Consider the following 137,357-nt stretch of genomic DNA (forward strand, 5'->3'; position numbering starts at 1 on the left):
ATCCCATTTTACAGGTGAGGGAAACTGAGGCTCAGAGAGGTGAAGTGACTTTCCCCAGGTCACATAGCCAGTTGGTGGCAGAATGAAGATCCAGTCTCTGTAACTTGATCTTCCAACTTCAAGCCTGATGATCCACAGTGAGGAGGGTCCCCCCTCCATCATCCTGCCAAAACAGCAATGTTCCTAGTCTTTGGGACAGGACCAGAGGTACCCGGGGGGGAGTATTAAAAAGATGACGGGAAGAGAGAGGAATACTTGTTCACATTCTTCTGTGTACCACACTGTTCAGGTCAGGGACTGGCAAACCTTTTTCTTTTTAGAGTCAGGGTCAGATAGCAAACAGTCCTTGTGGGCCATCTGTTCTCTGTTGTAACTAACTCAACCTCTGTCGTCAGAGCTCAAAAGCAACCACAGGAAAGACGCAAATAAAAGTGCATGGCTGTGTTCCCATAAAGCTTTATTTATGAACACTGCAATTTGAATTTCATATAATTTTCATCTATTATGAAATAGAACTCTTCTTTTTATTTTTTCCAGCCATTTGAAGACATAGAAACCATTCTTGGCTTAGGGCCACACAAAAACAAGTGCTGTGCTGGGTACCTGAGGGCAGTGTGCTGACCCCAGGGGTAGAGAGGCTGCGAGTGAGTGAGTCCTGTCAGCACTGCTGAGAGGCATTTTACAGGAGAGAAAGCTGAGACCCTGGGAACTTCCTAACAGGCCCAGGAAACAGGCTGAGCCCATGCTCTCAGACTTGGTTGTTTGGGTCCCCTCTGCGCTTGTCACCACCGTGTGGAGACGTGCAAAAACCCACCCTTTATGGGACAAGAGAAGCTGTCCTCGTGGAGATGCCCCTTCAGTGTATGAGGGCATTTGCCCTGGTACTTGGGCTCTTTGAGGAAGCACCAATTAGCTGATACCTAAGGACTGATGCTGAAGCTGAAACTCCAATACATTGACCACCTGATGCGAAGATGTGACTCATTGGAAAAGACTCTGATGCTGGGAAAGACTGAGGGCAGGAGGAGAAGGGGGCGACAGAGGATGAGATGGTTGGATGGCATCACTGACTCAATGCACATGAATCTGAGCAAACTCTGGGAGAGAGCGAAGGACGGGGAAGCCTGCAGTCTGTGGGGTCTCAAAGAATCGGACATGACTTAGGGACTGAACAGCAACAACAAGGAGACAGGGGTCCCCAGCCAGGGCCCTGGGCGAGCACCATAGTCCTGATTCGGCATGTGGCATGGGGACAGTGTTCTGTCTAAAAATGGTCTCTGAGCTCCATGGCACTGGTGACGAGACTCACCCCTTCCTGGGCTGTGCTCAGCAAGAGGGAGGTTGGGAGGGCTCCCAGGCAGGTAGCTCTCACAGACTAACCCAGAAAGGTGGCTTGGTCTTCAGGACATCAGCGTTGTATTGGCAAGTGGCAACAGAATGTGAGTGAGAGGTGCGTGTCTGCAAGACGAAACTGCCATGAGGTTTCCTGGAAGGTGTGGCTGAGACTGGGAGAGTTTCCCAGAGGCCATCTGGCCTTTGTCTGGCTCTGGAGAGTGGGGAAGAGCCAGACAAAGGCCAGATCATTTTCCACGCATGAGGCCTTGGGCACGTGCGCTGTGGAGCCAGCTGAGAGGCCGGGGTCTGGAGCCAGCCCTTGCTCCCTGGTGCACCAGAGAACCCCAGGGGTGCCCTGAGCCGGAGCTGCTGCTCCAGCTGCAGTGGAGCCACACCAAGCCTGCTGCCCTCAGGCCTGAGCTTGCTTTGTCTTCCCCACAGAAGAAAACGGCCCCACCTTGTGCAATAGGTGCAGCCTGTTCTGGAATCTTCCACAAGCCAAGCCTGACCGAGTGTGGATGACTGGGGACCTGGGCCCTGGGCTGTTTATTGTGTATCCTTTTAATATTGTTGTAATAGAAATAAATACTCTCGCAGTAAGAAAATAGAAAAATATGGATAAGACAAGAGACAAATGAAAAACACTCACAACCCTGCCTCCCAGAAGTAAGTCTGTTTCACTTTTCCTTCCAGCCTTTTTTCTGTGCATCCACATGTGTGTGCAGGCGCTGCTCATCCAAATGAGACCGTAGGAGGAATTCTGCTTGGGGAAGTCGATTCTTCTTCATTTTACACTGGAAGGTGAGCGCATTTCCCTGTCAAAATACATTTTTCTTTGCCAGTACGTTTGCCCACCATCTGTGTTCAGCAAGCCCTTTTTTTCAAAGGTGTGGGGCACTTGGGTTGGGGTCACAGGTCCCAGCTGGATCCCAGGATCCGGCCCTTTTTTAGGTGAGGGTGCCAGGGCGGGCTCTGTGGTTTTGAGTAATGGAAAAGCCCCAGGCTCGCTGTTTTCAGCAAGAGTTCCTGCCCCAGCCCTGCGCTGACTCACAGGGCCATCTTAGACTAATCAGTTCACCCCTCTGGGCCTCAGTTTCTTTGCCTATAAAACGGGACGGTTGGATTAAGGGCTTTACCAGCGCTAATGTTCCATGACTAAGCACCTGAGACTCACCAGATTCCAGAACTCTCTGGGACCAGTGGCTGCTGAGGGGAAGCTGCTGCTTCTTGGTGAGTAAGCCAGAGTCTGAGCCCTGACCGGCTGAACTGGGGGGTCTCCATCTGGAAGATCTGAGAGCTCCCCCCCCCCCCCACAACCAAGGGTAGCCAGCGCCCTGTGCGGTGGTTCCCTCCATCTGCTCACTCCCCACCCATGTGGAGAGGGAAGCAGCTGCTCCGGGGCCAGCACTGACCTCACAGCTCCCTCATTTCTTGGTCATGGTATTCATAGCTGGAGCCAGCTGCCAACAGCTGCTGGTTACATTTTGAAATACAAACCACGTGACCAGGCAGGAAGTGTGGCCCGAGCCAGTGCTGGGGCCGCGCTGCAGAGCTGGTGGGGTCTGGGAAGGGCCTAGGGAAGGGTTCTCGGATAGGCAGGCCCTCCCACCTCCTCTTTCCCACCCTCCTCCTCCCCTCTTCCTTTCTTCCTGGAGCAGCAGCTGGCTTTGGTCAGTTAGGTTTGTGGAGATCCTGCCTGTGAAACTTGGAGGCCAAGGCAGCTGCTGCAAGGAGGTTTCAAAGGGGCAGGAATATTGTAAAAGAAAAGCTGCAGAATCCTTCTCCTGGAGGCACGGGCTGTTTGCCTTCCACTTTCTCTTGTAGAAATAATAGCAATAAAAACAATCATGTCAACATTGCTACTATGTAATGAGTGTTTGCTTCTACAGCTGGGAGCCAAATGTTTACTTGCTTCCTCTTATAATTGGAAGTCCTCATTAGATAGTTGTCCAGAGTGAGGTTCTGCTATTATCATCCCCATTTTACAGATGAGGACATTAAAGCTCAGAGATGAAGCAATTTGCCCAAGGCTGCAATGGGACTCAGGACTGTCTAACTCCACCCTTCAACTTCCTTGAACCTCATGCCTCCATTGGTAAGGATCCTCCCAGCATAGCTTCAGGATTTTCTTTCTATGCAGAGATTTCCAGAGACTTCACAATGCTATTGGTCCTGGACATCCACGTACCAGGTCCGGTACTCACAAGGGTGTACCCTAGATGTGTGATATTTGGTCCCCAATGTACAAGTTTAAAATGTCATTGCTAAGATAGGGGTGGTCCTAGGATATGTGCTGTGTGCTCTGTGTTAAGTTGCGATAGTCGTGTCCGACTCTTTGCAACCCCATGGATTATAGCCTGCCAGGCTCTTCTGTGCTTGGATTCTCCAGGCAAAAATGCTGGATTTGATAGCCATCTCCTTCTCTGGAGGATCTTCTCAACTGAGGGATTGAATCCGGGTGTCCCACATAGCAGGCAGATTCTTTACCATCTGAGCTACCAGGGAAACCCAGTCCCAGGATATATTTCTCTTTATCATGGCATCACGGGAAGAACCCATGTTTCAGAGCTATGCCAGCTGCAGTTTGAATCCCACCTCTGCCACTTACTAGCTGTGTTGCTCTGGGCAAGTCTCTTACCCTTTCTTTGCCTCAGCGTCCACGTCTATGAAATCCAATTTATAGGTTGACTCTCAAGGATTAGAGAGACTGTAGGTAGAGTCCCATCACAAGTGTGCTGTGTTGCTCAGGCGTGTCCGACTCTGCGACCCCATGGACCGCAGCCTGCCAGACTCCTCTGTCCATGGGTCTTCTCTATTCTCATCTACCATCACATAGTAGATGCTTAAATATTTCCTCTGGTAATGACTGGAAGAAGAGTGTCTGGAGTCAGATGGCCTGGGTTTGATCCTGCCTTATCTACTATCTAGTTACATGACCTTCAGGTGTGTATTTTCACCACTGTGGTCCTCAGGTTCTTCCTCTACTGAATGGGGATAAAAATAGGATTGTTGTAAGGAATAAATGAATGCATACATATGTATCAGAACAACAGTAGGCATCTTAGCAAATATTAACGAAGTACATTAGGAAATATTGACACATATTAACTTGCTCAATATGTGTGAATTTTATTATTAATTATTCTTGCTTTATTATTAACATTATTTTGTTTTATATTTATATTTTGTTTATATATTTTGTATTTAGTTTTTATATTTATATAAAATACTAACATTATTTTGTTATATATTTATATTTTGTTTATATATTTTGTATTTAGTTTTTATATTTATATAAAATACTAACATTATTTTGTTATATTATTAACATATTTTTGTTTTTATTGTGTTAAACAATGTTTAACATTGTTTTGTTTTTATATTTTTTGTTTTTGTTTATATTTTATATTTATTTTGTTTCTATATTAACATTATTTTGTTTTATAATGGATGATTTTATATAAATCATCCACGTGATTCACAGACTCAAAATCCCCTCACTGACTCTCCTGGATGACCATATTTCTGTTCATGGCCCTACACATTAAAATCATCCAAATTTACAACTGCAGAATCATTGAAAAGTTTTCTTTCCCTGTTTACTGTCATCCTGCTGGTTCTTTATGGAATGTTTATTCCACCAAAGCTCTCCTTTCCACTCCCACAGGCTTCAGACCTCATCAGTCATTTCCATCTGCTGTGAATGAGTAGAGATACTGCTTTCCTGGAAGCCACTTTTGATGCAGGGAGAAGAAGCCCATGGTGGCAATGAGTACATGGTTCTTCCTCATCCACTCCCCTCTGCTTGGTTATTTCCAATCAACACACCCAAATAATTAGGCCCTGAACTTAGATCTGACCACTCCCTTGCTGGAAGAACAGTCAATGATTCCCCATGTCTTTTATTTTACATAAAGATTCCTGAGGCTGAGACTGAAGATTTTCCACAGTCTGGTCCAAACCTGCCAGGAGTCACTGTTGTTGACTGTCTACCTTGAGTGTTGATTATGCAATGACTTTATACCCATTCATAGTAGTTCCTCTGTCATTGACTGTTTCAGGATTGGGCAGTCCTAAGCCACTTCATATCAGTGAGATGTGAGGAGAGAGTTGCTCAGGTTTTCTTGGAAAAGAGAAACGTCTTTTCCTTCTCTCCTTTTCTTTTTCTTTTTTTTCTTTCTCTCCTTTTCAACATGAACAACCTATTCCCTGGATTCAGCTGGCCGCCTTCTTGTCGCCATGAGGATGGCCATCTTGAGGGCCGTGTGAACACAGGGCGAGGAGAAAAGAAAAGAACTGAGAAACAGTCACGGAGCCCTGGCCAGACTACTTCTGGGGCTGAACCTCCTGCCTCTTGGTGGAAAGTGGCAATGATGTTTGCTCCTTCCAAGCCTGGCCCCTAAAATGACCCATGCAATTTCCTTGCCCTCTCTCATATCTTGCTGTCTGGCTGAATGCAGAGGCTCCAGTGGAAGACCCTGCAGGGGCCTTGAGGCAGGGTTCCACAACCCCTGGGCCACAGACCTGTTAGGAACTGGACCGCACAGCCAGAGGTGAGCGGCAAGCAGGCAAGAGACCAAAGCTTTGTCTGTATTTACAGCCACTCCCCTTAGCTTGCTTTACTGCCTGAGCTCCTCCTGCCAGATCAGCGGAAGCACTGGAGTCTCATAGGCATGCAAACCCTACTGTGAGTTGCATACGCAAGAGATCTAGGTTGCATGCTTCTTACAAGAATCATCCTGAAACCAGCCCCTGCGCCCCAACCCTCCTGGTCTGTGAAAAAACTGTCTCCCATGAAACCAGTCCCTGGGGCCATAAAAGGTTGGGGACTACTGCCTTAAGGCATAGCAAAACCACCAGATACAAGAAACCTGGATCTCTGAGTCACCACTTGGAGGAGAACTGTCCAGGAATGCTATCCCACCAAGAACATCTGCATTGAAACTTGTATAAGAAAAATATTGTTTTATTGTGTTAAGCCACTAAAATGTTGAGATTATTTGCTGGTTAACCAGCCATGCCTGAAATGGATGGTTGGTGGTTTAGTCACTAACTCATGTCCGACTCTTGCGACCCCATGAACTGTAGCCAGCCAGGCTCCTCTGTCCATTGGATTTCTTGGGCGAGAATACTGGGGTGTGTTGCCATTTCCTTCTCCAGGGGATCTTCCCACCCCAGGGACTGAATCCGGGTCTCTTGCATTGTAGGCAGAGTCTTAACCAACTGAGCTACAAGTGAAGCCGATAGGGATGGGCTTAATAAAATCTCAGGCATAGGTAGATGACACTTCTATCAAAATGATCAGCAAGTAAGAAAACCTTTACCTGATGGCCAGGAGGACAGCAAGTAGAGGACTTTACAAGGGAATGGGTCACCCAACTGAGAAGTGATGGTTAACTCCGTTTCCTAATGGTCTGCAAAAATCACCCACTAGGCAGAGAGTGGACAGTCTCTGGACACTGACTCTACTACCGTTCTTGGGGTCCCACCTGGTTCTATTATATAACGGCCCTTCTTTTAGGTCCCAAAGACCACCTCTCTAATAATGTTCCCCTGACTCTCCTCCCTCTTCTGCCATTCATGTTGATAGATGCTATCAAAACACCATCCACAAAAAGTAAGTGCTTTTGAAGTCCCATCAACTGTTCATGTGGTGAGGGTGAGTGCCTATGTCACTCTGTACTATCCAGCACTGCAAACTTTAATTTAAAAAATTTTATCATGGTCAGTCAGTCAGTCAGTTCAGTTGCTCAGGCATGTCCAACTCTTTGCAACCCCATGAACCGCAGCATGCCAGGCCTCCCTGTCCATCACCAACTCCTGGAGTCCACCCAAACCCATGTCCATTGAGTCGGTGATGCTATCGAACCATCTCATCCTCTGCCCTCAATCTTTCCCAGCATCAGGGTATTTTCAAATGAGTCAGCTCTTCACATCAGGTGGCCAAAGTATTGCAGTTTCAGCTTTAGCATCAGTCCTTCCAATGAACACCCAAGACTGATCCTTTAGGATGAACTGGGTGGATCTCCTTGCAGTCCAAGGGACTCTCAAGAGTCTTCTCCAACACCACAGTTCAAAAGCATCAATTCTTCTGCACTCAGCTTTCTTTATAGTCCAACTCTCACATCCATACATGACCACTGGAAAAACCATAGCTTTGACTAGACGGACCTTTGTTGACAAAGTAGTGTCTCTGCTTTTCAATATGCTGTCTAGGTTGGTCATGATTTTCCTTCCAAGGAGTAAGCATCTTTTAATTTCATGGCTGCAGTCACCATCTGCAGTGATTTTGGAAAAAATGTTTAACGTAAATCTTATCATCTTAATGATTTATAAATGTTCAGCTCAATGGCATTTAGTGCTTTTGTTGTTGTTAGTTGCTAAGTCATGTCTGACTCTTGTGATCCCATGGACTGTAGCCCGTCAGGCTATTGTGTCCATGGGATTTCCCAGGCAAGAAGTGCCTTTACATTGTTGAATAACCAGTCTCCAGAACTTTTTCCATCTTGCAAAACTTAAACTCTTTACCTACTAAACAACGACTGCCCACTCTCCCCTCCCTCCAGCCCCTGGCAACCACTATTCTACTCTGTTTCTATCACTTTGACTAGTTACCTCACATAAGCAGAATCACACAGTATTTGTCTTTTTGTGACTGGTTTATTTCACTCAGCATAATATCTTCAGAATTCATTCATATCGTAGCGTATGACAGCCTTCCTTTCTTCTTAAGACTGAAAAAACTTTTCACTGTATGTACACACCTCATTTTGCGTATCCTTTCATCAAGTGGACTTCTGGACTGCTTCCACTTTTCAGCTATTGTAAATGATGTGGCTATGAACATGGTGTACAGATATCTCTTCAAGATCTTGCTTTCAATTCTTCTGTTTATACAACCAGGAGTAGAATCTCTAGTTCATACGGTAATTCTATTTTAAATTCTTTGAGGAACCACCACACCATTTCCCATAATGGCTGCCTTATTTTTCCTTCCCATCAACAGTGTATAAGGATTGCAATGTCTCCACATCCTTGCCAACACTTGTTATGGTAACCATCTTAGTGGGTTTAAGGTAACATCTCACTGTTATTTTGGTTTGCATTTCCCTAATGATTAGTGACACTGAGCATCCTTTCATATGTCCATTGGTTTCATTTGCTTTAACTTTTATTTCCATCTTTTTTCATTCTATTTGGAGACCAAAGAGGAACTTTCATTCCAATGGTGAGATGTTTCCACTTTCCAGACTTATAAGGACTACCCTAACTTTGCAAACAACTGCTCAAGTCTGTGATGAGTTGTCCCTCAGTGGTGGTAGGAAAAGCTCACATCTGTGATCGTCACGCTCATCAGATGCAAGATATACACAGCGCTTTGTAGTTTACACGATATCTCACTGGCTCATCACAGCAGCCTTGCAGCCTTGTGGGTGCAGAGGGCAGATGAGGAAATTGAGGTTCAGAGATGAGAACAGAAAAGTAGAAGGGAATCAGTTCTTTAAAATCATAACCACCAAACCAAAGCAAAACAGACATGGCTGCTGCCTAGTCAACTAATCTCTAGGGCCACCTGTCTTGCTACAAGTTGTTCAATAGTTTCACGTGGAGAAATGTCAGCTAAAAATACTCCTGGCCTCTCTGACCATCCTTTACCCTCTCTCTCTTTTGCCAGTGAGTTCGGAGAAAACCTGAATATTCTCCACTCAGCTCCTCCCTCTTTTCTTCTTTCAGACCCTGCGGTGAGGGGCCATTCTGGGCTTTCATCCACCCTGTGGCAAGTGGGGGAAGCCTGAAGGTTTTTTGGAGGGATGTTGCAAGTTCCTTTCAGGCAGCAGTATTAGAAAGCTCTCTCTGGCTGCATATTTAGAACATTTTCGTTTCTTCAGCTTTTCCTAGTAATAAAGCTGTTGACTTGATCTCTATCTGTCTACTGAATGTATTTTTTCTTTGGTTCTGAACTCAGGAAGGAAGATGATTTTTTTTTTTTTTTTGGCTTTTAAACGCTTTATTTCATATTGGAGTATGGCCAACTAGCAATGTTGCGATAGTTTCAGGTGGACAGCAAAGGGACTCAGTCATAGAAGTACATGTGTTTATTCTTCCCCAAACTCCCCTCCCATCCAGGCTGCCACATCACATTGAGCAGAGTTCCATGCGCTATACAGTAGGACCTTGTTGGTTATCCATTTTAAATGTAGCAGAGTATACATGTCCACCCCAAACTCCCTAACTATCCCTTCCCCCCATTCTTCCCTCTTGTCAACCATAAGTTCATTCTCTAAGTCTGTGAGTGAAAGGCATTATTCACTGGACCACTAAACCTTAATCCAAACCACAAAATCAAAATTATTAAGTATTTAATTTAATACAAAACTTCACATCATATCGACTGCTCCTATTTTATATTTCCTGCCGGATATGGAGGGACAGGTGATGCCTGATGTGATCTGCAGTATGGTTTCCAAAATTAAGAGGGTCAAGGGCCCACAAAGGCCTTTGCTGCTGCAGCTAGGTTGCTTCAGTAGTGTCCAAATCTTTGAGACCCTATGGAGCATAGCCCACCAGGCTCCTCTGTCCATGGGGCTTCTCCAGGCAAGAACACTGGAGTGGGTTGCCATGCCCTCCTCCAGGGGGATCTTCCCAACCCTGGGATCTAACCTGCTTCTCTTATGTCTCTTGCATTGGCGGGCAGATGCCATTAGCGCCACCTGGGAAGCCTACAAAGGCCTTGAAAGAAACCAAGTAAGGACTGAGATTTGACTAAAGTCTCAGATTCAGAACAGACAGGAGATGTGGGTAAGGAGTAGGTAGCGGGATTGAGAGGTACGTGTGAAGTAAGAAGTTCTAAAATGATTTGACCTGTCGGATGACTGCAAACCAGGCTGCGTTTTACTCTAAGACAATATTCTGGGTTTCAACCACATGATACTGGGTCAGCTGAGTCTAAAAGTACAGGAAAAAATAGTGTCAAAAGCAGTTACAGCAGCAGTAACACCAGTACTAGCTGGTGTTAGTCGCTTAATCGTGTCCAGCTCTTTGCGACCCCATGGACTGTAGCCCATCAGGCCCCTCTGACCATGGAATTCTCCAGGCAAGAATACTGGAGTGGGTTGCCATGCCCTTCTCCAGGGAATCTTCCCAACCCAGGAATCAAACCAGGGTCTCCTGCATTGCAGGAAATTCTTTACTATCTGAGCCACGTGGGAAGCCCAGTACTAGCTAAGATGTATGGAATATATGTTACTTCATTTTATCCAGTCTTCACCACAATCCTATGGATTAAGCATTATATTAGCTTTGTTTTACATTTAAGAAAATTGAGGCTTAGAGACATTAAGTAGTTTGCCCAAGGTCACACGGCTAGCAAGTACTAATTCCCATTCCTGATAAATTTTCTGAGGAAATAATTTGATGGACGCAAAAAGCAACAGGCATAAAATCTCCATTAGAATGTTTTATATAATTGTAACCAGAGGAAGCAACTTACATGTACATCAGCAGGGCATGAGTTTAATAAATTATGCTGCATCTAATCAATGGAATGCTAGGAAACAGTAATTCTGGAACTTGTATTAAAAAATGAGCACCAGGAACTCTGCTCTATGTTATGTGGTAGCCTGGATGGGAGGCGGGTGTTGGGGAAGAACGGATACACGTAAGTGTATGGCTGAGTCCCTTCACAGTTCACTTGAATCTAATCACAACACTGTTAACTGGATATACCCCAATAAAAGGTCTAAAAAAAAAAAACACTAAAGAATACAGCGCTAAGGGAACAAAGCAGAAAATCAGTATGTACACCATGATGACAAACAGTATAGGAAAAATAAAATCTGAGCACATGTAATCAAAAACTGAAAAGATGTATCCAAAACAAAAATAACTTTTAATACCAAGTGGGATTTAGGTGAATCTTTTTTCCTTTTCCAAAATTATCTTCAACGTTGCAGAGGCACTGCCTTGGCAGTGAGCGCAGAACAGAGCTGCATGGGGCACGGTAGGCGGGCTCGTCCATCAGCGATTTCGCTGATGGGGAGAAGGGTCCCTGGGAATTCCGGGGAAAGCTTGATGTGGCTCTTCATGAGCCCCCAGCCAACCTGTATGTATTAGCCTGCTCCCAAGTGTCCTTTGAACTTAAGTCAGATGCTGAAATCCTGAGCACAATTTCTCTGTAAGCATCCCACAGGGAAGGGCAACTTTGGCCCTGGCTCCAGACAACTAGAACCTCGAAGCTCCACCGGTGGGGAGGTTTTGCGGACTTGCCCAACGTGCTGGTGATATCACTGAAACGTGGGTGGAGAAAGGCATGGGCCAGGACGGGAGAGGAGGTGAAGACGTTCACAACCATAAACTTTTCTAGAGGAAATGAGATGCAGATGAGTAAAGGGCAGGAAGAAGAGAAACAAATGATGAGGTGTTGGATGGTAAGAGACTTTCTTGAATGTTGAAACAGAAAAAGGGAGTCTGGTTAGCCAGTTTACTCAGTCCACAGAGGCCCTTATTGTATGAACAAGGGCTTTGACCTGAGACCAGGTTCTATCACTGGCTCCACTGCTGTGTGACTACAGGCAAGTTACTTAATCTCCCTGATCCTCAGATTCTTTACCTTTAAGTGGCAATGTCATTCCTACAACACAGAATTCAGTGAGACATCCTGAGGTCTCCCTTGTCCCAGTGACTACCCCATAACATAAATGGAGCTTTCTTGGTCCTCCATCTCTCTTCCTGTGGAGATGGGGACGGAGTAACATTTTCTGTGCGCTCCATGTTTATCCTATGAGCTAACACCCTGCCATTCTTTCTCCCCAGCAAAGGACCAGAGAAGCCCATCCCTGCCTCCTAAGGGAAGAGAGGTGTAAAACAAGGATGTCCTGAGGGCTGCACCCCAGAGCCACGCTCTGCTCTGAAGGTGAGTTTCCAGATTGCGTGTGATGAGAATGGAAACACATGAAAGATCTAAATCAGGCAGCGAGGGGCTGACACTCTGTGGGTGGGGAAACAGAAAGGGACAAAACCCAGCTGAGGCGCTGGCAGATGGGCAGACCAAAGTGGTGGGAGCAAGGGTGAAGTTTTAAGAAAAGACATAAATGTGGTTGGTAGGAGGGGGAGCCAGTCAAGAGGTAGGAATGAAGGGAAACAGGGGAGAGGAGGAACAGTGAGGATGTGGGGAGGGCAGGGGGAAAGTGAAAGGGAGACAAGTCAGAGGAAAACAGAGCTTAAAAGACATAGAAAGAGTGAGAAATATGAAATGTACCTGAGAAACGGAAAGAATGCTCACCCTCCCTGGGTATCCCAGAGGCGTCACCCACCTGTGCCAGCACAGGGGCTCCGTGAATACAACGTGGAGGGGATCAGAGTCCTGGGGAGTATCTCCATGAGATGAGGTGATGGAAATGCAGCTGTTGGTTGATTTGTCAGTGGAGATACATGATCCCCTGTCCTGGGGATCCCCCTCCTCCACAAGGCTAAGCCAGAATAAAGAAAGTTTTCCACCCTGAATAAGGGCAAGCCAGGTCTTGCTAGTGCCAGCCATCACTGACGGGCATGGCCCCATCTGGCCCGGGAAAGGGGAACTGATTGCTACTGAGAAGTCAGATTCGGTACAACTGGAACAAAAGCCAACCACGTCTTAGGTACAGTCTCTTTCTGGATTTTCCGTCTGGTTTTTCTTGAGTATTCAGAGTTCTCATGCCCTCGTCCACATCCACCAGGCCAAATTGGCTGGGAAGAATGATCTTCTCAATTCATTGACCCAGGTCACAAGAGTGACCAATAAGGCTGTAAAGTTCAGGTGGTAGATGCTGGGGCATCAGCTGGCTGGCACCAGAGGGGCTGCCTGGACCTTCTCCAAGGATGTCACCTGGTGGTCCTGCCTCTTGCTTCTCAGGTTTGACACCCTCACCTGCATCCCTTTCCAGAGGCCACATGTCTGGACCACTCAGCAGTTATAAGCCTGAGCCAGATCCCCCCAGAGCCCCATCCCACAGACTGGGATGGGGATGGGCAGGTATTCTACTGCAGGCAGAACAGACCCACCCAGCGTGTGGTAGAGACTGCCCTCAGGACCAGGCATCTCCTAGGTGAGGGGAAGCCACTTAGTGTACATTTGTGTGTATATGTGTGTGTTTGTGCGTGTGCATCTTTGAAGACACCAGTTATGTTTCATGCATCTTAACACATTTGTAAATTAACTTTTATTGGCATATGATTGCTTTACAATGCTGTGTCAGTGTCTACTGGACAGCAAAGTGAATCAGCTCTAGGTATACATTTATCCTCTCTTTTTTGGATTTCCTTCCCATTTATGGGACTTCCCTGGTGGCTCAGATGGTAAAGAATCTGCCTGCAATGCTGGAGACCTGGGTTTGAGACCTGGGTTCTATCCCTGGGTTAGGAAGATCCCCTGGAGAAGGAAATGGCAACCCACTCCAGTATTCTTGCCTGGAGAATTTCATGGACAGCAACCCATGGGCTACAGTCCATGGGGTCTCAGAGTCCGACATGACTGAGCAACTAACACTTTGACAAACACTTAGGTCATCACAGAAATATGTTTTTAAAGTATGACTGTTGTTTGATTCCAAAGTAATGTATATATTTTATAATGCATATACAAACATGCAGTGGAGACAATTTTAAATAACCCATAATGTAATAATAGTATTGTGGTTATGTTATTTTAAAGAGCTTTTATTTTTTAGAGTCACTTATTGAAATATTTACAGATAAAAAGACATGATGTCTGGGATTTGCTTCAAAATACGCCAGTGGTGAGGAAGGAAGTAGGAAGTGCAGACAGATAAAATGAACCATGAGCTGACAATTGCTGCAGCTGGGTGATCGGTATTCATTACACTTTTCTCACTACCTGTTTATCTATTTTTATAATTGAAATTCTTCATAATTAAAAGTTTTTTTTAAAAGATTTCCATCTTCCTTTTGTGCCCTATGTATCCTTCCATTAAACTCTCATTGCCTTATTTGGAAAAAGGCCACCAATAATCTCACCCCATATACTTCTAGTCCTCTTTTAATACAAAGATGTACACAGAGAGAAATTGTACTCTTTTGGGGTGTGTAACAAATGTGTTGAAAACAAGGCCTTATTTATTTGGTAAATATTAATATTTGCACACTGTACTTACTTTTTTATTGAAGTATAGTTGAGTTACAATATTATGTTAGTTTCTGGGGTACAGCAAAGTGATTCAGTTACATATATATATATATATATATATATATATATATATATATATATATGTATAAACACATTACCTATTTTATATGTAGTGGTTTGTATCTGCTGATCCCAAACTCCTAACATATCCCTTCTTCACCCCTCCTCCCCTGTGGTAACCATCAATTTGTTTTCTGTGGGTCTGTTTCTGTTTTGTAAGTAAGCTCATTTGTGTCATATTTTAAATTCTACATATAAGTGATTATCATATGGTATTTGTATTTCCCTTTCTGACCTAGTTCGCTTAGTATGATAATCTCTAGGTCCATTCATGTTGCTGCAAATGACATAATTTCATTCTTTTTTATGACTGAATAGTACTCCATTATGTGTGTATATATTTTATAGTGCATATACAAACATGTGGTGGAGACAATTTTAAATTGTCTTTCAGAATTCTTTATCCATCTTTATCCATTCATCTTCAGATGCGCTTTTAGGTTGCTTCCATGTCCTGGATATTGCAAATAATACTGCTATGAACATTGGGGTGCATGTATCTGTTTGAATTATAGTTTTCTCCAAATATATGCCCAAAAGTGAGACTAGGAACTTTAGATCCTATCAGTTGACTCTTTGCAACCCCATGGACTGTAGCATGCCAGGCTTCCCTGTCCATCACCAACTCCTGGTGCTTGCTGAAACACAGGTCCATCGAGCTGGTGATGCCATCCAATCATCTCGTCCTCTGTCATCCCCTTCTCCTCCTGCTGTCAATCTTTCCCAGTATCAGGGTCTTTTCCAATGAGTTAGTTCTTCACATCAGGTGGCCAAAGTATTGGAGATTCAGCTTTAGCATAAGTCCTTCCAATGAATATTCAGAACTGATTTCCTTTAGGATGGACTGATTGGATGTCAAACTGGTTGGACTCCTTGCAGCCCAAGGGACTCTCAAGAGTCTTCTCCAACACCACAGTTCAAAAGCATCAATTCTTTAGCACTCAGCCTTCTTTATGGTCGCACTTTCACATCCATACATGACCACTGGAAAAACCATAGCTTTGACTAGACAGACCTTTGTCGGCAAAGTAACGTCTCTGCCTTTCAATATGATGTCTAGCTTGGTCATAGCTTTTCTTCCAAGGAGCAAGTGTCTTTTAATCTCATGGCTGCAGTCACCATCTGCAGTGATTTGGGAGCCCCCCAAAATAAAGTCTCTCACTGTTTCCATTGTTTCCCCATCTATATGCCATGAAGTGATGGGACCAGATGCTATGATCTTAGTTTTCTGAAGGTTGAGTTTTAAGCCAGCTTTTTGACTCTCCTCTTTCACTTTCATCAAGAGGCTCTTTAGTTCTTCTTCACTTTCTGCCACAAGGGTAGTGTCATCAGCATATCTGAAGTTATTGATATTTCTCCCAGCAATCTTGATTCCAGCTTGTGCTTCATCCAGCCCAGCGTTTCTCATGATGTACTATGCATATAAGTTAAATAAGCAGGGTGACAATATACAGCCTCAACATACTGCTTTCCCAATTTGGAACCAGTCCGTTGTTCCACGTCTGGTTCTAACTGTTGCTTCTTGACCTGCATACAGATATCTCAGGAGGCAGGTAAAGTGGTCTAGTATTCCCATATCTTCAAGAATTTTCCAATTTGTTGTGATCCACACAGTCAAAGGTTTTAGCATAGTCAATTAAGCAGATGTAGATGTTTTTCTGGAATTTTCTTGCTTTTTCTATGATCAAACGGTTGTTGACAATTTGATCTCTGGTTTCTCTGCCTTTTCTAAATCCAGCTTGAACATCAGGAAGTTCTTGGTTTACATACTGTTGAAGCCTAGCTTGGAGAATTTTGAGCATTACTTTGCTAGTGTGTGAAATTAGTGCAATTGTGCGGCAGTTTGAACATTCTCTGGCATTGCCTTTCTTTGGGATTGGAATGAAAACTGACATTTCCCAGTCCTGTGGCCACTGCTGAGTTTTCCAAATTTGCTTTCATATTGAGTGCAGCACTTTCACAGCATCATCTTTTAGGATTTGAAGTAGCTCAGCTGGAATTCCATCACCTCCACTAGCTTTGTTCATAGTGATTCTTCCAAAGACCCATTTGACTTCACACTCCAGGATGTCTGGCTCTAGGTGAGTGATCACACCATTGTGTATATCTGGGTCTCTAAGATTTTTTTTTTTTGTATAGTTCTTCTGTGTATTTTTGCCACCTCTTCTTAATATCTTCTGCTTCTGTTAGGTCTATACCGTTTCTGTCCTTTATTGTGCCCATCTTTGCATGACATGTTCCCATAATTGGGCATATGGTGATTCTATTTTTACTTTTTGATGAGCTTCCATACTATTTATCATAATGACTGCACAAATTTACATTTCTACCAACAGTGTAAGAGGGTTCCCTTTTCTCCACCCTCTCCAGAAATCGATGACCATTCTGAAAGTGTGAGATGGTACCTCATTGTAGTTTTGATTTGTATTTCCCTAATAATTATTGAGGCCGAGCATATTTTCATGTGCCTATTGATTATCTGTATGTCGTCTTTGGAGAAGTGTTTATTTAGGTCTTCTGCCATTTTTTGATTGAGTTGTTTGGGTTTTTTATTGTTGTAGTTGAGTTGTATGAGCTGTTTGCTGTTTGTGTATTTTAGAAATTAATCCTTTGTCAATCACATCCTTTGGCAAATATTTTCTCTAGTCTGTAGGTTGTCTAGACAACTTTGCTTACTCTATTTCAAGGATTTCAAAATTATGTTTTGTACTAACTTTGTGAGAAATTTCTTAAAAATTTAAGCCAATGACATTTTGGTGATGCTGTTACTGCAGCATAACCCACACTATCCTGACTAATACAACTTAGTATTCCATCCTCATCAGAGATGACAAATACTTATTATTAGCATTACCTTTGCCCCATCCTAGAGACTTGATAAATACTATTAATACATCACTGAACTCTTACCCATTGATTTGTAAGACCTCAGATTTTTTCTCATCATGGTGATTTAAGTCATCACTACTAGTTAACTAGAGCAGAAAAAATGAAGGGAAATCCACCAAAAATCATCCTACTACAATCAGCATAAAATCCAAATTTTTTTTACCGTAGCCTGCCAGGTCACAAACAAGTTAGAACTTACCCTCCTCTAGAATCTCATTTCCTAACCACTTATTTCTCATTCATTCCACTCTAGCCACACTGGTCTTTCTGTTCCTCAAACACACTGAGAATATTCTTATCTCAAACCTTTATATATATATATATATATATATATATATTTTCAAACCTTTATATTTTCTGTGCCCCCTTTTTGGAAATCTTTTTTCTCATATTTTTGCAAGTTTGCCTCATATGTCACCTCTTCAGGGAGAACTTCCTATTCACCCTATTGAACTTACCTTGCATTCTCCACTCACCTCCTCAATGATAAGAAAATCCTCTTGTATTTCTAGTCCTGAGTAGTTCCTGGTACATGGAAGTACTTAGTAAACATTTCTGAAAGTAAGGAAGGCAGTTAATCCACCAACCCCAATGTGGACTATAATCTTTTTGATGGGAGAGACTAGGTCTGGTTCATTTTGAGTTTTTCCTCCATGTTTAGTCTATCTAATGTCTCCAGTAGAAATCTCTTAAATTTCTGATTGATTGAGAGTTAGAAGTGTTGTATTTCCCTCCATATCCTGGTGGATTCATATTTGTGCCTTTTTTCCCCTTCCACCTCACATACACACACTTAAGATTCCTGCTCTTTTCTCCCTCCTAGCCCCTCCCTCACTACATCCTCTCCCAATGAAATTTAGTTCGCGTCTCTTTCTCGCCCATGCAATGCCTTCCAAAGCAGCAGTCTACTGTGACAGAGCAGCAGCAGCAGGCAGTAAGATGGGTTTGGGCCTGACCTCATGATTCCAAGCTACTTCTTGTTGTTGTTTAGTAGCTAAGTCTTGTCTGACTCTTTTTGCAACCCCATGGACTGTAACCCGCCAGGCTCCTCAGTTGTGGGGTTTTCCAGGCAAGAAAAGTGGAGTGGATTGCCATTCTCCAGGGGATCTTCCTGACCCAGGGATCAAACCCACATCTCCTGCATTGGCAGATGGATTCTTTACCACTGAGCCACCAGGGAAGCCCCTATTCTCTTTTCTAGGAGCGTGGCTAGAGACTTGGCTGGAGCCTCACTGCTGTGCATTGTAGCCCAGAAGTTTTACCCTTTGGGTGTTTTGAAGAGAAACAGCTGTTACCATCTGCCAGCTGAAATGTTTTGCCTTTGAAATAGACTGTGAGGCATGTTCAGGCAGAAAGGGGCTTTTTGGAGAAGGTCTGGGAAAACAGGACTCAGAAGACCTGCCACTCATTTGGAGTTCTGTGCAACTGTGGGCAACTCATCAGAGATGTCTAGAGTCTCTAACAGTGAGAAGAATTGCACTCTTTCAGGATAATTGGATGATGGGAGTTGGGGGAGTTGTAGGTGAGGCCAGATTATGAAAAGGGCATGGAACTTAGAAACAGAGACCCTGAGATTTACAGTCATAAGTCCTGAATTGAAGGCCCAATAGGAGGCACATCTCAGCCATTTAAGCCCCTGTTTTGTTATTGTTGTCGTTCAGTTGCTAAGTTGTGTCCAACACTTTGCAACCCCACGGACTGCAGCATGCCAGGTTTCCTTGTCCTTCACTATCTCCCAGAATTTGCTCAAACTCATGCCCATTGAGACGGTGATGCCATCCAAACATCTCATCCTCTGTTGTCTCCCTTCTTCTCTTGCCCTCAATCTTTCCCAGCATCAGGGTCTTTTCCAATGAGTCAGTTCTTCCCTTCAGGTGGCCAAAGTATTGGAGCTTGAACTTTAGCATCAGTCCTCCCAATGAACATTCAGGGTTGATTTCCTTCAGGATTGACCAGTTTGATCAAAAACCCCTGTTTAGTCTTTCATAAAACAGACAGCCACCCTCCTATATTCATCAAATCTTCTTGGTTGCAACAGAAACCAGCTAGCCCTAACACAAACAGAACAAAGGGGATTTCTGAAAGGATATCAGGACACATCACACAAGTCATGGGTAAGAATGCAGTCAGATGTCAAGAATGGACTAGAACAAGGAAAAAAAGGGTCAGAACTGAAGTTTTTCTGCCTTTCTCTCAGCTTTTGCCTGCTTCTCCTTTCTTTTGTTTCTCCATCCACATGGAGGTACGTGGCTACCCCACAGCTTCCAAGTCTGTGTTTGCAGGTTCAGCCCTACTCCAATCCCAAGTTTCTAGAAGAGAGACTATGACCGGCCCACCTTGCATCAGGTGTCTGGCACCTGGTCCAGTCAGTCATGGGCATGGCAGGTAGGGGTCACATAGTAAGATTATGGCTGCCATGGGAGGCTGCCTTTAAGGGTCTAGATATAACATTGAGAGAAAGAATTATAACTTGTGAGTTGGGCCAGCAAACCAAAAAGTGTCTTATGAGGAGTATGATCACTGAATAAACCTCCAGGTACTATAAACAGAGAATGGTGTTTATTTCTAGGAAAGACATACAGCTATCTCATAACGATATTCTAATGAATGAAGGCATTTGTTGTTGTCCAGTTGCTAAGTTGTATCTGACTCATTGTGACCCCATGGACTGTAGCACACAGGCTTTTCTCTCCTCCACCATCTCCCGGAGTTTGCTCAAATTCATGTCCATTGAGTTGGTGATGCTATCTAACCATCTCATCCTCTGCCACCCCTTCTCCTTTTGACTTCAATCTTTCCCAGCCTCAAGGTCTTTTCCAATGAGTCGGCTCTTTGATTCAGATGGCCAAAGTATTGGAGCTTCAGTTTCAGCAACAGTCCTTCCAATGAATATTCAGGACTGATTTCCTTTAGGATTGACTGGTTTAATCTTGCAGTCCAAGGGATTCTCAAGAGTCTGCTTCAGCTCCACAATTCAAAAGCATCAATTCTTCAGTATTCAGTCTTCTTTACGGTTCAACTCTCACATCCATACATGACCACTGGATAAACCACAACTTTGACTATATGGACCTTTGCTGGCAAAGTGATATCTCTACTTTTTAATATGCTGTCTAGCTTTATCATAGCTTTCCTTCCAAGGAACATGGAAGGAAATTTTAATTTCATGGCAGCAGTCACTGTCCACCATGATTTTGAAGCCCAAGAAAATAAAATCTGTCACTGTTTTCACTTTTTCCCATTCTATTTGCCATTAAGTGATGGGGACAGTTGCCATGATCTTAGTTTTTTGAATGTTGAGTTTTAAGCCAGCTTTTTTACTCTCCTCTTTCACCCTCATCAAGAAGCTCTTTAGTTCCTCTTCACTTCCTGCATAACTGAGGTTGTTGACATTTCTGCTGGCAATCTTGGTTCCAGCTTGTGCTTCATCCAGCCTGGCATTTTGCACGATGTACTCTGCATATAAGCTAAATAGGCAGGGTGACAATGTACAGCCTTGATGTACTCCTTTCCCAGTTTTGAACCAGTCCCTTGTTCCATGTCTGGTTCTAAATGTTGCTTCTTGACCCACTTACTGGTTTCTCAGGAGAGAGATAAGATGGTCTGGTATCTTATCTCTTTAAGAATTTCCCACAGTTTGTTGTGATCCACACAGTCAAAGGCTTTAGTGCAATCAATGAAGCAGTGCATGGGTGCTCAGTTGATTCAGTAGTGCCCGACCCTTTGTGACCCCACGGACTGTAGCCCACCAGGCTCCCCTGTCCACGGGATTTTCCCAGCAAGAATACTACAGTGGGTTGCCATGCCTTCCTCCAGTGTAACTTCCTGACCCAGGGATCGAACCCGAGTCTCCTGTGTCTCCTCCATTATAGGCAGTAGATGGTTTTTCTGGAACTCCCTTGCTTTCTCCATGAACCAGTGGATGGTGGCAGTTTGATCTCTGGTTCCTCTGCCCCTTTGAAACCTAGCTTGTACATCTGGAAATCCTATGCAAATCTAGAATTTTCTAGTAAGTAAGCAAAACTTTAGTTTATGTACTTAAAGTTGCCTCATTCTTAAACAATAAGGTTCTACTGTATGCCACAAGGAACTATATTCATTATCCTGTGATATATTATAATGCAAAGGAAAATGAAAAATGTGTATATGAATAACTGAGTCATTTTGCTATACAGCAGTAATTAACCACAATATTGTAAATCACCTGTACTTCAATAAAGTTTTAAATTAATAAAATTGCCTCATTCTAAGAGCTTAATTTTTCAGTGAGCTGTGAGAATCAATACTCTCTATATTTTACTTTAGTAAACTCCTCTCCAACTCAATGGACATGAGTTTGGGTAAACCCTGAGGGCTGGTGATGGACAGGGAGGCTGCCGTGCTGCGGTTCATGGGGTCGCAAAGAGTCGGACACGACTGAGCGACTGAACTGAACTGAACTGAAACTCCTTTCTACCTCCTCAACTCTCCCAGAAGCTTCTGAAGGACACCTTCCTTCCTAAAAGAAACTGGCTGGAATAAAATTTAGTGGAAAACTAATTAAGACTCCACTAGTTTAGTCTTGGTGTTTTTGCTATTAATAGATCAAGAATCAGAATGAGACAAAATTTCTCTATCTCTGTATCTCTTAATGACAAAAGAGACTTCTTCTAAGTAAAATGAAGATTGGACCTTGGATTAGTCACCTAACATTCCCGAACCTCGGCTTCCTTCTCTGTAAAATAGGGACGAACTTTTCATAGGGTTGTCAGGATAACTAAATGGCATACAGTTTAGGATATACTCAGCACTGGTGGTTCGCTACGAGGTTTATGGCGATGAGGTTGTGGGGGCAGAGGCATTGATGATGGCGGTATGGGTGTGGTAGTGATGATGGTGATGCAGCGGTGGTCACATAATAGTGGGAGTGGCAGTGAAAACGGTGGTGATGGGTGGTGGTGATTAACTGTGATAGAACCAAAAATGTTTGAATTTTGCTCTGCACCTAATAGTCACATGGTCACATAGCAAATGGATGAAAAGAACAATTTTCAGACTACCCCAAGGATATCAGCCACCATGACATTTTGATTATGGGTATGACAAACATACATCATGCTTAAATGTCCATTAATGAAGACCCATTAAAGACTTTCCAGAGATGTTCAACTAATAATCTGCATGATGTGGAAAGAAGATGAATAGATAAGAATTTTAGTTACTCCATACTTAAAAGGAATATAATTATATTTCTTTTAAATAATTGTGCATACAATATACACTCTCACTTGTCTTCCTCCTAATTAGGCTACTACATGAGGTCACATACCATTCATTCAAATCTCATCTTTGACAATTCACATTTCTAAATTAGTTTCTATCCAGCTGAGGGATTTTGTCCAATGGCATACCATGTTAACTTCCAAAGCCTGTGTAAACCTCATTTTGCAACTGACATGGACCTACCCAGACTCCAGAGGCACCCTGTCCCCTTCGTTTTCAAGATGCACTGGCTACTTCCGTTGCCATACTTTGAAAGCCTTAGTAATCCTAAAGGCTTAGCTCCATAGTCACACTTGGTTAACTCAAGACCAATTAGTCATGCAACTTCATCTATTTATCTTGAAGACTGCATCCCAAGTGACCAGTATACTTGGACTTCACTAGTAATTATTGCACAAGAGCTTTTTCTTTGCTGCTCATGGGAATGTGTGGAATTCACACTGGGAGGGTGATCTAAGAATGGATTTATTTTGTGAGTGAAAGCTGAACCAGAGTGGCACTTTTTCTTTACTTTGCCAAATTGCTCCATCTCTGGGAGAAAAGAACTGGATGTTATCCCTTTAAAAGAGCCCAGTGGCCTGCTATGTTCATAATCCTCAAATCCCATGATTCGGTTTCCATCTCGCAGCCTTACTCCACACAGGCCTGCTAAACATTTGGTTTAGATCTGACTTTTCTTTGCTCAAGAACACCACGATTTATTAATAGTCAGTAATAATAGCCAGCAGGCCCCAATATTTTAGGAAGAAACATAAACAAAGTCTAGTCTGCCAGAGGGAACTATGCTCTGGCTGTCCTCAGTCCGCTCAAAGTGGTCACCCGGAGTGACACTGCTGCCTGCCTACGTCTCAAAAGTGTCAGGTTGTTTAAATGCTTCTACCTATTGGATCATGCGATTCCTGAAGTCACCCTACAAAGTGTGTTGGGAGGAAAAAGAACGATGGTATTTTCGCGTTGATGTCGTGTTTACTTACTGAGCGCAGTACCAACAGTAGAGACAGCAATTACCAGGCATCCGGAACTGAGTTAGTGCTGGGGCCCAAGGCAGACATGGTCCTCTCCCGAGATAGCTTAGAGGCTGGTGAGTCATAGTTTCCCACCAGGAGGCAGGGATCCCAGGAAAGACTCCTGATGCCTTATGTCACCTACTACTCATAACTGTGATAACATTCTTATTAACGTCGACGGGATGAGAATTTGTGTTATTTGTGGACGGGATAACCAAAACTCCCAGAGGTTAAGAGACCCGAATAAAGTCACCGACAGATAAGCAGGAGAGCCAGGCCTCAGACTGGGGTTTCCTCATCCAAGGCTGCTGATTGCATCCTGGATTCTTCCCAAATAGTGTAATCTCACGTCAACACAGGTCAATTCAAGCTCTCTTTTTCACTTTCCCACATCTCATTGTTCGGCTTAGAAAAGTATCCCCTGCAATAAACATTGACCACCTAAAAACAGCAATTTTGAGGATTTAAGCTTTACAGAGGCTCAGAGAAGAGCGGGAAAGTCCTGGTGAGGCCAGTAGTGTGGGCAGAGCAGGGGAGGGGCATCGGGGGTGAAAAGGGGGGGAGGTTCGCTCTGAGAGGTGATCCAGGAATTCCCAAGGGGTGGCCCTGACTCACCAAGTCCCCAGGTCAGTTTGAAATGAGTCATTTGTGACATGGGGGCAAACAACCTCAGTCCTGCACTGAATTATCGGGAAGCAGGCTGGCAAAAGACCTCTCCTGGGAGAAGAATCCTAATTACGATGCCTGAGAATTTGCATGCCCCTCTACAGTTTGCAAAACACTTTCAACCCGTTTCTTCCTTTGCTGATTGTTTACTGCACAAGTGCAGAGGGGACCAGGGTTCAAGATGAACCAGTCTAGTGGTTTTTAATATTTGCCTGAAGTAAAAATCTTTGTCAAGATGAAATCTCACTCAGCAGTCTAGTGTATCACATTGATGCCAGAGGGAGCTCTGTGGCTGGGATGGGGACTCTAGTAGGGGAGGCATGCTGCTGCTGCTGCTAAGTCACTTCAGTCGTGTCCGACTCTGTGCGACCCCATAGACGGCATCCCACCAGGCTCCTCTGTCCCTGGGATTCTCCAGGCAAGAATACTGGAGTGGGTTGCCATTTCCTTCTCCAATGCATGCATGCTAAGTTGTGTCCAACTCTGTGCAACCCTATGGACAGCAGCCTTCCAGGCTCCTCTGTCCCCGGGATTCTCCAGGCAAGAATACTAGAGTGGGTTGCCATTTCCTTCTCCAATGCATGCATGCATGCTAAGTCGTGTCCGACTCTGTGCGACCCTTTGGACAGCAGCCCTCCAGGCTCCTCTGTCCTCAGGATTCTCCAGGCAAGAAGACTGGAGTGGGTTGCCATTTCCTTCTCCTGTGGGGGAGGCATAGCCCATACCTAAGCCTCTGCTTTGACCCCTGTGTATGTTTCTGAGGAGTCTCCAAGGAAATACCTAGTCCCATGGAGCAGAAAGACAAACATTGTTGCCAGTGTTTCTAGTGACTACAAATACCCATTCCACTTTTCCCCTCTCCTCCAAAACAAAACAAAACAAAAAAACCTGAAAACCCTGGAGGTGATACAAGACAGCCAAGGTCATTCCTTGTCCAGTGTTCTTTTTGTGAAACTCACCAGGGCTGGTTTCTCACGTGGTTAGAGCCTGAAGATTTGCCTGGAAGCCAGTTTGCCCCCAGTTGCTGAAGGAACGTGTCCTCTTGGTCACAGATGGCTCAGCCAACTCAGCTACTACTGTGGCGTTTATCGGCGTACCTGTTGGTCAAGTGGGGCTCTTTGTTTCAGACGGGCCACCCCTAGAGACGTGGAATGTCAGCTTCTGAGCAGCTGGAGAACAGTAAGTCCGGTGATCCTTCAGCCCCAAATACTCTCCCTGAAAATGCAAGAGGAGCAGCCCCTAGTCAAGCAGGCTCTTCCCAGCTCAAAACTCACGCTGAACCACATAGCATTTGTTCTAAATGTTTGTCTCCCTTGCAAGTTCATATGTTGAAATCTTAATTCCCAGCATGAGGGCATTAGGAGGTGGGGCTTTTGAGAGGTACTTTAGGTCATGTGAGTAGAGCTCCCGTGAGTGGGATTAGTGCCTTTATAAGCAGAGGCACACAAGAGAGCTTGTCCTCTCTCTCCCCCTCCATCCCCTTCTCGCCCTCTTGTGAGGATAGGACAGGACAGAGAAGATGACTCTCTGCAAACCAGAAGAGTGTTCTCACCAGAACCGAACCATACTGGCACCCTGATTGTGGACTTCTCAGCCTCCAGAACTGTGAGAAATAAATCGGTTGTTTAAGCCACCCAGTCTATAGTACTTTGTTATGGCAGGCTGAACTAAAGCAGTGGGGATGGCTGCACAATTTGGTGATTGCATGAAACGCTACCTAATGGCTAAAATGTTAAATTTTCTATTAGGTGTATTTTAGTACAACAGCAACAGCAAAGTAAACTTTCATTGACTTCCTGTTTCTTAGGGACCAAGCTCAAACTTCCTAGTATAATTTACAAACTGGCCCCTGCTTACCCCCTAGCCTCATATCTTACTGTCCTTCTTCAACCTTTTTATCTGATCAAATGTTCCAATTGCTCTCCAAAATAAAAAAGTGATTACTTTGCCTTAAAAATGCTGGCAAGGCTCTTTCAGGGTCTTGTCACAGTTTCTGGTAACCTCCATCATATTCTGTGTGTCTCACCAAGCAAGAATTCCATTCAAGTTTACTTTCAGTACTCCAAGTTAGCAATAAATGCTGCATTTGCTTTTCAAATACTGCATCACAATGTTACAGATAGATATGGAATTATGATGCAAAGTATGATTTTTCAAGCTCAAAATGCTTCCACTGAGGAATATGACAATCTCCTCCCTTTTCTGAGATTTGCTAAGTAGAATAGACGGGGGAAAGTGGATTAACATTCACATTGATAGGAATATAAATGGGAGCAAGAAAGAAGGGATCGATGTGTGGGTGGGTGAGAGGAGGGATAAAATGATGAATGGATATGTAGATGATGGATGGATGGATGAATAGATGATGTGTAAGTACATGTATGAACAGATATGTGGGTTATGGACAGATAGAGGGGAGAATAGTATATAGGTGGATGTGGATTTACAGAGAGATGTGAGAAGATTGAGAATAGATGGATGACAAGTTGTATGGGAGGGTGGTTGGAAGAAAATGTGGTTGGTGAATGGGTAGACAAAAGGATAGGTAGTTGGATAAATGGCTGGACAGGAGGCTGGGTGCATGTGAGTGCATACTGGATGGACAGGAGGGTAGATAAATGTGTGAGCCCTGGAGAGATGTAAGATAAAATGGGTAGATAGAGGAATCTGTGGGTGTTTGGGAGGATGAGTGAGAGTGAGTAAGCCAAGGAGGAATGGATGGATGGAGCCAGGTGCCAGCCTGGGACCGGAAAATGATGCACAGGTCAGTAGAGCCAAATACCAGCCCCATGGCTGGCTACCATTGGCTTTCTCCGAGGAGTCCTGGTAAGAATCAAAAGTCCACCTGAAGCGTGTTAATGAACTCCCTTCTCTTTCAAGGGAAGGTCGATGAGCTCTTCCTCCCTCCCCTGGAAGAATCGCAAGCTCCCAACCATGGGCAGGGAAAAACCACATTTCCACTGTCCCAGCCCCTCTCCCAGAATATCCAGCTGCCTGTGAAACCCACAAAGAGTTCCCCAGCCTGAGTCAAAGGAGAAACTTTCGCGGAGGGGAGAGGCCAGAGGCTGAACCCAAAGGGGCGAGGTTTCAGGACTCAGTCATTCCCTCCTGCGTCCAGAGGCTGCGCTCCCAGCCGCCAGGCGAGGAAAGTCGGTGCGTCCTGGGTGCACGGGGACCCCTCGACTCTCCGGGGTGCGCGCCCAGGCACCCCGCTTTATTATCTCGGGAGACAACAGGGCGGGGGCGGAGGGGCCAGGGCTAAGGAGAGCTGGTACGTCTTTAAACTTCTGCCGGCTGCTTAGTCACAGCCCCCTCGCTTGGGTGTGTCCTCCCTCGCTCCCTCCCTCTTAGGTCACTCTCTCAACCCTCGAATAAAAACTGCACCCAACTTCCGAGGCGCCCTCATTGCCAGCCGGACCCCAGCCTCCGACAGGTTCGGGCGCCCTGCTTGCCCCGTGCTCCGCCGGCCCCCGCCCAGCGCCCGGCCCCTCCGGCTCCACTCCGCTCGCTCTGTCGGTCGCTCCGACGCCATGGACACGTTTTGGTGGCGCGCAGCGTGGGGACTCTGCCTCGTGCAGCTGAGCCTGGCACAGATCGGTGAGTGCCCGCCCGGACGGGAAGGAGTGGTTCGGACCCAGCCGGCAGGCAGCCGCGCGGGCTCCGTTGGCCCTAGGGGGGTCGGGGTCAGGTGGGCGGCGAGCGGCTGGGATTTGGCGAAGGACGACCGGGCGAGGATTTGCGCTAAGCTCTTGGAGAGCCTGTCGGTGGGAAGCACCGTTTTGTGGACCGGCAAAGAGAAAGAGCGCAGAAAAGTTTGCTGGGCAGCAGGCTGCTGGCGCGCGGTTTGGGGTGGGGTGGTTGGAGCCGCTGGAGCTCAAGGCAGAGAGGAACTGTGCTCCTGGGTGCGCGCAGCCTGTGTCTGGATTAACAGGCTCCTGTGCCCAAGGGCGCTTGAAGCCAGGCTGCGCAGGGCAGGGACAGGGGCCGGGGTAGGGACAGGGGTGTTGGCGAGGTGGCCACAGAGATGGGCACTGTTGCCATGTGTGAGATTTGGTGGCAGCGAGCTTCCCAGAAAGGGATCCTGAGTTCCTGTGGCTCCCCCATTTCACCTAGGTTCCAAAGCTCTTACAGTTGGCTCAAGTCACTAACAATCTTAACGCTTGTGGGAACTTGAACCTTCTCTGCGTCAAGGTTCTGGGTCGCCACGAGGTGCCAGCCTGGGGCAGGGAGTGTGAGTAGGAGAGGCAGTGACTCGGCCAGCTGCTCCATCCTGGCAACCTCCCGCAGGCTGCCAATCAGTTAGGGGAAATCCAGACGGTCATGTGCCTCCCAATTGGTGCCTGGCAGCCTCGGAGCAGGACAGGGGAGCAGGCTCCTGGGTGGCATCAGGGATCCGGGAGCCGGTATCCCAGCTCCACAGGGTCTGTACCTCTCAAGGGCTGTCGAGGGGGTGGCTGCGTGTGAGGTATTCTGGCGGGGCTGAGCTCCAAGCATTCCTTTCCTTTGTCTTTATATGTACAGATAATTACATGGCTGATTTGCTTATCGCTAGCAAAATTAATTTTTCTTTTAAGAAGTGCCAGCTGGGTCATTAAGACAGCTCAACCTATGGTTAATTCTACTCAGCAAGTGTTTATTAAACCCAGCTCTGGGGGTACCAGGAAAGTAAGAGACACAGTCCTACCGGGATACTTTAGACTGAGGATAAGTGAGGGTCTAGGATTTAGATTCCTGAATCTGAAAAATAGTAATTAATAACAATAATTAACAGTAATCAGAATGACAGCACCAGCCCCCATTTATTATACATTTGGGCTGGACCAGGCACTGTGCTAAATTCTTTACATGTGTTATCTCGTTTCACCCGCAACAATGGCCCTCTGAGAAGTGTCCTGTCGTTAGCCCTGTTTTACAGGAGGGCAGCAAACTGAAGCTCAGAGAGGTTAAGTGACTTGCCTGTGTTCACACAGTCAGAAGACTGCTAGTCCTGTGAACCAAGCTTCTTTGCCTGTTGCTTAGTTAGCACTGGTTAAGCTGTATGTATGACATGGACAAACTCAGAGAGGTTTTACAGAAGGAGATGGTGGACCAGAGGCTTTAGAGGAGGCTTTCAAAGGGAACTGGAGCGCCAAGGAACTCTTGAAAGGCAGCAAGACTTGGGATGGGAGAGAGTAGGGGAAGATTTCCAGGAGAGCTGTGAGCCTGGCCTCAGGGAAGAACTTGAGCCAGGCTGGTGTCTCCCTGGCCTATAGGGAAGTCTATTTATATGTTACCTCCCCAGGGCATCTTCTGCTTTGCTTCTGAGGATTCTGACTCCTGACCCCTTCCATCCTGTAGCCCAGATTCTTCTAAAGGGCCCCATCCCCCGATATTTGGCACTGTCCTGACCCTTTAAGTCCCCGCTTCCCCCCAGATGGGCAGCCTTGCTTGTGCTCTGGGTTTCCGTGGTCCCTTTGGGCAGCGTCATCTGGAGGAAGCGCAAAAAAATGCCAGTAGCAATAACTGCCTGGGCCCAGGCTTTCATGTGCTTGTAAAGCTGTTTGGAAGGAACTGAGACTTGGAAAGGAGATGTGACTTAACAGTGGGCTCGGGCTGGGCAGGCAGAGAGAGGAAGGACAAAGAGGAGGCGGGGAGACTCTCCTGGTGCCCCACCAGCGAAGGCGGTGGGCTCCAGAGGACAGTGTGGACATTTTGGCAAGTGGCAAGGCTTTGGGGAGGAAGAAAGGGTCTGATCTTCATACTGAAAAGCAAGAAGTAGAGACATGGCCAAATACAGTTACGCAGCATTGGACCCAAACTCTCTTAAGTTGGAGAACAGATACCTTGAGCTAGCTTTCACACATGGAAGGAAGAAAGTGGCCCTGGGTAAAGGGCAGTGAAGGGAGCCCTCCGTACCTGTCTGCCTCCTTTCCTCTGTGGGTGAGGGGGTCCTTGCTAAAGAATTGTGCCCCTGGTATTTAGAAAGAGGGGTGCATCTGAGAACTCTGGGGTTTTGGGGGTGGCTGGCACCCTTCTGATCCCTCTGAGCACTAGAGACCCCTCTTTCTGGGAGTTAGGCTTTTGACTGTGTTTTCCCAGGGGAAGCAGCAACAAAGCAAACCTCCATTCCCACTGAGGTTGGTTAGCATCAATTAATTCAGTCGTTCCCCAAATACACAATGGACATCTTCCTTCCTGCAAAGGCATAGTGCCAAGTAGGTGTGTTTGAGTCTTGCTGCCAGTGGAAAAAGTTTCCCTTCTTTTTCCAAATTGGCCCACGCAATTTGGAGAGGCTGCTGGGCAGTGTGAAATTCTTAGTTTATGACAGATCCCTTTCCACTCATTCAAGAAATATTTCTTGACTCACTATTGTAGACTCCGAGATGGGGACTCCAAGGATCATTTAGAAAAACCCTTTTTTTTCCCCCCCGAGGAGGAAACAGATCCCCAGAGAGAGAAAGGTGACTTCCCCTCTCTCAGGCTGAGTGTTAGCACAGGACGCTTTCCAAACCTCAGGTCTCTGAAATACCTTGATCCTCCAGGACTGAGCCCCACCTCCACTACTTAGAGTGGGTGGGGAATGTGTGGTCTACAGAGGTAGCAACGTTTGTTTCACACCTTAAATTACTGTCTTAAACGCTCCATACAATTTTATATTTTCCTCCACAATATATCCAGTTTGGGTTTAATGTAAGAATAAAGATGATAAATTTCTTCTTATCAAGCAAAGGGGCTGCTTTGGGGTAAACGCTCTGTACTGTCCAGTGTCTCCTGGAGTGTTGCTGGATCCCTCTCACTTAGCAGCATCCCGGCTTTAAAAGCCTGACACTTGGTTCCTCTACGAAGTAGGGTCCTAAAAATGTAGGAAATACCATTTACCAAGCACTGACCCTGGTGGCTCAGTGGTAAAGAATCCGCCTGCAAGGCAGGAGATGTAGGAGATGTGGGTTCGATCCCTGGCTCAGAAAGATCCCCTGGAAGAGGAAATGACAACCCACTCCAGTATGCTTGCCTGGAAAACCCCATGGACAGAGGAGCCTGGACGGCTTCACAGTTCATGGGGTCACAAAGAGTCAGACACAACTGAGCTCACACGCACATAGCTTCATAGGAGGCATTCAGCCATGGGCTTTGAACAGGTTATCCTATATAAGCTTCAAAACAGTCCTGTGTATGTTTAGCAATCTTTTCATTCCATTTTCTAGATAAAGAAGTTGAGAGGCTCAGGGAGATGGAATAACTTGCCTGAAGACACACAGCTAGTATGAGTGATGGAGTTGGGGTCCTCTGATGTCTCACATCCTCTGTGTTAGAGTCCAGTGCCTGTGTTCCTTTGATTCATTATTTGCCTCTGAAGGACTCTGGAAATTGTGTGAGGCCAGCAAACGTGAAGCCTGTGATGAGTGGCTTTCCTCTTCCCCAGCAGGCTGAGAGCTCTTAGCTCCCCTGCTTTGCCCTGGCCTGTCTCTTTTCCAGTCCTGGCCACAGCTGTCGAGAGATGCCAACCTAGCTATTTGTTACTAAAATAAGTCAATTCCCTTATCAGAGTCCAGCTGCCCTTCTAGACATGCTCTCATTTGCAGGCTTGGAAAAAAGGGAGAGGCTGTTCCTTGTCTAAGAGACAAGTCAGGGCAAGGCTTTCTGCCTGGAAATGGAAAAAAAAAGGGCCGGGGGTCTTGCAGAGGCTCTGACCCTGCAAGCATTCTAGGTGCAATGACCCAGGAAGCTCCCTTGTTACATGCTCAGTGAAAACCCTCAGCCTTTAGCAGGTTGTGTGTGCCCCAGTGAGGGGGAGTGTCAAGGCCCCCGGTGATGGGCTGAAAAGGTTCTCTAGAAAAGGCAAGGATCTTGAACGGAAAGTCAGTGTGGGGTGCTAGGTGACACGTGGCCACTCAAGTGAGATTTCAGTTTGGCCTTGACTGTCAGACGGTTCCAGGTGGGGAGTCCCTGATGAAGAGGAGGTTGTGGGAGGGACCAAGCCTCCCCCCGGCCACCCATCCTGGCTGGGATGGGGGCTGAGTTACAGGCTTACCCCTGTGTTTCCCCGCACCTATTTAGTTGACTCCACCCAGAGACTGAAAGGGAAGTGGGTCTTGTGAAAGAATGAACTGAAGCAGGTGGCAAATCCCGCCACCAAGTGGAGTTCTCAAAGGGGATCTTTTCTGCTTCAGAGAGAATGTCTGAGGAGTTGCAGAGCCAGTGCTGATGACTCAATTTCCTCTGTGTCTATGCTTCAGTGGGAAACACACCAGTGTTCTCTAGACTCGCCGGGGGAGGCTGATGCCTCCAACCTTAAATTGGAACGCCACTCTTAATCCCTTAGCACGTTGATATTTTTCTTAAAAAGTGTGCTCCCTTGAAGCGGCCCAGCAAGGATTTGGGAAGCCAGCCCAATCTGCCAGAGTAAAGAAGGGGTGTTTTCTTAAGTGTGTGGTTGTGGGATCTGGCTTGGCATGGACACAGCAGTTGGGAACTCTGGATTTTCCAGGAGGGTCAGGATTTCAAACATGCATATATTCTACCAGTTGAAGTCCAGTGTATATTTTGACTTAATACAGATTTTTTTTCTACAAATAAGTTGCATGACTTTGTGTGATTAGAAGTCAGAAACTGGCATGAATTTTTGCATAAGTGAAAATCACATCTCTACAGCTCATGAATCAGCCTAATTAAATTACTATCCAATTAAATTACTGTCTGGTTCAGAAAATTTATACTTTGGAGAGGAACATTTGTGCCCCTCTGCTCTCTCTTTCTTGATCATCCCAATATGTGAAGCCCCAAGAAAAATGACATACTGGGTTTTTGCTGGCTAGGTGTGGACATATACATGGTGGGTGTGCCCATAGGCATGTAAGTATCTGAATGCATGTGTCTACCCATGATGTGGTATTGCTGGTCGGTCATTAAGCTTGTATAAAGTGTCGTCTGTGGGTCCCACACCGTACTGGGTATCACAGGGGAATTAAATGTGAGAGATGCGGGACTCTATCCGAGAACCTTAAGGTTCTCCACGTGGAACACCGTACCAAGGAGTGACAGCCTGGCCAACTAGGACCACAGGATTGACAGCCTTCCCGAGCTGAGGCACAGCCAGGAGGGCTGGGGGTCTCAAGTGATGGGGAAGAGGAGGGGTCCATGTGCACAAGAGAAGATTTGAGCATCTGAAAAAGGGGGAATGAGCTCGGGCCGTGTGTATTTCTGTTTCCCTGCGGTTCATTTGGGCTTCCCTGGTGGCTCAGAGGTTAGAGCATCTGCCTCTAATTCGGGAGACCCGGGTTAGATCCCTGGGTTGGGAAGATCCCCTGGAGAAGGAAATGGTAACCCACTCCAGTATTCTTGTCTGGAGAATCCCGTGGATGGAGGAGCCTGGTAGGCTACAGTCCACGGGGTCGCAAAGAGTCAGACACGACTGAGCAGTTCGTTTACCGACTCTCGAGCAAGTTCATTAACCAGACAAAATATCAGCAAAAGCTCACGCACTTGCTGCCTATTTGGTGCACCAAGCGATTAGGTCTTGGGAGCTCATGGTCAACAGGGCACAGTCCCTGCTCTCAAGTAGCTTGTGGTCGAGTGGAGGGTTTCCTGGATGACAGCTGACGGTGCATCTCTGGTTTATTCACACTTTAGATTCTGATAGTGCACGCCTGCCACCACCACCTCCCTCCCCCCCTCCCCCTGCCTCCTGGCCAGGTGTGACAGCCTATATCGCCTCCAGTCAGTTCAGTTCAGCTCAGTTCAGTCGCTCAGTCGTGTCCGACTCTTTGCGACCCCATGAATCGCAGCACGCCAGGCTTCCCTGTCCATCACAGACTCCTGGAGTTTACTCAAACTCATCCCCATCGAGTCGGTGATGCAATCCAACCACCTCATCCTCTGTCGTCCCCTTCTCCTCCTGCCCTCAATCCCTCCCAGCATCAGGGTCTTTTCTAATGAGTCAGCTCTTCGCATTAGGTGGCCAAAGTATTGGAGTTTGAGCTTCAGCATCAGTCCTTCCAGTGAACACCCAGGACTGATCTCCTTTAGGATGGACTGGTTGGATCTCCTTGCAGTCCAAGGGACTCTCAAGCGTCTTCTCCAATAGCACAGTTCAAAAGCATCAATTTTTTGGCACTCAGCTTTCTTCACAGTCCAACTCTCACATCCATCCATGACCACTGGAAAAACCATAGCCTTGACCAGACGGACCTTTGTTGGCAAAGTAATGTCTCTGCTTTTTAATATGCTATCTAAATTGGTCATAACTTTCCTTCCAAGGAGTAAGCGTCTTTTAATTTCATGGCTGCAGTCACCATCTGCAGTGATTTTCGAGCCCCAAAAAATAAAGTCTGACACTGTTTCCACTGTCTCCCCATCTATTTCCCATGAGGTGATGGGACCAGATGCCATGATCTTAGTTTTCTGAGTGTTAAGCTTTAAGCTAACTTTTTCACTCTCCTCTTTCACTTTCATCAAGAGGCTTTTTAGTTCCTCTTCACTCTCTGCCATAAGGGTGGTGTCATCTGCGTATCTGAGGTGATTGATATTTCTCCCAGCAATCTTGATTCCAGTTTGTGCTTCTTCCAGCCCAGCATTTCTCATGATGTGCTCTGCATATAAGTTAAATAAGCAGGGTGACAATATACAGCCTTGATGTATTCCTTTTCCTATTTGGAACCAGTCTGTTGTTCCCTGTCCAGTTCTAACTGCCTCCAGACATGGCCAAATGGGGGTGGTGATAAAGTCACCCCCAGCTGAGAATCCCTGGCGTCACTCAATGGTGGCCAGCCTCGTCTCTGACAAGGAGATATCTGGTCCTCATAGGCCCCCAGTTAATTAGCCTAAAAAATGCATAGGAAAATTAAGATCAATAAGCATATTTATCTTCTGAGGCCAAGAGGTGCTCATGACTTTCACACGTCTCATTGGCAGAAAACTCCAGACCAGATAGATCTTTTCTTATCTCTCTTCTGCAGTGTTGTGGGGGGGCCCCCTGACATCAGGGATGGAATCACATTCATTTTTGTAGTCTCAGAACCCAGTCCTGGCCCATATTTGTTATCTGTTACTGTTGAACTGAAATGAATATTTAGAATATAGAAATTACTACATCCAGGTATACGAAAACATGCTGCACAGTCTGCCGTGGAGGCAGAGGCCTTTATCTGTATATGATAACGGTGCTGAGAACTGCCTTCAGGACAAGGCTGAGATGAGTGCTTGGCTGGACAGCTGCCCACCACAGGACTCGTTTTTGGTCTGCCCGAGTAGGGAGATCACCCATCTGTTTGTGGCTTTGGTGGCTGCTTGCCGTGACTGGGGACGTCTGTCTAAGGACAGGATGACTCACTTCTTGGCCAAGAAGGGAGTGGGAGCTAGGCTGGTTGATGACACCCAGTCCCACATTGAAACCTCAAAATAAAACACTCCTGGGCAGTGGCCCGCTTGGAACTCTGGCTTATTTTGGAGATGCTAATCTGACATTGGAGCTCTTGGGTGAGAGATCCACACTCTCCCTTCCAACCCCTCCAATGCGCCCCGCCCTCCAATTTCTGGAAGGTGTTAGCAGCTGGCAGAGAAGTGGAAGTACTTCCCAGAAGATCCTTGCCTTCTCTGTGGGTCTCCTGCAGCTACTAAAGGTCTTTAGCAAAGCCTGACATCTGATATGGAGGCCAGCGGTGCTTTGTCTCCATGGAGCTTGCCATGAGTGAAGCTGACCACAAATGGGGCAGGTCCTGCCTACTCAGGGCTCATCCACCCTGTGAAACTTGGGGGCAGGATGAGGGGTGAGTGTCAGGGGGGTCCAGAACCTCACAAACCCAGATCTCCCTGAGTTTGGGGGTGCATTGGCTGCCTGGGTGTGTCCTCTTGAGGCAAGAGTCTCTCCTAAGAGCAAGTGTGGGCAGATATGTCCCAGGTGGGTGGGGAGGGGCTGAGTCACCAAGGAGGTAATTTGCAAAACCCAGGTCCCCAAAGCCTTTCCCGAGTCTTCAGCTTTTGACAGTGAATGTTAATTGCAAAATTCTAGGGAGAGAGAGAATTCACAGAGACCAGTGATTTTGAGACTTTGCCATGGTGTCATGGTGAGTCTCCTTGAGCTGTGTGCCTGAAAGTTCATCCTTCTAACTCTCAACCTTTCTGGAGGGTTAGAGCTCTTATACCTTTTGTGTTTATTTCTTTGCAGTCAGTTGTATATATTGGAGATACTGTCACTACTGTTAGTAATAATAGCAAACACAGAGTCCTGACCACATGCTGACATCATCCTGTTCCCTCTACTAACATGTTTAATCCATGCACTAACCTTAGGAAGGCATGCTCCTATTTCTCTTTTACATATGAGAAAACAGAAGCATAGAGAATTTGAGTAACTTGCCCAAGGCCACAGAGCTGGTAAGTAGTAGAGTCGGGTTTCAAGTCCAGGTGGTCTAGCTACAGGGTTCATGTCCTTACTGACTGCATTGCTCTGCCTTCCTTAGTATATCAAGACGTCAGGGTGCCCAGAAACCCAAACGATGATACCTGCTAGTATGCTTGCTGGTTGTCTTCATACCTGCTAGTACACTGCCGGGCAGGATCATAACATCCACAGAGCTGGATTTGCTCTCCCTTTTTGTGCGTGATGTCAGAGGAGGGGGCTGGAGCTGCAAATATGAAGGAGAAAGAAGTTGTCATGGAAACGTCTTCCCATTCCTACTCTGTGCGGCTCATTCATTCCAATGATAGAAGTTCTGCTCACTTCCATACGGGATGCGGAGTGGGGGGAGTTAAGGAAGGAGTAGGATTCAAGGGGGTGGTGAATTTAGTCATTTATTCAGTATCACTTCAGTACTTGTCCCCTGGATGGTGGATGAAGGTTGCTGACTGGTGGCTCCATCATCCAGGACCTTGGCTCATGACAGGATAAAGTTGGGAAAGGAGCCAATCGAACAGCAGTAAAAGTGTTTGCCCTAAGCTTAAGGGTCCTTAATGCCAGGACCTTCTCTCTACCAGCTAGAACTGGAGACGGAAGGATAGACTCTGAGAGTGAAGAGTGTCAGGCAGCAGGCTATGCTCACCCTGAGCACATGAAATTGGGCCAAAACTAGATATTTATTTCTGCCTGTCTTCCCGGCTCCAGTGCAAACCTGTGGCTTGGCTTCTCTTTGGCCCAGAAGGTGACCTTTGCATGGGAGAGGGCAGGGAGCATTTCTTCTGGGTGCCCTCCCGGAAGGGAGGAAGCAAAGGCCCCTGGAGACGTCCAACTCAGCCTGCAGGTAGGCAGCTGGGCGTTTGTCCTGGGAGCAGCGACTCATCACAGAGCCCCATCTGTTTCAATTTCAGTACATCTTTCTGCACTTGAGTAGGTCTGCAGTGCCTTCTAGAAGAAACCACTCATCAGTAGTGGATCCAGGCAGCATCTTCTACTTGCTCTCTGAGAGAGAACCCATCAAGATATTAGAGTGGGGATGATAAGGCCTCTTCACAGGTGTTCACCATTGTGGAACCTGAGATGCCAGGGAGAAAGGAACAATTCCATGCACCTCAGACCTGGTCTCTTGCCTCTGGCTTGGAAGATCATTTCTAGCCAGGCCCCTGGCTCCAAAAGTGTCAAATGGTATAAATACTGTATGCCAGTTACAAATGTTGCCATTGTTGCATGTGTCCAGTTCATGAATCAGATTCCAACAGAGCTGAGCATCATCTTACAGTCTATAGCAGACCAGCTGATGTCAGCCCCTCAGCCACCAGTGAGTTTCAGGGCCACACTTTCCTACTAGGGGAGGACAAGGGTATAGGTACCCACAAGAAAGCTGGTCACATAGACATAAAGCAGAGTTTGGAGAGACAAGTAATACTGCCATAGAAATCTCCTGCCCAGAACTTCATCTTTGTAGTGGATTCTCTGTGATGGAACTAGTTATCTTCCCAAGGTCAGCCTTAGGGGTCAGATTCATCCCTCTAGACCAGCAGTCCCCAACCTTTTTGTCACCAGGAGCCAGTCTCATGGGCAGCAATTTTTCCATGGATAGGGTGGGGAGATGGTTTTAGTTTCACCCACTGCTCACCTCCTGTGCAGCCCAGTTCCTAACAGGCTGCAGACTGAAACTGGTCCATGGCCCAGGGGTTGGAGACCTTTGCTCTAGACTTCCTCAAGTGACTTTTGCTTTGCCCTTTTGTCTACTAGTTGTTTCTCCCTGATAGTTCGTGAAAACCCCACAAGCGTATTTCTATCTAACAAATTCAAAGGATGCTGCAGAGCTCTCTTATGGTCTCTGTTCTCTTTCACAGGTGAGTCTATAAGCTCCTTAGGGAAAAGCTTATGTTTTATGTACATTATATACAGTTTTGTATCCTTGAGGTTCCTATCTGTCAGTTTCTCAATTATAGTAGATGTTCAATAAATGTTGGACTGAATGAATGAAAGTTCTAGATTTGGCTAGCAAAGCCATCTTTATCATTTACCTTTTGTGATTTTCATGGGTTCTGGCTAATGTTTTTTCATCTTTTTAAATCTTTCTGATCTATAGAAACCTATTGTTTTTTTTCCTCGTGCTTCCTATACTCACATCTCTTTGACATCACTTTACTCTGCATTCTCTCTAATTTGAGTGTGTCTTTCTTTGAGTTTGACATATCAGGCAAGGCAGGAGAAGTTTAGAGCTCACTGGGTTTTGTCCAGTATGGTGACCAAGGATCTTAATTTCCTAGAGGTCTGTCTGCCTCTCAGCCCCAGCACTGCCAAATCTGACCTCATGTACACAGAACCTAAGCCTCAAAATCGTGTTCCAGTGACACTCAGAGAAAAGAGGTGGGCTTTTTGGTCACTATGTTAAAAGGAAAAAAGGGAGGAGTTCTCTCTTTCAATGGTTTAAAGACCTTCTGTACCGAACCAGCTGTTCCATGTGGTGGGATGGGAATGAGAAGGTTGGCTTTGGAGGAGGGCTGTGTGGAAGGAAGAAGGGCAGTGAAACAAGTTGATCCTCCTCCTGGGCCCATTAGAGCAGCATGAGCCCCAGTGGTCGCACACATTGTCTAGAACAACGCTCAGCACCTAGTGTCTGGAGCTCGGGTCTAGCACACAGAAGGCGCCTCAAGTATAGAGATGACTATAATTCTTTAGCGCCTCTCTGTAACTGACTCACACTGTGATGCAGAGCCAGTCATTTTACTCCAGTTTGCCTCCAATTTTCCGTGTGTCAGATGAGACAGCAGGATTTTAGTTGGTTTGTGCAGTCCTTTCCCAGCCTCACATTCTGTAAACCCACCATTCTGCAGGCCCATGAACACCTAAGCCTCATAAAAGTTAATGCAAGGAATAACAAACTATGGTACAGTCCCTCCCCCCTCCGACTGCCCCCCAACACACAAAAGTGATGCCTGGTTTGTATTAAATATCAGAAGTGAATGATTAACCCACACCAGAAACAAGCCTATGGACCGAGTTATACTCTAAATGCCAATTGGCCGGATGGACTCCTGGGCCAAGGTGCTCTGCTCAGAGGACTCCGCCAGATCCTTCTGACCACTTGTGGGTAAGCAGATGAAGTCTAAGCCAGAGAAGTTAGCAACAGGTGTCAGTCCCACAGCTAAAACTGCCCAAAGCCAGTCTTGGGATTAGCCACAGGATCCAGATACAATAGGGCTTCCCTTGTGGCTCAGCTGGTAAAGAACCCACCTGCAATGCAGGAGACCTGGGTTCAATCCCTGGGTTGGGAAGATTCCCTGGAGAAGGGAATGACTACCTACTCTGGCGTTCTGGCCTGGAGAATTCCATGGACTGTATGGTCCATGGGGTCTCAAAGAATCGGACAAGACTGAGCAACTTTCACTTCACTTCCAGATGCAATATTCTTTGAACAAACATTGCTTCAAGAGGCTAGAGAAGTCAACCCCTGAAGAACAGAAAAGATTGTGTCCTTCACTCTCAAAGCTCCATGAACACATTGGATTTCTCAGCTTTCCTTAAGGGATCCCTGTAACATGTTGGTGCAAAATGAACCACAGTATTCAGCCAAAGCAGTGCTTAGAGGATGAGCTGTAGCATCCTAGGGAAAAGAACTAGGATGGCCATGGGAATCTGAAAACAAAACAAAGAAATATGTATATAACTAAGGTGGCATAAGTAGTCTTTTGAGATGGTGAGTTGCTGCTTCCATGGAGAAACTTCCAGACTCCTACTAAGATATTTATTTCTTTTCTGTGGAACCAGAGAAACTTCCTGCTCAGTGAGGGCAGGAAGTGGGAAAGGAAATTAGAAAGACTACATTACTTAGGAGTTTGTCCAGGTGATAAGTTGGGTTTTCCTGGTGTCTCATATGGTAAAGAATCAGCCTGCAATGCAGGAGACCTGGGTTCAATCCCTGGGTCGGGAAGATCCCCTAGAGAAGGAAATGGCAGCCCGCTCCAGTATTCTTGCATGGAGAATTCCATGGAGCCTGGCAGGTTTGTCTGTGGGGTCTCAAAGAGTCAGACATGACTGAGCAACTAAGCCGTCACTTCAAGGTGGTAAGTCAGAGACTAAATGCTCTGTTGGGATTCTGATCTTCTGTCGGTCACTGAAAACCCTTGTCAGATCACAGTGCATCCTGGGTGTGCCCTGTTTCATATCCATCTAGAATCCACTGACCAGAAGTTGAAATACTTCTGAATGGATTCAGTTCTGTCATTAGCATTGCTCTCGGTAATTGCTGGGTATGGTCCAGTCATCTGTATATCCAGTCAATCCCCCAGACACTGCCTTCAAGGAGAAGTGAGAACCACATGTGGCCAGCGGAGGCTCAGCATTTTTCCATCTTAGTTACAGGATGACTGTGGGCAAGGTTTTTCCTTTATTAGTTGCCTCTGTTTCTCTGGGTGTAAAATGGAGATAAACCCACCGACTGAGTAAATGCACTAAAAACGATTATGTGATTGGCTTTGTGGAAAGAAGTTAGGAAGTAGGTCTAGTGTCTGTCCTCAGAGAATTTACTGTTTGGTGAAAGAAGAACTAAACAAGTGAAGAAAGTATATAAAAGAACAGACATTTCTGTGTGTGGCAATTGTGTAGGATGGTTTCATGGAAGCAGTAAAATTTGAGGATGAATTGAGCGTGAGGCTCAGAGGTTAAAGCATCTGCCTGCAATGTGGGAGACCTGGATTCGATCCCTGGGTTGGGAAGATCCCCTGGAGAAGGACATGGCAACCCACTCCAGTATTCTTGCCTGGGAAATCCCATGGACGGAGGAGCCTGGTGGCCTACAGTCCACGGGGTTGCAAAGAGTCGGACACGACTGAGCGATTTCACTTCACTTCAAGATGAACAGAGAAAGGAGAGCAACTTAAGGAAGCATTAAGAATGAACTGAAAGTTTAAAGTTGGGCAAATAAGTATGACTTGATTGGGGTCAGTAAGGGGCTCCGTGCACTTTAATTAAGAGACACCATGTTGAAGAACAGTGAAGGATGAGGTTGGACAGACTTCAAGTGATCAAGTGGCACCATATATGAGATTCCATTCCAGAGACTTAGAAGTTCTCATGACACCCTCTTTAGAGAGTGCTAGACAGAGTTCAGAAAAAGGTCAGTTCCAACATTGGTTGAGATAAAAACTTTGGCAACTTTTGGCAGTTTAAGAGAATCGCAAACAGGCTCTACGGCAGGGCAGCAATAGCAAACAGATTTCAGCTCCTGTATTGTTTCCCATTGATGATTACTCGAGGCTGCCTGAGAGGCTGTGCTAAGAAGCCAGACCTTGGCTCAGCTGCAAAGATTGCATGCATGCGTGCTAAGTTGCTTCAGTCATGTCCGACTCTCTTTGCAACTCTATGGACTGCAGTCCTCCAGGCTTCTCTCTCCATGGAATTTTCCAGGCAAGAATATTGGTGGTGGTGGTTTAGTCGCTAAGTCGTGCCCGACTCTTGCGACCCCATGGACTGTAGCCCGCCAGGCTCCTCCGTCCATGAGATTTCCTCAGCAAGAATCCTGGAGTGAGTTGCCATTTCCTTCTCCAGGGGATCTTCCCGACCCAGGGATCGAACCTGGGTCTCCTGCATTGTAGGCAGACTCTTTACCTTCGCGGCACAGAGATCGAACCCATGTCTCTTATGTCTCCTGCATTGACAGGTGGGTTCTTTACCACTAGTGCCACCTGGGAAGCCCACAGAGAGTGCTGAGGTCAATTAATGATGTCTGTTATGGGCACAGTATGGAGGATTTGACCTCCTGTATCACACAGACATCACCGCAATAGAGCGGCAGGCTTTTCTAGTGTAACTTTCTGATAGTGTGTGTAACGCTGAGAGTTTAGCCCACTTAATCTGGTTAAATAGCCATACCATAGACTCAGTCTCCTTCCAGAATGGCATAAATGCAGCCTCTTTCCCAGAGCAGTTTGGTCCCCTGAGCCCTCTCTTCTGATTCATTCACATTCTGTTTTCCTATCAACTCTAGTGAAGTAAGGTGCTTGGAGCCAGGAATCTCCTCTGTTTGAACAAGGGCCAGACCTCATGGCCAAGGGTAGCTTCTCGCGTCAACTTCTTCATCTGTAAACTGAGAAGACGAAAATGATTCCTCAGCCGTGGGGATGATAGCTAACTCATGTTAGTTAAAGCCTTTGAAGATGAAAGGGTTGTATGTGCATGTTAATTACAGCTTTTATCAGCCCTGGAGCCTCTGCATTCTCAGCTGCTACGGGGGGGCTCTCCCTTGCCTCCTAGATAACAAACAGTAGTAACATTCCACAGGCTGGCCCCACTGGAGCATCCAAGTCAAGAAGGCTGGGTTCTGAACTCAGGCTGGTCAGCCCACTCTGAGCCGCTCCAGTTTCCCCCTGTTCATACCCAAGGGAAAAAAGCAAGCTCACTGCCTGGGCAGGTAAGATAAGGTAGAACCAAAGGATAAACAAAGGCTCCATCAGGAGTCTACTGGAAATAGCCCCTGGGTGAGATTAGGACACTGCTCTAATTCCCAGCGTGTCAAAGCCTAATTGTGTGACCCTGGGCTGCTGGCTTTATCTGTCTAATGTTTCAGTATACTATGTGAAATGGCATGGTGGTAATAATCCCTCTGCCTCTCCACCTCTACCTGCTGGTAGAAAAGTGTTTTGTGCTGGTAGGCAGAAACATGTGATGTTGAAACTACAAGGTTCTATTATTACCTGAAGTCACTTTCACCTTTATCTCTGTCTCCTGTTGCTGGTTGACCCCAGTCATTGAAATTGTAGTCTTCGGAATGCTCACCCGTCTCCTATGTGCTGCCCTCCTCTCCAGGGTAGCGCTTATCTAGGGCCCTTGGTACGTGCTCAAGTTCTTGATCCTGCTGTTTCCGGAGGTGGGCAGACACAGCCAGCCTGCAGGGGATTGCGGTGCCCTGCCAAGTTCTGTCACAATACCCCTATGCAGTGACTCAATCAAAGTGCTGGAGGCAAATGAGGGAGGGTTTTCAGATGCTTTGCCAGGGCTTAGAAGGTGCAAGGCTGAGCTGCATCCTATAGCAGCACTGAATTATGGATCCAAAGAGGGAGAAGAGGAGAAAGGGCCCTGAGTGAGAAGTTTTCAGGATCTGGTGACACAGAGCCAATGATGATGGCGTGGCAGCATGGGGAAAGGTGCTGAAGATTACAGAGTCCACCTCTTTCTTTTGGATGACTATGGGAAGGCCATCTTGAAGACTGCACATGACTTGCCCAAGGTCACACAACTGGTTAGAGTCAAAACTCTGGTTTCTGACGCTCCATCCAGTCCCCTTTCCATTTCATCCCTTGATGATAGGAAAGGGCACTAGACAGGAGGACACATGGCTGACCAGGGCCAGGAGATGTGAAGGGACAAAGAGGAAGAGAAAATAGTCCTGGGTTTTAGGCTTTGTGTGTGTGTGTGTGACACAGTGGGAAATGGTGCAGATGTTTATACTCTGCTGGGGCCGTCACTGTTCTCGGATCTGGTTTCCTGTGTAGTTCCTTGTGCATGCATACTTGGTGTTTGTTTTGATCCTTTATGACTCAATGAACCTTTGGAAACCAAAAGGCCCAGCATCACCTGGCCTAGCTCTTACCTATCCTCTCTGAGCAGTCAGTGGTTTTCAAATGGTGCATTTGTTTACTCAACATGCATTGACTGAATACCAATATATGCCAGGCACTCTGCCAGGCACTAGGAATACAACCTTAAACAAGAGACACACAGTTGCTGCTGTGATGGGACTTACGCTCTAGCTGGGAAGACGCCGTAAACAACTCATTACACCCTTGTTTAATTACACTTGTGGTCAGAGCTCAGAAGGAGAAGTACAGGAGCTTGTGAGAGCATGTAACAGGGAGACTGTGCCTGATTTGGAGCATCAGAGAAGACTTCTCAATGAATAGCATGAGTGTGTTTGCAGGATTTCTGCAGCTCCATGTCGGGGGAGGGGGCGGGGTTGGGGCTACCTGTTGGACTCCTCATTCCCACCAGCTTTCAAGTCCAGGGGACAGTTTGGTAAGTGGGGTCAGAGCTCCTCATCACAACTGTAGCCACAGCAGCTCCTGTTCTGGCTGCCTCACACAGGGTCCTCTGAACAAGAGGGCCAAAAAAGAAGGTTTTATTCCTCAAAATTCTGAAAGCAATAGGTTTGTCCTACCTGCCCTGCAATAGACAGTGCTGGGAAGAGAACCATGAGAACCTCCAAGTTGACTCAGACTTTTAGAAGTATATGTTGGGGAAATGAAGGAACCCAAACTCTGGGAAACAAAAAGTATCATTTTTCCATGGGAGAAAAATTCATAATTTATGTAGGTATCTTGAGCATTAAGCCTTGGGTTAGGGTCAAATTTGGTCCATTTTATTGGAAGTTTCTTGGTCTTGTTTTGAACACTTTGGTGGCAAGAGTTTGAGGCCAGGGTCTGATTGATGTGTCCCTAGGGGGTGGTTTGTAGGATGACTTCCAGCAGCTATGCAGGTGCATTGACTGGGTCCAGGCAGGAGGAGCAGGCAAGAGCCCTAGAATTCAGATGTCCAACTATTTGACTACAAAAGCCTCACTTTTTAAAAATCTCTTTGTTGGAGGTAAATACTTGGAGATGACCAGAGTGGACTCTATCAGGAAGGTGAGATAGATGTGGTAAGGAAAAAACAAAAACAAGCCCCCCCCGCCCCCCGCCACAAAGCATCACTTAGAATGCTTTCAGGTAAAAGCACAGGCTGGGCTTTCCAGATGGCACAGTGGTAAAGAATCCGCTTGACAATGCAGGAGACACAGGTTTGATCCGTAGGTCAGGAAGATCCCCTGGAGTAGGAAATTGCAACCCATTCCAGTATTCTTGCCTGGAAAATTCCATGGACAGCGGAGTCTGGAGGGCTACAGTCCATGGGGTCACAAAGAGTCAGACGTGTGCATACACACACATGCACAATGCTAATAGTATTTATCAATTAGCAGAGTATAGGCACCAGCCATCCAGATGATCAGTTAGAAACAACTGTGTCTTCTAAACAAGAACAAATTCAGATTATTCCCCCTCCCAGTGATGATGATGGCATCCTTTTCCTTTTGTTCAGATGTGCTTTCTTGGGTTGGAGAGATAAGGATGGAGTTATAGCTATCATGGTTGAACAAAAGCTACAGCCCATCTATGCATCAAACCATGATGTGTGAGTCCCATGGAATTGCTATCTGTCATATTTCTTGGTATACCCACATCAGTGCATGTCAGCTGCTATCACTGTAAGTAACAGATTATCAACCCTCATAAATTGTTATCTAGCACAGCAAGAAGTATGGAAACAGGATGATTCCAGAAGCTCAATGATGTTATCAAAGATCCAGTTTTCTTCCAGCTTTCCACTCTGCCCCTCATAGTGTCTTCCTATAGTTTAGCCTCCTTCATGGTCCCAAATTGACTCTCACAGTTCCAGGCATCCTACGGAAAAACAAAACAAAAAGCAGTGTCTACCACCAGAAGAAGGGATACTTATTCATAAATATCTCTTCTAAAAAAGTGGAAGGATGGCTTTTCCAGAAGTCCGTAATTGACTTCCCTTGGAGAAGGAAATGGCAGCCCACTCCAGTACTCTTGCCTAGAAAATCCCATGGATGGAGGAGCCTGGTGGGCTACATTCCATGGAGTTGCAAAGAGTCAGACTTGACTGAGCGACTTCACTTTACTTCTCATTGAAAGAATGGGGTGCTATTCCCCAGGAGACCCACACTAACCGGATCACTGGCAAGGAGAACTCTGACCACAGTGCTCAACTTAGACCAGTCATGATCCACCCAAACGAGTTAGGAGTTGGTGGCCTCGTCTTCCCTGAAGCACTTTTAATTAGAAGAATTTTATTGCATTGGTAGCAATGTCTCTTATAATCAATAAGGCACTAAGGGAGTCGACACAGCTGGTAGAGTTTGATCTACAATTCTATGTAGGCAAAAGAAAAAAGGCAAGTTCTTGTGTTTTCTAAGTCACACCCTCACGCTTCTCTCGAAGACACACCTCACTGACAAAGAGTTCACATGGGGGACACACTGCAGTTGGAGGCTTGGATGGTCTGGGTTTATACTCAATCACGATAGCTATAACTTTATCTTTTTCTCTCTCCAATAAAAGCATATCAGGGAATAACCTTAAATCTGTTATAATTTACAAGAAATAGCCCATCTTTTGCACACTTGAGAACTTTATTATTAGAAACTCATCATTCCAGCTCATCTCAGCGCTGCTGGAGCTGCACTTTGCTGAAGACCATGAGTCTGTAGTGATGCATTTAAAAAGAATTACTGCGACCTTGGAAGAGCATCTCTTCCTGTAAATTATGAGATGATGACCCCCAAGGGAGAAAGCAGGCTTCCCTTTTCAAAAACTACACTCCTGGAGTGTTTTAATGTGTGTGAAGTGTGTTCAGCTCCATTATCTAATCCAGCACTGACATCAACTTCCCACTTAGCATTATTACACTCCTGTAGAGGAGAGACGTTTAATGATTTTCCCAGGATCACAGAATTGATGCAGATTCAGGATTTGAATCCTAAGTTCTCCACTGTCAGAGTTGGTGTTCCTGCAACCACACTGTGTTGACTCCCCATGGATCAGACTTGCTTCAGGGAATCTAAATTAACTACTGAATTTTGTATGGATAATTGCTCTTTCATAAGAAGAAAAACTCCTTCCAAATATTAATAGTTTCTGAGTCCAAAGCTCAAAGGTCTAACATCTTAACATTTTGATTACTCCAAAGATAGACAGGTGGGTTTTCTGGGCCAGTGTCCTGCCTCCATGCAGTGTGCTCATGAATCTAACAGCTTGGAGGGAAACTCAGAATTTTTAAATTTGTTTTCCATTCCTTTTTATCACTTAAGTATCATTAAAGGATTTATGAGGACAGAATCCAGGGGAGAGAAACCCAGGGGATGTTTAATGTGGACCTCAAGAATGTGATGGTTTCTGACTCAGGAAGGGGGCCTTGCTTCTCAAAATCTAATGATGAAAGAGCGAGAGGAAATGGATTCTATCAAACTGAAATGATTTACACTTTATTCTGAGGGTGAATTTCCTGACTGCGAGGCCTGCTGAGCCTGGCCGCTAGTTCCCTGTCTGTCCTTCAGTTCTCAGCTGAAACGACAGTGCCTCGGGGAGGCATCTCTTGGGGACAGCAGAGGCCTTGGGGACGAAAGGCTTCCCTTTAAACCAAGCGTCCAGCACGTTTCACTTCTGTTACAGCATTTGTTGTGCCGTGTTGTTGCCTTGTTGAGTGTTTGTCTTCTTCCCTGGACCATCGTCTGCTTTGGGGCAATGACCTTTCTGACCTTTTTCAGTGCCCTGGTATCAGTGCCTAGCACAGTGCCCATGGGGGCACTGGATGAAACCTTGTTGAATGAATAGACTTGGAATTGGTCTTCTCTTTTCTGAAGGCCTGTATCCACTTTACTATTTGGTTGGATTTGTGAGATTGTGGCTTACCCTGTTGGATTCAGTCTGTGATGACCAAATTCAGTTAAAAAAACAGTTTTATGTATATATGTATCCATGTGTCTATTATGTATCTGTCTGTTCATCCATCCATGTATCTATCATATATATCTATCATCTATATCTATCTGTTGGTCTATGTACCTATCCATCCATGTATGTATCATCTGTCTATTTATTTATTGGAGTAAGAGACAAATTTGCTTAGAAAGCAAATGAGGGTCAGCAAAGAGGCCACATCTTTTCTCCTTCCTTTGTGACTGGGCACCACCCCAATTTCCATTCCTCTTGGCTATCATCACTTAGATATAGTCTCTTCCATGGTTTCCTGCAAAGGCTCCAAACAGAGGCTGAATATGTGCAGTGTTCAGGATGGTTGTGAAAGACAAGGGGGAAACATGTTCTGCTGAGGGGGAGAAGAGATGGAGCAAGGTTTGGGGAGGCAAGCCTTAGATATTCTAGATTCTTCTTACTGGGGACAGAGGGTGGGGCTCCCCATGGCTCTCTTTTGAAACTTGTTTGGGGCAGCTCAGTTTCCTTACAGAAAAACATCATCAGATAATCTCCAGCCTTCCTTAAGAACTGTTTCTCAGGGTAGAGGAAAGGTACCCTATTATCTGTTTGAGCTTCCTGTTATTTGTATTGCCAGGAAGGCTAAAGTCAACAGCTACTTCTGTATTCTGTATTGTTTGCATTGTTAAAATCTTTGGGAAACTCATCCGGTTTCTTCTCCAGATGAGCTTCCCAGACCCTCTGGAAGACATTTAGAAACAGGCATCTCTTCAAATAGGCCATCAAGAAATAGTTTCTCAAAGTCAGGTTCTCTGTCTTCTTCTAAAGGCTACATTAGAGAATGTTTACTCATCATCCTTGTAGTTAGGAGGACTGACTGTCAGTTCAGCCTCTGGGCTAAGCACTGAGTTCAGGGGTTCATGAGTGGGGTCTGAGTCTGGTATCCCAGGCTCTTAGAAAGCACTGTGGGTCCTGGAGTTAAATCTGGGTTTGAGTCCTGCATGCATGCCGAGTGGCTTTAGTCGTGTCTGACTCTTTGCAACCCTTTGGACTGTAGCCCACTAGACTCCTCTGTCCATGGGATTCTCCAGGTGAGAATACTGGAGTGGGTTGCCATGCCCTCTTCCAAGGGATCTTCCCAACCCAGGGATCGAACCTGCATCTCCTGTGGCTCCTGCATTGCAGGCGGAATCTTGACCACTGAGCCACCCAGAAGCCTGGGTTCGAGTCCTGCCCCTCATCAATTATGTGGCAATTGACAACACTCTGAACCTCAGGTTTCTTATCTTTAAGGCAGAGTAATAATACCTAGGTGCAGGGTTGTGTAAGTATTACCAGATCAAGTGTGGAATAACTGACAGGGAGCAGTATTAGACCCTGGACCTCTCCTGTCCTCATTCAGCCCAAACTTTGTTCCAGCTGTGCTTGAGAAATGCTTCCAGCTGCCTTTGGAAGATGCTCATTCCATTTCTGGGCAAAATATTAGCCAATAAGATCGCATTTAATTTGGTGGGGAGGGGACACCAAAGTGCTGACACCCACCTGCTTGCTGGACCAACTGTTGCCAGGCATACACGGCAGCCGGGGATGTTCCGGGAAGCTTGGCTGCTGCAGAAGCTGGTGAAAACGAGTCGGCCGACGCGCTCCAGGCCTGTCTTTACTTGCTTGCTGACAGGCAGTCTCCAAGGCTGCTTGTCTCAGCAGGATCTGCCTCTTCCTGCCTTTGGTGCTGACAGTTGGCATGAGGCTGGAGGAGGAGATGGTATTTCCCTCCCTCTTGGGGAGAAGCACTCCTTTTCAGTGCTATTTCCTGGTCTCAGAGTGTAGAAAGACCCTTAGGGGCAATTTAATGCAGTAGCTTCCATCTCATTCTGGAAATTTTGAAGTTCCTCAGGCTCCACTGCTTCCCCCAGAAGCCCAGGCTTGGAATTTCCTGGTTGTGGAGGGATTGGGGCTGGGGGACCAGCTTTTGAATACATGAAGTGCCCACCCCTCAGTCATATTGGGATGTTCAATCCTCTTATCTCCCCCAAATACCTTTAATTACCTTTAACTGCTTAGTTCTGTTCGCCTCTAAAGAAAGGAAGATCCGGCCCCTCCTAGCCGCACCTCAGAAGTGACTAAAACTTCTGCATCTTTTAATAGGAGTGTTCGCCTTTGTGTCAGCTTCTCATTTTGCTTTTAGTTTCTTAAGAGTGTGGTTGCAGACTGCTGTTTGTGCTGAAACAAGACTATCAAAACACAAACAATTGTTCATAGTGTAAATACATTATAAATCAGAACCCAGGGGTCCCCTTGGTATATGGGAGAACTGGTACTGGTCATCCAGGGTGTTTTGTTTTTTTTTTTAATCTTCCTGTGGGAGAAGGAAAAAAATTAACATTTACTGAACACTTGTTATGAACCAAACTCAACGCTGATGCTTTCCCGTGAGTTTATTATCTAACTCACATAAACCTCTCTTTGAGGTGTGCAGCAAATATCCGTTCAGTAAATGAATGACTGCATTTCCTCAGAGCCATTTTATAGGCTGAGAAACTGAGACTCATAAAGATGAAGTAACTTGCCCAAGAAGGCTCTGCTGTCATGTGGTGGGGCTGGAATTCAATCCACTCCCTCTAATACCACACCAGCGTTCCCACTCAGTCTTATGGGGCCCATCCTATCCTCCCAATCTCCAGAACTGGAGGTCTTAAAGCTTCAAGGCGTCTCCTTTTCCTGAGAATCTGGGTTTTTCTGGCTCCTTGAAAATGAACGGTCTTGAAACGATTTAGTACTACTGAGAGTCATCCTTGGGAAAGCAGGTGGCGGGAACCTCCCTCTTTGCTCTCTGCCCTGGCAGGGGGGACCTTCGAGACCACCAGAGATCAGGGAGTCAATTGAGAGTGGGCGTCTCGACTTCCAGGGGTGCAGGTGGGATCTGCTCGAAAGCACCACACTGGAGGATTGTCTCACAGCTAAAGAATGGTCTGAGTTGGCACGCGATGCTGAAATTTGCTACAGGGAGCACTGGGGCTGTTTGTAATAATTTAGGAGTAGTCTCTCTAAGGGAATCCGCGATCCTGCTGTGCTTCTCTTAATTGAAACCATTCTCTCCCTCCGACTTCGATGGGGCAGGTTCTAGTCTCTGTGGGCTGGAAGGCGTTTAGTTGGTGTAATCGGAGAGCAGGATGCTGGTAACACTCTTGTTTTGTCTATTATTTCTTTTTGTTGGCCGCTCCAGCCTTCTTGACGCAGCCATCACACCACCGCTGCCTTGATTCCGGAGGGAAATACCACAACCCTGCAGGCAAGAGGGAGCCACTTGGGTTTAGAGAACAAGTTTGAAAGAAACATAGACTTGTCCTTCTAAAGGCAGAGCCTTAGGTTGGCCAAGGGACCTAGAGACTACCAAAGCCAACTTCTTCCTGGGTCTGATAAAGAAACTGAAGCCTTACTGATGAGAACTGATGGCTTATTAGTAAGAAGTCAAACTCCAGATCCCAGGTCACTGGACTCTAATGCATTTCCACAAACCAAAGAAACATCTATTGGGCACCATACTGTGAATCAGACATCACGGATATAAAGATGAACAAGGAATGGTCCCAGTGGAACCCATTTTGATTCTATGGGTTACTATCACTTGAGGCAGACTTCTTCCAAGAATAGTGTTCTATAAATAGTGTCTGTCTATCCATCTATCCATTCATCTATCTGATGATTTCTTCCTTCCTTCTTTTCTGTATTTCCCTCTTCCTTCTTTCTTTCCTTCCTATCTGTCAATTGTACATATTGTATAGAGTGGGGGCTTGTGTATCTGAATAATTAGGCTCCTGGCTCCTAACTGGGGTCTTGAGTGGCTGTTATCAGTGATACAGTGAATGGCTGGCCAGTTTATCAAGAATTGTCAGAGCAGAATTAGCCTTAAATACACTTTAATCTATAAGGTGATTGTCTAATATTAATCAAATCCCAGTCACTTGACTAAGAGTCAGGTACTTTGCTACCTGTTTCAAGTGCATGTCTTCATTTACACTTAAAAGCACCCCATGAGGGAGTTACCATCTTTTCTTTACTAAGGAAGAAATGAGGCTGAAAGGTTAAGAAATCATGGTGTGCCTAATATTCTATAGGACCCCAAGCTGGGCTTTGGACCTAAGTCTCTCTAATGTGAAAGACTTATGAGCTTGGTTGCTGTAGCATCTTACAGTACCATGGGAGTGATTTCTCCATCACCTTAGTAACTGTAAACTCCGAGAGGCTGAAGATGCAGGGAGATTCTTGTAAGTCTTCAGGGCTGGTGCGTGGACTTAATCACAGTTGCAGTCTGATGGGCTGCTCTGTCACGCTGATTTGCCTCCTTCAAGTTCAGACAAAGACCCAGAATGGGTGTCTGTAGCCCACTTCCATCAACTCTGTACCCAGCTTATGGCTCAAGTGGACACTGAAGCTGGCTCATTCAGTTTCCTTGGCCTTTGCCTGCCAAGTTTCCTGTGTTTATCCTAAGTCTGCATTCTAGGGATATCTTGTCATGGACCCTGGAAGGCAAAGATGAGTTCCAAACATGATTTAATCTCTCTCTGTGTATAGGTGTTTTCTTTCGTCAGGTATCTGATCTCACCAAGAGGCCCACAATAAATAAGGAAAATATACCCAACAGCTTCAGAAAAGAGAGCCTCAGACCACACAGACTGCCGGAAGAGGCAGCCTGTTTATCTTTTATTTTTGTGTAGTGCTGTCACTACCCCATTGCCTTATTTATATTCTAAGCATTTCCCTGTGTGACTGTCTTGTTTCCCCACACTAGAGCATAAGCTGTTTCAGGGCAGGGACTTTGTGTATCCTCAGCTCCCAGGATCGTATCTTCTAGAAGGTGCTTTGAATGTATGCCTTGCACCGTGCCCTAGGGAGACCAATAGTGACCTGAGAGGCACAGATTTCATAAGAAGAGTTCTTGTCATGCTCATCCTAGTGCTTCTAGAATGCCCCTCAAATGTCCGTGGTGAAAGGAGTTTAGGCCTTCACCTAGTGGGGTCTCTTTCCGTGTCCAACGACCATTTATTTGAAGGAAAATCCAGATCTAATTATTTTCTTTGACAGCTTGGCAGAAGGGTCATTTGTAACCTTCTCTGTTTCCAAGCCTCCTGGCTTTTTTGTGTGAGCCATGTTCCTTAAGAGCGGGAAGTTATGTTTGGCCCACACCGGCTACACATGAAATGGTAAAGATTTTGGTCCAAACTCTGTGGCTTGAGTCGGATTTAAAAGCTTGTCAGGAATGAGCTCTCTGGAGCCTGGCATTTGCATCTGGCATCTGTGGTTACAGATGAGATTTCAGAGATTGAAAGCTCAGGAAGAGGTATGAATTACAAGCTCTTAGCTCACAGGGCAATTGGAACCGTACTGATCCTAGAAATCTTCTGGCCCAGATTTTTAAAAATATCCCCATGATCCAGCGTCTCCCTTTGTAGGATTTCTGTTTTGAAACGTTTGTATTAATCTTTTTTTTTTATTGGAGTGTAACTTCTTTACAATGTTGTGTTAGTTTCTATTGTATAACTAAATGAATCAGTTACATGTATACATATATTCCCTCCCTCTTGGACCTCCCTCCATCCCCCCTGCCTCCCAATCCCAACCATCTAGGTCATCACAGAGCACAGAGCTGAGCTCCTTGTGTTATATGGCAGCTTCTCAATAGCTATCTACTTTACACATTGCAGTGTATATACGTCAATTCTAATCTCTCAATCCATCCTACCCTCCCCTTCTCCTCTGTGCCCACATGTCCGTTCTCTATGCCTGTGTCTCTATTCCTGCCCTGCAGATAAGTTCATTTGGACCATTTTTTTAGATTCCACATTATGTATTAATGTATGATATTTGTTTTTATCTTTCTGACTTACTTCGCTCTGTGTGACAGAGTCTAGGTCCATCCACATCTCTACAAAAGACTCAATTTTGTTCCTTTTTATGGCTGAGTAATATTCCAAAAGCGTCTGGAGAATGAATAATGGTCAGGTTCTTGAACTGCAAAGGAGACTGATTCACATGGGTGCACACACACCGCTCTTCACTTTAGCATCTGAGAGAGAGAAACATAATCTATGAGAAGAGAGAATGACTGAGTCACAAAAACACGACCTGATGATTTCCAAGCCCTCCTAATTCAAAATCAGTGGAAATCTAGAATTCTCCTTGGTCACTTTAATACTTGTTGTTATCAATACATGCTTTTGTAGCTGCATCAGTTCACTGCTGTTGTATTTGAAGAGGAAAGGGGCAACCTAAAGGCCTGGTTCTTGTTCTATCTCAGTCCACGTAAAGGTGCCAGGCTGCCTGACCCCTTAATAGTGCAAACTTGGACAAATTATTTTCTTCTTTTTGGACATCATAAGAGTCTGTATTCCAAGTACCAAAATTCAGAAATAAGAAAAACGGGTAAAATGTCAACAATTAAATATTAAAATGTCAATTAATTAAATGTTTAATTTGACATAATTAACTTATAGAGGCAACTTACGTTTAATTATATAAATAAATGAATAGGAAAAGAACAAGTTTTTTAACCTCTCTAAACTGTAGTTTTCTTATCTGTAATAAGGTCTGATATAGGTAATAGTCCTTATATTATACACTTGTTGTGGGAATTAAATGAGACAATCAGTGTGAAGCACTTAGCACACAGTAGGTACTCCATTAGTGGTAATGTCACAGAGGAGCCCAGCCAGAGGTCTAGCAGTAGGACCTGTCCCAACCACACCCAACAGGGTCCTTGCATTTCCAGCCCCCAGTGTGAGAGTTTCTGTGCCCCAAGCAGAGGGGCGTGGCTTTGGTAAACATCTAAAGTAACTCATGTCAGAGGCCAGGTGTAATTCCAGCGTTTGGCTTGTGACCATGCCAGTTTCACAGTCGAATGTTGAGTCAGTTGTGCTCTGAACCTCACTTGTTTCATCTGCAAAATGGAGTTGATGATTTGACCTCTCAAAGCCGTTCTGGGGTTCCCATGGTAGGACACTGTTACCACACCTAGATTAATGTCCGACACCAAAAAGCAGCTCCATAGATTCCAGAATCTTTTCTTCATCCCTTGAAAGGATGCTGGAAGAGATAGGGTCAAGGAATTCAAATCCAAGTTGGAGATACCCCAGCCTGGGCAGTCCTGCTGGGCTCTGCGGGAACTGGTGCTGGCCTTCTGTTCCGCTCACCCTGGATGGCTCTACCTTGGAGGACAGCAGCTTCACCTCAGTTTCTGGATCTGTCAATCCTCTCGAGTCCATTGCTGATCAGCTCCCATCACTGTAGATTAGATTTGGAAAGGCAGACTTAGCTATCTTCTCTCCACAGGGTGAACCAGGACCAACCTTTAAGGAGAGCTTTACATTGCAAGATATTTTTATTCTTGAGACTGATGAGAGCATTTTTTTTTTTAAATTACTAAGCTTGGATCATTTATAAAGCATTTTATACAATGCATTTCATTTGGGCTGCAGCCTTCGAGCTGCAGAGCCTTGTACTAATGACTTAGCGCTGTGACCCTCTGCTTTCACAGCTGTCTTGGGGGTGACTCACCCTCTTAGGGTGCTTTGGAGCCCCTGGCACAGAGGATGTCTTGCCCAGCAGTGGTTATCATCGCTATTATGGGCCCCTAGTGCAGTGGTTTCCTGAGTGTTCCATGCAGCTTCCTAAAGCGTTGTGGAGGGTATCAGGACCCTTGGTGGGGTGGGGTGAGGGCTGGGCAAGAATGAGCCACTGTTGGATCTAGGGTCTTGACCTCTTCATCCTCACTCCAGCTCCCACGGAAGCACCTCTGCTTCCCTCCATTCTTAAATATTGTGGTTCTGCCTAAGACATCATTGGGAGGAGAAGGGAAGGTAAAGTATGAAAACCATCACCCTTCTGTCTGAATGCTGTCTTCGCCTTTGCTGGCTGACACCCAAGATGGAAAGGTCAGAACCACAGATAATGGGGAAAATCAGAATACCTCGAAAATCTGAGTTGAGGTCTGGGTTTTATTCAAATTCTGTAAGACTTAGGAGTCTCTGAATCTCTTGCTCCTTAGTTTCTTCATCTGTGAAATGGGGCCATAGTACCTACCTGATGGGCCTCACAAGACTGCTTTTGGATGTGGAAATGCTTCATAATTGGAGCTGGAAAGACCCCACCAGAGTGATATTACTGACACCTGTGCTTTGATCCACCTGTTCTGCTGGGGTTGGAGCCTGTATGCGTCTTAATATTAAGATTTTTGAAAAGTGTTCTGAGATGTTCATACCACCCCAGGTGTGCATCTGGCGCCTCCCTGCTTTATTCTGCTAGCTCAAGCATTTCCTAACTCCTCCATTCATCCTGGGAGGCAGGAAGTTTAGGCATGAACCAGAGATGGAGAGTGATTTATTCAAGGCCACGCAGCTCACGATGAACAGGATTTAGGCTAGAACCCCTTTGCCCTTCTCCCAGATGGGGCCCTACAGGTCATCTGCGTGTCAGTGACTCACTAACCCTCCCGAAAAACAGCTGTTCTCTGTGAGTGACAGTCTCAGCCCACCTCAGCTCTCATCAAGTGTGCTATGCTGTGTTTAGTCGCTCAGTCGTGTCTGACTCTTTGTAACCCCATGGACTGAACCCCGCCAGGCACATCTGTCCATGGCGTCCTCCAGGCAAGAATACTGGCACGGGTTGACATGCCCTCCTCCAGGGGGTCTTCCCAACCCAAGGGATTGAACCCAGGTCCCCCGTACTGCAGGCGATTCTTCACTGTGTGAGCCGTCAGAGAAGCCCAAGAATGCTGGAGTGGGGAGCCTAGCCCTTCTCCAGGGGATCTTCCCGACCCAGGAATCCAGCCGGGGTTTCCTGCATTGTAGGCAGATTCTTCACCAGCTGAGCTACTAGGGAAGCCCCTCGTGAAGTACTCCCCTCAAAATAAAACCAGCCAGTTCCTCAAAGATCCGGTTCCAGACCTGAGCCAGAGCTGTACCTGAACTAGATAGGTGATATAACTGTAACTAGCCACCCCCCCCCCCAAGTATATATAGTTATGAAACAAAGTAGGACCTCTCTTTTTTTTTTTCTACTTGCAACAGGAAAAAAAAACCCCATGTGGGCTCCTGAGATACTTTTTCATTTGTTTTTAACCACATCCTGGGTTTGTGTTAGTCAGTCTGTTAAACAGATATGATCCAAAAAAGAAGAAAACAGAAGAAAACAAAGGGCTCAGGCCCAGAGCATTTTCTGGTCACCATGGCAACATGTAGGGGTACACGCTGTGGTTTCTCTCCCTCAGCTGTCTTCCCGGAGACTCACTCATCAAAAACCACTTAGCCTCACAGAACTGGGTACTGAGGTGACAGTTCTGGGACACACTTTCTTTGGCTAGAAAGACTGTTGGATCCAGGATCAGGAGTGGGGGCCTAAGCAGACCTTCCCACCCTCTCCTCTCCCCCAGTTCCCATCCTTCCACCAGGAGGCAGGGGTGGGGGCTCTTTCTTTAGACTCTGTACAAACAAGCTAAGAGCTTCATGGGGTTGGTCCTTTGGAGGCCTAGACTGAAGGGTCAGGGTAGTGGCTGAGAGCCCTTGGACTCGCCTCTGACAGAGCAGATGTGATAGGTCCTTGTGGTTTCAGTGTTGGCTGCCATGACAGGCTCCTTGGACAGAAGGCTGAGAGGCCAGGGGATAGAGTCGGGCGCCAAAAAATTGGGGTGCATTTCCCTTCTGAGTGCCAGGAGATGAATAGCTCAGTTGAAAGCCACCCAGAACACATTCTGGAGGAAATTCTCTGGGGATGATGGTGTATGAGTATTTTCTCTGCTCATTAAACCCTCACCCGCCTCCAGGGCAATTCCGGGAGAGACTGAGTCACTCAAGACTCATGGTCTGCCTGGGGCAGCCAAAGGCGATTCGGCCACTGAGCGTGATTTTGGCCTGGTTCAGAAGGGGGTGCTGAACAATAGACCCTTTCATCAGGCGCCCATCACATGGGCATCAGGGGATGGGGGTGAGAGATGTGGGGCAGCAGGAACGCTGCCAGCCTTCTGGACTGGCAGACCTGGGTGGCAGCAGGAGCTGTAATTGCCAGGAAGACTCCTAGATGGAAACTTCTGGGCTTTGAAGGCATTAAACAATCGCAGTGAAGAACAGAATGGTTTCTTCGTGTCCCATTAACACTGTGGACTGTGGCCTTTATTGGAACGGCTTGCTCAGGCCTCTTATAAAAGCAAGTTCAGTAGTCAGAGCACTGGACAGGGGTCAGGAATCTAGCAATTATGGACCCTGGAGGTCCTGCTTCTCTCACAGTGGCTGGGGGGGGCATGCTTAGTCATTGTGGGTTTTTGTTTCCTCGTGTTTTGTGTCTCATGAGAATTTGGTTAGCTGCTCCCTGTTATCCCGCCTGGCTTTAAACACAGGTGATCCAATTAGCAATAGTGCTTTAAAAAAAAAAATTGACCTTTTCTCTCCTTAATTCTGATCAGAATCAGTTCCATTAGATTTGTGAGTTGCATAACCTTTTCCAGACATGAGCTCAGCAAATCAGAAGACAGAAAAAGGATCCTGGCTAACTTGTGATAAACAGTATAAAGGTGAAAAATGTGGAGAACCCACAAGTGCTTTTGGCTTGCATGTGATTGACTCCAGGAGTTTGATGGAGTGGATGGAGTGTCATGCCCCAGCTGGAACGGCCTGGTCTGTTGAAATTTGTAGGCTGGTCATCAGATATCTCAAAGTGTCACAGGGACAGACTGTGGTCTGGTAGGTCAACCTGTCTTCATTCTGCCCTGCCTGATCTCTGCCAGAGTCTTCAGACTGTAAAGGGCAGAGGAGGCCTGAAGCTGCAGCTGGGGTTGGAGTCTTTGATTTTCAAGGGGATGACGGGAAGAGGACAGGTAGGATGAGAAAGAGGAAGCCAGCCTTCTGTTGGGGAAAGTCAGCAAACACAGGGACCTCCTTGGCATCTTTGCCTCGGGGAGAAGGGTGTAAGTTCCATTAGTGCAGATTTTCCCACAGACATCTTCCCAAACTCTTAGGAGAAGGGCCCTACCTTTTTAAGCCTTTGGTCCAGAATCAAGAGACCTGTGATCTTAAAATAATACTTGAGCTTGTTAATATTTAATAAGCTCAAGTTTCTCTCTGCAGAGCCCTCTTTTAATTCTCACCTCTCTGCACCTTACAAACCACGTGGAGAAGAAGAGGATTTCCTGTAGCTTAGCATCTGTCCCACGTATGAGGTGCCACTTAACACTGCACTGTGATCAGCCAGACTGCCCAGTCGGAAATCTGGTCTGCTGGCCCCTGGCTCAGGTCATTCCTGTCTTCTCAAAGACTCAGTTACCTTCTGTGTCAAATGGGGATAATAAAAGTGCCTGCCATATAGCCACCACTACTGTGAGCATTAAGTGAATTTTTAGGTGTAAAATATTAAAAACCTCATATGGGTTCAATTAGGTGCTGGATGAATATTTGCAGTTATTATCATGGCCGTGGAAAATACACGAGTCACTCAGTTGCAGGAACTGGCCTCCTCCCGGTCTTCAAGAAGACCAACTTCCCCAGACACACAGCCTACTCTGGTGAGACCAAATCAGAAAAAAAATCTCATTCTGCCTTAATGCTGCCTCACCCTTTCTGAGGAGATGATGGAAGGGGCCAGGCCCATCTAGGTGGCGCCTGTTGGAAGACACACTAATTCATTTGGGGCCATCTGGAGAAGCCTGGCTCGGAGAACTGTCTCTGGGCACAGCATGACTGCAGATGGCCTCCTGGGGTCTGCATGTGGGGTACACTGTGTGTGTTCTGTCTCAGGAGATCCGGCCTCAGAAGGGGGCCTATGATAGGATGCAAAAAGGCTGTGCTCACCTTGGAGAGGACGACTGTGAAGTCCAGACAGACAATACTGGTTACAGAGCTGAAAGTTGGTCTCTGCCACATTTGCTTTCAGGGAAAATGGCAAAAGTTTTCAGAAGCAAATGCTTCAAGACGTTTGAAGTATCTACTGGGGAATTCTCAAAAAGGCCAGCTGCTGATTCTTTTAGACACGACTTGTCTTGTTTGTATCTCACACAGTCTGTTCGTCCTGGGGGGAGTGGGGAGCATTTCCTTGCTTCATTCATTTGTTCCATGTGTGCCTACCTCTGTGGTACTGTACAAGGTCCTGGGGAGAGACGGAGTCACTGCTCTCAGGAAGCCCACAGAGAAGTTCCAAAATTCTAGAATCCTGGAATTTCTAATTAATGAAGAAACCTTAAAGGAAGATCCCCTGGAAGAGGGCATGGCAACCCACTCCAGTATTCTTGCCTGGAGAATCCCATGGAAAGAGAAGCTTGGTGGGCTATAGTCCATGGAGTCGCAAAGAGTCGGACATGACTGAGTGACTAACACTTTGACTTTAAAGACAATAATTTCTTATAATTCATTACCTGTTTCTGTCATGGACATCTTTGAGAAGCTAATACAAACCCAGGGATGCCGTCCCCAGCGAAACACCTATGCACGTGTACACACTTGCATGCACATGCCTACAGATACATAGATACGTACATACACACAGAATCTTGCATATAAGTAATTTCACAGGTTTATAGACCCCTGAAGACCCGCTCATGAAAACTTTTGTCCCTCAGCCCTACTGGTCAGCTGTGTGACATCCCCTCCCCAGCACTACTCACCTTCTAAACTCTGGGGACCCTCAGACAAGGGCGCGTTGGGTAAAGATTACACAGGGTGGTACTCTCAGAAGAGGCTGTGATTTTCTCCCACTTGTGAAGCAACTGGAGTAAACCAAGAAGCTACTCATCTCAGGCCCTCGGCAAGATTTTGAAATGTGCTAGGGTGATTTTACTAAAAAGATCTATTTTTCTTGACGTGAGTCTTAGTGAAAAATATAGGCAAGATTCATGGTGTTATGGGTCAGCTTTGGTTTAGTAAAACAAATTTACCTAGAACCCCATGGAATTGGCGGCATAGCACAGGAGGTGGAACCCTGACTGCCCACTTGGGTGACTTTGGACACACTATTTAATCTGTTTGTGCCTCAGTTTCTTTCTCTCTAAAATGGGCTTGGCGGTAGTGCCTATTCCATAGCATTTTTGTGAGAATTAATTTAGCTGAAGTAGATCACGCACCTAATGAGTATAAAACACCCATTGGCTCTAATTAAGTGCCAAACATCACATGGAGTGTTTGACATGCTTTGTCTCATTTCACAGTCCCACAAAACCTGATGGCGTTGTCATCCCATCAAGGAGAAGGCAGAGTGTCAGAGAGGTTAAGGAACTATCTATCTGTGTAACCCAGAGCTAGTAGCAATGTCAGGACTTGAAGCCAGGGTATACCTTGGGTATATCTCCTCTAAGTTGAACTACAAGGCTTCATTGTGAGTTGGTGCCAGAGAGTGGATTACACAGGTCTCTTGGTGAGCACGTTTTTTGTGGTCTTCCCAACAGGCCACTGGTAGAGCTCTTCCCACATGGGCAGTGAGATCCCTGGGTGACTCCTCTGTCCTCCTGGCAACCCCATCATAACAAACACTCTCCCTCCAGAAAGACACCACCCCGAATCTGAAAGTGGCCTCCAACCATTACTGTTGCCCATCAGATCTCTCAGAGGGAGGAACATGGGATCACTCCTTTATTTCATGATTTATTGGAGACCAGAGGGCCCAGCGGAAAGCATTCTTGATTCATGTCCAGCTGGACAGGCTTGTTGGAGAGATTCATTTGGCCATTTACTATTAGGCCCTTGAGTCATGGCAGCTCCTGGATCACAGAGATCTCTGTTTATCCAGAGCGATGCCCAGATGTCTGGGGAGTCCTGCCTTTCTACAGGTGTTGGCAGTGTGGCCATTGCCATGGACATGGGTGGCTGTCCTGTGATTGGTGGTCCATGGCTACTCATGCCTCAGCCTTGCTCTAACTTAAATCTCGGGGATATTTCGGGCTCTAAATGGGGGAGGTTGAGAGTGCATAAAATGTTCTGTAAATTGGGTTTAGGAGTAGTGGCCTGGTGGTTAAGCCTGTGGTCTCTTGATGCCCAGACTGGCTGGGTTTGAATCCTGGCTCCATCGTTACGAGTTCTGTGAACCTGGGCACATTTCTTCCCCTCTCTGTGCCTCAGTTTCTGTATCTGGAAAGTGGGGACAATAATGTTACCTACCATATAGCGGGGTTTTATGGATAAAATGAGTTAATACTTGTCAAATGCATAGAAGAGTGTCTGGCCTATACATCATAAGTGCACAATATGTGTTAACAGCTATTATTGCTGTTAGTATTACTAATACCCTTTGGGGGTAGTAATTTCCGCTTGTGTAAGTGTTAAGAAAGTGTTGGAAAATTTTCATACAGTATGAAGACTTAACGGATACACAACCCTGAAAGGCTTGGTCCTTTTTAAGGCACGAGGGACCCAGAGGGGAGGAACTGTGAATACTCTTGACCTGAATTGAAGGTGTTGGAACCGTCTTCGGAATTGCCAGATGGCTGAATACCATCAGGGCTAGGATGGGACCATTTTTATGTGTGAGACTAAGATGAATATAAGCTGTGGAATCCTCACATTGTATAGAATTTCTTCATTCACCCAGCAGCCCCTTTTCTGAGATCTACTGCACGCCCCGTTTAATTTTTGCATTTCTAGGAAGGCTGAAGCTAGATTTTATCCGTGATTTCCTGTCTTGGCTGACCACAAGCACACACGACACACACTCACTAGTCTCATGCACACGGAGAGACACCTTCACACATGCATGTGTGTGTTGTCTGTCAAGGGATGTTGGTTACTCCTCGTGGAACTCAAGAGATTTTATTCACAAGTCTCAATCTGAATGGTTCCTTTCGCATTTGCATATTCTACATGCCAGGTGGCAAACTCAAATTCATGTTAATAACACAGAAACTGCCATTTAGCTCCAAGCCACTGTCCATGTCCCAGACTTTATATTAAACCTGGGAGCAACAGCAGCCACCCGGCCGCGTGCTGACGGCCACGCACCGCCTCTCCTGGCATCCGCTGAGATCTCTCCTAACAGTCTCACCTCCAAGAAGCTGATTGGGAGGCTTTGTTTCTCTTTTGTAAGCAAGACTGAGAGTGCCTCCGGAAGGACAGTCACTCAGCGCAACAGTTTCTCTTGGCAAAGATTGGTCAACCGAAGCCAAAGCTGAAAATGTCAGTAAAAACAAACAGTATTTCAAAAGCACCTTGTCCGTTTCCCTCCTCTGTGCTCCTCTAGCCTCATCAGCCAAGCGTTGTGTGAGTGGCTTCCGAAGGACACCATTAGACCAGAAAGGAAATCCCCCGAACACATTTGCTCCGTTTCACCTAGTTCTGACACTTCTTTAAAAGCAACTGTGTGCTGGTGAAACAAAGAAAAGAAAATCACTTGATACTGCCTTATGTCTTTTCAAAGCGCCATTTCTTCTTTTACTGTGTTCAGAATCGAGAAAGATTGTGGAGAGGTTTCACAGTTCTCTTATCATCTCGGTTTGCACTTTGTCAGACACTGTTTTCTCGTGGTTGGAAGCTACTTCCTGCTCAGAAAGGAGAGAGCAGTTGTTGTCCTTACAGTTCCATTAACACTGACCCTATCTTTGTCATTAGGTCACAGTTGTTTAGGTGTATCCCTCCAGAGTGAAGACTTGCTCTAATGATATGAAAGGATTCCTGGGCACACGGGAATAAGTGGATCAGAGCGTGGGTTTTGGTGTTAAACAGACCTGAGATGGAATTCCAGCTCTGCCACTTAATTGCTGGGTGACTTCGGGAAGTCATTTCATTTTTCTCAGCTCCAGTTTCTTCACCTATGAATAATATGTATATAATTCACCTATAAGTCACCTCTCAGGGTTCTTGAAAGATGATGCCACACAGAACCCCAAAGAAGCTGGGTACCCAGGGACACGGCAGTCACAGACATTCCCACCCTGGCTATCAGCTCGGGAATATATTGCTAAAACAGAACAGCTGGGATTCAGGAAGGCAGCTACAGGCTCTGGACAGCAACCCTCACTTCCTTGGGCAGCTCACTTTTCTGAGCCTCAGTTTTCTCAATGATGTGCTCAGTCGCTCAGTTGTGTCTCTCTGTGGTCCCATGGACTGTAGCCAGCCAGGCTTCTCTGTCCATGGAATTCTCCAGGCAAGAATACTGGAGTGGGTTGCTGTTTCCTCCTCCAGGAGATCTTCCCAACCTAGTGATCAAACTCAGGTCTCTTATGTCTCCTGCGTTGGCAGGTAGGTTCTTTATCACCAGCGCCACCTGGACAGAATGTACAAGTGATGCTACTTTCCTGCCTCTTATCTCAGATTTAAGCATGAGGCAGTGACGCTTTGACATGCTGCAGTGAAGGTGGAAGGCTCTGGCCAGTAGGGAAGATTATTTGGCTTTGCAATGAGGCTGCTCTAAAACAAACTTCTCACCCTTTCCAAATTATGGATGCAGAATAATCTAACCTTTCCTTTTCATCCCACAGATCTGAATATAACCTGCCGATATGCAGGCGTATTCCACGTGGAGAAGAATGGTCGCTACAGCATCTCCAAGACTGAGGCTGCCGACCTCTGCAAGGCCTTCAATAGCACGCTTCCCACCATGGCCCAGATGGAGGTGGCCCGGAGCATAGGGTTTGAGACCTGCAGGTAAGGGACCGGCACCTGCCTACACCCCAAGCCCACTGCGGAAGGCTAGCTGCCTGGGTCCAGGGGGCGGGACTTAGACCCGGAAGCGTCCTCTCTGACAGCTAAGTTGCTTGAAGAGTCGGCCCCACCCATGAATTTGGGCAAGTCAATCTGGAACCAGTATGACTACTAAAATTTAAGGCCAGCCAAAGACACCTTTGTGAATCACAGCAGGGTTTCCCAGGGGAGGCTTTCAAGGTCTTAGGTTGGAATCTTCAGGTTGCCTGAAGCTCCTATCGACAGCGCGCTTTGAAGAAGCCAGCAGTATCATTGTCAGAACCACAAGAAATCGAAAAACCAAGTAACAGTGTTTAAGATAAATACGTGCCTGGTGGAGCTTGACCCTGCAGACTTGGCTGAAGCAGGCTTTTCAAACTCTCTCGTTTGATTTTGTTTCTCTTCTGTGTTGCTCTGATTTGAGAGAAAAGGGCACGAGAATTATTAAGATGTATATTATTACAAGGGATTGCAAAGCGGTGAGAGGGGCTGAGGGAGGCCTCCTGAGCGCCTCCTACCGGATCTCACAGCGCTCAGGGAGCCGTCCTCGGGTCCTTCTGTCCAGGATGTTCACAGCAGGCTCGCTCGTGTGTGCACACTCAGCTGCTTAGTCGTGTCTGACTCTTTGCGACCCCATGGACTGTAGGCTGCCAGGCTCCTCTGTCCATGGAATTTTCCACTAGAGTGGGTAGCCATTTCCTACCCCAGGGGATTTTTCCCACACAGGGATTGAACCTGCATCTCTTGCATCTCCTGCATTGGCAGGTGGACTCTTTACCGCTGAGCCACTTGGGCAGCCCTCACAGCAGGCATGGCCCTTATTTTCTGAATTTTTTTTACAGCCCTGTGGTAAGTGGTGCACATTAAGAGCGAGCAGTGGTGACCACCGTGGTGAGGTGTTTGGGTTTGGTTTGTTTTCATGAGAAGAACCCTAGGGAATCTGGACAACTGCGGTCCGAAGTTTCCGCCCCGTCCTGCAGCCGCCCCTCTGCACTTTTGCAATGTGACATTAGGTAACATGGTTCTCTTTTCTCATTAACACGCTCACATACAAACACAGGCTGCTTTTTAAAAAGTCTAGCTGCAGAACTCTTTTTGGAAACCATTCAGTGTAAGTTAAGTGCATCTATCCCCTGTCCTTGGGTAAGGCACCTGTAGTCTGGGTGGGAACTGAGACTTAGGAAAATGAAGCATCTTTTCAGTTTTTCTAATACGGTGACCCCTAGCCACGCTTGGCTATTGACATCTAATTAAAATTAAATAAAATAAAAACCTTGGCTCTTGGTGGCACTAATGGTGTTTCAAGTGCCTAATTAGCCACAAATGCCTGGCAGCTACTTTTATCAGATAACTGAGATTCTAGAATGTTTCTGTTTCACAGAAAGTTCTATTGAGCAGCTTTGCTCTGAAGTGAAGAGCAGATGTGTGCAGACATCTGCGTGTGTTCCAGCAGGGTCTGGGAGAATATAAAAGGAGCAGATAGCTCGGGTAGCTTCTGAACTTGAGGTGAAGGCACAATGCAGGAAAGTTAATTAGCAGGTCCATTTATTCTATCCCTAAGGCTAATTATTTAAATATGGCCCTGACTAGGCCAGTGGCCTAAGAAAGTGGATTTCGTAAGCTGAATTTTGATTGTGAAATGCAGGCAAGGAAAACATGAAATACGGAAATGTTCTTATATGCTGAGAACAAGGGAAGTTCTTACTGTGCCCATTGGCCAATTATCCAGCCCTTAGATGCTGGACAAAGGGCTTCCCAGGTGGTTCAGTGGTAAAGACTACACCTGATAATGCAGGAGACTTGAGTTTGATCCCTGGGTTGGGAAGATCCTCTAGAGGAAGAAATGGCAACCCACTCCAGTGTTCTTGCCTGGAGAATCCTGTGGACAGAGGAGCCTGCAGGCTGCAGTCCACGGGGTCGCAAAGAATCAAACATGACTCAGTGAGCACAGCACAGACCCCAGCTCATCTATGCGTATCTCTGTCTTAATCCTCAAACTGCACCAGGGGTTGGTTGTATGACTCCACTTTGCAGAGTAAGCAACCGAGGCTTAGTTCTACAGCCTGTCCTGGGCCACATCACTTGCATGGGGAGGAGTCTAGACTCCAGGCCAGCTTCTGAGCCCAGGGCAAGATTTAATGACCCAGCCCTCCCGAAGAACCGAGAGCAAAAGAAAGATGAAAGTCTGCTGCATGGATGGATTTGCAGAGTATTTCTTTTCTTCCTGGGAACAACAACCTACTCATGTAGTATGTGTGCATGTGTGCTAAGTCAACTTATGTAGTATACAAACATAAAAATTTTAATATCCCTAACTTATGGACAGGGTGACATGTAAAACCTACAGTCAACACAATGTAGTAAACACTTAGGAATAATTTACAGAGGGTATTGTAAATTCTAGAATGTCAGTGTTATACGGGCTAGCAGAATGTGATGGGAATAAAATGGGGTGTGGGTTCACCAGGAGTTTTATTATTTAAAAAAGGGAAAGAAAAACTGTGCCAAAGAAATCTATCATTTCACCCATAGCTGGTTCTAAATGTTGCAAAATATATTTCCATAATTTCACTCAGGTAGCTGTGAATCAGATACCTGCCATAGGACAGATGGGAGAGTCTCAGAGATGATGGGAAAACCTTAGCAGCTACTCTCTAAAGTCTGCCCCACCCTGATTAGTTGGGATCCTCAGATACAGGGAAAGGCATTAATGTTTAATTGTGCCCCTCCCCCCACCAAGCTCAGGAGTCTTTGGAGAAACCAGTCTGGCCATGCAGATGAGGAATTAGTCATGTCAGCTTTTGCAATTTAGACATAATGAGTTCAAGGTGCTTAGAAATTTCAGACTCACAGCCGTTTCTGTGGGTCTTGCAGGGCAGTGCAGTACATACTGTCACCCCTGGCGAGAAAGATAGAAGGGATTTGGATTGTGCATTTTAGCCAGCATTGCATTTTCAAAAACCTGTTGGATTTAGTGCTCTGCTTTTCCCTTGCCACCACCTTTTCCCTTGCAAATGGTATTTTCTCAGCCCACACCTCATTTTTTGAAGCATTTTAGATTTGAGAGAAATCGTGCGGTAAGTATTCAACCACCAGGATGCTAGTCAGAGGCTGGGTACTGTATGTTGCATCTGAAAATGATACACGTGTTTCTCCAGCACGCTCCCAGAAACACCATGATGGGATGGAGGAGTTTAAGCACTTCTCTGACTGTTGCTTCTGGAAAATTCCTGAGCTAATGAGGCATTGCTATCTACTTAATCATTAGTGGTAAAAGTTGCTCAGTCATGTCTGACTCTTTGCAATTCTCCAGGCCAGAATACTGGAGTGGGTAGCCTTTCCCTCCTCAGGGGATCTTCCCAACCCAGGGATCGAACCCAGATCTCCCGCATTGCAAGTGAATTCTTGACCAGCTGAGCCACCGGGGAAGCCCAAGAATACTGGAGTGGATAGCCTATCCCTTCTCCAGTGGATCTTCCCAACCCAGGAACTGAACCAGGGTCTCCTACATTGCAGGTGGATTCTTTACCAACTGAGCTAAGAGGGAAGCCCATTAATCATTAGTACTCGCATTTTAATGACTGTCAATTTACTTCCACTAGCAGTGGAATCATGCCTGAAATGTTCATGGGACAAGAGGCATTGTATCTGGCATATATTAATTAATAAGGTTTGTTATTTAAAAATCTTTTTTTGGTGTCCCTCTCAAGAGAGTTGGTCTATCCCCTGTTTTCTAAAACTTCACTGCAATTAAAAATACACATTGTGACAAAGAGTTGATGTCTTTTCATATATGGAGATTTTCAATAAACATCAAAAATCATTAAAAAAAAAAATAAGGTGGCTCAGTTGGTAAAGAATCTGCCTGCAATGCAGGAGACCCAGGTTCAATCCCTGGGTTAGGAAAATCCCCTGGAGAAGAAAATGGCAACCCACTCCAGTATTCTTACTTAGAGAATTCCATGGACAGAGGAGCCTGGTGGGCTACAGTCCATGGGGTCGCAAAGAATCAGACACGACTGAGCGACTTTCACGTGTTTAGAGCAGTGAAGTCTGGAATGAGGGAATTGCAGAAAAAGGTGAGACCAGGAAAGAAGAGGCAGGTATGGGATATAAGGCAGGTTTGTGATTTATGGACTGAGATGAATGTGACATTAGTTCCCATCTGATGGGAGCCAGTCGTTTTCTGTATTTTCTGGCAAATAGGATGGTAATGGCGGGCCAGAGTGGATCTCACATGATAAAGGGATCATTTTATCCATGGTTTTGGCTTCCCTCTGCTCGTTCAAACTGATTGCTGATCACAGATTTCATTGGCAATGGATCGATGGTTTTAAAAAATTTTATAGAGCTCCAAGAAAATCACTTTGTCTCCATCAGCCTTATTGGTCCCTTTCACTGTCTGTGAAACTGGCTGTTGTTTTTGGCTTTTGTGTAACTCAGTTGTTAAAAACTCTGACATGCCTAGGGGTGAGCTGAAGGAAGTATTGCACTGCGTGAAACGTAGTTGGATGGGATTTTATGAAGTCCCTAACTACATTGTTGCAGGTGGATGACCTCTGGTTTTCTTTTGCAGGTACGGGTTCATAGACGGGCATGTGGTGATTCCACGGATCCACCCCAATTCCATCTGTGCTGCGAACAACACGGGGGTGTACATCCTCACGTCCAACACCTCCCAATATGACACGTACTGCTTCAATGCCTCAGGTTGGTCCCAGGCGGGTTTGGCTTTAAGTCCTAGGTGACTTTTGGCCGGCCAGCCTTCGGCAGCATGGCTGACCGTCTCGGCTTCAGTGGGGATTCATGCAGCCTCCGTTCACATAACAGATGCTTGCTGCGTATTTCATCAGTAGTAAGAGAGAGTCCTGTCTCCAGGGTGCTTCCCTACTAGGTTGGAGAGGCCCACAGTAAGCAAATACATATGAAATCACTTACGTGCAGTCAGAGAGTGACAAGTGTTATAAAAAAGAAAGCAGAGCAAGTGACTGCAGAATGCTAGGGGTGCTTTTTTTCTGAGAAGATAATCAGAGAATGTGCCCATGAGGAGGTGGGTGTGTAGAGCCCTGATGGAAGCAAGGGAAGGAAGCCACGGCGTGGTGGACAGCAGCGCACAGCCGGGTCCATGGGAGCTTCGGGGCATGTGCTGACAACGGCAAGGAGACATAAGAGATGCAGGTTCAATCCCTGGGTGGGGAAGATCCCCTGGAGGAGGACACGGCAACCCACTCCAGTGTTCCTGCCTGGAGAATCCCGTGGACAGAGGAGCCTGGCAGGCTGCAGTCTACAGGGTCACAAAGAGTGGGACGCGACTAAAGCGACTTAGGAGGCACACACAGGCCAGATACCACTGAGAGTTTTCTCCCTGCCTTTCTTTTTGCCCATACGGTTGGGCTTATATTCAGAGAAGGGAGTGAACAGTACTGATGAACCTTCCTCTGCTCTGGGGAGGTTAGTTCCATTGAAAAAGTTTGAGAAGTCCTGGGGAGTATTGCCTGCCCAAGTAGCTGCAGTAAAGCAGTAAAGTTCAAAGTGATGGGTTTCATTTTCTCGTATCCAAATTTACTCAATATGTTAGAGTGCTTTTTATCAATTTTCAATATGTTTTAAAAAAGAGTATTTAGTGATCAATGACACACATTCAGTGTTGTGCTGGGGAGAGTAGAGTGACAAGGAATCAGAGGCCATCTTTCTTGTCTCCAGAGTTAATCTTGTCGAAGTCCTGAGATGAAAAATAAAGGAGCTAGGGAAGAATGTTTATCTAAGGAGAAATACATTCTAAATGTCCTAGATTAGAGTTGGATGATGATGGGGGTGTTAAGTGGGTGACAGATCTTGATAACCTTCTGCTCTGTGCCAGGGATCACATTGGAAAGATCCTTGAATCCATCTTAGCCTGAGACTGCCCAGCAGGTGGTCAGGGCCCAGGGATGTGATCCTCCTTGCAAACTGGCCTCAGGGACCAAAGCCAGCTCCACCTTAAAAGATACCTTCTATAAGCTTAAAATGTCAGCAGTATTTTTTGTAAAACATGGCCTGTGGTTGACCAATGAAAATACGACAGACCCTGGAAAGGCTTCACAGTGTTTATTGCCTCCTTTCTCAGTGGTCAGGCCCAGCACAGGTGACTTCTGTGTTAATACAGAAAACTGACCGGAATTAGTTCATTTTTGATGTTTGCTTTCAGTAAAATGCCTGTTTCTCTTTGAGAAGGAGAAATTTAGGGGAAGATTCTACATTCATTTGCTTATTCATTCACTCATTTATTCAACAAGTATGTACTGGGCACTGAGGAAGCTGTCTGTCCATCTGTCCTGAGTGATTGGCTAGACTGAATAATTAACATTTCTCTTGGCTATTTTGGTGTAGTGGAGGCAAGGTTTATGAGACGCTATGTATCAGGAGGCTCACCTCAGAGTCTTTCTAACAAATCCTTCAGTTCAGGGAAACTCCACAGGCTTGATTCTCTCAGCAGTGTGATGCTCATTAAACAGAATGAAAGGCTGTCCAGTGAGGCCCTGTATCTGACATGGGAACATGAGTGTATTGCACATTTGGGTCAGCATCCGTCGCAGTATGCCTGCCAGATTTGATATTCTTTATGAAAGTTAGGGTGAATTGGAGCATGAAGGGACTCCATTCCAACAAATGCACTAATCATTTGCAAAAGTGCCTTATTGGTTTTGACATCATGCTTCATTCTCTTGCAACTTTATTCCTGGAAATTTCCAGTGCACTACTGTTACCTGCAATTGTCTTTGAATTTGGGGGAGGTTATTCCATCCTTGATATTAAGAAGTCATAATTCAAGGCCTGCTTCTGGGTCTGTGCAACGTAACAGTTAAGTCAGAAAGGTCTCATGGGTCAGGTCAGTTTCTGGTGGTGTCCCTAGAATAGATCCTATAGATAGTTTGCAGGATCTCCCAGGTTGGCTGTTTTTCCTGATTTTCAAATGAGAGAATCACTGGGAATTTTTTGAAAACAGTAGAAATCTAAAGAAATACTATTATTGTCTCCCATGACCTGCAGATTCCTCAAAAACAGACAGAAATGTTTATCTTTTGCTCTTTGTTTATACTGTGATCTGTCATATGTGCTGAGTAAATGTTTAAAATGAATAAAAGAACTGATAGGCCTGAAACTTCCTTTCATTAATTCTTGGGCATTGTCATTCAGGGTTGATAAGAATGTTTCCTGACTTGTTTGTATTTGCAGACCATTTGTGGGGGGGTTAATATCTTAGATATGTTTACTGGAAAAATGGACCGTAAGAAAATTATATTGTTTTTTTTTTCCATTCATTCAACAAATATTTGAGTAACTCTCTAGCCCCATCACACATAAATGTTCCGGCCAAGAAAGATAAAGTTACTGCTCGTCTTGTGGAGTTTCTGTATTTCTGTGGAGATGGCTGGGTGGCAGGGGGGTCGGGGATGGGAGATGTGCTGTGAATAGCCAGCAAGTAAAATGAACAAGACAATTTCAGCTAGTGATGAGCCAGAAGAAGACATGAGAGAGAACAACTATGCAGTGCTGATGGGTGTTGGGGGGGCGGTGAGGGGCTAGCTTGGATTGGATTGTAAGGAATGACCTTACCAAGGAGTTGACTTTCTCTTTGAAGAATCTCTCTTCTGAAATCTTTTAATCAGCCCTTGCAAGAATGGTTATTTTTAAAACCTGCTATTCTCTGGTTGAGTGTATAAAGCTGCCAGGTGTTTCCATTATGATGGCAAAGGATAGCCAAGTAAAGGGCATCTTGCCCTTTGTATGTGGGAAAAGATGCTCCTAGGAACTGGGGAGCAAGCAAACCCTGCTTTGTTAGACTTGTGTATTTGTCCAAGTCAAAAATACCCAGTGATTTATGGCAGGACATTTAAAATACTTGTGTTAATAGGCTTCCTTGTAATAGCAGTTTGCCTGCCTGCCTCCCTCTGTCCATCCATCCTTCCTTCCATCCATCCATTCACCCATCCATCCATCCATCCATTTATTCATCCATCCATCTATCCATCTACCAACCATCCACCCATTTCTTTGTTCTGTCCTCTTTGCCAAGAAGCAATTCTAGAAGAAGCTAACCTAAGAAGTCAGTTTTCCATTTCATCAGTTAAAGCGCGCGTGCACGCGCATGCACACACACACACACACACACACACACACACACACGAGTATAAAAACTGGAATACACAACTGAATCCAGCCTTCCTGGAACAGCAAAGCTAGCCTAAAGCTCTGCGTTTTTAGAACTTAACCAAGGTCCAGTTACGGAATAGAGCATTTGGGCAGGAATGGAACCATTGGTTAAAGCATTCTACAGGCTTCCTAGAGTACTCAAGGGATGGCTGGCAGGGGGAAACTTTCAGAGTTTGCTTTTCAAAGGGCGTTAATTTGCTCTCATAACATCTGTGGGTGATCAGGCAGGCCCAACGTACAGTCAGAAATCGTTATTCCCAAAGAAGGGAGGAAGTAGAAGATAAATGGAAGGAAGAAGAAAAGGAAGTCAGAAGTGTCTGTGGTGATATAAGCCAAAACAGAAGCCTCAGAAAATATTCTGGGCACCTGTACCAGAGGTGGACAACCTCAGAAGCTGTACAGTGAGAAGTGTTTTATTCAGAGTAGGCACTTAGGGGATTAGTTAAAAGCATTAACTAATACCTTAATAAAAAGACAAAAGATTGGTTTTTTAAAAAACATTCCTACCAAGTTAAGTTCTACGTGGATTATTACAGTCTTTAGAGTCTGATGCTGTTCATGTTGATAAGTATTTGATTGCATTTGTCAGCCATGTGTTCCCATTGTTTCTGCAGATCATTGGGGTTACATGTGATTTCTGCATTATACTACACTTGATCTTAGCCAAAAGGCCGAGAAGTGATTGATTTGTGCATTATAGTTCATTCTTTCTTTAACATTTTTTGCAGTGTTTCCTGTGTTAATTTTATAATAACAAATTTTAAAAATAGCTTCTAATGTATGCCTCAATAAAGAAAGACCGTGTCTATCTTACTACCATTGTTATCAACCAGCCTTCTATAATGCTTGGTATAGAACATATACGTTTGTTAATTAATGGATTTGTTGGCATGGGAAGCTTCCAAAGATGTATGAAGTAAAATAAAAGTGAAAAATGTATCACTGAGGTCAGAGAAGTTCCTAGGTGACTTGGCCAAGTTTAAGAGGATGATCTGGGTTAAGTTGTAGCAAAAGTCATCCTAACAAAGAGAAATGGACATCAATTCTGCTTCTGTTTTTTAGAGTTCTCATGTCTTTTTTTCTTTTCCACTTCATAGCTCCACCTGGAGAAGACTGTACATCAGTCACGGACCTGCCCAATGCCTTTGAAGGACCCATTACCATAAGTAAGTATCTCTTCTAACCTTGACTGAGTTTTCCCATTCTTGGGGAAAAGATCAGGTGCATTTCTTATGTTTCATATTTGAATGGAGTAGCACTCATTTCCCTAAGGCTAAAGACAGGGCTATAATTTACTGTCCCTTTATTGCTATATGATTTACCCCAGTCCATTCATTGTTCCTCAGTCACCTGAGAACTTTTTTCACATTTTTTGGCATCTCTGTGGACACAGCACTGTCATTTACTTGATATTTTTCATTTATTTGACCCATTATTTTCTACTTAAAAAGCATTAATATAACTCCAAATGGAAAGCCAACACCTCTGGTCATAAGTAAAAGGTAACCTTAGAAATAAATATAAATGTAAGAAAAATTAAATAATGTTCTTAAATTCTAGCTGTTGAAGACTTCGAGTCTGAGCCATGTTCCCTTTCTCAGAGGCAGGGATTAATAAGTGTTAGATGTAGGGACATTCTGTCCTTCCACATTTTCTGTTTGATTCAATTGGAGTATTTAAAAATGATAATAAGGGTGCAAACTTCCTGATATGTGTTTCAACATTATTTACACTATGTTGACCTAAAATCTTCCTGATTATCCTGAGAAGCTGACACTGCAGAAAACACAGTATTTCAGCCAGAGCTTTCAAATAGGTCAACTTGTTAACCTTGATCCCATTGCCTCTGAGCCTCATGTTTTGAGAAGTATGACAGTGATGAGGAAGTTGGATTTCTACCTCCTAAAAGCCAGACCCCTCAATGTGCAAGGTGACAGGAGTGATCATGGTGGCAGGGGAACAAAAATCATTCCTGGACCACACAGTTCCAGCTCCCACGGACAGAAAATTGCCCCCGGCCTGTACCTGACAGATAGAAGAGGGGGCCGGCAACTGTGAAGTGCTCTGTCTGTGACAGGCCTGGTTTGAAATGCAAGTTCTTTACAATCTGGTTGATCTGAGCCTCAGTTTTCTCATTTGAGTAATGAATCAACATATAAGATTTGTCATGAAACTTAAAAAAGATAATGTGATCCATGCCTGGCCCATAGTAGATGCTCAATAAATGCCCCATTTCCTTGGTCCCAACAGATCTCTCTCTCCATGTCCAGACCTGTTCAAGTGTGGTCCTATTTCTTTATCAGATCTCTGTCTGTAGGATTATTAGGGTGATTGAGACTTTGAATTTTTTAAAATTTACAGTTGATTAATAGTTCCACTTGGACAAGATAGATAGACAAACAGAAGGAATCTTTAGTCCTGCCCATGCCACATAGTAGAAAATCATTTCAGCGAAATGCACACTTGTGCAGTGAGTGACTCACACTTGAAGACAACACATTTAGAAGAGAACTATGAATGAAGCCCTTGCTCTTTCTCCTCATGTCATTCTAGTCATTTTCTTATTTAAACCAAAGATTTTGATCTTTATATTCACTCCTGTGTCCTCATTTCAAGTTGAATTTCACAGATGGCAGAGCCTCTGTCAATATTTCAGCATGCTGCTTTGTTAGCCAGGACTAGGGGTTCATTGAAACTGGAAACATTTTCCACTTAGAAAGAAAATCTAATTCTTCATGGATTTGCATACCGCAGAGGTATGGTTCCAGACCACTGCAATGAAGTTAACATTTTGATAAATTTGGGGGAGTTTCCGAGCACATATAGAAGTTATATTTATAATATACTATAGTCCAAGTATGCAATAGCATTGTTTTGTTTTTTTTTAAACAAACGTACATGCCTTAATTAATATTTTATTGCTAAAAAATGCTCACCATTATCTGACAACGAAGAGTTTCCACAAAACTTCCATGTGGAAAACACAGTATCTGTGAAGCTCGATAAACTGAAGTACTAATAAAGGAGTTATGTCTTGTATTCCCTGATGAGACTGATTGCCTCTTTGTCTCCTATTTCAAATCCTTTCTCAAAATAGATGGAATTAATAGCAACAAATATTACATGTATTTGAGAAGGAAAGGTAGGGATCAGGCAGGAGAATTATTGTTTATTGAGCACCAGCTCTATTTTGAATACTAGGCTAAGTACTTTCCATACAATGTATCATATAGCGCTCATAACAGAAGGTAGTCTCATTCCCATTTTACAGATGATGAAACTGAAGCTCAGAGGGTTGCCTACCTTGTCTAGAGCCACACAAAGCTCGGATTCAAACCTGGGGACATCCAAATACACCCTGTCCCCTGCCTTCCCACTTCTAGGGTGTATGAGTGGGCAGGGAGGATTCACTGTCTTAGTGCATCAGTCACTCTGTCTTCCCCACTAGAGATTTAGTTAGCTGCTGTTTTGCTTAATAAAAAAAAGAAAAATAGCTCTGAAGTCACTATCTTATAAGATAAGCCACCGTCTTTCCTATAGGCAGAATGTATCAGCTGTCAGGTTCTGAAAGTGGCTCCTCTGTCTTCCAGCTATTGTAAACCGTGATGGCACCCGTTACACCAAGAAAGGCGAATACAGAACTAACCCCGAGGACATCAACCCCAGCGTCGTAAGCCCCAGCAGCCCTCCAGATGATGAGATGAGCAGTGGCTCCCCCAGTGAGAGAAGCACTTCAGGAGACTACAGCATCTTCCACACGCACCTCCCGACCATGTACCCGCCCCCAGACCAAGACAGCCCCTGGGTCTCCAGCAGGCCGGAGAATACGTCGGATACCAGTAAGGAGAATGAGTCACTGTGCTTTCCAATAGCGATTCGTTCACAGGGATGTCTCTGGTCTATCTGAGGGACATGAACTTGTGTTGATGGCGTCTGTCTCTGGAAGGTGGTGACCTGATTTGGGGAAGTGGCCTCCTGCAGTTATCACTGTGCTATATCATTGACTGCTACTGCTTACAAAAAAAAAAATTTGTTTTTTTTTCCATCTCTAAGAAGTACCGTACTGGAAATTTTTCAGAAGAATGCCCCTTGTTCTCTTGTCCCAGAGAAATGGTGACAGTTGAGACCTGATAACACAAGCTAGTTTCCTTTTGGCACATTCCCTTCTTGTTCTTACCCATTTATGGATAAAATTGTTTCCATAAAGTCGGGATCATAAAATATGCATACCATTTCATCTGCTACTTTTTTTTCAGGTTCATTTTATACGTTTAGGTTTTAACTTGATTTATATTCATATTGTTAATTGGGTAATAATTAGTCATACTCTTCACTCATGATTTACTAGACAATTCCTTTGTTTTTGGCCTAAGGGAGTGTATCTGAAGGAGTTATCTGATCAAGTTAAATCTACTTATGAGTTTTATATCCCAGCCGGTTGGGGAAGGCTCTTCATACTTGCTTGGCTATGTGGGTAACTCACTTCGTTGGAAACTGCTGGAGTGCTGCTATGTAAGCTCTGCATTCAGTTTCTTTGGGGTTTGGCCCCGGCATTCCACTTTCATTGGAAAGTGTTTACACCTTCCTCTGGTCTTCTCTGCTTCCTTCTTTGCTTTTCCCCCTACGGTTTGTTTTAAAACAGGTTTCCAGATTGGCTGCGTTCCTTCTGTGGATTATTCAAACTCAAACAGGCCTTCTGCCTCTTGAGCAGTTTTCCTAGTATGGTGTGGATCTTCTCTTCTCCTGGGTGTGCCTCTTGGGCGGTGGAATTCTGGTCTTCAGAGAGTGTGGCAGAAATGTCCTGGTTTGCCAGTGCTCAAGACGGGGCCCTTTTCTATTCTTCAGAAGCCAGGGCGGTTTGTCAGAGCACCGTGATTTAATGTAAGGTCACTTTCTTGATGGTGTTTTAAATTTCTGTTAGCAGCTTGCCGAGGGAGGGGCACAGATAAAGCTGGGATCCAGTCATTCTCAACAGATTCTTTGAAGCATTTCAAACGGCAGATATTTTCAAATTTCCCATGATTTCCTAGGTTTTTGGATCTCTGGAGACTGCGTTGCAGTATTGTCTGTAATCCTATGAACAATCCTTTTTAAAAAATTTATTTGTTTTAATTGGAGGATAATTACCTTACAGTATTGTGATGTCTTTTGTCATACATCAACATGAATCGGCCGTAAGTATAACACATGTCCCCTCCATCCTGAATCCGCCTCCTACGTCCATCCCCACCCTATCCCTCCAGGTTTGAACAACCCTTCTGGAGAGAAGCTTCTGCAAACCAAGCAGCTGGGGCTGCTAGTTACTTGCTCCTTCCCCAGTTCCCTGCCTTTTCTAAAGTAACCACTTAGAAGGTGTTCAGGGAATGCAGTTTTAGCAAAAGCAACAATTAGTGGTCTCAGCAGGAAGCAGATCAAGGCAGTCTTAAAGTACCATTTCCCTCCAAAGAAGAAAATCAAGACAAAATGTATCTTGTGGGAACCAGACGAAACTAACATGTAAGCTGCCAACAGCCTATAGAAAATAGTATTTCACATGTGCTTCAGGAAAGGCAATGAGGACATTTTATAAACATTCATGGCACATCCTTTAAGGACCATAGCTTTCCTGCCTTAGTCAGCAAGCGTATTTTTGAAGACCTACTATGTATCAAGCTATTCTAATGCTTGGGACCCAGTGGTAAACACCATTAGAAGGTAATATTGAGGAAAAGTAAGGATTAGTAACCTCGTCTTTCATTCAACCAGTATTTGAGGTCTTCTCTGAGCCAGACATTGCTCTTGTTACTGGGGACTCAGAGGTGGACCTACCTTCATGGAGCCTGTATCCTATACAGAAATCAAGGGAATGATTTGGTTAAGTATTGTTTACTTAACTAAAACATAGTTTAGCATTTAGGTTGAGAAAAGAATTGTGCTTTTCTCTCTCCAGAACACTTAGCTAAGTTTCAATAGTGTAGGAGGACACTTACATGTCTAGCGGAGCAAGGCCAGAGCCAGCCTGAGAGTCACGAGAGTGTTGTAGGATCCAATATCGCAATGGCATATTGGCAGTGGCGTAAATCAGCTCACACGAAGAAAGGTGTCAAAGAAAACCAGCAGGTGGAAACTTGAACATGGCCAGTTCAAGTGGCAGACTTGAGAACATTAGCACTGATAAGTTCCTGAACAGACCATATTTTCCAAGCTGAGTGAGGAGAAACCCAAAGCCTCATAGCTATTGGACCAAGAGTTGGGACTTAGCAAGAGGGAGTGATAACAAAACCTCCCTAATGGATGCAGGAGGGCAGAGGTCAAGAGGAGGGCTGGCTGAGCACCGAGAAGTCCATCTTTGGCTTGTGTGGTTGATTCCATCCTTAAGGGTCCTTGGTGGGTGGCAATAGGGAGAGCCAGTGAGAACGACCATCTGGGAAGTGTTTGACTTCCAGCAAGCCTTTTATTATAAATGTTGTTTTTGGAAGCGCCTTCCTGGAGGTATGTCGTCAGCCTTTTTGCTATTGGTGATCTGAAATTGTTTGGAATCCAGAAACTTAAACTAATTCAAGAAGCAGACTCTTGCCTTGGAGCACTCTTATCTCCTTGTCTTCTGGGTATAATTACATATACATGTGTATTTATTATATGTATAATAATATATTTATTTTTGGTCTAGCATGGTCTACTTGTGTGGGTAAGATTGAAAACTCTGCTGGCTAGGCGAGAGCTGTTTACAGTTTCTCCAACTCTCATACACCTCCTTTTCGGAAGACAGAAATAATGCCTATTTCTGTCCTGCTCTTGTATGTTTACTTCCTGTTGGTTTCTACTGGATGTACTAGAGGGAGAGGGTGGCCAGAGTTCTATATCTTTAATAAAGTTTCTGAGGTAAGAATGGGTTATCTTCAGGTTTTCCAGGAGGATGCCCAGGTTTAGCTGGGGCATCTGGCATGAAATTGGCTCCCATCTGTCTAGTCCCTTTTATGCATATGTGTCCTTTGTAGCACAGAACATATTGTGTAAGGAGTTGACATTGAATGTGTATAGAGTTAAAGCTTTTAACCTAGAGTTCATGGGCTTCCAGTAGGCTCAATGATAAGCCGTAAGGTATTCAAGAGCCACCAGAAAATATTATGCAAAACTTTGGAAACATGTATGTATAGTCTCCCTTTTTTGAGGAGAGCAGCCGTAACATATTAGATTTTCAAAGAGGCATATGACTCAAAATGGTTTTTAAAAATCTCAACTGGCTTAGAGGTTTATCCTGATGATTTTTGCCATTCTTCAGGGCAACAGTCTGGACTCAAGTCCAACTTGAGAATCAAGTGGGAGATTTCAAAATTGCAAAATGGCAATTATCCTTCCTCTAATTTGAATAGAATCCAGAATTTCTCTAACTTGGGAAGTTTTTGTTTCCTTTCTGAAAACACATTCTGTATGAGAATTAAAAGTGACAAGAAAGTGATAGATGTATTCTTGAGAAATCTTTATCTGATTTCAACACTTGGAATACACACCTTTTGCAAAGTTCCTGCTCAAGTATAAAACTTGAGATTAATGAATGTGGGTGGAACTTGGAAATGCTAGATGTCACTACAAGTTTCCTCAGGTAAAATGACAGAAAGATCCAAAAGATACAAGCAAGCACCTCTAAAGATACTCCAAAAATAAATGAATGAAAGCAACTTTATGAAATGCTACATAGAAGGCTTCTAGTTCATGGCTGGGTCACCTAATCAAGTAGGTATAAAATCTCTTTTCCATCACGGGTTATTAAGTTGCTACTTGATTTTGTTCTGAGCCTGTATTCAGGGGGCTTAGTTTGAAAAATGAGTAACACTGTATGGATAAGCATACTGAATTTGCATTTCTGATGTTGTCCTAAGATTCTAAGAGATTTGGGGATCCTGGAAAGATAAAATCAGGCCTCAATCTTCTCTAATCTTCATTCTATAATATATGCGTACATTTTATATAGATAGGACTGGGAGTAAAGTTTTTCTGGAAAGACCCCGAATAAGTGATGTTTTCATAATTGATCCGGTTTCTTCAACTTTGTACTCACACCGCCATGCAGCAGCTCAGGAGCAATGTAATTGGATGTGGTCTTGGTTTGGTAATTCACAGCCTAAGACTCAGGATCAGACAACAGCACTGACAGGTAAACTGTTACGTCTCTTGCTTCTCTGTTGTCTTGAATGCCAAGCCTTTCAGTATTAAGGGAAAGGACCCCATTATCATGTCAAAATTTCCTATTGATGCTGTGTCACCATCCTTAGGGAGAACAGAATCTGGCACCATTTCACTTAATAGAGAGGCCAGTGAATCTGGGGACATGACTAGATTTTACTCAACATTTTGCTTGTTTTCCTTCTGGCAACATGCACCTAGAATCAGAATTATTTTTCCTTCAGATCTTTAATTAAGAGATTCATTCAGAACACGTCCTCTTAAAGAAGTCTATTAGAAAACGCATACTCCTAGTTTCCGCTGATCTAATTAACACAGCCAATAATAATAACAGAGGAAAATACTGATTTACAGATGGAAAGTGTAAGCCCTGGACAATTGTTTGGGCATGTGCTACCTTAACTGTAAAATGTAGGAAGTAACCTGTGCTTGATGTCAAAATCTAGGCTTCTGACAAGCTCCCTGGATGTTTGACTATTCATTCCAAGTAGCTATAAAGTGTTTTGACATAAGAGTTTTTGTGGGAAAAGATTCCAAGTCTGTAACAATGGGATATTGTTAGCATATCTTCATTTACTAACTTTCATTGATGGAGGATATGACCATATTTCAAAATAATTAGAACTTTTTTAATTCAGAAGAGTTATAAAAAAAGATCCTTTATATTTGCTTAGCTTATAAGACAAAATAAACTGTATTTTTTATTTTGACAAATATTCCTATAAGGAAAATAGTACTGATATTATGTTATGATTGCATATAATAGTGATTAGATAATGTTGGAAGGGTGGGGGAGAGATTGACTGCAGAATTTTGTCTCAAAATGTTCAGTTCTGCTTTGCAAAATCTGGCATTGATGTACAAGCAACCACGGGCAACACCATTTGGGAATTTGGACTCTGACTGGAGAAAAGTGGAATGGCATCTCTTTCAGGCTTTCGCCTCAGCTGTCCTTCCGCCATGTGTCTGATATTGTTGGGGCCATGTCTCTGAGACTGTGGGCAGACGTATCACACCCTGAATTCTTAGAGGATGATATTGGTTGACCAAGATAGAGGGTAGAAGGTGAAGGACTGGAACTCTGAAGAGCTGGATTTCAGAATCATGGACTGTTACATGTGGTTGTTGTTCAGTTGCCCAGTCGTGTCTGACTCTTTTCGAGCCAATGGACGGCAGCACACCAGGTCCCCCTGTCCCTCACCATCTCCCAGAGCTTGCCCCAGTTCATGTCCATCGCACTGGTGCTGCCATCCAGCCATCTCATCCTCTGACGCCCTCCTCTCCTTCGGCCCCCAGTCTTTGCCAGCATCAGCGTCATATGTGGAAAGGATCAATGTCTTGTTCAGTCAACATTTCTAATCGTCTAATCTTATACACAATTTCTCTGAAAAATGATCTTTCTGATGGTGAGGGATAGAATACTTTCTGTAAAAGCTCATTGGTGGATAGTTCCGATTATCACCTTTTTATTTTTATTTATGTATTTATCTATTTAGCTGCACTGAGCCTTCCTTGTTTCACACAGGCTTCCTCTAGTTGCAGCAAGCGGGGGCTACTTTTGGTTGCGGAGTGAGGGCTTCTCATCAGTTTTCTGGTTGTAAGCTAAAATAATGTGTAGCTTTCATTTGCGTTCAGAGTTACAGTAATCAAATGCTAGAGAAGATCAAACCTAATAGCTGGATGAATAGCAAATTGTGAATACAACTGAGGGATTTTTAGAAATGATTGACTTGGGTTTAGATTCCAAAGTATTACTGAAGGTGGCTTAACAAAACAAATAGGCACGTGTGAAACTTTTATTGTATTCTTAACAGCCTAGCTTCCATGGTGTATGCTTAATAATAAATGCATCTGAAAACATGGGGGAGTTTATTGGCCTTTTTCTCTTTTACTTCTTTGGTGAGGTTATGTCTATATTTATTCTTTTAACTTCCTTGAAAAGAGTATTCCGTTGTAAAGATCATACCCAGTTGTCTTTAGATCTATACATTAGCTTGAGACCAGAATATAACAATTTGGAGTATAGAAGTCAAATCTCTCACTTCTTTCTTATAATCTTGGGAATTCAATATACATTCTGTGCCTGTTTTTCTCCCTTTGTGAAATGGGTCACTTGGCATTCAGCTCAGCTACTAACGCAAGTCACCACAACAGGTACGGATTCAAGTATCATCTCAGCAGGCTGGGAGCCAACTGAAGAAAATGAAGATGAAAGAGACAGACACCCCAGTTATTCTGGATCAGGCATTGATGATGATGAAGATTTTATCTCCAGCACCAGTAAGAATAATCAGTTCCTATAAAACCATCTGTGCCAGGCTTATCGCTTAATCTGAGTGATGCCCAATAGTATCTTTCTTGGGAAATAGTTAATGTGAGAAATGAGCATAAGCCTGTGATCACAGATTAGTTAATTATGCCTTGATGAGATTATGAAGGAAGAAACTGATTTTTTTTAAATGAAAGCCAAAATATCCTTGGAGGAGACATGGGGAAAATCTTTTATAAAATTCTTAATTCTTCATGTAAATCCTTCTGTTTTGTGTATTTATGTGTTAAAGCTGAGCTATAACATAACAGTGCCAATTATTAAAGACAAATAGTGAAGCCATTGCATCATAGTATCCAAGTTTGTGACAGTTATAAAACTTTTTTGAGAATAGAGATGGAAATTGAGCTGAAAGTTCCTTTAAAAAATCAAAAATTGGTCTAATACTCTGCCAGATAACTGAGTTTCCTATACTTACCTGTTCATGAGCTAAGATACTGCTGAATGAGATGAGATTCCTGAAACTGACTCCATCACAGCTCTGCCTTTTTTTTCTAAGGGAAGATGTGCCTTTGGGGTGCTAAATGAGCTCTCTCAGGTCACCAAAGTCCAGTCTGTCCTATTTGAACCTGAGAGCTTCATCCCCAAAAGTATAGCATCCCAGGAGGAAGGGGTCCAAAAGCATAGCTTAGACCTGAAGGCATTTGAGTATATGACATCAGTACAACAGATACTTGAGGTGAACTATATGCTTTATGTCGAAGCTGTATTCCTTAGCTGGACACCCCTGCAGAGCTTAGAAGCTAACAAGGGAGCTCTCTTTAGTAACTTCAGAAAGAAAACCAAATACCCTCAAAACACTGGAGCTTTACTATTATACTGTCTGTTGGGTTCAGGATATAACCATATTTTCTAGGTTGGGCATCGAGAAAGATGTGGTCTTGATACTTGAGAAACTAAACCCTCTTGAATGGCAAGCCAAACAGATCGACCTGAAAATAAATTGTATGCTCAGGCTCCAGGGGGAAATGTCCCTTCATATCGTTTCATCTCTGCGGCATATTTTTCCATTTCAGCTCACTTTTCTTCTTGGCACCCATGCACTTATTTGAGCAGGATGCCCACTTCCTTCTATTGGGGTATGGTAACTGCCAGTTTTTCATACTAAATGAGGATATAGTTAATGAGTTTACTTGATTTTATTAACTTGTGAAATAGAATCCAATAGTATTATCATTCTGAAAAGAGTTTTGTATTATTTGGGTATCAAAATAAAGTTCGAAAGAGTTAGGATGGATTTGCAAATAACCTTTCCAAAAGACGTTGATTCTGATTTTGTCATAATTCTTCGGTCATGTGCATCTCTTCTTCCAGCCCTGTCATGTTTGGGGGTAACAATATCAGGGCGGTGGTGGATGTCTGCTTCTTTTAATTTTAGGGGAGCTCTTGCAATGGTGGTTGGTTACCTATGGTTTTTCCTACTGAATGTACGCATCTTGGTTTTCTTTTCATTGGCTATGAATGGCTTGCTCATGAAATGCTCTGTATTTGATGAGAATTTCTGAGGTGTTTGATAAATATTCAGAAATACATAGCTCATCACGTGGCTGTTCTATGTAGATATTCTTCCTTTGAATCATCAGTAGGAAAGCTCTGGCTGCTCAGGGTGTTTCTTTCCCCATAATGCTACTAACGAAGTAAAGTGGTCATCGTGGCATAACCTTCAAGCATCTACATGTAAGCACACCTGTCAGTGTTAGAGATTCCTTTCAAGTGCAGAGGGTTGTTACAGACGGCATGGATGCGCAAAGCATTGACGTTTTTGGTTCTCCTCGGTGGAGGGCTGGTGTTTTCAAAGCTGTCCTTCCTCCTGCTGCAGCTTCTTTGGCTGCTTTCTCCAGAAGATCTCATGTTCTGACCTCCACGTGTTCTCTAACAGAATGCGAAGGACACTGAGATACTTCACAGTATGGCTGAGTCAAGCTGAAGTCACTCTCTGCTGTCCCTTCATTTCTACTCAACCATCTATACAGCCTGGTATAGATGAAGGACTCTATAGACTACGGAAGGGGAAATGTACAAAACAAATGGTGAAGGCTCAAGAAATAACGTTCTTCTAATTACTTGAATCATCATTGTCACAGTTTCAACCACACCATGGGTTTTTACCCACCCACAACAGAACCAGAATTGGATCCAAAGGAACCCAGACCATTTGAATCCAGAAGCATCACTTCAGACAACCACAAGGATGACTGGTAATGGGTTACACATAACTTAAAGATTTCTTTTTCCCCTCAAAGTCTTTGGTGCTGCAAATGTCAATCATCAGGACACAGTGGGAAAATTTAGTTAATATCTCACCACAAACTCTTAGTGAACTTTCATGAGGATACTCCATTCAGCTTGAGTTGTTTGTCAATTATATCATCTGGGCATAAGATATTTTACGTTGCTTCATTATAAAATTGAACATGTTAAAATGGCTTGTGGTGCTGCCCTATGACAAAGTGGTCGTAGTGGCATAACAGGTAATCATGAAGAAATTCTATGCACATTGGTTTTCTCTTGGGAGAGATTAGTGAAGTCACGCAAAAGTATTAAGAGTTGATGCTCAGAGGTACTACTTAGGCATTGAACCATTAGATGACATGTACTTTAATGAAAAGAAAAAACAGAACCATCAAAAACCGGTTGATAAAAAGTCACAATGTATATAACCATCATCATGACAGATGTGGACAGAAGTAGCACCAGTGCTTATGGAGAAAGCTGGACCCAGGAACCACACTCTTCTCTCAGTCACCAAGGGTATCATGATGAAGAGGAGACCCCGCATTCCACAAGCACAAGTAAGAAGGATGGCAGTCAGCAATTCTGGTTTAGTTGAGTAGCAAAGTCACTCCAGAGGGTAGGGAAAAGACATTGGCTACGTCTTCTGTCTCCACACAGTAATTTCTTTTATTCCCAGAACATAAAAAGCTGCCAAATCTGCACATGGTTTCTTAGAAATTGGAATTAAAGATACTAATTTGTCAAGTTGCCCAAAAGGCCAAAATGTTTAAAAATATCTAAGATACGGTTTTTTGTGTTAAAGATTCCCAGAGGTTCCATCTGGGTAGTTTGTGTGTTTTTACGGAAATGTCTGAAGGAGAGTGTATTCTTTTGGTGCTTAGTCGTGGCATGCGGAAAGAAAATGTGACAAATGCAAGGATCTTTGGAACTCTGTTTTCTGTAAAGATCTTTGGTAAATCCAGCTTCTTTTTCACATTCTGTTTCTCACCCCATTGTAGAAATACCTCCCTTGTACTCTTAGGAGGAAAGACAGTCACTTAGATGGACTATATTTGAATTCCTTGACTGTTCTTTTTCTGTTTTTAAGCTCAGGGTAATTTGGGGGGGAAGGCTTTGATGCTGTTATTTTTACTTATGTGCAAACATCTCAGGTTTCCTAAAGCAATTTCAAGTCTTTCTATGGGCCTGTGAGAATAGGACAAAAAAAGAAGTAAGTGTATTCTCTTCTTTTTTCGTCTCTCTCTCAGAGATGTCTATGATATTTGGTATAAAAGAAGCTTTAATTTAGGATAACAGCTCGTAGCATTATAGAAATTATGGTTCAACCATGGTTCTTATAGCCCTGAACACTCCAAAAGCAAAAAATATAAGAAACAATCACTAAAAGCCAAAGGAGTTTGGGAATCCATGGTTTGAAAATGTCTTCAGACAACAAAAGAAACTTTCACGCATCAGCTAGGACTGAATAGATCACTACATCCTGAGCATTGTTACCTTCCCCAGTAGCTCAGACAATAAAGAATCTACCTACAATGTGGGAGACCTGGGTTCGATTCCTGAGTTGGAAAGATTCCCTGAAGAAGGAAATGGCAACCCACTCCAGTACTCCAATATTCTTGCCTGGAGAATCCCCATGGACAGAGGAGCCTGGCGGGCTGCAGTCCATGGGGTCGCCAAGAATTGGAAGCTACTAAACACGGCACAGAGCATTGTACTGAATACGCCCAACAGGCCTGCATCTCAGTATTGACCACAGTAGATTTGATATACGCATGAGGATTATGGGCTGAGTTAACAAAGAGTCTAATGAAATAAGAAACAGAAATGAGAGACATAAAACAGAAATAAGAAACAGAACTAAGAGACATAAAACAGAAATAAGAAACAGAAATTTCTTCAGAACGGGATTCTGTACCAGTCCCTTTGGGTCCTAATAGTTTATTTTAGAAATTATTAAGACAGTTTGTACCTAAAAAGCAGAAAACTATATAAGAGGCTGGGAATTAATGAGCCTATTGTCAAAAAGTAGTGGGGGAGGGGCATGATTACTGGAAGGTAGCTGAAAAACAGGACATTAACAAAACCTAACAGAAAGTGGCAGCTGCTTCAGCGATTCTTTTATGGGGCCTTGCAAAACATCAAGTGATTCTGGCTGGCAATTTCTAGGCTTTATCAAAAAAACATCTGCAGCTTCTAGAAGAGAGTCATTTTTTTTTTTTTTGTATTTGCAATGGAAATCCTATAGTCTGCTAACCCATATATTGAAGACAACAGAGGGTTACTGGCTATTTAAAGGATCATTGTGTTTATAAAGATAGTGGAAAAAGAGTATAGAATAGTGTGTGCATTTTTTTCTTTTTCTTTTTGACTTTAAGCAGTTTATATTTGGGTTAAATTTTCTTTTTTTGTTTTGTTTTTTTTGGTAATTACATCCAGTGTTGTTTCTAACTTCATTTTTTGTCAGGAGGTAGTGATTTAATAAGGGGGAGGTAAAACTTAAGATTTTTATTTTTTTCCCCTCCCTCTGGATAACCAGTTAACTTCAGGAATGTTTTGGCCAATGCAAGGGTAAAATGAGGGCAGTAAGTTTTTTTTTTTTTTTAATGTCTTTGGTGTTGTCAAGTCACACATGTTATTTTCTAAAATAATGAAATAAACTAGTTTTACAAGTTGCAAACTGTACTTCAGCTTGGCAAGTTTATACAGTCTCTTTTTCTTTTTCTTATTGAGGTATAGTTGATGTACAGTATTTAACTCTGATTTTCTTGATGAACAGAACTTCAGTGTTGGTCACAGTGGATGAAAATGTCAATGACTTTCTGATTCTTCCCAAAGGCACCCTGATACAATTTTATTTCATTCATTTTGTCCTTTTTAAAACTAGACAGTTACAACATTGAGTGCTTGAAATTTTAAGCCTGTTACACACTCTTATAATGCCCAACACTGGTTAGAAAGGTTTTAGATAATATCAAACATTGGCTAGAAGAGTTTTCTTCCACTGAATTAAATTTGTTAAAACATGATTTTGGCAATTTTAGATGCTCCATAGACGTAACCTCGTAGTATGTCAGTGGAATAGCATCTCAACCATTCCCAGCATCTTTCATGCTGGGCAAATGCACTGCTGGTACATTTCCAGTGTGTGAGATGTTGAGTCATGTGACCACTATTTGAGAAGGCTTCCTACTAGGTTGATCTCATCATAGATGATTATATAATATACTCCTCCCCCTCAAATCACTGAAGACAAGAGGTTAATTTTTTGAATGAACAGTTCTTTCAGACAGAGTATGTGAGGCCATAAACCCTAGTAAAATAAGATTGGTACTAGGAATTCATAGACTGTGATCTAGTTATAACTTTGTGCCGATCTGGCTATGGGATTTTGAGCAAATCACAACTTTGGGCCCCAGTTTTCTCACGTGATAGAATAAAGGATTTAGACTAAAGACTAAAGGCCATCTGATTTCTAATATCCCTTTCAGAGTTACCAGTGGTCTCTCTCTTTCTTGCTGTCCCTTTCTGCCTCCTGTCCCACCTGTATATGTGTTTAAGGTAGAAAGCTATGTGTCGGTAAGGAAGGTAATTGAACAATCACAGCTCACCATTGACATTCTTCTCACAGCCCAGGCACCTACTCCTAGTACAACAGAAGAAACAGCTACCCAGAAAGAGCAGTGGTTTGAGAATGGAAGGCCTGGGGAACATCCCCAAATGCCAAAAGAAGACTCTCACTCAACAGCAGGGACAACTGGTAATGCATGGTTTCACAGGCAGACTTGGGTGTTAAATTCCAGGCATTGAGGACAGTAAACAAGAAGAATTGGAAAGAATTGTCACAAGATGTTACAGTCCCTTGATTAATGACCATGCAGTCAACACGGAGCCAACCCTTAAGTGCTCATAATAAATCCCCTGAACAGAAATGGATACAGGCACAGAAAGAGACACAGAGAATATGTCCTTGCATGTGTCACTTTCGGATCTAATGTGGGCATCCCCTGGGGAGACTGTAGAAGAGACTCTGATCGTGTAAAATACTACCTTTTCTTTTGTAAGGGAATCTTCTCTATGATGTGGGTCCAGGCTTTATAACACAGTTCTATAGAATACTGGACTTGTTAGAAGGCTTTTGGTCAGAAAAACCTCAGTAGTTGAAGAAATGGAGCCAGACATTTTGAGACAAACACCTGTCTGGTGTCATTTGGCTCTTTGTCATGTTTATTTGGAGATTTCTCCTTGAATATACAATTGTTTCTTCTTAAATTAAAAAGAAAAAAACCACCTCTATACTTGAACTGTGGAATTGGGGAGATTGGAGTCAAATCTTGTTATCTCTTGTCATTTCTAAGCGTTGCCTGATAACTTCACTCTGCCAGCTCCTATGCATGTGTGACAGAAGCCTTGAAATGCATCCTATCTTGTAAAAGAATGTGAATTCCATATCCTTACTTGATAGCAGTGAGAAGTATTCCTGTGTTTTCATTTGCAATATAGGATATAATGCATGATTTTCTTCCGGTGTGTGGCAGCTTCTGAATTCATAGCTGGCAGAGTGGTGGATTCAGTGACTGGCTATGTGGTGTGGTTGTTGCCAATGGGCCGCTCATTGTCATCTTTTTCTACCTCTGCGTCTTCATTGGCTCAGAATGAACCAAAGCACGTGCTGCATTCTTACGTCACTTGTGCCATAAATCTCATTGTTGGTGGTAATGCTTCTCATGGAGTCCATTCATGCTTTTGAGATGAATGGCATTGACTTTCCTGTCTCTCTGGGGGGTGGGGAAGCTGTTACCTGACTCCTTCTCTACATCACTACTGGCCTCACGTGCATTTCACCGGGATGTGGTTGTCTAGGAATGATCTCATGTGTTTGGACTCCTGCACTTCCTCCTTCCAGGGATGGTGGCAACATGGTGTAGGTGAAGAACTATTTCTCCTCCATCTTTACTTTATCTATAACTTATCATCTACCCACTAGAGAAGTTATTAATTAATGCCTTTGCATCCTCTACTTCACATGCTGATTGCTAGGGAAAATGAGCATGAATGAAACTGTACCTGCTAAAACATTCTGCATTTACGCAACTTCCCAGCCCTCTAGACCCAGAAGACGGTTTCGTTGTCTTGAGTACAGAATATAGTCTTTAAAAAAAAAATCAGTGTATCCCTGGCCAGATGTCAACTAACACTTTGATAATTGCTTAAACTGCATAGTCACAACAGCCTCAACGCATGTCAGCCATCCACATCAAAGAGTGACGACGCAGAGCCAAGAGGACAGTTCCTGGACTTACTTCTTCGACCCAGTCTCGCATCCAATGGGGCGAGGTCATCAAACACAAGGAAGGATGGGTAATAATCTCTGAGCTCTTTTATATATTATGTTTTAGAAAGCCACCAAATGGCTATTTTCCTAGAAGTATTCCTTTGGCTTTAGACCAGTCTGCTTTCCTGAAGAACTTTGTTTCTTCCAAAATTAGTTTTCTTAGTAAGACTGATATGCATATACATCTGAATCTGAAGTCCTGGGCAAGAGTGGAGAATTTGGCAGGAGAGTAAAGAAGGATTAGTCCTAAAATGATGGGAATGGAAGTCGTTTTCTCTGAAGAGGAGCAGTCTCAAGATTTCTTTTCCATTTACTTCCAAGTGCACGGTTTTGAAAAGAATGAAGTGATAGATCCAGTGACTATTTCCAGTAGAGTCCCACAATAAAACTTGTCTTTGGTAGAGAAATGTTAGAGGTCAAAAATTCCAAACAAGTAACTAAAAGACTCCAGAAAATTGTGTGAATTACTCCTGGAAATTTAGAAATAAAATACACTACTCAGTGACTTAGGATTTGCACCACCCTTGGCCCTCCAAAAACGTTTGTGAATTTAAAGCATGGACAGCTTTTATACAAGATGGAATCATTGTTTTCTTAATTAGCATTCCTATTTACCTAATGGAGAAGGAAATGGCAACCCACTCCAGTACTCTTGCCTGGAAAATCCCTTGGGCAGAGGAACCTGGTGGGCTACAGTCCATGGGGGTCGTGGTGAGTCGGATGCGACTTAGTGAGTAAACAGCAATTTGCCGATATGCAATTCAAAAACAGAATTAAACAAGAGAGAGTGAGTAAAGGCTAGCTGGAGGTCTGCAACAGTGGAAGATTATTATTGTATTTGATACAATTTTAAATTTAAAAGAAATGTTTCCTTTAGCACAACCAGATGACAACTTTCCTGAGGGAATCTGTAAGAATTGATAGCAAGTGGTGCCCTGGTTTTCCCAGTGTTTACTAAGGGGAAGAATCCATGTTCCGTACTAAATCCGTGAATAGAATTATGCAATTTTATTAATTTTTAAGAATTTAACAAGATGTCTTGATCACAGACATGTAACATTCCACAAAGGGAGATCAACCAAGAGAACAAATATGGTGATATGGATTTTCAGTCATAGTTTCAAATATCTCTTTTGGGTCCAGACTCCCAAGGGTATGCACTGCACAAGACTTACTAAAGTGAGTTCTCAGAATGCCATATAGTGTCTCTCAGTGTTGAGTTAAGCAAAGTTAGCTCCAAAATGAATCCAATAGTTTCTGTGGTCTCATTTCTCCAGAACATCCTAACTATGTTGTACCCAGATATTAGTGATCATATATCCCTTAAAGTATAACTATATTAAATATCTGCTAATGTAATTGTACTCTATGTTCAGTGCATTATGGAGACACACCATCTGCAGGTAATTCATGGTCCATACTCTTAAGGTAGAGCTTCCGAGGTGGCGCTAGTGGTTAAGAACCCACTTGCCAATGCAAGAGATGTAAGAGACGCGAGTTTGATCCCTGTGTCAGAAAGATCCTCTGGAGGAGGAAATGGCAACCCACTTTGTATTCTTGCCTGGAGAATCCCATGGACAGAAGAGTCTGGTAGGCTACAACCCATAGGGTCGCAAAGAATCAGATATGACTGAAGCAACTTAGCAATCACATGCATACTCTTAAGGAACTTAAAAGTTAGCTAGGAAAACAGCTTCAAAATAGATCTAGTAGTATGAGAGAGTAAGTAACAGATGTCAAATGAACATTGCTAACAATAAACACAAAAGAAATTCTGAGGATCCCTAGGAGAACCTCAGAAAAAGATAGGTTGGATCTGGTTTTTGAAAAATGGAAAAAAAAAAAATCTGGTTAGTCAGAGAAAGGAAGTAGGGGAATTTTTTTTTTTTTTTTTTTAAGGAAAGAAACACATATAAGGAGAGATTTAAAGGAAACAAAGCCAAGGAATGAATTTGGCAGAGTGAGTGGATCCATATATCACAAAGTAAGATGAGTGTGAATGGTGAGATTGGGGCCATTATGTTGTGTGGCTGAAGTGCTGCTTGTAGACCCAAGCACGCATTTTATGCACATGGCTCGAGGTGGCTGGAGGCTCTGATGGTACCCATTGTGGAAAACCAAGCCAGTAAAAGAGCTTCAGAATCAATACTGTCTTCATATTGATGGACAGAAAGGGTTTTCATCAGATTGATGATGTCAAGACCATTACAATTGGCTTCAACCATAGAATGGTGTCACACCTCTTAAAGGATTCTACTTATGAAAGGAAAGATGAACAAGAGTGTCTAGAACCATCAGCAGGCTGGACTTTTTCTGGGAGAATATCCATTTGGGGTTTTGATTTGGATTAGCCAGACTCTCCTCTTTTTTAGCGATTACTACTCCTACTATTATTTTATTTTTTATTATTATTTTTTTTACTACTACTATCATTTTAAAACAATAGAGTCAGCCACATTTTGTTCTGTAAAGACCCTGACGTGCAATGGAAAGGCTACAGTGTAGATGTGGGTCCCTAATATTCCAGTGTTCCCCTCTGGAGTCATTTGGAACAGCTTAAATCTCTCCAGAGGCAGCAGTGTGGGTGGACTTTGACTCCAAGAATCAGCAATAGTGATGGTGTTTATGGCTTGTGTGGCCTCTATTTCACTCAGGACTTGTTATTTCAGTAGAATTGATTTGTGATAGTTATTGGAAACAGCTTCTATAAATATTTCAGTGAAATTTTTGTGTAGTTCAACATTATACACGTTATATTCCAAGGACATCTCCTACATGTGTGTATGGGAAGAAGGATTCGTTGATATCCAATGCTTCTTATTCTTTGCTCTAGAAATCCCCATGAACTCCATCTAGATAGTATGGGATGATGATTTTATTTGTGCTTTCAGTTCATGAAGCGGAAGAGGACTGTAGCAACATTTTTTTTTTTTTTTTGCCAAGTCAAGAGAATGTGACAAAATGGTGCCTGAACCAGTGCACTTTGTCTTTTACCCACATGTCAAGTCACTGGCTTACCCCATGTCTCAGCAGTAAACAATGCACCTGCCAATTCAGTAGACACAAGAGAGGCGGGTTTGATCCCTGAGTCGGGAAGATCCCCTGGAGGAGGGCATGGCAACCCACTCCAGTATTCCTGCCTGGAGAATTCCATGGACAGAGGAGCCTGGTGGGCTACAGTCCATGGGGCTGCACAAGGCTGAAGCAACTGAGCATGCACACATGCATGGATCGTTTGTGTGGAACAGGACAGGTCACACGTGGGTTATATCTGTCTCTCTGCAAGGCTTAGGAGGCCCATCATCTACTCATTAGCATCCTTCCAGACTCAGCAAAAAACAACAAAGATTGTAGCTTTCATACAACTCAGCCTTTAAATGAAAGCCAGTTACTTCTTGGGAGGCCCTTTTGGAGAAATGATCCTTTATTTCAATTCTGGAAACATGAATCAGTATGTGCTTTCTTTCCTCTCATGCAGGTTTGAATATAAGAATTATCTATCTCTAGACCAGAAATTACCTTCAGATAGCAGGTGGAAAATCAAGCAATAACACTGATTTAATTCCTTCAGATACAGACACCAGCCCTAGTACAACGCATCAGCCTTCTGCAGATCCAAACACGAGTTCGGTGGGACACTTGGACAGGACAGGACCTCTCTCAATGACAACTCGTAAGGATAAAGACACTCAGCCTCTTGACCTGTATTCTTGCTTCAGCTCTTGCTCTCCTTGGCCCTGATGCAGGGCTTGGTGGTGGTGTAGCTCATCCAGTGCTGTGTGGTTCAGCTCAACTCAGAATATAAAATCTGTCCTCCTTGTCTTTATTTTCTGGGTGGTTCTTTAAATCTGATTATACCTTCACTTGTGGTGCTTTCCAAGGTCAATAACTTTATGTTAAAAAGGAAAAGGATGTGGGACTCCATTCCACTTGATTTTCCTGCTCTGCATAGTTATGTTAGTGAAATTGAAGACCACAGCTAGGGTAGTGGTATCTCTCTGTTTTAACTGACCAGTTCCTTTTGAGTCCCATCTTTCAATCAAGGCAGAAGAGGGGTAGCATTTTTCAGTGGTTGTAAAAAGATGTTTTGGGGCTAGATAATCACGAAGAGTAGGGGAATCACATTAGCCCGTAGAGGTGGATCAAGACAATTTTTTGACAATTGACATTGGTGGTAGGGCCTTGGGAACAAAAGAAGAACATTTGCTCATATCTCTTCCTATCACTAAACATCTGGCAGAAACAATGCTAAACTTCTAGTTGCCTTAACATCCACCATAGGTGCAGGGCTAGCCCAGAGATCAACATAAAGTCATTCATAATTTCTTGACAGAAATCCAGAATTACGAGGGCCTCATTGCACTGCTTGCTAGACATACTGAGCAGAGTCTTTTCACGTGAGCCCTCTCGGGCAAAAGGAAAAATCAGCAAGCACGTGTTCATTGTCAAGAATGTAAATAACCCAGCTGCCAGGCATCAAAGGAGATGCAGATAAGCCTAAAAGTGGTCCCTGCCAATGAAGGGTCTTATAGTCCTACTTTATGTCCCTGTTGACTTTTGTTCTGTTGTTGGGTTTGGGATTTGTTGACTGTCTTTCTCCTGGTTATATTTACTGGACATGGTTTAGTGGTACGCTTTATGGTGTGCTTGCTCCTGTAACTCAGAGGTCAGTTCCTTTCTTAGAAGAACACAAAATAAATTAACTCAAAACAATGAAAACCGTTTCAGACATGGGCAGTGGTTCAACCAGAAATTGATATGTATCAGTGAGGGCCCTGTATTTGCCCAGACAAGCGTTTCCTGACCTTCCAGTGCATTGATGAGAATCCTCATCCACAAATGAGATCAAAAAGCTCATCATGGAGTACAATAGTGACTTAAGTGTTTCCTTGTGTAATTTTGATCTGAGTTACTTGAGCAGGTTATTCTAGATGAACTTCTTCATCTTTTGTGGTTACAGGTATACTGCCTGCTCTGCTGGTGTATATTTTCCCTACAGTCACACTTCTTTGACACACAGTAAGGTTGCTCTTGGTGGGTGATAGGAGCACGGGGACTCAAGCATTCCTTTCTCTTTGTCTCTGTTTTCTGGTTTTTCCTGAATGACAGGAAGCAATGCTATAATTGGGCCAGGATGATCCAGGGTGGACAAAGTGTTGGCTTAGATTTCATCTTGGCACTTCACCTTGTTTATTATACAGAAAAACAAAGCCAGCTAAGGGGCAAAGCAGAATTCTGTTGTGCATTTCTTTCAATCAGAGGAGAATGGCATGCAAACACCTTGGTATTCTTATGTACCTACCCACCTGACTGTATCAGATCCTCCCTGTCAGCAGATAACAGAGGATTTGTCTCATGGCCCCAAATTAATACTGGGCTCATCCCTCATTGAAACAGAACAGAGTGATACTCACAGCCCCTCTCCATCACATGGCGGCTTAGAAGAAGACAAAGACCACTCAACGACCGCTACTCCAACATCTATCAGTAAGGACTGGAAAGCCCACGTGGCTTCAGCTATTGAAAAAAGATCAATAAGGCATGGGTGCTTTTACAATGTCTTTGGTGGAGGTGCATCAGTTGGCTGTTGTCATGCTGTTACTCCTGATCAGAAGGTGTGGCTGGTGACGGTTCTCTGTCTTTTCTGCTTTGTAGATCTCTTAGAAGCCATTGTATATTAAATGCAAACTTTCTTTTCTTAATCTTCAAGTTTGGGTTTCTTAAATCCTAGAGTTAATGAGTTTGTTTAAGAGTAGCAAATTGCTGGTGTGTGATTGGGTGGAAAAATCTGAATTATAGCACTCTCTATTTTCCTTGCAATAATATTTTTTTTCCATTTATCCTCTGGACCACAAATCCATGGTGCAGGTGAGCAAGAAGCAGTGCAAGGAAAGGAAGGAATAATCAAAACCTCACATCTTTGAAACTTTGCGTTTGCTATTCCAACTGCACAGCCTAATTTTACCTTTCAATTCAGTAACACGTTTTTTCCTCTTCATCAGTGGTGGGTTCAATTGACTAAGAACTCAAGATTATGTAGTCCCTGAGTTTCAAGGTAACAATTCTAGAGGCATAAACCGTATTTGAATAACCCAGGCAGATATTGCAATGAATGTCTCTTCTACATATTAGGATCGCCACTCTCTTCCACTGAATGATGTCCAGGTGGTATTGACTGCAAAATATTGATTCTGTTCAATAGGGTGACAAACTGCACCATCTTTTGCCCCATGCTCACAAATAACAAGTGGAAAGTTTTTGCAGCAATTGCACATGCTGAAGACAAGCATGTTTTGGGTGGTGGTCTTACAAATGTGGGTTTACCGTTGATTCCACCTCCACACAGATAGGAACGATGGCAGAAGAGGTGGAAATCTTCCTGAAGATGCAACTACTTCAGTGGAAGGTTACACTCATTTTCCAGACACAAATGAATATACAACCCTCACCCCAGTGACCCCTACTAGGACTGGGTCCCCTGGAGTTACTGAAGTTACTATTGTTGGAGATTCCACCTCTAAGGCTGATCTTACTTTACCAGGTAATTTGGGCATTTGATATCTGGTTTGCTTTCTCTATAGGAAGAAACAACACATACTTTCATATAGTAAAGAACGTCTTCTCTGTGTAGACTGTAATTAGATTGATTCGTGTCATGGGAATGGCTTTCATCACAGGTCGTCATTCTAATGCAGTAGATTTACTTTAAATGAATAATACTTTGATTTACCTGTGTAATTTCCATTTATTTTTTGTGACTTGGTTGTTATGGTAGAATTTCTTTCTTTGTCTTATTCCTGACCTTGTGATATATTTAGTTGAACCATATGAAATCGACATTTTTGTAAGTAAAAGTAGTCAAGTATCAGTTTCATTTGATTCAGCTAATATATGTTGCTTATGTAAGGTTTTACCCAACTTGTGAATAATTTCCCTATACTAATGTCTTTGCTCTGAAATTATTCTTTTATTGGTGATAGATTGGTGAATTTTATTTTTGGTGAAGGGCTTATGGATACCTCTTCTAATTATGGTATACACTTAAACCTTTATGATTTAATCTACATTATGACTAGCTACTCTTTCTCAGACAGGGAGGCCTGGCGTGCTGCAGTTCATGGGGTCGCAAAGAGTCAGACACGACTGAGCGACTGAACTGAACCAAACTGAACTGACCCTTTCTCTTGTGAGAGCAAAGAGTTGATTGAAGATGACTTATTCAATTAAGTTACACATGGACCTAGCCATCCTTCCCACTTCTACTTTTGTTTCTCTGTTTGCATTAAGAAACTAATATTGAAGAAAAGGGAACTGCAAAATACTTACCCTGGCTAAGAAACTAAAATTGAACTCTCTCTTCCTGGTGCCAGATATTTAAGTGTTCTTACTATTCAACCATTAAGGAGTATTAAAGATCCATTATTTTAAACATATATATATATGTAGTAGCACATGTCTTTTCCTACCCCATGCCCCCTCAGATGAAGAGTAAGTCTCATGAGAACTCAGTATTTAAAACAGATGACAGGTGTGATGCTGTGACTGGGACAGAATGCCATGTGCTTGGCCTCTATCCTAGAGCCCACATGCTTGGGCTGCCCATCTCAGGGCTTCAAGGGAAACAGTTTTAAAAAATCCTGACCTCAACAGTTTTGGCACAACAAAGCCCCTTTACACCTGCTGGTTCTTTATTCGGCATGGTTCTGCCCTCAGTTATTAAAAATTCCAAGTAGCCGTGTCAGTATTCTTCTGGAGAAATGAATTTTAGAGCACTGCCTGGTTTCTTTTGGCAAAATAAGGCCCTTTATGCAACCGAGTGAATTTAAATGGCAGTTTTAATAGTCACAGTAGCCTCAAAGGATTACATAGCCTGTTTGTTAGTCAATAAAATGCTTTCTACAAAATCGATAAATTACATACCCTGATCCCTTCTGCATTCTGCAGTGGTACAGATGGATTTTCCATAGTTCTCCATGGATTAAATGATCTATCATCCTTGATTTTCTTCCAGAACACTCAGTTAAGGCTAACTTCTTCCCATATATTTTTTTCTCTGCCTTTTTGCTCAATGTTAAGAATGAAAACATCAGTTGTAGTGGTTGTGGTCTTGGGTGGTGATGGTGGTGATGGTGGTGGTGATGTTGAGTGCTTTGGTCTCAGCATTTCAGCAGATGCTGTTTTCAGCTTTTCTAACCATCAGCCAAGGAACAAAGCGATCTATCTCCTCCATACAATTGTGTAAGCGATTACAGGTCGCCTATCTCCACTTTCTCTAAATAAGGACATAGTGAAGATCAGGTTACTGTGTATTCCTTAGAGGAATCTTTCATAATGGGTGACCATAGCCATTTTATGAACCTGTTTTGTTTTGCTTCAAGATTCCATTATAACTTTAGGAAGTGTGTGGGGAGGAGGGGGAGGAACCAGAGTTTCCATATGCTGAACCTGAGATTTGACCTGTGGATCCAAATTTTAGCAATTCATGAACTTGTTTCGATGTAAAGCCTTCTGGTGATGGATGTTTGAAAAGATGGGGTTATATTAACTCTTGGTGTTGAAAATACAGATTTAAGTTTTTGGAAAATATGATTTGAAATATATTCTAATAACCAGGTATACCTTAGCCACATATTAGTTAACTTCCCATTTCTTTTTCACTTATTTTCAGACTTAATTTTCTCTAAATTGAATTGACTTTTCTCTTTGAATCCTTACTGATTCAACCCCAAGATACTTAATGAACAGACAAAACATTTCTCAATTTCCTACCTCAGAGAAATCTCTTTTTTTTTCCATTTATTTTTATTAGTTGGAGGCTAATTACTTTACAATATTATAGTGGTTTTTGCCATACATTGACCCAGAGGGATCAGGTGGAGAGAAATCTCTTTAAATGTCCCATGCCCTAAGCCACAGAGTACATGCATTCCCAATGATCACATCTATCATAATTCAAAGCACATAATCATTATGTCAAAGACACAGTATCAAATCCCAACCTCAGACTTGCCAAGACATCATAGTATTTTTGGTAGAGTTACAATTTGGGGGTTTCTCCTGAAGCCACACTTCTTATGGTCATCCTTACTGATCTGTGCTGTCCCGGTTTTTAAAATTTTGCTTGAAGCTCTAACCCACTCATCAGTGGATGAAGCAATGAACAATAATTCATATCATGGACCCATTCAGACCTCCTTTGTCATTATTTTTGGTTACCTTCAAAAGACTTTGCGAGGGGCTGTATGAAAATGCACAGGTGAGGAAGCCCAGATGGTAATGGAAGTGAACACATGGTTTTGAACCTTTCTCTGTTGCTCCTTACAGGAGACTACGGCTCATCCCGCGACCCCAGTGGAAGGTCCTATACAACTCACGCATCTGAATCAGCTGGTGAGTTTGAGCTGCTTTTAGTCACTTACTGTTACCATCATGGAACCTGCTAATTATTAATGATGTATGAGTCATGTGTCCCCGAAAGTTGTTCTCATACATTGTTTGCATGTGTCACAATCACGGGGTGAACTTATTAAACTACAGTGCTGGGCCCCATCCTCAAATGTTTCTGCTTCAGTAGGAGTGGAATGAAGCCTGAGCATTTGTATTTCTAGTAATTTCTCTGGTGATGCTGATTCTGCTCAGACACAGACTCCACTTTGAGGATGACTGCTTTTGAGAAAATTCTTCCATCTGAAAAAGTCAGGAAAAATTCAAGCAGTCGCTCAGTTTAACACTGCATTTTACCAGAGTGATTAAGAACATAGATTTTAAAGAAAGAATGGCCTGGGTTTGATTCCAGCTCCTTCACATGCCAACAAGGGACCTTGTTTAAAGGATCTGAGGTTTGATTTCCTAACCAAAAAAAATTGGGATGATAATAAATTGTCACAGGGCATTGTTTTAAAGGGGCATTCCCAGTGGTTCAGTGGGTAAAAAAAATCTGCCTGCAATGCAGGAGACACAGGATACTAAGGTTCAATCCATGGGTCAGGAAGATCCCCTGGAGGAGAAAATGGCAATCCACTCCAGTATTTTTGCCAAGAAAATCCCATGGATACAGTCCATGGGGTCACAAAGAGTCAGAAGTGACTGAGCATGCACACACATGTGCATGTTTTAAAGACTAAATGATGTATACCTGTAAAGTCTTTAGCATAATTCCCCTGCTCACCACACATGGCATAATAACTAGCCTTTACTGAGAATTTACTGTGTGCTGGTGGCATCGTTCTGAATACTTTACACGTGTTAGGTTGGACTGTCTGAAACTGCCATTTCTGTATATCAACAGTCAGTTATTGGTGATTCCCTATATTTCATCTTTTATGTTCTCATTTAATTATGTCAGTAATTGTATTATCTCAGTATTACAAATGAGGAAACTAAGACCCAGAGAGGCTAAGCACCATGGCTGAGTTGACTTGGTAGAGTTGAATGGTGGAGCCAGGTTTCAAGCCCAGGGATCTTGTGTTGCCTCTCAGAAGCATGATCTGGAGAGATTCCCTGTAATGACCGTCATTATTGCCATAATTACTGTAACGATCATGCCTCTAGAAATATCACTCCAGCCAGCAAAAGTCTGCCATGAGGCAGGTTGACTTGTGATCACTAATGCTGGGGCTCCTGAAAGGTTCTGCCAGGGCTGTCTCACTGTGGTCTCCCTGATTATTGCCAGCCCAGGTGACCCCATGCCAGCCAGGTAGCCCCATATGAACTATTGTCCTTCCCTTCCTTCCCAGCTGGGAGTTGGGTTGCCTCCAAGCTTGAAGGTTCACACACTTAAAGCAAATATGGAAATGGATATTTACATGGTGGCTTCAGTAGTAACTTACCCTGTAAACAGAGCACAGGGATGTAGGAGCCCAGTAGAAATGCTTCTAAAATAAAGACAGAAGTCCCAGGCTCTCTGGCGGCCTTGGGTAGAACATTTAACCTTTTCCAGTTTCAATTTATTAGTGAAAAAGGAGATCAAGACACAGGCCTCTCTTACCTCCTAGAGCTCTTGTGAAGAGCATGCTGCATTAAAAATATGAAAGTGTTTTGAAAATTATATGGAGCTGTTACTGTAAGGAGATGCTCTTTAGTTTTTCATTTCATTTTGGGGTGGAGGTGCTCTTTAAAATCAAGTGATTTCAGCCACTCCAAGCATGGTCCCTGGACCAGTGGCAGGGATATCACCTAAGAGCTGGCTGGAAATGCAGACTCCCCAGACCACTGAATCAAGAACTGCATTTTATCCAGGCCTCCCCTGCCCTGCCCCCACTATGCAGTTTGTATGTACTTTAAAGTTTGAGAAGCACTGTTCAGACTTTTTCCTCACAGTGCGAGCCAGCTGTCCACGTGTCTCAGATTGGATCTCACCCCCCAAATGCATTGTCAAGCATCCTTCTTTGCAGAACTTACTTCCCCAACCAGCCCTACCCCGGCTGGATTCCCAGAGCTCTAGGGTGCAAGACCAGGCCTGCTGGGTCTCATTCGTCTTCTCCAGCTCTTTCTTGAAGTGAGAATCAGGTGGGCGGGGCTAGTCTCTTATGTTTGCTTCCTGAGCAGGTGTGTATTGTTCAAATGGAAGGTTTCATCTGGTTGTGCACACACCCAGATCTTTCCTTGCCAGGAGCACTTTTTATGAAAATCAAAATAAAGAGATGATGACCCATTGATGGCCTCCCGTTCAAATATCAAAGGCTTCTATGAGTCAGAGACAGACCAACGAGAGTGGCTGTACCTCTTAGGTGGTTTTCCAGGCAAAGATCTCTAGTTTAGACAGCTAGTATCCCATGACCTGTTCAGGCTAACACCTGCCAATAATGACCAAGGCCTCTGGGAGGCAGCTAGAGGAAGCCCCTTGGATTCCTTCTGATTGATAGAAGACACTGTCAAAATGGCCTGCTGAAACAGCCAGATGTCCAGTAGAATTTGTTTTGCTCCATTTTGAGTTTAACTAGTACATTGAATTGCATAAATAGGAGCCATTCTACTCAAAATAACCACAGCCATCAAAATTTCAGAGTTCACCATGCACAGTCAGAAATTTGACTCTGAGAAAAGGCTATTTAAGTTCTGCCCATCTTCACGGGGTCACAAAGAGTCGTACACCATTGAGCAACTGATGGACAATGACAACATCTTCATTCATTGATTAGCCAAACAGACTTCCTGGGTTTTTTTCTTCCCTGGGAACCCACTGCAGGATTCTGCAGTGGATTCCCATTGGGTAGGGGAAAAGAGTTCATTTAAGGGGGAATTTTTCACATTTTGTTTTGAAACAGTAGCGGAAGCACAACACACACACGCGCGCGCACACACACACACACACACACACCCCTCAAAGCTTTCATTTGGGTGAGTCTCTTCACAAAATGCCTTCGAAGTTTCATTTAAAACATGATTCCTCCCTCATTGTGATGAACCTCCCGTTCTGACTTCTGAATTCTTTCTCTTGTGATTCTTCCTGCTTCTTTCCAGTTTGGATTCTTTGTCTCCTTATTTGGTTTTGTAGCAGCAGAGAATGTTGTCTTCTCAGAAGTGCATGTTTTAGGAATATAAACATATTAGCAGGCGCTCTCCTTAGGGTGATTTTTCACAAAGAGAAAGGGACATTGCCCACCCCACCCTACCTTGAATCCTTTTTTTTTCTTAATGTTTATGACTATTGAAGATGTTGGACATAATTTTTAGATTTGCTTTAAACTACCCAAAGCATTTGAATCCCCTGGGGATCTTGTTAAAATGAAGATTCTGAGGTTTGGGATGAAACCTGAGGCTGTGTATTACCAGCAAGCTCCCACAGTGATGTTGCTGGTCTAGGGTAGCAAGGTCTTAAGTTAAAAATAGAGAATTGTAATGTTACTGAGTGCAAGATTGTACTGCTTGCTCTACAACAGGCCAGTAAATCAAGAGATGAGTTGTTGGAGCAAGGATTAGTGACTTTATTCCGAAAGCCAGCAGAAAAGATGGTGGACTGGTGTCCCAAAGAACCATCTTGCTTGAGTTAGAATTCAGGCTTCTTTTATACTAACAGGGACAGAAGTGAGATTAAACTTTTCCTGGTTTCCATCAGGCTTGTTAATTTCTTCCTTCCTACAGTCATTCACAGGTGGGGCTTGTCAGGATGCTTCCTATGAACTAGACCAAGATATTTTAACTTAATGCTCATTCCTTGGAAGGCAGGGTTCCCAGAGATGGGCCACTATGCATAATTTAAGCTTATAAATAGGATTTCTTTAATGATTAGCTGGTAATAGAAGCAAAGGTTCTTCACTATTACAGTTAACTGCACACAATTACCATTCTTGTTCATGTCTTTAAACCTCTGTAAAATGATGATGAAGCAGATTCTATTATTACCCCCATCTTATGAGTGAGAAAGCAGACCTGGCGAGGGATGACTTGTCCCAGCAGATATTACTGGTGAGAGACAGGGGTAGGACTTGAATCCAGGGCTATCCTGAACACTGCATAGTACTACTGCTGAGAATTCTCATACTCTTGATGAAAAATGACATTTCTAAACCTTACCTTTCATCAAACTGAGCTTTTCTGGAGAGATGTGTCTTTCATACAACACATAATGGATGTCTGTGGCTTGGATCTATAGCTTTGCAGTGATGTAGCATGTAGAGTTTGGCCTTCTGTGTTGCTCTATGAGAAACTCCTGGTTACACGTTCCAGACTTTGTTGAGAGATGTTGTTTTTTCTCCTTAGGACACTCAAGTGGGAGTGAAGAACATGGGGCAAACACAACCTCAGGTCCTGTGCGGAAACCTCAAATTCCAGGTGAGTTTTGAGCTGTGAAGGAAAAAAAGGCTAAAAGCAGGTCTCTCTGAATGTCACAGAGGGAAGAAGAGACTAGTTGGAAAGCACATTCTCCTACATGTCTACCCTTTGTGAGGCTCCTCTTTGTGAGCTAAAGGGTGAATGACAGTACCACAGCCTCTGGAGAAAGAATGAAACGTTTCCTTCTTCTTTGGTCCCATAGATTGGCTGAGCTCATGTTTGGACCTGTCCCTGGTCTGTCCCAAAGAAGTGCCTTGTTAGTTACTAAAGCTCCCTCCCCAAGTGAGTGATCTTCTTATCCCAGGGGATAGGAACTTCAGGCCAGTTCCCTCTATATTTCCGGGTTTGAGGGTGGATGTGTAACTTTCTCCTCGTGTTGCAGATGATGGGGAAATACAAGAGTCATGTGTGTTGGGTGGAGTGAAAATTTTCTTCTTGTCCCCAAACTTCTTTTTCTCTAGGGACAATCTTTACTGATTTAGAGAGAAGAAAGTTTCAGAATATGGTGAGAGGGCTGGACCACCTGGCTCCCTTGAGCATCAAGATTTAAGGCATTTGAGGCAAATTCTTTCTTTGACTTAGGCTCCAAACTGGACATTTGTAAAGTGGGATTACAGTGAAGGAAGGTTTCCCTAGGGAAGAGCGTGGTGTGGCCTGTGTCCCCTTGCCTCGGCTTACCTGAGCAGAGCATGTGGAGTCGGGGGAGTGGACTAAGGGGGTGGGTGGGATGCAGTTGCTATAATCAGGCAGCAGGATTTTTCCCAGCTCTAGTGAGAGTGAGTGTGGAGCATCTTAGGGCTAGACCCATGGGGAAAGAACAGAAATGATACCTTCCTGTCAGCCTCCACATCTTCTGACTCAACCTCCCTCCCCAAACTCATCTAACCAGGGAAGGGTCAGGCTGAGGCAATACCGAGCAGGATATCAGAGGAAAATGAAGATTCTCAAAGAAGAATAGCCAGTGAATGACTTCCCATCTTTCTGGTTCCTTCAGCCTCAGTTCATTGCATTGATATACAATCTACTTTGCTATTGAATTTATTGATTGTCAAGTTATATTTTAATGCTACAGCTTGGTTTTAAAAACATGTGTGTAACATTTTATTGGTTTACAAGTGATACACTAATTATTGGAGGCATTTTAAAGAATACTGCTGAACAAAAGGATAAAAATATAATTCCTTTGTTATCTACCTCACCATCCAGAATACCATGATAACCATTTTCATGTGTATCCTTTCTGTTATTTTTCTGTCTGATTTCTATACAAACATGTAATTTGACACATTGTTTAGTAAACTCATTCCCGACTGGCTGGTCACAGCTTTCCGATGTCATTACATACTCTTGCCCTGTATCTTAGTACACAATACAATGATGGACCCTAATTCATTTAACCAATCCCTTATTGTTGGATAGTAGATGGTTTCCAACTTCTACTATTATAAATAGCACAGTAAGAAATATCTTTATAGCCAAGTCTGAGGCCCTATATTCCTAGCAGTATAACAAATGGATCAGAGGCTGCACAGTTTGAAGGATTTTGACAAATTTTGCCAAATGACCCTCCTGACCTCTCCACAGGGATGTCATTTCTGCCAGCCACTAGTGTATGATCTCCATTTTTGTTCCTTAATAAAATGTAATGCAAATGCTCTCGTATAGAAAAGGAATGATACTCGTAAGGAACATTCTTTTTATTTATTTAATGATATCACACCAAAGGCATCTACAGGTTTTACGGTTCATTCTATGCTTTTTGGAAATGTGTTTCTCCTGGGGGAACTTGGAAATCTTGACTGGTCATAAGGTATGATAAACAGGCGTGTTAGACAAAGACCTATAGCAAAATGGTTCTTCCACTATTAGCTGGCTATTGGCTAGACCTTTGGTTGGCCTCATGTGTAGAGCTGACTGTAGCTCTTGTTTGGACCAGGTCAATTTATAAAGTGCATTCCCCAAGCTCATGCGTGTCTTTGGCTTCCCACCAGAATGGCTGATCATCTTGGCATCTCTCCTGGCCTTGGCTTTGATTCTCGCAGTTTGCATCGCTGTCAACAGTAGGAGAAGGTAAGGCGAAGCTCCTCAGGGCCTTAACTTTGAAAGGGCATCATTTAAACTTAGGCTATAAAACTACTAAGTATAAAATACAAGCTACAAGGATATGTTGCACAACACAAGGAATATAGCCAATATTTTGTATTAACTTTATATGGAGTGTAATCTGTGGAAATGTTGAATTACTATGTTGTATATGTGAGACTAATAGAATATTGTGAGTCAACTATACTTCAATTAAAAAAAAAAGCCATAGGCAATATGTCCTTGCTACTCAGAGTGTAGCCCCTGCAACCAGGAGCCTCTGCACCCTGAAAGCTTGTCAGAAATGCTACATCTCAAGCCCTACCCCACCCCCCGTATCAGAGTCTGTGTTTTGATAAGACCCCAGGGACTCATGTGTATAGTACAGTTTAAGAAGCTCTGCCCTGGATATTCTTTAGAGAAGGGAGACTGTGATTCTTTGGACATCTGCTTTTAAATGGGTCTTTTGTGGGTCTTAGTTTTCGGGTATGTGATGAAAGTTGTGCAATATCTCACCAGGAAGACATGAAATAGTATACTCATTCATTGATTCATTGGGCTTCCCTGGTGGCTGAGATGGTGAAGAGTCTGCCTGTAATGCCAGAGACCCGGGTTCAATCCCTGGGTCAGGAAGATCCCCTGGAGGAGGGCATGGCAACTCATTCCAGTATTCTTGCTGGGAAAATCCCGTGGATAGAGGAGTCTGGTGGGTTACAATCCATCTGGTCACAAAGAGTCAGACAGGACTCAGCGACTAACACTTTCACTTTGATTCATTGAATAAATATTTATCAAATGTCTTCTCAGTGCACAATAATACTGTATAGAGATTCAAGGACTGGCCCTTTAGCCTGTCTGAGGTCCTTAGAAACCTAGAACCCTTACCTAAAGCAGGCATTGGGTTTGTGATTTTATTTTATTTTTTTGTAATGACACTATTTTCTGCTTTCTGAAAGCTGTCATCAAAAGGATTCAGGTTATGGCCTAGGAAGAGTTCCCTGAGACCGAGGTATAGGAGACAATGAAGAATTTTCCATGGAAAGTCTGAAAAAAGACAGTCACCTCTCTAGAACTGGCATGTGGGCTGTTTACATATCGTCAGACATCTTTTCTCTCCCTCCCTCAACCAAGGCCTATTGTTTTGTAATGATATATCTGCATATACCTGATTCAGCTGTGACCAGCCTCTAGAAATAATGCTACCTTTAATATGAAGCAGAGGAAAACAGTAATTCTAGCATCAGAGGAAATGAACTTTCACAGGAGTACTCCAGAAATATAGCTCTAAATTTTAAGATACTCTAAAGATGCACAATTTTTTTCCAAGAAAATGCAGAGGAACATCAAACTTTTTGAAAATGTCCCTTGAGGTTTCTTCTTATAAATCAAAATAATCTTATTTCCAAGTGGGGCCACACTTATTGTATCATTAGATCATCAAACAGGTCAGAAAATGCCCCTACATTTGGGAAAAGACCTGGGAAAAATTCTAGAATCTTTCTTGTTGTCTTTTGGAAAGCCAAGGAACAGCTAATTCCATTGCCATGTATGGCTCATGCAGTATCTTTCCTTTTTGGAGGAAATCAAATAACGTCATTTTACATTCATACAAGTTAATAAAAGTGCTTTTAAAGTCAAATAGACATGCTGCTATCTGTAAAACAAACAAAAAAATTTAGCCAATTTCATAAGGAACAAAAACCAGGAAAAGAAATCTGAAAGACCTCCTAAAAATCTCCCATGACTAAATGGAAAGACATTTTTTTTAGTTGAATTTAAGTAATATGACTTAGGGAGCCCTTACAAAGAGCCTTTATACTTTCCTTCGGCCTCTGTGTTTTTTTCGTAGATGACTTTTGCTCAATTAAATATGAATTTCCTATTGTTGGAAATCAGTCCTTTTATTCCAGGCCCTAAAATGTACCACTTCTGCTCACATATACAGCCCATAAGCTCTGTGCATGTCACCATAGAAACATTGGCCTCAGATGCTCTCAACGTGGGGGAGAACTCGGAGAAGCATCTCAGCTGTCCCCCGAGTAGTTTCACTTCCCATCATGTCAGCAGCATAAGCAGGCCCCCTTGTTTCCCCACCCCTTCCTCCCAATACCGCTGGTCACCCTGGCAACTGGCAAACAGGGACACACAGGATCCCGTAGAGTGAGCGTCTCACCGGGAAAGTAGCTGCTCGGATGCTCTGAATAACCATGTCCTGATTTGATAATCGAAAACAGATTTGCCACAGAGCTAAAGACTGATTAACGGCTGCAGAGGCCCTGGGATGTACACTATGATTCTAAAGCCACCAGCCCATTTCTAATCCTCTCAAAAGGCAGAGGCCTTTCTACTTGGAGCGTGGCATTCTAGAGGGATACAGAATCCTATTTTCATCAAAGAAAGTTTGTTTGAAGAGGCCTATTCCAGGTATTCACTTATTCAGCAAATGTCTTTTGAGGGGCAGCTGTGACTGTCAGCACTACAGAGGAGGAAGAGATGAAAACAAAAAGGGTACCATGCCTTCTCTGCAAGAATCTTGAGGTTTTGTGGCAGTATTGGCCTGTTCACTTTGAGTCAGCTATTGTTTATTGCCAACATACTCTGGGCCAGGCCTTGTTACGTGAATTACAATTAAAAGATAGAAGTGGAAAATCATTAACTACTGAAGTTGACGTTGGAGAATTAAACATGGGCTTCCATGAAGTGATCTGTGAGTTCCATCGTCTTAAAGATGCCGATTTAGGGGTCCTGTAATTTCTCTCGCCTTCCCCATCCCTGTCATAGCCCACATCATTACCTTTCCTGCTGTTCTCTTTATAACCAGAGTCCTTGAATTGCACCTTTCCAGTGGAAATCAGAACTTTATTCACTCTCTGCAAGAGTCAACAGCTCTTTTAGGAGTCAGTTGGATTGGTAGATATTGGATGAGACTGAAGAGAAGAAGTTAGATGCCTTTCTCTTAAAGAATTTATCGGGTTTGTGTGAAGAGGAGAGAGAAACCTGCACAGAAGAGCAATGATTAAGGAATGTTTCTGCATCGATTGTGCAGAAGAGGCCTTTGCCCGCTTGCACTGTCATGGGAATAATCATCCTGCCTCTCCACCCCAGAGGGCAATCATGCACCCTCTGCCTGGGGTGTCCCCTCCGTTAATCTCCATGACTTAGAAATGTCTTCCTTCTTTTAAGCTGCAGCCTAGTTCACTCTAATCTCAGCTCACCCAAACTCCTGCCCTCTTCAACAGAGCTGTCCGGGAGAACTTTCTGTGCTGACAGAAGTGTTCCACGTTTGTGGTCATATGCAACCATTAACCAGTTGTGGCTGCTGAGCACTCATAATGTGGCTAGTTCAACTTAAGAAGTATATTTTTGATTTTATTTCATTTTAATTAGTTTATATCCTATGGCTGGTGTCTACTGGATGGAATGGCAAAGCTCCAACATACTGCAAAATAGATCTCTAAATGTCTTTCAGGACTCTCAGATAGATGAGACATAAGACCAGTCTTGTTTTCTGGTCTTTTTTTTTTTTTTTTGCTATTGATGTTGTTTTTAAGGAAGGGGAGGAGGCCAGAATGATCCCTGTGGTAATGGATTAGAACTGACAACACCAGTATGAACTTAATACAGATGTTTACATATAAAATTATTTATTTATTTTTATTTTTTGGCCACGGCATGTGGGATCTTGCTTCCCAGTTGGCTCAGTGGTAAAGAATCTGCCTGCCAAGCTGAAAACACAGGCTTGATTCCTGGGTTGGGAAGATCCCCTGGAGTTGGAAATGGCAACTGACTCCAGTATTATTGCTTGGGAAATCCCATGAACAGAGGAGCCTGGGGGGCTACAGTCCACAGGGTCGCAAAGAGTTGGACACAACTGAGCGACTAAACAACAACATATAGGATCTTAGTTCCCCAACCAAGGATTGAACCTGCAACCCCTGCTTTGGAAGCTCAGAGTCCTAACCAGTGGACTACCAGGGAAGTCCCAAGGCCAGCTGTTAAGTTACCTTACTGCTTAACTTTTAAGATAAACTCCTCCAAGCCCTAAAGAATATGTTCCCTGGCTTCTAAACCCCACACAGCCTGCCCACCCACTCCTGGCCAGGCTTCAGCCTGGCAGCTTCCTCATCGTGAGGTTACTTGCGTCCTCAGCTGATGCCTGAGGTTGAAGGGGAAAGGAGATACAGGCAAGATGTGGTTCAGTAAAGATCTCTGACCTTTAGAGTCAGAAAGTCTAAGTTGTAAATACTATGGTAGTTCCTGTTATAACTAGCGGGGTAGCTTTGGGTGATATGCTTGACTTCTTGGACTCAGAAAAGAGATAGGCTGGATCACCTCTGAAGTCCCTTCAGCTCTAATGTTTCTTTTTAAATTCCTGTAACTAATAAGAAATAAAAAAATTAGAGCTTGGTTTTTAAAAGTACTTATGAATTGCCCGGAGCACCAAATATTGGGCTGAGTTATTTATGAGCATCAACCTGCCCTCCTGAAAAAACTCAGACAGAAAACAGAGACACATAAATCCAGAGGGAAACGGGGGCAGGACCAAACCCAAGCACAACATTCCTCCGCCCTGCAGGTCTAATGTTACCCACTTTCAAAATCAGCTTCATTTAGGGTAATAATGTTAATCCCCACCTCGCCCCCTTGCACAAACATTTATTTTATGATTATAAATCACTTTCCTGCACTGTTTCATCTACCCGTCTGGTGGATGAATGGAAATTACTTTAATAAGATACCTTTTCTCCAAAGACCATCTGATGCAAACTATTGGGTTGACCAAAAAGGTCATTCAGGTTTTTCTGTAAGATGTTACGGGAAAAAAACAAACTTTTTTGCCAACCCCGTATTATATATAAAATGGATAAACAACAAGATCCTACTCTATAGCATAGGCAACTATATTTAATATCCTGTGATAAACCATAATGGAAAAGAACATGAAAAGGAATATATGTATGTGTGTATATCTGTTCAGTTCAGTTCAGTCATTCAGTCGTGTCCGACGCTGCAACGCCACGGACTGTAGCACCCCAGGCCTCCCTGTTCATGACCAACTCCCAGGGTTTATTCAAACTCATGTCCATTGAGTTGGTGATGCCATCCAACCATCTCAACCTCTGTCATCTCCTTCTCCCGCCTTCAATCTTTCCCAGCATCAGGGTCTTTTCAAATGAGTCAGTTCTTTGCATCAGGTGGCCAAAGTATTGGAGTTTCAGCTTCAGCATCAGTCCTTCCAATGAACACCCAGGACTGATCTCCTTTAGGATGGACTGGTTGGATCTCCTTGCAGCCCAAGGGACTCTCAAGAGTCTTCTCCAACACCACAGTTCAAAAGCATCAATTCTTCGGCCCTCAGCTTTGATTACAGTCCAACGCTCACATCCATACGTAACTACTGGAAAAACCATAGCCTTAACTAGATGGACCTTTGCTGGCAAAGTAATGTCTCTGCTTTTTAATGTGCTGTCTAGGTTGGTCATCTTCCCTGGGTTGGGAAGATCCTCTGGAGAAGGAAATGGCAACCCACTCCAGTACTCTTGCCTGGAAAACCCCATGGATGGAGGAGCATGATAGCCTACAGTCCTCGGGGTCACAAAAAGTTGGGCACGACTGACTGAGCAACTTCGCAAGGTTGGTCATAACTTTTCTTCCAAGGAGTAAGCATCTTTTAATTTCATGGCTGCAGTCACCATCTGCAGTAATTTTGGAGCCCAAAAAAATAAAGTCTGCCACTGTTCTGCATCTATTTACCATGAAGTGATAGATCGGATGCCATGATCTTTGTTTTCTGAATGTTAAGCTTTAAGCCAACTTTTTCACTCTCCTTTTTCACTTTCATCAAGCGGCTCTTTAGTTCTTCTTCACTTTCTGCTGTAAGGGTGGTGTATGAGTATAACTGAGGGTTTTCCAGGTGGGGCTAGTGGTAAAGAATCCACCTGCCAATGCAGGTAGACGTAAGAGATGCAAGTTCATTCTCTGGGTTGGGACGATCTCCTGGAGGAGGGCGTGGCAACCCACTCCAGTATTCTTGCCTGGAAAATCCCATAGACCGAGGAGCTACAGTCCATGGGGTTGAAGAGTCAGACAGGACTGAAGTGACTTAGTATGTATGAACATGTAAAACTGAATCACTTTGCTATACAGCAGAAATGAACAAAATGTTGTAAATCAACTGTACTACAGCAAAATTACATTTAAACAAAAAACTGCAAAAGCAAAGACAAGTGAGATAACCCTTGGTAATTTGAAAAAAACACAAGCAGCACCCACCTTTGGCCTTTTACAACATCTTCATCGTAAATATAACAAGGGGAGTGGAGGTAGCCAGAAGAAACAGACCAAACATTGTTCATGGCTCTGGTTATACTAACAAGTACAGCAAGTGCTTCTTGAACGTTCACTGTGTTTCAGATACTGTTCTAAGTGCTTATCCAAGCACTTAGCCTCGATTTCCTTAATCTACATTGTTCAGAAGAGCAACAGATAAAATGACGGTAAACTCATGTATCCAGTGCCAACCTCTGTTTCAAGGGATTTCCACAGTCCTGTGACACTGGTACTCTTAACAGCCTGGTGTTACAGATAAGAAAGCTGAGGCTCAGAGAAGTTAAGTGAGTTGCCCGAGGTCACACAGTGGTAAGGCCCTCAAGCCAGGCCTTCCAAGCACCTGCTCTTGTCTCTGGATTGCGTCCATATGCCCAGCCCTACGGACCAGCAGAGGTCAAGTGTCCTTCCTCCTACCCTCATCAAGAGTCATGTCAGAGGATACAGGATCAACCTCCTATTCAGGAGGTATAATTTCTACTTCCCCAAACAACTGATTAAAGTTTATGGCCTTGGCAGTTCCAGAGGGAATGGCCCATGATCATGAATAATAGAAGCTTTGTCTCTACAACTGCAAATATCCAGCGGCAAAGTGAACACTTCCAACTTCGTACTTGTTCCAGATCTCCAGATGGTTAGCAGCATGAATAAAGCAAGGGCAGCAGACCCTGGACTTTGGTCATAAAAGCCTACATTTGAATATTGACTCTGTCCCTCTTACTGGCTGTGTGACCTCAAGCTAGTTACTAAACCTCCCTGAGCCTGTTTCCATTGCTGTATAATGGGAATAACAACTGCTTTGTGAGATTATTGTAAAGATTACATGAAATTACATGTAAAGTGCCTGACATTCACGAAGTGTCCAATAAATGCACATTTCCCCTCACTCCCACTCCACTTGTAGTTGTGAGGATTTGCACCTTTGCTTTTGTTTAAGCAACATCTGACTTCTTGGTTTGCACTTTTGCTTCTGTTTAAGCAGCATCTGACTTCTTGATGTGTGGCAGTGATCATGTTACAGGAAAGAGGAAGCGTTGCTTCAGGCTGGGGTGGGGGTAAGGCAATGTCCTGATCCAGCAACAGGATCAAGGTCATGTTCTTCTATAGAGGACCTGCATTTGAGTAATGTTATTGAGAAATCTTAAATAGTGAACGACTTGCCTTATGTAGTTAAACTTCCCATATCTAAGGTTACATGGCAATTAACCAAGGATAAGGGAAAAATCAGTGTGGCCTTATATCTTCCCTGGTGGCTCAGATAGTAAAGAATCTGACTGCAGTGCTGAGTTTGATCCCTGGGTTGGGAAGATCCCCTGGAGAAGGGAATGGCAACCCACTCCAGCATTCTTGCCTGGAGAATCCCATGGACAGAGGAGCCTGTCGGGTTAGAGTTCATGGAGTCGTACAGAGTTGGACACGATTGAGTAACTAACCTTAACACTATACTTCTAGAAAAGCGCTGCCTCATTCTTCTTGGTATTTGCAATAATAACCCTGACAACGCCAACATAGTGATGACTGGGAGAGGAAGTAATGGGACTTTCTTGAATACACAAATCAGAATGATTTACAGTCATCCCGTTGATGGTTTATCTAAGCCTGCAGAAACAGCCAGAGTTTAACAGAGGCAAACATTTCCCTTACATGATATGCTGGAAGGAGAGTTAGAACTTGGGAGTCAGACACACCGGGGTTTGAATCCCAATTCTCTTAGTACTCGTTGAATAACCTGGGACAAGTGATGGAATTTTCCAAGCGCAAGATTTCTTTAGCTGTGATGGGGGATACAATGAGCCCTGACTTCCCATAGCTGTGACCACTGATTCTCAGACTCACTTCAGGTAGCCCGTGAGGGTTTGATAAATCCCAGACCTTGGTCTCCGCCCCTCAAGTTTTCTGATTCAGGATGTCTGAGGTGGGCCTGAGAATTTGCATTTCTAACAAGTTTACAAGTGATGCTTTGGCTACTGGTTCAAGGACTTCGCCTTGAAAAGTGCCAATTGTTAAAAGTCAGTAGGATGAAATATACTCAGATTATCATAAACCATAGTGATGGTGGCATTAACTGTGACAGTGATGACAGAATCATTGTACCCATTTCTCTTACAATTTTTTTTCAATTCTTAGATGTGGGCAGAAGAAAAAGCTGGTGATCAACAACGGGAATGGAACCATGGAGGAAAGAAAGCCCAGCGGACTCAATGGAGAAGCTAGCAAGTCTCAGGAGATGGTGCATTTGGTGAACAAGGGGTCGTCAGAGACCCCAGACCAGTTCATGACGGCAGACGAGACACGGAACCTGCAGAATGTGGATATGAAGATTGGGGTGTAACACCTACTTCATGACCTTGGAAATAAACCACCATTGGAGACACAACCATTACAGGGAGCTGGGACACTTCACAGATGCAGTGTGCTACTGATTGTTTCATTGGGGATCTTTTTTTTAGCATAAAATTTTCTATTCCTTTTTTGGGAGTTTTTTGTGTTTTATTTTTTAAAGTCAGATCCAGTTGATAAAAACAGCATTGCTTTCTGAAATAGGGGCCCAGTTAGTAATCGGCAAGAATTGGACTGTTCTAGTCCCCACCGAGAAGCGTCTCACCTCCCTGAGGTGTGTGATGGGCAGCTTCTAACAAAAGCCACACGTCCATCTTCCTGATCCTCAACCTTCCCCTTCACCCCACTTGCCAGGGAACAGCCACCTGCTAAGGACATCCTGCAGGGCTAAGAGGGATTGGCCCCTGGGAGGAAATTTGAATGGGTCCATACTGCCCTTCCAGCAGCCCAATCCCTGGGCATTTCTTTCTAGTGGGGTTGGGGATGGGGGTGTACTGGTTACACATCCCCTTCTACAGACTCCTTGGAAAATTTTCAAATGCTTCTGGGAAATACCCAAACAGTGAAGCTATTTATCTATAGTAAGCTATTTATCTGTGTTTTTGAAATATGAAAAAACCTTGGAGGTCCTTTGATCAATGTTTTTGTTTTTTTTTTTTTTTTTTTGGTTACCTACCTGGTCAGAGGCATAAAAGGGTTTATACTGGTTCATAATAAACACCTGTACTTCTTCCACCTTAACCCTTTGTGCTGTGATCTTTCAGTTTCCTAACCAGCAAAGTCTGGGTCCCAGCAGCTCATCAGGAAGAGGTGAGGAGGTCCTCCTTGCAAGTCTTCATCTCAGAGCCACAAAGCCCCCACTCAGGCTCACTCACCCGAATCTCATAGAGGACCAGGGGAGACAGTATTGTTTTATTTCTGAGGTTCCAAAGGCATTCTAGCCTGTCCTACAACCAAAATTGTGAGAGGAGGAGCTTCAGCTGCTTTTATGTGTTGATGGCTGCCTATTCTTTCCCCTGAAAGATGGTGAAAAGTCACGTTACATGTGCATGACCGACCCTTTGTGATGTTCCATGTCCTAGACCCTGATGGTGTTGTCCAAAAACAATACGGAAGTGCCTTCCGACCTTCTGTCATAAAAGGAGAAGCCAATAGACATGAAGGAGCACAGACAGTAGCCAACAGACAGGCATAAGTAGGGAAGGTGGATCCTGTCGGAGGATTTTTATGACTGTATTTGTCTATATTTTTTCAAGCCAGTGGTCTCCATCCAAAGCAGTTACTACTCAGGGTTACCTTAAGTGGCTGGAGAATCCCTCTAAAGGTATAGGGCTTCCCACCTTAGACTCATCACCAGATAAGCAGTTATATGGCCAAATAAGAGAATAATGGCTTTATCTCCGCTTGGCAAGTCTTTAGCAGTCTTTATATATAAGTTCAGGAGACTCCGTTGGTCCTAAAACTTCCAAAGCCTTCTTGTAATAGAAGAAATTGAATCTATAAAAATAAGGGGGTCTATAAACTGGGACCTCCTTCCTTAGGTCCCCATAAAAAGTAATTTGTTGCCTAAACTGATTACAACTGACAATGTTTCCCAGCCCAAATATGAAGAAGGAGGAGGAGAAAGAAGAGAAGAGAAAAAAAAAAAAAAGACAGTTCCATGTGAATCAGGGCTGGGCTTACACCAAGAGTGGATTCTGAAGAATATATCAGTATTTAAAGGAGGGTTGCCGGCTTTCTGCTCATTCTGAAACTCAATCTTCCCCATCCACCCTCACAACCCCCTCCCCATCCTGGTCTTTGAAAGTTTCCTTTCTCTTCTGTGGACATCCTCAGTCAGCTCCATAGGCAGCTGTCTGGTGTTCTTTTCATTTTCAAGCCACACTGTTGTTACTGCCGCTGTTGGCCAAGTACCCCCACTAGCCAGAGCTCTCCTGGGCTGCTGCAGACCCAGACAGGCTTATGCAGGCTCTTCAACTTAAATGCAACAAACCACGACAGGGTCAGATTCAAGAAAGCCAGGCCCAGCTCAACCTACCCCAGATTCTCTTTGGGGTCCTGGATAGTCATACAAGTCTCACAGCTAGGGAAGGTTTTCCACCCCTTCTATACATTCCCATCAAGTAGGCTGAAATTTCATTCAGTCGCTCAGTCGTGTCCGACTCTTTGCAACCCCATGGACTGAAGCATGCCGGGTCTCCCTGTTCTTCACCCTCTCCCGGAGCTTGATGAGTCAGTGATGCTATCCAAGCATCTCATCCTCTGTTGTCCCCTTCTCTTCCTGCCCTCAATCTATCTCAGCATCAGGGTCTTTTCTAACGAGTCGGCTCTTTGCATCAGATGGCCAAAGTGTTGGTGATTCAGCTTCAGCATCAGCCTTTCCAGTGAATAATCAGGATTGATTTCCTTTAGGATGGACTGGTTTGATCTCCTTGCAGTCCAAGGGACTCTCATGAGTTCTCCAACACCACAATTCAAAAGCATCAATTCCTCAGCACTCAGACTTTTTCTGATTCAGTTCTCACATCCATACATGACTACTAGAAAAACCATAGCTTTGACTAGATGGACCTTTGTTGGCAAATAACATCTCAGCTTAAAATATGCTGTTGATTTGTCATTGCTTTTCTTTTGAGAAGCAAGCGTCTTTTAATTTCATGGCTGCAGTCACCATCTGCAGTGATTGTTCCATCAAGTAGGCTGAAATAGGAGATTGTTTTCTATTCTCTTTTGGAATTACATATGATCTTCCCTTTCATTATTGTTGTCACCCTTCACCTGGATATAGCTCTGTGTTCTTACAAAAGGAAAAGGGGAGGTCTAAAACTTTCACCCTGCGATGCAATACCCCTGCAACATTGCCTGTGCTCAGGTAGAAGGATCTATCCCTGCCACTTGAAATAAGGACGTAACTTCATGCCATTCCTACCAGTAGCTTGCCAGGTGGCCTGGGCTGGGTCTTAAACTGAGTATTATTTGTAAAAGAAAGGGGCCAGCATTTTATTATTTTGCAGAGCTTAGGAGAGCAAAGCTGATAGTTTTGCAAAGCTGAGGGCTTCAGGTGTAATTTTTCCTGAAAAACCACAAATCTTTTGTGTCTCCTGAGGGCTTCTTTTAAATTAGCATTAGGTGAAAAATAAAATGGGGCAAAAGATACCTTCATATCCATATTTTTCAGATTCTATTCTGGCAGAGATTTCTCTAGAAGAACCTCTCAAGAAATTTTACATCAACACCGTGACAACTAGAATCAATTCATAGCCTCCATTCACTCAATATACCAGTACACAGCAGAGGAGTAGGAGAAAGAAATCACTGATTTCTCTAGAAAGCAAAATGTACTTAAGAATAACATTCACCCTTATGTCATAGGAATGTCTTTTTATAAACCACTTGTGTTGAATTTTCCAAGAATAGCTCATTGTTCATGTATACATGATGGCCACGGTTAAATACTTTGATTTTTCACAGCACACTCTCAACTCTGATTTTTGTATATTTTTTAACAGACCAATAATAATGAGGAAAGCATGCTATGTATATTACTCAGCTGGAAGCACTTATTGGAACTTATTAAAAGGCTACTATTAAAAGAGTTAGTGGGTTAAAAGGGAAATGGACTCAGGAGCCTCTGATTTAAAGGGGTAGGAGGCCTAGGGGGGCAGAGCTGTGATTATTTGGTTGTTTGGGTAATTTAGATGCACAAGGCTAAAGATTTATGAGGTGCCTAGAGCTTCACAATCATTTTTTTCTAAAAAGAAACATTAAATTAATTTCTAACACTTAAAACTCTTCTTTTGGAGAAAGTATAATTTTCCATTAAAAGTGTGTGGTCCACACATTTCAAATTAAATGAGATGCTGTAAAGTGTTAATTCTTTAAAAGCCAAGAACTACCCTTGGCCTTCTAGTTAAAGAAAGGAGAGAGAACATGCTCACCTTCCTTCCCTCATGCAAGGCTCTAAAAAGACAATGAAGAGATATTGCAAAAAGACATAAACCCATGGGGCCAAAGAGGATGGAGGAAGAGTCGATAACAGCAAAAATTTGAAGCTGGAAAGTGATGGTTCGTTGATAACTGAGCAAATTTGGAATAGCTGGATGCCAAGCCAGAGAGGGGAAAGTGCGAAGCAACGAGATTTGTGCAGCAGACCTCGCAAAGTCGTAAGATTTGGCAGCATTAGCTGTTTCTGGATGCGGTGAAGAAAGTGAAGTGAAGTCGCTCAGTTGTGTCTGGCTCTTTGTGACCCCACAGACTGTAGCCTACAAGGCTCCTTTGTTCATGGAATTTTCCAGGCAAGAGTACTGGAGTGGGTTGCCGTTTCCTTCTCCAGAGGATCTTCCAAAGCCAGGGATCGAACCCGGGTCTCCTACATTGCAGGCAGACTCTTTACCGTCTAAGCCACCAGGGAAGCCCTGGTGGAGAAGGGCTCCACCTTGGTGGAGAAGGCAGGTCTCAAATTAGGGAGATGGCTAAATGACTAAGTAGTTGAATGACTGTTCTTCCTCCATTCCAGCAGAAGACGGGAAGATTATTCTCTGAAGAGGGCAAAAAAGAGTCTGACTGTGGAGCAACAAGGCATACACGGTTGACATTAAAAGTATCATTCTATAAAGTGAAGCTGTATGTAAGGAATGTCAGCCTTCCTAGAATTTTCCCCCAACGTGGCTCCCAGAATGTTGGTAGCCATGCACATACAATATGCTCCAGGCAAAACTCAGTCTTCCTGGGGAATCTGATAAACTTCAGAGCAAACCAAAAGATAGCAACAGGATAGCTTCTCAAGACTATAGACCATCATAGCAATCTACAATGAAGATCTCAAACCCTTCCAGGTACATGGGGCTCTTAGCTTGCTGTGGCTCCCTCTTACCCATGAGACAATTCATGGAGAAGAAAACTTTAAAAATAGATATCAGTAATAGTCTCAGTAAGAAAATAAGAGATAATTCTATCTATGAAAGAAGAACACAATGCTATGGTAAAAAAGGAACATTTAGTGAACCTCTAAAAAAGAAGCTTTTTAAAATTCAAATTGAAAGCACAAATTAAAAAAAAAAACAAAACAACAAGTTTGGAAAATAAAATTGAAGAAATATCCCAGAAAACAGAGTGAGGACAAAGCAATGGAAACAAAGGAGAAAAGAAAAGTAGAGAAAATCCTAGGACATCTAACTTACAAATAATAGGAATTACAAACAGAGAAAATGGAGAATATGAAGGAGGAATAATCTAAGAAGTAAATCAAGAAAATTCCTCGGATTTAAAGAATATGAATATCTAGACTAGCTTAGCACAAAGGATGAAAACAGATACACGATAAGACATATCATTTAAAAAATTCATAATAGTCAAGGCAAAGAGATTATCTTATAAGTTTCTGAGGAGGAAAGTGTACATCATAAAGAGGATTGAGAGTCAGAATTAGATTTCTCAACAGCCACCTTGAAAGAGTGAGGACTATGAAACAAGTGCCGTAAAAATTCTAAGAGAAATGTTTTTGAGCTAGAATTCTAATGTAGCCAAACCACAAATTAACTGTAAGGGCAGAGTGAAAACATTTCATATCTGCATTATCTCCAAACCTAGTCATCCATTCCCAGGCTAATCCTGAAGGATATACTCCATTAAAGCAAGGGAGTTACTAAGAAAGAGGGAAACATGAGGTTCAGAAAGCAAAGTAAGAGGAACTCCTAAAGACATAATAAAAGGGAGCCCCTGAGCTGACACCTGATTGCTATAGCATGTCTCAGGAACAATCAATCCAAACTGGAGTACTGATTAATAAAGGAAGTAATAAATGCCTTGGCTTTGTTGACCTCTAATTAAAAAGGTTATTTTTCAGTTATAGCAGCTAACTACTGATGCATTTGAAAACCACTCCAAAGCACAGCAATTTAAAATAACAAACATTGGTTATTTCTCATGAGTCCTCTCATTGATCAGGTGCTTCTGGGATCTGGCCAGGGCTCTGCTGAGCATGACTGAACTGCTCATGGCTGTACTTAGCAAACAGGTCAGCTAGAAGTTAGCTCATCTGCCATGGCTTCATCTCGGATGGGTGGGACCATTGGAGTCTCTTTCTGTGTGCCCTTCACACACGTCCAACTACCTAGTCCAGGTGTGACAGGGTTCCAGCTGAGGGCAGGTGCCCACAACACTTCTTGAGGCCAACAACTTCTCCTCTACCCTAACACTATTATGCTATTCACCAAAGCAAGGCACAAGACCAGCCCAGATTTGGAGGCTGGGAAGTAGATTCTACCTCTTTATGGGAATTGCTGCAGTCCTATCACAAAAAAAGCGTAGCTTCGAGGAGGCCAATGACCAGGGCCATTAGTAAAATCAACCTATGACAGATGTGTTGAAAGATTCTTATGCTCGAGGGCACCTTTCCTGTTTATGCATAAGATATACACCCCCATTTTGATTGTGTTGGCAATAGAATTCTTTTAAAAAGCCATAAACAACTTAATAATTGCTATTCATTGGAAAAGGAAGGAGCCGGATCCTATGTAAATATAGTTTGGGAGATGCATAGGAGAGTAGAAAGAACATGAGCGCTAGAATTAGATAAATCTGAGTTTTAATACTGACTCTACCACTGTACCTGGAGAAGGCAATGGCACCCTACTCCAGTGCTCTTGCCTGGAAAATCCCATGGACGGAGGAGCCTGGTAGGCTGCGGTCCATGGGGTCACTAAGAGTTGGACACAACTGAGCGACTTCACTTTCACTTTTCACTTGCCTGCATTGGAGAAGGAAATGGCAACCCACTCCAGTGTTCTTGCCTGGAGAATCCCAGGGACGGGGGAGCCTGGTGGGCTGCCGTCTGTGGGGTCGCACAGAGTCAGACACGACTGAAGTGACTTAGCAGCAGCAGCTACCACTGCACAACCCTGCTCACACAGCTTAAATGCTTTTAGTCTTAGCTTTCTCATCTGTAAACAAAAAAAAAAGACCACAAAACCTTCACAGGTTTGCTATGAGGGTTGAAGGAGATAATTGGTACATGGCAGTACGTGGCCTATATCAAGTCCTTAAAAATATTAATTCTTATCTGAATATCAATTCATCTCCCACAGACACACTCTAGGTACTTAATCTCTTTCTTCATCACCCCCTCCAGTTTTCCAAACTCTAACCAGTTTTTTTTTTTTATTTAATTTTTAATCGGAGGATGATTATAATACTGTGATGGTTTCTGCCATACATCAACATGAATCAGACAGTTTTTAAATGTGAGTGACTATTAACTGAGGGTATCTGGACTCAGAATATTTCAGAACCCAAGGCTCTCCTTTAAAGCAAGACTGAAAAGCAAGCAGTCCAGGAAGCAGGGTAGCTGCTGTCCTTTGATGATATCTCGGCTATTCAAGTTGTGGTTGCAAATTAACCAGAGCTGGATCCCCACCCATGGCTTTGATCCTGACCTCCAAGAAGTAGTCTCACCCACCCCCACCTGAACGGAGACCTTTCTTCCCCTCAGAGCACCTTTCTAGCTTGTTCACATGTCACTGAAGTAGGTCTTACTCTGCCATTTTCTCAAGTTGCCTGTGGGTCTCTCTTTCATGTGGAGAAGGCAATGGCACCCCACTCCAGTTCTCTTGCCTGGAAAATCCCATGGACGGAGGAGCCTGGTAGGCTGCAGTCCATGGGGTCTCAAAGAGTTGGACACGACTGAGCGACTTCACTTTCACTTTTCCTTTCATGCATTGGAGAAGGAAATGGCAACCCACTCCAGTGTTCTTGCCTGGAGAATCCCAGGGACGGGGGAGCCTGGTGGGCTGCCGTCTATGGGGTCACACAGGGTCGGACACGACTGAAGTGACTTAGCAGCAGCAGTAGCTCTCTTTCACGAGACAAATGAGTCTCTTGAGGGCAGGATTTGGTTTTGTATCTCCAACACACAACAGAATGCCCAGCTTCATAACAGCCTCAAAAGTTATCATCTGCTGTTCACTTACGGATACCTGTGTTTGCACATCTGTTAGTCTTCCCTGGGTTTCCCCGGTGGTTCAGTGGTGAAGTAACCACCTGCAATGGGGCTTCCCAGGTGGTTCAGTGTTAAACAATCTGCCTGCGATGCAGGAGATGTGGGCTAGATCCCTGGGTTGGGAAGATCCCCTGGAGAAGGAAATGGCAACCCACTCCAGTATTATTGCCTGGGAAATCCCATGGACAGAGGAGCCTACAGGAGTATGAGAACTACTGTCCATGGGGTTGCAAAGAGTCAGACACGACTTCGAGACTGACTACACTCATGAGTCTTCCCTACTACCCATGAAAGGGAATTCTTACCCCTTTTGAACAAGTGAGGCACTGGCAGGTACTGAGAAGTTAATGATGGCCCCAGCTACACAAGTAGGAAGTGGTGGGGTCTGAAGTGGAGCCCAACTGCATCCAAAGTCTCTGACTTAACCTACTTTAATGCCTGTTGGCAGACTTTCGGTAAACTGAACTTGTCAAAGTTAAGAGATGGTCTCACAAACCAGGTCAGCACGCCCTCTCTGCGCCTGCTGGGGCCAAAGGAGGGGTTTGGAAACCACAGGAGGGGTTTGGGGATGAGTAAGTGAAGATACATTTACCATTTTGGCCATAGTGGTAATAGAATTAATTTAGGGAACCATAAACAACCTCATGGAAGCTGTCTTTATTGAAAAGTGAAGGAATCAGTCACGTGTAAAGGTGATTTTTACCACGATGCCTGGGGGAAAGGGTCAGGGGAGCGGGCAGTCTGGCTGAGCCATCCTTCTTGCCCAGTTACTGGCACCTCAGCCTCCAGCCTCATCTTGTGCCTGTGTTGACATCTGGTCTTCATCACCAGTAGTTTGCCCATCACGGCTCCCCATCGCCCGCCTCCTCAATCCCGCCCCCTCAGGTTTCCAGACTGCTTGCTTCATCACATGAGGACTACTGTTTTCCAGGAGTCTAGTCCAAACCACTTCCTTCTTCCTAAGTCCTTGAAGAGGAGTGGCAAACATCTCAAGAAAGGCAGCTGAAGTTTAGTTAGAAAATGATGGTCTTTAAAATGAGACAGGGAATTTCCTGGTGGTAACTTCCCAGGTGGCACTGGTGGTAAAGAGCCCACCTGTTAACGCAAGTAGACGTAAGAGAGGTGGGTTCGATCCCTGGTTCGGGGAGATCCCCTGGAGGAGGGCATGCCAACCCACTCCAGTGTTCTTGCCTGGAGAATCCCATGGACAGAGGAGCCTGGCGGGCTACAGTCCATCGGGCCGCACAGAGTCGGACACGACTGAAGCGACTCAGCACGCACACCAGTGGTTAGGATTCCACGATTTCACTGCAGAGGATGTGGGTTCCACTCTCTGGTTGGGAAACTAAGATCCTACCAGCTGTACAGTGCAGCCAAATAAAATAAAATAAAACTGAGTTCAAATCCACCCCCTGCCACTTACTCCCTTTGTGACCTTCACAAGTCATTGAACGGCTCTGTGCCTCATTGCCTCATCTGTCACTTGGGAATAGTGATTACCACCAGAAAGACTGCTGGGGGATTACTTAAGATAATGCGTGTAAAATGCATGGGATATTGTCTTTGAACACACATTTCCTGTCTCTTTCTTGACATCGTCCAAGATTTTATTGTGTGAATCCACAGTAGGGACCCAGATAGAATGTGAACCAGGGTACAGGGGAAGTCAGAGGTATTCCAGAATTTTTCAGCCCCTCCCAAACCCTTCTAAGAATTGGGGTCCTAAGAACCTCCTACCCTGAGATGCTCAAATAGCCATCGGAAAGGAAAAGAGGTTCCCCTCCTGCTTTCTAGAGAAGGGTGGAATTATCAAAGCATGTTATTGACAAAATCTTAACTACACAGAGGCCCTGCCAGAGCCAAGCTTCAGGGTGGCTCCTACCTGGGGAGAGAGAGGAGACAGGTTGAAATTCCAGGGAAGGAGCTCTACACCTTGGCAGGCCCACACCTTCGGAAGTCTTGCATGCAGGAGTGGGGAGACAGGTTTTCATCTCTAAAGGCTTAAGGGCAATTCCAACACAGGCAAGGTTACTGGAGTTCAGGAAGAGCTGCGATTTTAATTTTCTACTCCTCCCAAGTTTCTTTAAATCTCATTAAGAAATGAAGAAAGACATGTCAGGAAAAGCAGTCAGAAGGATAAAAATAGAATTAGACGAAGACAAAGAAGAGCAAGACTTGAACAATTGTTCTGAAAGTAAAAAGTTAGTACCTATTTACTAAGGACCGTTGGCATTTAGCAGTCATAGAAATCAGAATAGGTGTGTGTGTGTACACGCTCAGTCATGTCCAAGTCTTTGTGACCCCATGGACTGTAGCCCACCAGGTTCCTCTGTCCATGGGATTTCCCAGGCAAGAATACTGGAATGGGTTGCCATTTCCTGATCCAGGGGATCTACCTGACCCACGGATTGAACTCAAGTCTCCTGCCTTGGCAGGCAGATTCTTCACTGTCTGAGTTACTTGGAAAGTCTAAGAATAGGTGTAATTGACCCCACAAAGTCTCAAGAAGGACAGCATCTCTCCCCTCATTCTTGGAGAGGTTTGCCGGCTGCACTCCCAGGACAGATTGAATTAGCCACACTTGGCTGCTCTTATTTTGCACCCCTGAAGCCACATTCACTGGGCTCTGGGGTCTGGCACCTTCGGAAAGTCTGGCCAGGTTACAGAGTCATTGGTGATTGGGGGCTCTGTCTTAGGACAGCACCAGGCTGAGACTTCTCTCAGCAGGCAGACTTTCTGACCCCCTGTTTTACACCTCTTTCCTCTTTGGCAAAATTTAGAGATTCATGGAAAAGCTAAGAAAAATCCTGGGTGTTCATCTGGCAAACCAAGGATGAGATCAACGTGAATTCTCCCCCCTAGTTTCAGTCTTCTCAGAAACTGAGTATTTTTCCCTGTTAAGTTCAGCCTCCTTGACGGCCTTTTCTGACCTATTGATCATCCGCCCCCTAGTGGACACTTCCAAACATCCCTGTGATCCAAGTGGAAATTGAGTCCAGCCACCTGGTCATAGCAAATACCCTCTTTCAACAACACAAGAGAAGACTCTACACATGGACATCATCAGATGGTCAATACTGATATCGGATTGATTATATTCTTTGCAGCCAAAAAATCTCTATACAGTCATCAATAACAAGGCTGGGAGCTGACTGTGGCTCAAATCATGAACTCCTCATTGCCAAATTTAGACTTAAATTGAAGAAAGTAGGCAAAATCACTAGATCATTCAAGTATGACCTAAATCAAATCCCTTACAGTTATACAGTGGAAGTGAGAAATAGATTCAACGGAATAGATCTGATAGGGTGCCTGAAGAACTATGGATGGAGGTTCCTGACATTGTACAGGAGGCAGTGATCAATATCATCCCCAAGAAAAAGAAATGCAAAATGGCTAAATGGTTGTCTGATGAGGCCTTACAAATATCTGAGAAAAGAAGTGAAAGGCAAAGGAGAAGAGGAAAGATATACCCATTTGAATGCAGAGTTCTAAAGAATATCAAGGAGAGATAAGAAAGCCTTCCTCAGTGATCAATGCAAAGAAATAGAGGAAAATAATAGAATGGGAAAGACTAGAGATCTCTTCAAGAAAATTAGAGATACCAAGGGAACATTTCATGCAAAGATGGGCTCAATAAAGGACAGAAATGGTATGGACCTAACAGAAGCAGAAGATATTAAGAAGAGGTGGCAAGAATACACAGAAGAGCTATACAAAAAAGATACTCATGACCCAGATAACCACGATGGTGTGATCACTCACCTAGAGCCAGACATCCTGAAATGCGAAGTCAAGTGGACCTTAGGAAGCATCATTATGAACAGAGCTAGTGGAGGTGATGGAATTCCAGCTGAGCTATTCCAAATCCTAAAAGATGATGCTGTGAAAGTGCTGCACTCAATATGCCAGAAAATTTGGAAAACTCAGCAGTGGCCACAGGACTGGAAAAGGTCAGTTTCCATTCCAATCCCAAAGAAAGGCAATGCCAAAGAATGTTCAAACTACTGCAGAATTGCACTCATCTCATACACTAGTAAAGCAATGGTCAAAATTCTCCAAGACAGGCTTCAAGAGTATGTGAACCATGAACTTCCAGATGTTCAAGCTGGTTTTAGAAAAGGCAGAGGAACCAGAGATCAAATGGCCAACATCCGCTGGATCATGGAAAAAGCAAGAGAGTTCCAGAAAAACATCTACTTCTGCTTTATTGACTAGGCGAAAGCCTTTGACTGTGTGGATCACAATAAACTGGAAATTCTTTAAGAGATGGGAATACCAGAAATCTGTATGCAGGTCAAGAAGCAACAGTTAGAACTGGATATAGAACAACAGACTGGTTCCAAATAGGGAAAGGAGTACATCAAGGCTGTATATTGTCACCTTGCTTATTTAACTTATATGCAGATTACATCATATGAAATGCTGGGCTAGATGAAGCACAAGCTGGAATCAAGATTGCGGAGAGAAATATCAGTAACCTCAGATACACAGATGACATTACCTTTATGGCAGAAAGTGAAGAAGAACTAAAGAGCCTCTTGGTGAAAGTGCAAGAGGAGAGTGAAAACGTTGGCTTAAAGCTCAACATTCAGAAAACTAAGACCATGGCATCCGGTCCCATCACTTCATAGCAAATAGATGGGGAAACAGTGGAAACAGTGACAGGCTTTATTTTTTGGGCTCCAAAATCACTGCAGATGGTGACTGCATGAAATTAAAAGACGCTTGCTCCTTGGGAGAAAGCTATGACCAACCTAAACAGCATACTATAAAGCAGAGACATCACTTTACCAACACAGGTCTGTCTAGTCATCAAAGCTATAGTTTTTTCAGCAGTCATGTATGGATATGAGAGTTGGACTATAAAGAAAGCTGAGCACTGAAGCATTGATGCTTTTGAACTGTGATGTTGGAGAAGACTCTTGAGAGTCCCTTGGACTGGAAGGAGATCCAACCAGTCCATCCTAAAGGAGATCAGTTCTGGGTGTTCCTTGGAAGGACTGATGCTGAAGCTGAAACTCCGATACTTTGGCCACCTGATGTGAAGAACTGACTCATTTGAAAAGACCCTGATGCTGGGAAAGTCTGAAGGTGGGAGGGGAAGGGGACAACAGAGAATGAGATGGTTGCATGGGATCACTGACTCAATGGACATGAGTTTGAGTGAGCTCCGGGAGTTGGTGATGGACAGGGATGCCTGGAGTGCTGTAGTCCATGGGGTCGCAAAGAGTCAGACAGAACCGAGCAACTGAACTGAACTGAACTGAACCTGGTAAAGAACCCGCCTGCCAATGCAGGAGACCTGAGAGGTGGGTTCTCTCCCTGGGTTGGGAAGATCCCCTGGAAGAGGAAATGGCAACCCACTCCGGTGTCTTTGCTCAGAAAATACCATGGACAGAGGAGCCTGGCAGGCTACAGTCCATGGTGTTGCAGAGAGTTGGACACAACTGAAGTGACTTAGCACTAGCCCCTGATTTCCGTCATTGAATCCTCAAAGTAAAACCAGAAAGAAGAAGATGAAGGTGGGAGTCCGTGCACTAAGGCTGTGTGTGGAGTGGAAATGAAACTGGGTTGCCTGGGTGATGAGACTAAGGGTCAGAGTACAGCTGATGGTCCACATTTTCTTTTAAATCACTTCCTTGCATTTTGAAATGGATTCAAAGATGCTTAAAGGAGAAGGAAATATTAATCAACTGCCATTTAGTCGTAATACTGAATACCTCCTCCTATGTACTGGGCATGCACTGCGTGTTGGGCTTCACATCTTCGTCTGTGGCACACACACAGCTGTAGCAGAGGACCTGCTGTGACAGAGGGCTCTGTGGGAGGGTATCTGTCTACGAAGGCTGCACTGACTCGGTGTTTACTATCTGCCTGACTCACTATTTAAAACATGTGGTATGACGGAAGCAACCTAAGTACCCATCAACAGACGACAGGATAGAGAAGATGTGGGGTGTGTGTGTGTGTGTGTGTGTACGCACTCATGCACAAGCACATGTGTGAATATTACTCAACCACAAAAATGAATGAAATTTTACCATTTGCAACAACATGGATGGTATTATGCTTAATGAAGTAAGCCAGGCAGAGAAAAATACTGTATACTTTCATTGATATGTGGACTCTCAAAAATGAAAGAAATGATTGAATATAATAAAACAGAAACAGACTCACAGATACAGAAAACAAGCTAATGGTTATCAGTGGGAGGAAGGGTTGGAGGAGGGGCAAAATAGGGGAAGGATTAAGAAGTACAAATTACTAGGTATAAAATAAATAAGATACAAATATATAATGTACAGCCCAAGGAATATAATATTTTATAATAACTTTAAATGAGGCAAAGCCTATAAAAAGATCAAATCACTTTGTTGTACACCTAAAACTAATTAACATTGTAAATCAACAATGTTTCAATTTGAAATTTTAATTGAACTAAACAAATTTGTGTGCTTATATGTTAACTCAAGTTATTTAACCTCTCTGGGGCTAAATAGGTCTTAGAACATAGCTTACACAGTTATCAGAACTAAACAAATTAACATCTTGAAGGTCTCAGAATAGTGTCTGGCACAGAGCACAAATGTGTGCTAAAATAAGAAAACTAAAATAAGACTCACACAACCGTGTAAGATCTAGTACTTTATTATTCCCATTCTGCAGGTGGGGGAACGAAGGCATGGGAGAATGAGTTGCTCAGTTAGTAAGTGGCAGAGCCAGGATGCCAACATGAGGAGCCTGGAGCCAGCGCCTATTTCCCTTCAATTCAGTTCAGTTGCTGAGCTGTGTCTGACTCTTCGCGACCCCATGGACTACAGCATGCTAGGCCTCCCTGTCTATCACCAACTCCCGGAGCTCACTCAAACTCATGTCCATTGAATTGGTGATCCCATGCAACCATCTTATCCTCTGTTGTCCCCTTCTCCTCCTGCCCTCAATCTTTCCCAGCATCAGGGTCTTTTCAAATGAGTCAGTTCTTCACATCAGGTGGCCAAAAGTACTGGAGTTTCAGCTTCAGCATCAGTCCTTCCAAGGAACACCCAGAACTGATCTCCTTTAGGATGGACTGGTTGGATCTCCTTGCAGTCCAAGGGACTCTCAAGAGTCTTCTCCAACATCACAGTTCAAAAGCATCAATGCTTCAGTGCTCAGCTTTCTTTATAGTCCAACTCTCATATCCATACATGACTACTGAAAAAACTACAGCTTTGACGAGACAGACCTGTGTTGGTAAAGTAATGTCTCTGCTTTATAGCATACTGTTTAGGTTGGTCATAACTTTCTTCCAAGGAGCAAGCGTCTTTTAATTTCATGACTGCAGTCACCATCTGCAGTGATTTTGGAGCCCCCCAAAATAAAGTCTGCCACTGTTTCCACTGTTTCTGTGTCTATTTGCCATGAAATGATGGGACCAGATGCCATGATCTTGGTTTTCTGAATGTTGAGTTTTAAGCCAACTTCTTCACTTTCCTCTTTCACTTTCATTAAGAGGCTCTTTAGTTCTTCCCTTTCTGCCATAAGCATGTGTTGGTCCTTTAATGGACCGGAACCTGGTGGTCCGGAGTCGACGATAAGAAAGTAAGAGAGAGAAAGAGGCTGACATCCCCTGGTTGACGCGGAAAGCCAACGAAGCCCTGTTCTTAGAGCTCGCGCTGCTGCACATGGGCACCGGGGGCCCTCTCGAGTGGGTGAAGGCACAGTGCGCCTTCTCGAGAGGGTCTTAGAAGCCCGGGCAAGAAAGTGAGCTCAGTGGGCCTCCGTGCTCCAAGGAATTAGCCTGAAAGAGAGAGAGAAGGAAAGAAAGAAAGAAAGACACGGGGACCCAAGCTCTGATGGAGCAAAGACGTTTTCATCAACATGGTGTGGGCATATATACAGTCTTACAAGATAGTCCCAGCAAAGATAAAGACTAAAATTCCAAACTTACAAAACAAAAGTCAATCCTCATCACAAGAGAGAGAGTCATAAACAATCACTTTTTACCGTATGGTTCATAAGAAGGAAGAGGGTACTTATCACCACATTGAAAAGCTAACAAAGGACATGCCTGGAGTCCTCAGCCCCGGGGAAAGGCGTGCCTCTCTTCTTAATTCCTGAATATTCAGGAATTAATAAGGGCCAGAAGGTTCCTGACAGATCCAAAACAGCACACAGGAAGCCTCTTGTTAAATGCTTCCTGACAAGGGTGGTGTCATCTGCATATCTGAGGTTATTGATATTTCTCCCAGCAATCTTGATTCCAGCTTGTGCTTCCTCCAGCCCAGCATTTCTCATGATGTACTCTGCATATAAGTTAAATAAGCAGGGTGACAATATACAGCCTTGATGTACTCCTTTTCCAATTTGGAACCAGTCTGTTGTGCCATGTCCAGTTTTAACTGTTGCTTCTTGACCTGCATACAGATGTTCTCCTCAGGAGGCAGGTCCGGTGGTCTGGAATCCCCGTCTCTTGAAGAATTTTCCACAGTTTGTTGTGATCCACACAGTCAAAGGCTATGGCATAGTCAATAAAGCCGAAGTAGATATTTTTTCTGGAACTCTCTTACTTTTTTGATGATCCAGCGGATGTTGGCAATTTCCCTTAACTCCCTATTTCCCTTGACTCCTACATATACTGCCTGAACCATCTTTTTTTTTAAACTTTTTATTTCATATTGGAGTATAGCTGATGAACAATGCTGTGACGGTTTCAGGCGGACAGTAAAGGGACTCGGCCGTACATACACATGTGTCCGTTCTCCCTAAACTCCCCTCCCATCCAGGCTGCCACACGACATTGAGCGGAATTCCTTGCGTTATTCAGTAGGACCTTATTGGTTATCTATTTTAAATATAGCAGAGTGAACCTACCCATCTTTTTAGCAGGAATGATTCTCATTACAGCTTTTAAAGATGCTGGCATCCGCACTGACCAGCTAGTAAATGAATTTCAGAATCATCTGGGACTCAAACAGTCTATGCCTATTAGTCGGTTCTAAATGCAGCACATATTACTTATCAGTTTGGTGTTTGAGGAAAAAGTCAATCCCATACCAAACTGTGGCTCCTGATTTTGGTTTGGAATTATTCTTTTAACTAAATGAATTTGCTAAAAGAATCTAGAGCTCTTCAAAGAAGGGACTGGCTTATTCAGTGTTTTGTCTTGTTTCTTAGAGTTAATATTAAAAACACAAAATTTGGAACACCCTCAGTGGTCCAGTGGTTAAGAACCCAACTTCCAATACAGGAGGTGAAGGTTTGGTCTCCAGTTGGGGAAGAAGATTCCATGTGCCATGGGGATGCAGTCCCCCCAAAAATTTTTTTAAAATGTAAAATTAATGGTCTACTCCATTACTATGGAAAGTTAAGAGACAACCAAGTATCTGTTTTCTGGAAAACTCTTTATTCCTAGAAGTCTTTCTTTTGCTGGAAATATTTTTGTCCCCCAAAGTATCCTCCAGTTTATTAACAAATTACACAAATGAATTAAATACCAAATAACATTAATGGGACTGGATGAACTGACATTTCCTTATGCCTTCAGAATTTAGGGAAACATGATTTGGATAAGATATTCTCTATTGTCCAATAAGAGTAAGGTGTCTGAAAAATGACCTCAGAAGCCAGATGGGTGTGAATGCTCTAGAAGCATATTTAGTCCAGCTATTAATTCTGCTAGGGGGAGTGTCAAAATGAATGGAAGAAAATATGTGTTATTTAGGTCACAACAGGGGGTTTCTGAAAGAAATTAATCCTAGAGGTGATGAAATATGCTTAATTGGTGGTGCTACTAGTAAAGAACTCACCTACCAGTGCAGGAAAGGCATGTTTGATCCCTGAGTTGGGAAGATGCTCTGGAGAAGGAAATGGCAACCCACTCCAGTATTCTTGCTTGGACAATACCATGGACAGAGGAGCCTGGCGGGCTATGATCCACAGAGACGCACAGAGTTGGACATGACTGAAGTGACTTAGCACAGAATAATCCAGGGGATGCCCAGCCACCACCCAGGGTGGCAAGGCGGACGGGAACTAAGAGCAAATGAAGAACATATCTCACATTGCCCTCTCCAGGAGGAAACACCACCCCACCCCACAACACACATACACACTCCAGTTGAAATGAAAGTTAAATCAGTCCACAGTGCCTGGGCATCCTCCCCCTACTGTATTGCTGCAAATACGGAAGTTTTTTGAATCCAGTACCTGGATTACAGCCTTCACAATAAGCTTCCTGTTCCCTGCAGTGTCCTCTGAACTTGGAGGAATGCCCGGCACACAGTAGGTACTCAGCCATGTGTGTTGATCAAATGCACCGGGGAAGCATAGCAAGAGACACGTCCTATGTGGCAAAAAAGGAGGGACCTAATTCACTGGCCGCTATTGGGGGTTAATTCCAGGGTATTTGAATGGGGATATGGAGTCTGGTTATTTTCAATCCAAGTCATAACTTAGAATTAAGCTGTGAATATATTCCTCAGACCAGCTGCTGAAGAGTTAGCAGAATGCCACCCAGATATCAAAGTGGACCTAACTAGTGAGAGCGCTGATGGTGTATAGAAGAGTTTCTTTTATACATTGATGTATATAAACAAGGGATGTGGGCAAGGGCGGGGGGCGACTAAGTCCTAGCCAGCCACTTCCAGTTGGGAAGGGACATGACACACACTATTGTTCCCATTTGAGAACAGATAGTCCAACTCAGACTTTCTGTTAAAGCCAGCAGATTGAATATAGTCATTTATGTGTTTTTCTTAATGCTTACACAAGGACTTTCCCTGGTAGCCCTGTGGTTAAGAATCCATCTGACAATGAAGCGACATGGGTTCGAGCCCTGGTCTGGGAAGATCCTATATGCCTTTGAGCAATTAAACCCTTGAACCACAACTACTGAGCCCAGGTGCTATAACTACTGAAGCCCGTGCGCCCTAGAGCCTGTGCTCTGCAACAAGAGAAGCCACTGCAGTGAGAAGCCCTGGCAACTGGGGAGTAGCCCCCTCTTGCTGCAACTAGAAAAAGCCCCAGCAGAGCAACACAGACCAAGCTCTGCAAAAAAAAAAAAAAAAAAAAAAAAAACTTACTCAAATGGTAGCAAATGCATCAAAAGTTTAGACCAATCCACACAAAAGGAATGAAAGAAGACACTTAAGCAGAAAAAGAGATATCAACCGATTTTGGAAGACTCAAAGTAAATGGTAAGGGATTCCTGATTCAGGCCGTGTAGGAAGCTCTAACCCAAGGTTCGTGCAGAGCAAATGTCTCTGAGAAGAGGTTCAGCAGAACCCAGGCGAGCCCTGGGTCTTGAGGCATCACATGGACAGAGTGTGGGTGAGAAATGCAAAAGCGTGACTTAAACTTGCGCTAGGCAAGCTTGGCTAAGAGGACACACCTGTCTTGGATTTTGAATCTTGATTGAATGATACATAGACAAGAGAGACACAAAGAGAGAATGATGGCTGTAGGAATGTGGTAGCCACGGCCAGTGGCAGAGCTGGTGATGGAAGTTATGGTGGCAACATTCTTCCAGCCTCCAACTATCCAAGACAAGAATAGAAAAAGGGATATCCTTTCCTCCTAATGGACATTATGTGTGAGTGTGTTCAGTCATGTCTGACTCTGTGATCCCTTGGATTGTAACCCACCAGGCTCCTCTGCCCATGGAGTTTTCTAGGTAAGAATACTGGAGCAGGTTGCCATTTCCTTCTCCAGCAGATCTTCCTGACCCAGGGATTGAACCCATGTGTCTTGCATCTCCTGCATTGGCAGGCAGATTCTTTACCACTGTGCCACCTGGGAAGCCCAGTGGACATTATGCCTGACGGCACCTTTTTTTTTTTTTTTTAACATATTTGGGCCTCAGTTTCTTCATCTGTTAAATGGGGTTAGTGAGGGCACCTATGCCATAGTGTTGTTGTGAGGATATGGATAAAGATATCCATTCCATAGATCAGTGTCTGCCACCTAATACCGGTTCAATACACGTTAAACAAGAAACTGCCCCTGTGCCCCACTAGGCAGCAGAAGCATTCCCCAAAGCAAGAATCCAGCTGGAGAAAGGACAGACTTTCCTTCTGACTTCCATCAATCAGAGGATAGTGAGATGCCCATTCCACTAGGTCAGAAATAAAGGTGTAACAGTAGTATAGTTAATTAACAATATTTTTAATTAGCCAATTCATAATTTTTTTCCAATAACATAGCTGGTTTAAAAAAATCTCATTTCTAATTTGAAGTTGGTGCATATAAAATATAATTTTTTGTGATTGTGAAACTCTGGCCTCAATCTTCAAAAAACAACTTATTTTAACGCAGCCAAGACTGCCTTTTATCTCTGCTGTCTCTCCTCCATCGTGCCTTTGGAAGCTGTTTTTGGCTTCCACAGGGAACAACTGAGTTCCCTTTTCTTCAGGACAGTTAAACATACATCATCTTCAGATCGTTACTGAATCATAAATGATTTTGTTTCCAAATGAGGCTGCCGCAGAGAGGAAACATTTAAGCTGAAACCCAGAGCAGGAAATAAATTTGCCTAATATATCAGGCAGCCGTTAGCAGTACAAACAACTGCAAATTCTCCGTGGCCCCAAATAACAAAACCGTATTGCCCACTGTATGCTGTATGCCCATTCCAGGTCCCAGACAGACTCTGCCATCGGAGCCACTGAGAGACCCTGACAAATGGCTCAGTGACTAAGTCAAATACTTTTATTACCTCCCCAGAGGGAAGGGGAGACTCTAGAAATGTGAAAACCTGTAGAGCTGGAAGAAGTTAGCACTTTTCAACCCCAAACAAAATAGAGAGATGCTTTGTGCCCTAAAGGTCAGCTCAGCCTCAGAAACAAAGTCAATTCAAGTACACGGTCATCACATCTATTGTGAACCTCTGCAGGAACTAATGTGGCATCCAGCATAGTCTTTCTATGAACAAAAGGTAGAGAATGTTGCTACAGCAGAAATTATTTCTGAGTATCCTCTTCATGTGCATCAATAAAGTATAGTGGAAAAAGAAGGATTTACTAGGAGGTGGAATTAAGGGTCATTGGTGGGGGGCGGGGGATGGACTGACTTCCAGGGAGCCAGATCAAAACCTAATCAAGAAATTTCTCTTATCTGTAGTATGGGGCGCCTCTAATGTCTTCCCATCAGGATTTCTGAAATGCTGTGGCTCTAGGTCTTCTGTTTGTCTCCTGTCCAGATGGGAATATTTAAAGTGACTATGGGGCTTCCCTGCTTGTTTAGACGGTAAAGAATCTGCCTGCAATGCAGAAGACCCAGGTTTGATCCCTGGGTCAGGAAGATCCCCTGGAGAAGGGAATGGAGACCCACTCCAGTATTCTTGCCTGGAGAATTCCAAGGACAGAGGAGTCTAGTGGGCTATAGTCTATGGAGTCACAGAGAGACAGACATTAGTTGTTAGAGCAACTAACACTTTGACTTTCATTTTTCAAGGTGACTAAATTAACCCTATTTCACTATGGGACTATATTGGTAGGAGGGGTATGCAGGAGAGATTAGGAGCTGCAGAAAACTTGGGTTTTTGTTTATTTGTTTGTTTATTGGTTTCTAGGCCAACAGGAGTCACATCCAAACCATATGCAGAAATGCCCATGCATCACCCCAAGATCCTGGGCTTTGAGCTCAGTGCCATAATTGGGTGAGACTTTGAGTTGGCCTCCACAGGCCAAATGGTAAACA

General features: G+C 43.9%; 1 protein-coding gene and 1 pseudogene across 8 annotated transcripts; one reads left to right on the forward strand and one right to left on the reverse strand.

Annotated features, from left to right (window-relative positions):
• The first annotated feature begins 27,430 nt into the window (after positions 1–27,430).
• On the forward strand, positions 27,431–116,422 carry CD44 (CD44 molecule (Indian blood group)). 8 transcript variants are annotated; one of them, XM_043481333.1, is made up of 18 exons: positions 27,431–27,552; positions 27,751–27,996; positions 64,706–64,871; positions 69,484–69,617; positions 74,198–74,266; positions 76,691–76,939; positions 83,418–83,543; positions 85,677–85,790; positions 86,268–86,384; positions 89,456–89,584; positions 91,048–91,185; positions 94,731–94,832; positions 96,557–96,646; positions 97,506–97,700; positions 100,484–100,549; positions 104,861–104,932; positions 106,924–107,002; positions 115,469–116,422. In XM_043481333.1, the coding sequence occupies exons 2-18, from the start codon at positions 27,930–27,932 to the stop codon at positions 115,671–115,673; spliced, it is 2,118 nt and encodes a 705-aa protein (XP_043337268.1). In that variant the 5' UTR covers positions 27,431–27,552; positions 27,751–27,929; the 3' UTR covers positions 115,674–116,422. The 8 variants fall into 8 exon arrangements, with proteins under 8 accessions (XP_043337268.1, XP_043337269.1, XP_043337272.1 ...); XM_043481334.1 differs by lacking the exon at positions 96,557–96,646 and having other exon boundaries at positions 27,549–27,996; XM_043481337.1 differs by lacking the exon at positions 89,456–89,584 and having other exon boundaries at positions 27,550–27,996.
• On the reverse strand, positions 73,719–73,783 carry LOC122450703 (annotated as a pseudogene).
• Positions 116,423–137,357: the final 20,935 nt, after the last annotated feature.

The sequence above is a fragment of the Cervus canadensis genome, chromosome 11, assembly GCF_019320065.1.
Source record: "Cervus canadensis isolate Bull #8, Minnesota chromosome 11, ASM1932006v1, whole genome shotgun sequence".
NCBI lineage: Eukaryota > Metazoa > Chordata > Mammalia > Artiodactyla > Cervidae > Cervus > Cervus canadensis.

Excerpts from the sequence above, each read along its gene's own strand:
- CD44 (XM_043481333.1), top strand. The coding sequence starts at position 27,930 with ATGGACACGTTTTGGTGGCGCGCAGCGTGGGGACTCTGCCTCGTGCAG. Across the intron at positions 89,585-91,047 it reads CTCAACAGCAGGGACAACTG|TCACAACAGCCTCAACGCAT; the intron begins GTAATGCATGGT and ends TAAACTGCATAG. Across the intron at positions 94,833-96,556 it reads ACCTCTCTCAATGACAACTC|AACAGAGTGATACTCACAGC; the intron begins GTAAGGATAAAG and ends TCATTGAAACAG.